This window comes from Geotrypetes seraphini, chromosome 2, assembly GCF_902459505.1.
Source record: "Geotrypetes seraphini chromosome 2, aGeoSer1.1, whole genome shotgun sequence".
Lineage (NCBI taxonomy): Eukaryota > Metazoa > Chordata > Amphibia > Gymnophiona > Dermophiidae > Geotrypetes > Geotrypetes seraphini.
The window spans coordinates 248,558,300-248,692,524 of NC_047085.1; the positions used below are offsets into that span (position 1 = coordinate 248,558,300).

Consider the following 134,225-nt stretch of genomic DNA (forward strand, 5'->3'; position numbering starts at 1 on the left):
TAAAGATCAGCACTAAAACAGAGGGAACTATTCTTGTCTTTTTGTTGTTGTTGTTTTGCCTTTTCTTTTTATATTATTACTATTTTAGTTGTATCCTTATCTTTTAATCGTTTAGGGGTGAAATTTTAATAGCCCATATAGGTGTAATGGACATGGGTAAATTTTACCCCTGCACAAAGGTTACTAGATGCCATCGATTTTCAGAGATGGTCCCTGCAATCGAGCATATACTGTATAGGACTTTTCCCTTGTATTCTCTCCTTCAGGCGTACATTACCCTGGCAATCCTCTTGCCACGCTCCCAGATCATAGTTTTACAAGTTCCCCCCACCCACCCCAGCAGAGAACTAAAGTTCTTGTTTCTGGTTGTCATGCGGTTTGTTATTCAGAGCACCATCTCTCCAGGGCAGCCTATATTAGTTATGGCTCTTGCTTCCAGAAAGGAAAAGGTGCTTTAATTCTTTTCTTTCTTGAAATGACCAACAGTACTTGTCCATTTGTGCTAAACAGGTAAGAAAAAGAGTACCTTATTTCCGAGAGGTTTTTTTTCATGTTAATTAGATCTTTACTCTTATTCTACAACTCTTTCCATATTCCGATATGATAAAACAAAGCCAGTTATATGACTACTGAATAAACTACACACCAACATCATTTTAGATCTCCACTGTGGTTTGTTCGTCTTCCCTTGGGTTGTGGAGAATTCTCTCCTGGTTTGCTTTACCACAATACTAGACAAACAGAAGGCTGCTGGTTTATCCAGAGATTTCTGTGGAACAAAGTAAAACAAGGATTTCTAGGATTCTCTTTTAAACAGTATTGAATCCTGGTGAAAAAGCAGAATTTTCCAGGATCCCACAGATCCTGCACTACTTAACAGCAGACCTCCTCTTTTTTTTATTGCCACAGCTGCTATAAGTTTACAAGGAGTCCCCTGCTCTTGCCTTCACTCTTTATCTGCCAGGTCCGGCCCAATATGATTGGCAGCCAATAAAGATCTTTCTGTATCAGTGTGGGTGGACTGGCAGAAAAGGAGAAGACATCAGTGTGGGGATTCCTGGCAGAATGACAGCCAGAGGGGCAGTCAAAATAGGCTGTAGCTTGACCAGACAGTGGAAACACCCCCCCCCCCCCCCAGCAACATTTTGGATTTAAAAGGTGATTTTTAATAAGCTGGTCAACCTGGGGTCCATTAGCGAAATTTTGTTAAAACTGATCATTAGTATAAGTCTTTAATTTCTGAATGAGTTTCATACACATCCAGGGTTGAGGGGGGGGGGTGATATGTACTTATATTATTATTTGATAGATATATGTGCTGTCTATTGTACCAACTGGATGTATATCCTATTGCACTTTGTGTTGGGTTTTAAAATTAATAAATAATTTTTTTTAAAAAAGGCCAACTTATTGAAACTGATTATTGGGCAAGTGAATGTTAGTGCAGCGCTCACAACACCGATGTTTACTCTGCATTGGAGCGCTCCTGCTTGTCCTTGCTGGCGCCAAGTTTTCCTGAGCGGGGATCGCAAACTTTGTGGCTCAGCTCTCTCTCCCTTAATGGGCTAGGAGTTTTGCAATCCACATCATAGGTGTGTATGGCTTGGATCGGTGCAAATTTTTGCCCTTTTTCCTGTTTCTACCTCATGTTCGCTCCAGTGCACCTCCCTTCTCTGTAGTAAAGCAGCTCAAGATCTCCAGGGGTTTTAACCGCTTGCCTTGTTGTTTTATTGCAAATTAGCATACATGGAGTGGAACGTACTAAAGGAGTTACAGATTTGGTTGTTTATGCATGCTTATGGGTTACAGTTAGATGACAGAGTGAGGCAGTTGAGAGGAGTTGCAAACTTGTTTATTAATATAGACTTATGTTTCGGATAGTATTACTGATTTACAATGCATTTGAACACTTTTATATATGCATGGAAAGGGTTCAGACTTAAAGTCCTGGACAAGCAGGTGGGAAGGGAAGGAAGGGGGATTTGTTCAGAAATGTTTGGGGCTTGCATAGAACGAAAACTACACTGACACTGGTATGTTAATATTTGTTGTTTGTTTTGAATTTTATAATAAAAGAAAAAAAGAAATACAAGTGGAAATAAAGAAGTAAAGAAGAAAAAGGCAAATTGAAGGGGGCGTGGCATGGGTGGGGAAGGGCTAGGGGGCCCAGTGTACTTGTGTGCCTAGGGGCCCTCAAAGAATTAATCCTGCCCTGCCCACACACTCCCCCAGTAGTCACTGACCCCTTCCCACCCCCAAATATCTGCATGAACAATATATATCTTTACTACGGCCAGTTCTTGTATTATTAGGGGAGTTCTTGGGAGGGTGATTGGGAAAGGGCAGATGCTCTTGATGGGAGAGTGGAGGCATTGGGCCTAGAAAGTCCCCTGTTTGCGAGTCCTGGCTAACTATCAGCTTGGACCTGCATAAGTTCCAGCAGCAAACTCATGCCCACTCCTACTCAGATATTCAGTGCCAGTGCCCAGACATGGTCTAATTTAGCTGGCAAGGATCAACTCTTAAAAATTTGCTGACTGCTGGTAAAAGAATATAGGGGGGAGAGTAAATACACAGGGCCTGATAATGAAACCGCGAGAGGCCGCCCCAGCATTGAATATTGGCTGGCTAGCTAACATTACATTACATAGATTCTTATATTACACAAATCGTGCACTCAGCACTGTTGCTCTTACCCTTCATGGACTAGTGTGGAGCAATGATGACACTCAGGCATTTATTGACTCATGTGGAATTTATTTGGCCGCAGCCATGACAGCACAATTACATCAAACTGTTATCAACTGAACATAATAATCAAGCATGAACGGTGATGACCCGTACACTGTAACCGCACTTCTGACAATGGCATAACACGCAAGGTACATCACCAGGCAACATATAACCAACCGATGATCAGGCGCACAGCATATGCTTCTCTATCCCCGCACAATGTGGGGTGCCGTACAAGCAACCCAGGCTCACCGGACCCTTCCCGTTCAAGGAGGTGTCCCCTCGTCAGCGGTACGTAGCTGTGAAGATCATGGCCTGGCCTCCCTGCCGTCCAAGCAAGGCGACGTGCCCCATGTCTTAACCACTGTAAAGATGTATGCCTTCTATCCATATGCTGTGCTTACCTGCCAGACTGGCTGCGACAGTAGTGAAGGGTGGGTGGGAGGGAAGCTGCGTCTCTCACTCGGGATCGCCGTGTCGAAAGGGCGAACTCCCTTCCGCTCACCCTTGTCCCCTAACCCCCCCCCCCCCCACCCACTTCTAGGCGGATTACAAAAGAAGCTAACTGGACATTTCCAGGAAAATTACAATTTAGGAAATTATAAGATTACAAAAAGATAAATGGACATTTCCAGGAGATTTACAATTTAGGGAGCTGCTTACATGGTTAAGACTTTGAAGAAAAAGATTGCACAACACCCTCACGGTTCTGTGCGGTTTACAAGTTAAGAATTACTAACAATGTAGTAGATCACAATCGATCATAAAGTTTACCAGAGATTATATTTCCGACAATTATCTAAAAGCTGAAATGTAATAAATACAGTAAATTAGTCATGATATTTACCAAAACGATATGGGGGTAATAATTAAAAAAAAAAAACGTCTAAAAAGTGTCCTAAGTGGCTACTTGGACGATCAAAATGCCTGATCGTCCAAGTACCCATAACCAAAGCTGGTTTTTAGACGTATCTAAAACCAACTTAGGCCTTTCCCCTGCCTCTAAATGCACAGAGAGAAAAGAGGTGTGTTTAGAGGAGGGGAAAGGGCGGGCAATGTGCGGGAGATGGGCCGACCTACACCTAGGCATACAATACCTATAACCAAAACAGTTAAAGGTTGCCTAGTCGGCACTTAGACCTTTTTCACTTAGACGAAATAAAACCAGGTCTAAGTGCCGAAAAAGGGGCCGCTGAGCTGATGGCCGCTGGCGCCATCAGTTCAGCGGCCCGGCAACCTAACCATCGCGGCAGGAGAGATGCCTCATCTCCCCTACTGCGATGCCATCACTCCTCTACCTGAACTGTCGCGACCCGGGTTGGGCCCATGTGCCTTAGGCCCCGCCCACAGGAATATTGTGCTTGTGCTGGCGAATATTTAAAGAGGTATGCGGGGGGCGGAGAGGAGAAGAGGTGCCCTCTGTGAAGATAGCGCCCAGGGTGGGCCGCCCCTCTGCCCCACCCCCCTACTACGCCAATGGATGGTGGTAGGAGCTCACATGCAATGGGAAAATTGGATTTTTTTGGGCCATTTTACTGCTGCAGTAAAATAGGCCTCAGCGTGCAGAAAATTCCCATGTAAGGGTGAGCAGAGGTAACTTTTTACCACAGTCTAATAAAAGGGCCCCTTAGCATGGCCTTTAATAACATAAGAATAGCCTTACTGGGTCAGGCCAATAGTCCATCAAGCACATTCTCACGGTGGCCAATCCAGGTCACTAATACCAGGGCAAAACTCAAAGAGTAGCAACATTCAATGCTACCGATCCAGGGCAAGCAGAGGCTTCCTCCATGTCCTAATAACAGACTATGGACTTTTCCTCCAGGAATTTGTCCAAACCTTTTTTAAAACCAGCTACATTAACCGCTCTTACCACATCTTCTGGCATTCCAGAGCTTAACTATTCTCTGAGTGAAAAAATATTTCTTTGCAATTTCATCGAGTGTCCCCTTTGAAAATACATTAATCCAACCTTCACTAGGAAACTCCCATAGGAAATGTTTTGCATTATATCCTTATTTTGTCTCAAAAATTTAATCTCAACTTTATCTTCTTTGCTCAACACCATTTTGGTAAAACAGATCTTAATGGTCATTTTGGGGTTTTTTTTTTAATTCTTTATTCATTTTTAAACTTTCAACAAGTGAGTTATAATACAACCATATACACTTTAATATTACTTATTAATCATACATATATTAAAATCATAATATAATTCCTCCCTCCCTCCAATATATTATAATAGTTTCAGATAATTTAAAATTAATCCCACCCTCACCCCACCCTATACTTCAAAAAATAAAAGGGGACAAATAAATTATTCATTATAATCAATCCTTACAATAATTTGTTAATAGCTCCCAAACATCAATGAATTTTTTATAACGTCCCTGTTGAATAGCTAATATTTTCTCCATTTTAAAAATATGGCACAATGAATTCCACCAAAAACTATAACTTAATCTATCATAATTTTTCCAGTTTCTCGTAATTTGTTGAATGGCAACTCCTGTCATTATGAGTAACAGTTTATTGTTTTTAGAGGATATTTGACTCTTTTTCCTCATTGATGTACCAAATAATATCGTATCATATGAAAGTGCTACCTCAAGTAAGTTATTAATTTGACTCCATATAGATTTCCAAAAATTATGTATAAGAGGACAAAAAAACGATAAATGGTCCAATGTACCAGCTTCAAGATGACAGTGCCAACATCTATAAGACTTAGAGCAATCTAATTTTTGTAAACGCACCGGGGTCCAGAATGCTCTATGTAACAGAAAAAAACAAGTTTGTCTCATAGATGCAGACACTGTACATCTCATTCTCCAAAACCAAATTCGTGGCCATTGAGATGCAGAAATTTGATGCTTAATCTCAATGCTCTAAATGTCCCGAAGACCAGTTTTTGGTTTTTTATTCATAAATCCAGATATTAATTTGTACCACTGAACAGCCTGGTGTCCCAGGAAGTCCACCTGAAAACATAAGAAAGGCAAACTATACTTATCACTAAGATTTTTCCATTCTGGGAACCCTGACTGAATGGCTTGCTTCAATTGCAACCATTTATATTTTTGTGAATTATTAAGACTATATTTATGTTGCAATTGTGAAAAATCAAGCAACTTATCATTAGAAATAACATCATCTAGAGTACGTATACCTGCCTTCATCCAATATTTCCAGATGACCTTATATCCGCCAATTTTAATCTTGGAGTTTAGCCATATGGTCTGATATGTTGATTTAAGTATTGAAATAGGTGTTAAATCATTAACATATCTTAATGTTTTCCATGTATCTACTAAAATTCTATAATCCTTATATATTCTAGACATTTTGCTGCTAAGGACATGACTTAATCTCAAAGGAGACCAACAAAAAAGGCAGAAATAGTCCAAAAGGTTCTGAAAGTGGTTACTCAATGACAAAAAACCTCTGTGAATACAACACAAATTTAAAATAATATACTATAATACAAGGAGAAATTCTCCAGCGCTTCACACAAGGCAGAGGCCACCATGCCCCCGCCTGCACACCATCATCGGGTACCTCATGTGTGCTTTAAATCAAAATGTGACACAAACCACAATGAAAAACTAGTGAACACAGGTGAATTCAGTCAAAGAAACCACTCTGAGAACCCCCCCAGCCAACTCCCAAAAAGTAAAAAAAAACTACAGACTTAGCTTCAATGAATCTTCATAGATCATCCAGAAGAAGCAGAGGGTGAACAGATGGAACACCACAGAATACCAGGTCCAACCAAGCCTTGTTTCTGGAACACAACGTCCCTTCCTCAGGAACCCATAGGTAAGAAAATTAGGAACACAAGTCTGAGCCGGCTGGAAGGAGGGCGGAGCTAACAGATTGGAGCGCCGAACGCACTTAAAAACCGTCAAAAGTGATGTCACGCATTGGAGAACCAATCGACACAAAGCAGGAAAAAATTGAACCAACATAGCTAAACAATCGTGTTCCATTAAATGCTGTCATTCAGTCCATGTGGATAAACACACTGTAGATGAAAAATCCAGAACTGTTCCCTAAGATTAATATGAGCCATCTTGTCACCCCTAAAATCGCTCGGGTGTTGTTCAAGCACAAACCAAGATAGATCATAAAAATCATGGCCTTTTCCAAGCAATGGGGTACAAGAGGGGCAGACCTGGAAGCAGTGTGAATCCTGCTTTTATGTTCAGGAGATGGTCTGTGCATGCATCAGGATCGCTGGAGAGTGATCCGTGCAGTCGGTGGGGGGCGTGATTACAATCACCCTCATTTGCATGAGGGCGCTTCGTGAATCAGCCACCGGCCATGGATCGGATCCGTGGCCTTAGTGAATCTAGCCCACTGAGTTGCAATAATCCAACTTGACAAGATACTTGACTGAACAATACAGAGAATTGTTGCTGATGAAAAAGCGCTCTCACTCTTCTCAGGATATGGAGGCTAAAGAAACACTTTTTAACAAGAGAATTTAGCTGATCCTTAAATGTAAAAGATGAATCAATAACAATACCCAATATTAGTGAGGAAAATATCTGGGTTTAACACCCACAGTGGGCAGTTAAAGTACTGCCTACTGCTAGCTGAATAACTGGAGGTACGAGTTTATCGTGCTGGGAAGGCTGAACAGACCATACAGGTTACCTGCAATCATCTTCTATTAAAAAAAATTCTATATAGAAAATTGCAGATAATTCAAAACAAAACTGCCCAGTTGATATTCTCAGTTCAAAAAGGTGAAAAGGTCTTATAAAGTTACACTGGCTTCCGAGGTCTGCATTCATTATATACAATGGTTTTTAATATTCTGTATGGAAAATCTAATGGGTTTTCCAAATATGAATAGAGCAGAGGTATCAAAAATCTCTCAGACATTTCAGTACCTAAGTCCAAAATGTGTATTGTCTAAAACAATCTTTTCCTTGAGTTTTAGGGTTTTGGCAGCATAGATATGGAATGCTTTACCAGCTCAAGTTAGATCCAACATCAGCTGTTGCTTTTTTTTTTTTAATGTTTGAAACTTTTGAAGGTATTTCTTTCAGAAAATTTCTGTTATACTGATTTTTAACGTGAAGTTTCATTATTGTAAATCTCCAGAGTCTGCATGGATTTCTTAATTCAGCAATCTGCATAGAACTAGTTGGTTATTGCAGCATAGTAGAATATTTTGTATTTGTATATACTAATGGCCATATTCTATAAATGGCGTCCCAATTGAAGATGGAAATAGGCATTCGACTGCTATCTAACCAGCCAATCAAGTTGAACGTTTTCTAAACAAACAAAATCCGAGGCAGGCCGCCTACACTGTGGACATTTGTCATGGTTGAGACATGTAAGAATGCTTAAGCTCACCAAAATCTGGGCATGGGCATGATTTTGCCCAGAAGTGGTCTTAGGCAAGCTTAAGCAACTCTAGGCATCTCCCTAGAGCTGCAATAGGCACCTGAAATGTAGGCCATTGAAATTTTGGCCTACATTTCAATTAGACATGGCTGCTAAACTGATCGCGGCAAGGAAATCGCTCTGCCTCGAACAGCTGAGCGGCCATGGCAGGGAACCCTCGAGCCCCATCACAAGTCAGCTGGAAGGAGAGATGCCCACTCCCTCCCGCTGCCCCCCCCGACCCCCTCCCCCCCCCCCACACACACACACTGTCCATGGCAGGAGGGATGCCCACTCCCTCCTGCCGGCTCCCCTAGATATCCAGATAGACAATTTTCAAAAAATATATATATTTTAGACATATTTTTCAAGAATGAACATTTTCCCACTGCTGACTTTGGGCGTCTAGCGCCATACAATCAAATTCAACTTAGACATTTGTTTTGATTATGCCCCTCCACATATGTATTAAAAATAAAGAAAGAAAGAAATGCTATTTAACCATTCAGGAGCTGTTTCTAGTCGGTTAAATAGCACTGAATGTCATGGGATAGAGACCTTTTATTTTTATAAAATAGATGTAAACCAGGAGCCTTTCAGGATAAATAGGAATAAGTTCTAAAAGTAGATACTAACCTTTATGTGCCAGTTATGAATGTATAATTACTACTACTATTATTAATTATTTCTAGAGTGTTACCAGACGTACGCAGAGTCACGAAGAAGACAGTCCCTGCTCAAAGGAGATTACAATCTAAATAGACAAGACAGACAGACAAGATGCCATGGATACAATTAAGAGGAATGTCTAATCTGCTACTTAGGTTAGTGGGCAGTAGGAAGTAAGGTTATGGATTGAAGGCTATATCAAAAAGGAAGGTTTTCAGTGTGCTTTTAAACAAGGTAAGGTAAGGGGCATGGCGGACAAACTCAGGTAGTTTATTCCAGGCAAAGGTGGCAGCTAGATGAATGGAACAAAGTCTGGAATTGGCAGTAGAGGAGAAGGGTACAGCTAAGAGCAGCTTATCTGATGAATGGAGATCTCTGAGAGGTGTAGAAGGAGAGAGAAGCGAAGAGAGATATTGAGGGGCAGCAGAATGAACACACTTGTAGGTCAGCCATAGGAGCTTGAACTGTATGCGAAGGCAGATAGGGAGCCAGTGAAGTGATTTAGGAAGAGGGGTGACATGAGTGTAGTGATGAGTCGTGCAGCAGAGTTTTGCACAGATTGCAGGGGGGAAAGGCGGCACTGCAGGAGACCAGTCAGAAGTAGATTGCAGTGATGTTAGCATGAGGTTACGCGAGTGTGGACAAGGATCCAGGTAGTGTGGTCAGAGAGGAAAGGGCGAATTTTGGAGTTGATGTAGAGATAAAAGCGACAGGCCTTAGCAGTTTCTTGGATGTGTATAGAAAATGAAAGGTCGGAATCTAAGACGACTCCAAGGTTGCAAGTTGAGGAGGAGTGTGTGGCGCAGTGGTTGGATCTACAGCCTCAGCACCCTGGGGTTGTGGGTTCAAACCCCGCGCTGCTCCTTGTGACCCTGGGCAAGTCACTCAGTCCTCCATAGCCCCAGGTACGTTAGATAGATTATGAGCCCACCGGGACAGAGAGGGAAAATGCTTGAGTACCTGATTGTAAAAACCGCTTAGATAACCTTGATAAGCGGTATATCAAATCCTAATAAACTTGAAACTTGACTGTTAGTATACTGGCAAGTACATACAGAAATGCTGAACATGTACCTAGGCATGATATAAACTTGTTAATACTTTTCAGTGTGTATTTTATCTCTCTTATTTGAATTGTAGTGCTGTTAATAAGTATATATTTGAAACTGTTTCATAGTAGTCCTATTAAGTTTCAGTTTGCTGATTTTGAGTCTACCTCATTCATTTTATTTGATTATATTTGGTCTTTTTACTACTGGTATGCCTTTCACAAAACTGTAAATTTCATGTTGAATTGTACTTACTGTACACTGCCTTGGGTGACTCTCTTCATAGAGGTAGTTAATAAGGCCCAAGAAATAAATAAATATTTGCAAGATGGGCACAAATATGGGGGTGGCTGCGCAGAGCACACAGTTATGTAATTTGTAGAATACTCTACGGTAAAATGTGTACATCTGTCAAATAAGTGCACACACTTTAGCCAGTTCAACTGCTGGCATAAGTGCTGATGCCTAAGCAGGTACACACATATATGCCACTTACATTCCTTTATAGGACAGGCTCCTGCCAGGCACCTATTTATAAGGACAGATTTATAGAATTACTCTCACAGTGTCACTTAAAATCACAAATATCCCCAGCTAGTGGCATAGTACGGGGAGGGGGGGGGCGGTCTGTCCCGGGTGCCATGTTGGTGGGAGAGACAGTACCCTTCCTCCTTTCTGCCTCTTCCCACTCCTCCCCTCGCCACACGTGTGCCCCTCCCCCCCATTCCCCCGTACCCCGTTAACCGCCGTGAGAAACAGCTTCAATGTGTTCCTCGCCACCGCATCAGCTCTCCCGCTGACGTCACTTCTGGGTGGTGTCAGAGAGAGCCACCGGGGTTGCAGGGAGCACATTGGAGTTGTTAGTGAACCACTCGAGGGAAGGGGGGGGAAGGAGGGGCGCACATGCGGCAGAGAGGATCGGGGAAGGGGGGGCAGAGACAAGGGCAGGAGAGGGGCACCACCACCCCTGGGTGCCTCTGACTCTCGCTATGCCACTGTTCCCAGCCAGAGGCACTTATCCAGTGCTACTGAAGACAGAGCAATGAATTCCTGTGTTTAAGTTAGTGAGCACAAATAACAGCAATTCTGTTTGATGCAATCATGAAATGAAAGATTTATTCACAAAACTGAAGCGCACACACTTGTCAAACAGTAAGATCTGACCTTACAGTTCAGTCATGTCTCTTTTTGACTAGTGGTGACCAGCAGACCACATAACAGTACCTAAAATGTATACAGATCTTAAAGGACTTGTACCCCCCCCCCCCCAAAAACAAAAAACAAAAAACAGTTCATATGTGTGTATGAGAGAGTGAGAATAATTACAGATCCTTGATTATTTGAGCATATAATTAGGACCCTGTATTTCTGAAGTCTCAGCCACAAGCAAATCAGATATTAATATATACAGCTTTTTCAACACAATTATTAATACAATTCTGTAATACTTGTGTTGATATAAGAATGTGCATTGCTATTCTTCCTCGTGTAGAATATCGCCCTTAAACCTAACTACAATAATCATTTGCCTGAAGCTTGTTAGATTCACCGGTCAATATTCATGTCACAATAGTCAGAATTTTTGTAAAGCACTGATCACCGCAAGATGAATCGGGCCTGGATGTTCAGTGTCAGCCCTAATCTGAATAGTGGCACTGAACAACTGGGACTTTCACAGCCATCAGAAATTATTCAGGTGCCGCTGATAATCTGTTCCAGTACTAAATAACTAACCAGACCTGGTTAGGTCAGCTATTTGGGCACCAACAATATCAGTATTGGCCAGATAACTTCTGCCTCCCTTCTAGCTCTGCCTCTGGCCCAACCTGACACTAACCAGAGAATGCCTCGATGGTCATTGTGCTGATATATTCATTCGCATTTTCTGGTTAAATGCCACCAAATATTTGTTCCTGACGCGCTTAGTACTATGTAACCGAGTAGGAACTTCTCCTGTCTGGTTAAATAGTGCCGAGTATATACCCAACTAACTTTAAAGAGGTAACTAAGCTTTCTCTTTAGCTAATATACCCCCCACCCCCACCCCTTTTACATAACCATGAAAGCATTTTGTAACGCCGGCTGGCGCGCTGAATGCTCTGCGCTGCTCCCGACACTCATAGCGCAGAGCATTCAGCACTTGCCGGCACTAAAAACCACTTTTGTAGTTTTGAAAAAGGGGGGGGGGGATATTCCTCAGGGCACAACAAGCCAGAGATAAATTTGCCTGCACTGCCTCCCTTGGTATGTAAATGTCTCTCATTCACATGCATTGTGGATATCCTGAAACCTGACTGACCACGTGTGCCTTCGAGGACTGGGTTGAGAACCACTGGCGTAGAGCACTTCAGTTGATTAATGGCGTTGGCACTACTCTGAAATCGGGGGAACAGTAGCCTGCAATGCATGGGACCAGGAAGTGACGTCAGAGGGGGAGCTGAGGCCGGCGTGAGCAGCAGGTAGGAGATACTTCTTGATACCGGTAAAGATTTGAAGAGGTACTTGGGGCTGGGCGTGGTGGGGAAGAGTGGGGGGGAGGGGGAGGGTGCAGCAGAGTTGAGGGGCACACTGCATATTTTAAAAAATTAAATTCTAGAATGTCACACTGTACCAAAGTGGCGAGGGCAGCAGTAGTTTGGGGGAGGAAAATTATTTGCACAGCAGCAGCCATCCCAAATTGTACTAAACAGGATTTAAAAAAAATTGGGGGTCTGAGTTGATATTAATTTTGTTTTCAAGTACTGTGCTTCTTATAAATGTGCATATAAAAATAAAATACAATATTTCACCAAAACACTGTTTTTATTTACTATTAGAAATCATCATTATTTGCTAACGCATACTGCTTGATCTCTAATTTCATAGGCAGGGCAAAATAGAACTACATTTACCCCCTTTCCCACTTTTTACGAAACCACGCTAGCGTTTTTAGCACTAGTCGTGGCAGTAACAGCTCCAACGCTTATAGAATTCCTATGAGCGTCAGAGCTGTTACCACCACGGCAGCGCTAAAATCCGTGCTATGGTTTTGTAAAAGGGGGGTTAATAAAGTTTAGAGTCAGTGTTATGCCTAATGAATAGAGCACATACAAGTAACCTAATCTGTATTGTATAACTTTGTAAATGTGAACTTTGTACAAGAGGATGAGTATTTAAGGAGAACAGAATCTGCCCATCAGGACTATATTACGGTTTCTGTTATTTCTGATTGCATATATAAAAGGTTGATTCACATTAAACTCGTCTTTGTGCATCAGGATCCGTGATTTTGCCTGGTCAGCTTCCTGGGCGCCCTCTTCTTGTACTTCCAAAACTACTTTTTGGAAAGCCTGTGACAGAGCGATGCCTTTGCTCTCTGACATGCCTGAGAAATCGGCTGCTTCCTCACTAAAGGCGTCTGGCATTCCAAGGCTTGTTAAGATGGGTTTCAGATCATGGCACCCTTTTAGCTCAAATTTAGGTAGGGATACTTTCACTTGGGTGTTGACCATCATACTCGGGTTGGTCCAGTGCATAAATTTCTCAGGGCTGATCTCGTTTTCAATCTGAAGAAATAAAGCAGAGAGGCAGATCACGTAAATAATCAAAAGAAATAAAGCAAAGTTTATGGGATGGTTAAGATGTAATATTTATTTATCTAATTCAATTTCTATCCCATCCTCCCGGGAGCTCAGAACATGTTACAAGCAAACATTCACAGTAGGTCTCATTGGATAAAACGTTTGACAATTCAGTAATTTAAGGACAAGCCTGGAGGTAGGGGAGTTCACAGAAAATTCCAGGAGGGTTACAGTAAATTGGACCTGAGTAGTCGCCAACTAGTGTTTGATGAAAGGGGAGAATTCAGAAGAGATTGTCTGTGGATGGACCTTCAGTTGAAGAGAAAGGTCTTCACAGCTCTTCGGAAAGTCAACAGTGAGTTCTGTGACCTGATTTGTGGGGGAAACTGGCTTGTACCCCAGTAATCTCCAGTACTTTACCCCAGTAATCTCTAGTAGCTCAGTTCCACAGGTTAGTCACTTCTGCACTATATGAACAAGCCTCCCCTAGTCAAGGCCCCCCTCCATAATCATCAAAGTGTTCCAGCCTCTTCCCCCCCCCCCCCCCCCCGCCACCTGGCATAATCCCTAGTATCTATTGAGACCATGCAGCAGCAACTGGGTAAAGAACCTAGGGGGTCAGCTTAGGTGACAAAATTCCTCTTTCCTATGGCTTTTCTACTGCTTTCAGTGGAGAAAAGGGCTGATCTCTTCTTAAACCAACACTGACAGATGTTGCTTTTAATAATGATATTACATAGCACAATATCTGAAGGTTAACCCACTATAATTCCTCTACTGCAGCAGTCTGCAGGTACTATTTTGAGGCCCTCAGTATTAAAAAGAATGATTCTTTATGAAAAACTTGTGCCTTAAGTGTCCGGTGGTTGCGTCCACAACCGCTTTCAGCGCTCATCTCCAGCATGAGATTATGTACGCACGCTCAATATGCACTGCCTCCAATGGTTACCTTACGTTCTGGAACGCTGCCCGCCTCACTGCTGTAACCTCACGCAAGCGCTTTCCTGCATCTGTACGCGATTGTGAGGTGGAGTGGAGAGGACAATCGCGTACAGATGCATGTGTACGTAATCTCATGCTGGAGGTAAGAGCTGAAGGCGATTGTGGATGCGACCACCGGACACTTAAGGTACAAGTTTTCCATAAAGAATCATTCTTTATAATACCGAGGACCTCAAAATAGTACCTGCAGGCCGCATGCGGCCCATGGACCGAGAGTTTGAGACTACTGCTCTACTGATAGCCTTCCAACTGTGAAGGTATTCTAGAAAACACAGATACTTCATAGAACTAAAGCGCTTTGCTGTGAAATTCCTTCTCTGGATCCTTGGGCACTGCTGCAACTGCATCTAGAACTAGGACTAGGGGCATGTGAGGAACCATTCTGCCAGGATAATGTCGGTGAACATTCTTCCAGACCGTCCCAGCATTATCCAGTTAGCCCCTTTGTATGAACATTGGGGTGAATGATCAGTGGTATTTCTCATGAGTTTTTTTCATATGTGTTTTGATAAGTTTTTATTTGGATGTTTGTAAGGTAGGCTACTACTGTGATGTTTATACTTCTGACTGTTAGTCAGGGCAGATATGGAGGGATATTGCATAATTCTAAATCCTGGCCATGTGGGCATGGTACGAGCAGATATGATTCGGGTTAAGGATGGGGGATTGCAGAGATGGGCTAACTGAATGGAATCTAGGCTTAACGGCAAAGTTTTACTACTGAATGCTCATTCTATAAAGAACATAATGATTAATGAACAATTTGTTATTGGAGGAAATCATGGCATGGTGAATCTAACATACTCATTTTAAACCAGTTGAGTTTTCCTGGCTGTGCTTATATACACCAGCTTGGAACATATGAATATAAGAATAGCCATACTGGGGCAGAATGAAGGTCCATCTAGCCCAGTATTCAGCTTCCAACAGTGGCCATCCAGGTCACAAGTACTTGACAGTACTTGAAAGAATCCCAAAGAGTAGCAAGAGTCCATGCTACCAATCCCAGGGACAGCAGTGGCATGCATGTTTCTATCTTCAGTGTAGAGAAGAGGAGGAGGTGTGTGCTACTTTTTAAAAAAGACTATGGGGACAATTCTATAACACCGGGCATAGAGGTAGGCGTCATGTGTGTCGAAGGCATCATGAAATAGTGCCTATGTGCACTGGACGCTATTCTATAAGGTGAGAAAGAAAGCCTCACACTTAAATGTAGTAGTTAAGTGTCTTATGAGCCTGGATCCTGCTCTTTGTGACTCATTAGCCCCACCCACCAGGCTACGTAAGAGAGTGTGGTATAGTGATTAGAGCTATAGCCTCAGCACTCTGGGATTGTGTGTTGTAGCATGGCCATCCCTTGGACTATGGCAGGGACCAGCACACGCCACTTGGTTCAGGCCTCGACGTGCTTCCCCAAGATGGAGGAAGTCCCTATGCTGATGAGCTTATATAAAACTTATCACAGTCAGAATAAAAAATCAGATAAGTTTTTCAAGGTTATATTTATTCCTCACTCAAGTTCATCTGAATACAAAAACAAGTCACATTCAAGACTCCTGGGCTGGCAAATCTCAGAGTCTTCACATTAACCAACAGGTAAACAAAAATATTCAAAACCAAATTAACCAACACTGTACACAGTTCTTCACATGGGTTGAACTCTAATTCGTACTTTCAGCTAAAGCACAAAGAATATCTCGGCTTCTCAGCGCTATAGGAAAGAGATTTGGTGGATCTGCCAAAATATGCACTTTAGAACAAAATGCAGCTCAGAAATCCCACACCATAGTTGAAGGGCAAATCCAGCCCCCCAAACTCTCTACCTCCTTAGAAGTATAAGGAGAATCACCCCAGCAGGGAAAATGCACAGTTTTGAAACAAACAAACAAACACAGTCCTTGAGTCAGCTTATATCCTGAAGAGACTTGGTGCAGTGCCCTTGCCTGCCCTCTTGTGCAAAAACAAAACCAAACAAAAATAAAAACGTTAGCCTTCTTGGGAAGTTTCAAATACTAAACTTTCTCCCTTTATAAGTCCCAGAAAGTTCATAGCTTCTTCAGCTTAGCAAATAGCCTTACAACTTTTAACAAGCAAGGAAATTGCAGCTACAGGCTGCACACCAAAAAAACTTCTGGCTTAAAAAAAAACCTTGGCTGAGGCAACAATAAAGCTTCAACTTACTTCCATTTCTTCAGTAAGTATCTATTCAGGTAAATTACTTAATTCCATAGCCTCTGGCAAATTGTCCTGAGTTAAATCATCCCCTTCCCTTACAAGATGTTACAGAGAGCTTGCTGAGACTCATGAAGCCTGATGACCACTATCCGATGCTGCTCATCCACTAACGATACTACCAGATACCCCTGCGAATATGTCAAAAAGTGACTTTGTGGCTCTGGGAGAGAAGGTGAAGCAGTCAGGTGCGCAGGTAGTATTCTCGTCCATCCTTCCTGTCGAGGGTAAAGGCCAGGGCAGAGAAGCTCACATCCTGGAGATCAATGCTTGGCTACGTGGATGGTGTTGTCGAGAGTGTTTTGGCTTCCCAGACCATGGGATGATCTTCCAAGGGCTGCTGAGCAGCGATGGTGTGCATCTATCAAAGAAGGGAAGAAGTGTCTTTGGCAGCAGGCTGGCTAATCTACTAAAGAGGGCTTTAAACTAGAAGTGATGGGGGAAGAGTGATCAAAGCTCCCGGGTGAATATAAGCCCTCAGGTAAGTAAATCACTTAATATCTCTACACGGATGGGAAAAGGGGGCAATGTCTGGAAAGCAGTATATACTAATGCTTGAAGTATGGGAAACAAGATTCTGGATCTGGAAGCTGTGATGGAAGAAGAGGAGTTGGATATAGTGGCAGTTTTCTAATTCGACCTTATCTTCGCCAGCAATTCTTTTCTTTTTACCCCCCTTATGTACTTCCCTTCTATGTACTTTTTCTTTAAAATTGTAGTTCTCCCCCTCTCCCCTATTGTTTCCTGTGGCTTTAAAAAGCAGTTACCCAAGTATGTTCTGTGATGAATTATGTACATTTGATTTCTTAAAATGTTATTTTTACTATTTGTACAACGCTTTGTACTTCTGGTTAAGCATTTAATCAAACAATATGAATAAACTTGAAACTTGAAACATGGTTCACAGAGAACCATGACTGGGATATAGTTATACCGGGCTATAATCTGATCAGGAAATACAGGGTAGGAAGAAAAGGAAGAAGAGTAGCGTTATATGTTAAAGAACATATTAAAGCCACAGAAATGCAGGATCTGCAGGGCAAAGAAGAGGCACTGTGGATCAATTTGGAAAGAGGGAATGGTGAATATATTTACATTGGTGTGATGTACAGGTCTCCTTCACAGACAGAAGAAGTAGATAGAGATTTAATAGTAGATATTCAGAATATATCTAAAAAAGGGGAAGTCTTGCTAATAGGTGATTTTTAACTTGCTGGATGTTGATTGGGGTATCCCTATTCCAGGATCTTCTAGAAGGAGGGAGATTCTGGATTCTCTACAAGGAGAACTGTTGGTAAGGGAACCCACACGAGATGGGGTCATACTGGACTTAGTGCTTACAAACGAGGAAAGTGTTTCTGATGTTACAGTGGGTGATCATCCGGCATCCAGTGATCACTGCATGGTACAGTTTAATATTAAAATGGGTATAGAGAGGGCTCATTCAAAAGCAAAGGTTCTAGACTTTAAAAAAAACTAACTTTGTTCGGATGGGGGTTTACGTCAAGGAATTAATGTCTGGATGGGAACTTCTAGAAGGAGTGGAAATGCGGTGGGCAAAACTGAAAGGAGCGATTGTATGGGCGACAAACCTTTTTGTGAGGCAAGTAAGTAAAAGTAAGAGGAAAAGAAGGCCACTTTGGTTCTCAAAAGTAGTAGTTGAGAAGGTAAGGAATAAGAAGTTAGCTTTCACAAATTACAAAAGATTGTAGAAAGAGGAAAACAATCAAAAATATCTGGGAAAAGTTAAGAGAGACTGGTGTAGTCAGGAAAGCAAAGATGCAAATGGAAGAAAAAGTAGCTGACATGGTAAAATGGGGAGACAAGACATTTTTTAGATATATTAGTGATAGGAAGAAGTGCAAAAGTGTTGTTGTGAGACTCAAAGGTGAAGGGGAGGAATATGTTGAAGCTGATAAAGAAAAGGCCAAATTGCTTAACAGATATTTCTGTTCTGTGTTCATGGCTGAAGCGCCGGGAGCAGGACCACAGAAGACAAACATGAATAGGGATGGAGGACTAATAGACCCTGATCGATTTTCAGAGGGTTATGTTCATGAGGAGCTAGCTAAATTAAAGGTAGACAAAGCAATGGGGCCGGATAGTGTACATCCTAGGGTGCTGAAGGAACTTAGAGAAATCTCTAGAGTCAGGAGTGGTACCAGAGGATTGGCAAAGGGCAGATGTGGTCTCTCTCCACAAAAGTGGAAGTAAGGAAGAAGTAGGGAATTACAGGCCGGTAAGTCTGACTTCTGTGGTAAGCAAATTAAAGGAAACACTTTTAAAACAGAGAATGGTCAAGTTTCTGGAATCCTGTGGATTACAGGACTGGAGGCAACATGGATTCACTAGAGGTAGGTCTTGTCAGTCAAATCTGATCAATTTCTTTGGCTGGGTGACCAGAAAATTGGATAGAGGATGTGCACTAGATATGGTGTATTTAAATTTTATCAAAGCCTTTGACAGTGACGGGCTGGGTCAAGAACTGGTTGAGTGGAAGGCAACAGAAGGTAGTGATCAATAGAGATTGCTCTGAGGAAAGAGATGTTACCAGTGGTGTGCCTCAAGGCTCTGTTCTTGGGCCTGTTCTTTTTAACATTTTTATAAACAATATTGTTGAAAGATTGTCGGGTAAGATTTGCCTCTTTGCAGATGATACGAAAATCTGCAATAGAGTAGACATGCCAGATGGTGTGAATAACATGAAGAAAGACCTGGCAAAGCCTGAAGAATGGTCTGAAATTTGGCAGCTAAAATTTAATGCTAAGAAATGCAAGATCATGAATTTGGGCTGCAAAAAGCTGAGGGAACGGTACAGATTAGGGAGTGAAGAGCTTATGTGTATGACAGAAGAGCAGGGCTTGGGTGTGATTGTATGTGATGATCTTAAGGTGGCCAAACAGTTTGAAAAGGTTACAGCAAAAGCTAGAAGGATGCTAGGTTGCATAGTAGGAAAAAGGAGGTATTGATGCCCCTGTATAAAACTTTGATGAGGCCTCATTTAGAATATTGTGTATAATTCAAAAAGATTTAAAAGGATGGAGTCGGTCCAGAGGAAAGCTACTAAAATGGTATGTGGTCTTCATCATAAGGCGTATGGGGGACAGACTTAAGGATCTCAATCTGTATACTTTGGAGGAAAGGCAGGAGAGGGGAGATATGATAGAGACATTTAAATAACTACATAATGTAAATGTGCATGAGTCAAGTCTCTTTAATTTGAAAGGAAACTCTGCAATGAGAGGGCTTAGGATGAAGTTAAGAGGTGATAGACTCCGGAGTAATCTAAGGAAATATTTTTTTACAGAAAGGATAGTAGATGCATGGAACAGTCTCCCAGAAGAGGTGGTGGAGACAGAGACTTTGTCTGAATTCAAAAGGGCCTGGGATAGGCACGTGGGATCTCTGGGAGAGAGAAAGAGATAATGGTTACTGCAGATGGGCAGACTAGATGGGCCATTTGGCTTATATCTGCCATCATGTTTCTATGTTTGCTAAGGAACCAGCATTTCAATGTCCTCAGGCTGAGAAGAAAGCAGAGCCTCATCCTGTGTGTGTTCTTTCCTGGGCTGCCAGCCATCTAATTCCCTCAGAGCTACAGGGACAGCCCAGCCCTGTGCAGGGGAAGGATTGCTACTTAGCTCTGACTGCCTTTCTATCTGCTTAGCCAGCAATTTCATCATGGTGGAACTTAAAGGGGCCAAGCCCTGTTTTACCTGGCTATGCATAGGTACATTAGATAGACTGAAAGCCTGTCTTGACAGAAAGGGAAAATGTTTGAGCTCCTGCCTACAAATCGCTTAGTATATCAAATCCCAATCCCTTTCAATTTATGAAGCTCTACTAACCTTTCCCATACCAGATGTCTCTGTTCTAGAGACAGATATGTACTGTTTTATTCATATTTCCGGGGAGTGGGAGGGGATTAAAGAACACTGGGAGAGTGTGGGGGGATTCACTACTTAATCACTCCAGTGGTCTTCTGATCAGTTTGGGTACCTTTTTGGCATTTTGATGCTTCTACAACAAGTCTAGCTCGAAACATCTAAGTTCCGTCTAGGACAGCCTGCAAATAGTTCAATTAATGCCACAATCATCCAAGTCTAACCCAGCCCATAGCCCACCCAAAACCCAACCAAAACATGCCTAAAACATTCCTCTAACATGTCCCTTTATGAGTTTGATGTTTTGGAGAGCAAAAGTCCCACAAAACATCTAAGTTCTTTGTTTCAATTATCGGCATTGAGCAGTAGTGGCTCATGGCCAGTAGAGGGTGATGTCTATGGGACGGTAATGGAATGGACGTCAGGACATGATAGTGCAGTATTTTTGTAGAGTTTTTCTACAAAAGGGCCTGTTTTTCGTACCATGATTCTGGGTAATTCTAGTTAGATACAAGCATATGTGTAAGTTAAGGCCATGCCCAATAGAAGCGTACGAAAAACTAGTGAATAAAAATAAAAATCTGAATATGGATGTAGTCAAAGCCAGAAAAACACACTACAGATTAATATTAAGGGAAAGCATAATAATATTCTTTTTATGTACTTTGCTATTAGGCTACATCATGGAGGAAATCAGGATATACATGGACTCCATTTTGTTCTCTGTCTTTCTATGTCTTTTTGTGTTTTGGACTCCATTTTATGTCAGTGACTTTCTTAGTGACTTTCTGTCAACTCTTTGTTCAGGTTTCCCGTGGTTTTAATTGATACCAGATGTGCTTAGGCTGGCTAGGAAGAACATATTGGATTGCGTATTCCAAGCTGAGATATAACTTGCTTTAAATATGAATGAAAATACATGGTCTGAATGAATGAAGGGGCCCCGAAAGTGTGTGAATTGTATGGCTGTGTATTGAACAAAAGAATGGGTTTTGAAAAACATATTATATATATTTGCAACCTAAAGAAATTCAAAGGAAGCCTGAGCACATCTGGAAATAATTAGTCAGAGGCTACAACATGAGGCTGTTAAGTTTCAGGGAGAGGGTGAATGGCCCCTCCTCCTTGAATGCCTTCTCTTTGACTACTTTCTCCTTTTCCTTTAAGAATGACAGGCAGGCTGAGAATATTTCACCACCCTTTTAACAAATGATTCTCTTAATATGCCTTTGTGACAAGGATACAAGGAATATTGGATATGTTATAAAATGTAAATGTATATTCAGAAATGAATGTAAACAAAACAAATATGATTTCTGAAACTTTTAAACATATAAGAGGAATTTTCTTTGTCTAACTTTTAAAGACCACCTCTGTTATTTTATTGGCCTATGGCCAATGATGTCACACTGAGCCAAAGGTATATAATGGGGTGTTTCGGAATATTGAGCTGAGCTCGTTATCAGAAGGCCAGTATTTTGGCAACTATAACGACCTCCCGCTAATGCAACTGCTAACGCAATTATGCTTTATTCTTTTGGTTTCATGATTGAACAATAAAAACAATAAAATTACTTTGGTAACTTTGCGTTAGCGTTAATTTTTCATGTTTTTTGTTATTTTTCACACCTTGAGTGAAAGCTAGCGGCTTAATTGGCAGCTGCAGCTTTATGAGTGTGCAGGTGTCTAATGCCCATGCTCAGCATTTGGACATTTTGCAGAGAAAAACAGCCAAGTGCCGATTTATGGACATTTTTGTGTTTTGAAAATGCATCTATCAGTCTCCCTGGTCCACTCATTTTCTATTAATGTTTATACTGCTGAATCATGGAGACTAGGTGTGCCATTGTCCTGTGGTGCTCCAATGCAATATTCCAGTTGAGGAATTCCACATGGAATGGAGCAAGGCTCCTGAGGTGGATGACATTTTTACTGTGGAACAAATAGGTGAACTGGTGGAATAACACCCTAAGTGAGTTGGTTAAGCAGCTTGCCCCAGAGAATCAAATTTAGAGATCAGTTCACCATGCTCAATCAATATCTCGGGTTTCTCCCAAGCTTAAATTAGCAAGGAAACATTTATGAAAATTGGAGCACTGATAGCATTCTCACCTAGGCCTTGATCTAAAATCTTTAATACATGAAAAAAATGCCAGAGTATAGAGAATTTATACAATATCTTTCTGATCATTTTCTTCCCTTTAGTCCTATCACACCAATCCAGAACCCAGTTTCATGACTGCTTTGCTACATTCCATAGCCTCTGAACTGGTCTAGTATGAACTCTTAAGGAAGGAAAAATTATGTCTTACCTAATCATTTTCTTTCCTTTAGTACTATCGGAGCAATCTAGGAACCCTCCATTAGTACATATCGATGAACTTGCTTCCATTATTAATTGTTCCCAGTGTGTAGTATTTCCAATTGCATTTCCTCTGCCTTATATCATTGAATTTTGAGGCAGTTCCTGACCCCGCTGGAGAACTATGTGTCAGTAGACTACAACAGTGCCTTGTAATGAAGCTACTACGTAGTAGATTTAAAACAAACAGGAGAAAATATTTCTTCACACAACATGTAATTAAACTCTGTAATGTGTTCCCAGAGAATATGATGAAAGCAGTTAGCCTAGCAGGGTTTTAAAAAAGGTAGCTTCCTAAAAGAAAAGTCCATAAGTCATTATTAAGATGGATGTGGGGGAAATCCACTGCTTATTCCTAGCATAAGCAGCATAAAATATGTTTTGCCTGGGTCACAGGTACTCTTGCCAGGTACTCATGACCTGAGTTGACCACTGTTGGAAATAGGATATTAGGTTTGATGGATCTGCAATCTGTCCCAGTACAGTAACGCTTATGTTCTTATATTGTTGGTAAAGGTAATAGATGAATATAGCATTTGATTGGAAATATAAACATGAACTCCATTGCTTGGTCATTCAAAATACTGAGCATTCTAAGGCTGCACAGCATCCCTTAGGAGGTGAATCACACAGAACTACTTTGCTTCCATCTATCTCCATCTTCTGGTTGATAGATATAACCCATGGGTTCTGGACTGTTCTGGTACAGATGTTAAGAAAATTGCATTTAAATAAATAAATCATTCAAGTCATTAAACAGATAAAATGTATCTGTTTAGATAGAGCTGGATTTAGCGATGTTCTGATAGATAACTTATCTATCCAAACTGGTCTTCCAAATAGCATATAACTGTAAATGAAGATCTCCATTTACATTTGCATATGGATTTGGAACAATCCTAGTCAGATGGATAGCTTCCATAAAAATTATGCATATCTTTAAACAGGTATCCTATTCACTTGAAGTTATACGATGAGTATAATACAAAAAAAATCTACCTTAAGATATATTGAATAAATTTTTCAATTAAGGTATTGCTTCCTATAATTCCCCCCCCTCTCCCCACTAAGCTGGAGAAAACTACCTGTAATGTAGTATAAACCTAATGACACATTAGGACAATTACAGGTTATAAATATTCATGCAAAGAAGTTGCATTAATTATTTCTATATAAACCATCGTTCCATCTAGTTCCGAAAAAAAATTGTCAGAGGCTGAACTGATCAGTTACTGCTTTCAAAGAGCAAAAGAGGGTTGGCTTTAGCTCCTTTCGGGGCTGCTTGAAATCAACTGCCTTTATTGTCTTGTGAGAGCAGTACTGAACACAAATGAAACCCAGCCAAATGAAAAGAAGGCAGTCACATCGCCATTGATTCACCTGCTCCAGGCCAGTGGATTCATCCATGAAGTCCTTGGGCAGAAGGATAATCATGCTGAAGTGTTTGGTATAGTAAGGAAGGTCCAGGACCATGGTTTGCAGTTCATTTATGTAGCCCATACAAAGTCGAGATTCCAGGTTCATCATCTGCACAGGTTTGCTTTCAGTCTAAAAAATATATGGTGCAATGCATCTGTATTCATTTCTTGGAATTGCAATATATTCAGAACCTAATAAAAATCAATTTCAAGAAGCGGACAAAGGCAAGACTTTATTCCCATTCTGTCCATTAGCGTTTAGCCTACGGTTATAAGTATCAGAAAAGTAAAAAGTGATACAGGGGGTTTGGGAAGGGGAGGCGTGTGTGCGCAACGGGGTAGCGAGATAAGGAGGTGCCCAAGGCAGTGATACCCGGTGTTGATGCACTGCACACACACACATATCCCACTCCTCCCTGCTGCGCCATATCTAGGATAATTCATCATAGCCAGTTCAGCGCATCCGTTTCAGAGATGAACTGTTGCCTGTAACATCCCTTGATGATACAAACAACACCCCCACCAAATAGGCTGCCCTCTCCTCCCAGAATGTATCAATTCAGAATTTGGAGGAGCGAAGCCCCCCTCCCTGCCCCACAAATTCTTCCCTCCCCCCCTGGATTGTGTCGATTCAACACCCCTCACCCCCACCCCACCCCAAATTCCTCCCTTTTTCACTTGTGACCTTCAGTTTCTCTTTGAACACCAGATATTTTCCTGATCCTTCTAGACCTGTATTGAATGCTCTATTTATGTGATAGAACTACCAGCCATTGAGACTCATGACAAAGGCATAGATGCTGAAACACTGTCAGTGTCGAATCTTCAAGTCCTCGCAGTGCTACTACCAGTGATATGAAAAGAAACATAAAGGGTCAAGAAAAGTGTGGAATAACTTGTAAGTTTCATGGCTCCACATCATTCTCTTCCTGGTTGGGCTGAGAACTTTTTAGCGGCCCCTCGTAGTTGGACTTTACTATGGCATTTTTGAAACCTCAGTCATCCTGGGAATCTCCCATCTTAAATATTTATTATTTCTGCAGGCTATAACTATGATCAACCAACAGAAAGAGGCACTGGAGACGTCAAGACCAACTAATGGTTACGAGTCTTTTATTGAATGTCAAACATCTAAAAAATGGAAAAAAAACAAAGTCCCGACTAGAATCCAAGTTTCGGCGACAGATGTCACCTTCCTCAGGGGACAATAATAAACTTGTAATGTACCATGATCGGTGCGTGTAAACGGGTCGGCTTCTCTATTTCACAAATGAAGCGCTGAAAAAGTGTGCATGAGCAATGATGTGTATTACTATGATCAGACATTTCCACATACCTTACTAATTCGGAATGGAGTTTCTTTTGTTTCACTTTCAGAGAATTTTGTCATCCACTTTCCAGTAAAGTAGGCAGCATTCATCAGACATAACTTGGTTTCTTCATTCACACTTCCTTCTGCCAGCATGTTCTCAATTTTACCTACAAAAAGCAATCAGTACAATTTGCCACTGATGGTTTAAGACCTAATTGTTAAATTTCTAAAATTTGTTATATAGGCCATTGAAACAAAATTGCACATAGGCCAGATTCTCAAAACTTTAATGCCGTCACTAAACTGTTTACTGACAGTTTAGTCTGTACATATTTTAGCGGCAGATTATCAAAATAGATTATCAATAGCGAGCTTTCTAGCAGTCTCTGACAATGACATGCAAATGGACTCTTCAACATTGAAATGAGCCCTCTGGTGGATTCTTTAAAAATACCGAGCCATTTTCGAAAAGTGGCGTCGGCTTTTGGCGACAAAAATAAGCGACTGGTCTGGGGTGCCAGTAAAGGCATGACAGTGTCAGAGACTGCTAGAAAGCCATGTTGTGATGCAGGGGGAGAGATGCTCATTCTCTATCCTTGCATCACAACACCCTTCCCCTGCAGCAGCAGCGACATCCCATGGGAGAGGTCTTAAACATCTTGGGCCAATCAGAGCTTCCGGCCCCATTTTGGTCGACACAGATCAGCTGAGAGGAGGGAATCCACATCCCACATGTCATATACTTAGAGGTAAAGGGAGGGGATGTCAATGGCGGGAGAAGGGGTGTCAGAGGCGGGAGAGGTGTTGTATGGTAGGGGTTCACTTGATAGTGGGAGAGAGATGGCATCTCTCTGCTGCAGGAGGGGTAGGTTGTTGGTTGGCAGCGGGAAAGATTGAACATCTCTCTCGCTTTGTGTTTTGTTTTGGTTTTGGTTTTTTACACATTTTTTTCTGTGCATGTGCCCATTGCTATCACCAGCAATGGGCACATACAAATTTAGCGAATCTTCGCTGCTGTCCGCTGACCTCGTATGCATGCACAATTTTTTGAGAATGTCTTGCTTTTTTCAATTCACTATAAAAATGGGTACATTAGCAGACTGTCGCTTTTTAATGTGGTTTTTTGAGAATCGTGACCCTAGTGCTGAACATCGGTGTTAATTCACTACTTTTTTCTGCATTGTAAATGCTGTGCTGTTTCTAAATACTGTGACAGGCAGGACCCTGTCTCATTCAGAGACTCTGCTGCTAACCCTATTGCTAGTAAACCGGTGCCTATTCCCAGAACAAGAAAGCAAACTGTAAGGTCTGGCAAGCAGACAGCTCACACACCAGAAAGGCAGAGAATAGCTCAGAATTCCTTCAATTTACCCTATTATTCCTTATTCAAAACTGCAGAAGTAAAAACTCCTTTTAAACCTGCAGCTTTACAAGCTGGCACACAGAGGGTTAAAAAAAGGGGTGGAGTCGGCAGGGCTGAGTGCATCAGGCAGGGCTAGAGCCTGGGAAGAATAAAGCTTCCACAGCTGAAAGCTGGAGGGAGGAGTGGCAGGAACAGGAAGAGCCAGAGCAGCAGGAGAAATGGCAAGGCAGAGCTGCAAAGCTGCAAACTCTGCCAGGCACCTCAGGGAACATTGAGACAGTTTCCATTCCAGTACCACTGCCTCATTGGAAGCTGCCGTCAGGAACTCCCAGGCCAGGCAAGAGTCTATTTCCCAGAGCAACGTTAGCTTGGGAGGGGGAAGATTCTGAAGGGAAGTTTGTGCAGGCTGGCTGTGAGAAACGAGGGCTTTCACAGAGTGGGGGAGGGGAGGCACATTGCAGAGAAGTAGCTCCTATGGAGGTGAATGAACAAGGTTTTGGTGATAATACTTTAGACTAGGACATGGATTACAGTTGTGAACCAGAGGAAGGAATGTGTGATGAAAGCATTTGAATAAACCTGATTTAAACAAGCAACCTTCCTGTTCAAATGTGAAACAAGGATCCTGTTACTGAGAGATTTGAAACAGAGAGTGTGCATGAGCTTTGGTGCAGTGGGGGAAGATAGCCCAGTTTTACTGCAGAGAAAGCCAGGTTTAAAACCATGGCTGTTTAAAGTGCCCAAAGTTTGTCTCTGTCCTGAGACACTGATTAATTGGGAACAAGGGAGGTGTACAGGGTCCATTTTTCTGTAATTGGGTAGAACTTGTTCCCACACCTACTGGCCCAGCTAGAGAGAGTCAGGGCAGTAAGGTAAGAGTAAGGTGAGAGAGCTCTTTGGAGCTAGGCACAAGAGAGTGTCCTTTATTTGACTGTGGATAGCAGTCTGGGAATTGAGTGCAGGCAGGAGCACTGTCTGGAGTTGCCTGTGGACAAGAAGAAACAAATTTGGTCCTATTTACAGAGGCTGTTTGGACTGTGTTAAAGCAGCAGCCCAGGGGACAAAAGCTGTAAAATAAGTTTGCTCTTTTTGAATGAAGAATATAGAAATCCTGAACTGTTGGAGATATTTGAAAAGGCTGCTGTATTTTTGAAGCATAGACTGTGTTGAAAGCAGTGAAGGGGATTTTGCTGCCAGTGGCATTGTATAAAAAATTGGCAAGGAAAATAAAACTTTTGATTTTGAAAGTGTAAAAAGGGGGAAAAAAAAAATGAAAACGAAAATTGAAGAAGGGAAAGTCAACGATCCTGGTGGGAGACTCGATACTGAGGCATGTGGACAGCCACATAGCAGGAGGGAGAGAGGATCGACTGGTGACCTGCCTCCCAGGAGCGAGAACCAAGGACATCGTGGACAAAATTGGGATGATCCTGGATGGAGCGGAGACGGAAGAGACCGCAGTAATGATCCACATTGGGACGAATGATGTCAGCAGGAGAGACTACAGAAGAGGCATGCTGATAGAACAGTTCAAGATTCTGGGAAGGGCCCAGAAGATAGTATTCTCAGAGATCCTACCGGTACCGAAGGCAGATGTGAAAAGGCAGGAAGAACTACAATCAATAAATGCGTGGATGAGGAGATGGTGTGAGGAAGAAGGATTCCTCTTCGTGAGAAACTGGACAACGTTCTGGGGCAAGAGCAAGCTCTACAGGAGAGATGGACTGCACCTGAGCACGGCGGGAACAAGACTTCTAGCAAACAACGTCAAGAGAGGAATAGAACAGGCTTTAAACTAAGAGAAAGGGGAAAGCCGACAGTTGACCTAGCGTCGATGATTCGGAAGAAGGTATCCCGTGAAGATACCGAGGGGAAAAAAGGCAGGGAAGAAACAAGAGACAAATTACAGGAGTCAACTAACCCAGAAGAGGAGGTTAGAAAGATTGTAGCAAAAGAGAAGACACCAAAGACCGAAGCACAGGGAAAAGAAATGAAGACGACAAAATGCCAGGATCTAAACTGCATATATACTAATGCAAGGAGTTTAAGAAACAAAATGGGGGAACTAGAAGCCATGGCCAATGCAGAGGACATAGACATCATTGGAATCTCTGAAACGTGGTGGAATGAGGAAAACAAATGGGATACAGCACTGCCGGGGTACAAGCTCTATCGCCGGGATAGGTCAGGTCAGAAAGGAGGAGGAATAGCCCTATACGTAAAAGAAAGCATACAATCGACAAGAATGGACACAGCGGAGATGATCAACAAACTGGAATCGCTATGGGTTAAAATACCGGGTAGGAAAGGGCATGAAATAAAGATGGGCCTATACTATCGTCCACCCGGACAAACCGGAGATAGCGATAAAGAAATGGATGCTGAGATGAAGCGAGAATGCAAAAGCGGTTACACAGTTGTTATGGGAGACTTCAACTATCCTGGGATAGACTGGAGTCTTGGAAGCTCAAGATGCGCTAGGGAGACAGAATTCCTGGAGGCTATACAAGATTGCTTCATGGAGCAGCTTGTTAGAGAACCGACGAGAGGAAATGCCACTCTGGATTTAATCCTAAATGGACTAAGGGGACCTGCAAAGGAAGTGGAAGTAGTGGGACCGTTGGGAAACAGTGATCATAATATGATCAAGTTCAAGGTTGAAGTAGGCATACTGAACGGAAAGAGAACCATAGCGACATCTTTCAACTTCAGGAAAGGAAACTATGAAGCAATGAGGGAAATGGTAAGGAAGAAACTTAGGAACACTTCCAAAAAATGGCAAACAGTAGAACATGCCTGGTCTTTTTTCAAAGACACAGTGAGCGAGGCACAAAATCTGCACATTCCCAGATTCAGAAAGGGGTGCAAAAAGGGTCGAACAAAAGACCCAGTATGGATGACTAAAATAATGAAGGAAGCGATAGGCAATAAGAAAAATTCATTCAGGAAATGGAAAAAGGACAAAACTGAAGGGAACCAGAAGGAGCACAGGAAGTATCAAAAAGAATGTCACCGTGTGGTTCGAAAAGCCAAAAGAGAGTATGAAGAGAGGCTAGCCAGGGAGGCACGAAATTTCAAACCGTTCTTCAGATATGTTAAAGGGAAACAGCCAGCTAGGGAGGAGGTGGGACCGCTGGACGAAGGAGACAGGAAGGGAGCGGTGAAGGAGGAGAAAGAAGTCGCAAAAAGACTCAACATGTTCTTCTCGTCTGTATTTACAAACGAAGACACAACCAACATACCGGAACCTGAACAAATCTTCAATGGAAATCAAGCAGAAAAATTAACATCCATGGAAGTGAGCCTTGATGATGTACACAGGCAGATAGAAAAACTTAAAACTGACAAATCCCCGGGTCCGGACGGAATCCATCCCAGGGTTCTGAAGGAATTAAAGGAGGAGATAGCGGAACTACTGCAGCAAATTTGCAACCTATCCTTGAAAACTGGCATGATCCCGGAGGATTGGAAGATAGCCAATGTCACGCCAATCTTTAAAAAGGGATCAAGAGGTGACCCGGGAAACTACAGACCAGTGAGTTTGACCTCGGTTCCGGGGAAACTGGCGGAAGCACTGATTAAAGAACACATCGATGAACATCTGGAAAGAAACGAACTTTTGAAAACAACCCAACATGGTTTCTGCAGGGGGAGATCATGCCTAACGAACTTATTGCACTTCTTCGAAGGAATTAACAAACGGATGGACAGAGGAGATCCCATAGACATCATATACCTTGATTTCCAAAAAGCCTTTGACAAGGTGCCTCACGAACGTCTACTCCGGAAACTGAAGAACCATGGAGTGGACGGAGACGTACATAGATGGATCAGAAACTGGTTGGCGGGTAGGAATCAGAGGGTAGGGGTGAAGGGCCACTACTCGGAATGGATGGGGGTCACGAGTGGTGTTCCGCATGGCTCAGTGCTCGGGCCGCTGCTATTTAATATATTGCTGTGAACAAGGCTGCCCTGTAAACATCTAAAAGCTAAGTTACTCAGCATTTCATATTCTGCTCTTTTGACTGGTTTTCAGCATTATATCTGCTTAATTTCTCTTCTCCTCCCTGTTTCTTACTAAAAAAAATATAAAAAAGCACAAAAAATCCTTCTCTTTCCTCTGTTAAATCTTATTTCCTCTTCCTGCATTTTTGTTTAAAATACTGTGTTTTAGGTGGTATAGCGCCTATATTTCTGGTGCCTGTGGCTCAGGGTGACTAAAGTAGGGAAAATCTGTTATAAATCCTGTGTTTTAGGGTAGCACTGATAGAACCTGCAGTTTTGTTTAAAATACTGTGTTTTAGGTGGTATAGAGCCTATATTTCTGGTGCCTGTGGCTCAGGGTGACTAAAGTAAGGAAAATCCTGTTATAAATCCTGTGTTTTAGGGTAGCACTGATAGAATCTGCATTTTTGTTTAAAATACTGTGTTTTAGGTGGTATAGAGCCTATATTTCTGACTCACTAGTTTTTAGCCATTGTGTCTGATTAGGTGGAGAAGGGAGGGGCTCTGTTTTACTTCTAAGGTTAATTGCATTATCTTTGGGACATTGTTGTGAACAAGGCTGCCCTGTAAACATCTAAAAGCTAAGTTACTCAGCATTTCATATTCTGCTCTTTTGACTGGTTTTCAGCATTATATCTGCTTAATTTCTCTTCTCCTCCCTGTTTCTTACTAAAAAAAATATAAAAAAGCACAAAAAAATCCTTCTCTTTCCTCTGTTAAATCTTATTTCCTCTTCCTGCATTTTTGTTTAAAATACTGTGTTTTAGGTGGTATAGAGCCTATATTTCTGGTGTCTGTGGCTCAGGGTGACTAAAGTAGGGAAAATCCTGTTATAAATCCTGTGTTTTAGGGTAGCACTGATAGAACCTGCAGTTTTGTTTAAAATACTGTGTTTTAGGTGGTATAGAGCCTATATTTCTGCTTTACTAGTAGTCTTACTTATAGTCCCACCAACCCCAGGGACCACTATTCATATATAGAGACCCATATAATCAGGACTACTCAAATCAAGTCACTTCACAACCAATCAAGATGACCTTTATTCTATGCAATCACTGTGGTGCTTTAATTCCAAGACATACTATTTGGAGGCTTAAGGCTTGCCCCATCTGTCTTCAACTTGCTAGTATTAAGGAGGAGTTCTGCAAACTTAAACAGGAATTTAGTACAATTAAAGCAGCTTCCATCACTCCACAAAATCATACCAACTTACCACCTCTACCTCAAAGAATAAAACAGCCCAGGAATAAATGGGTCATAGTAGGCTCAGGAAGACTGCGACATGTAACACAGAAACATCCACCTTCACTAATATTACCTCTACAGAATTCCTTCGCTCCACTAGTGTACTGCGATACTCAGGAAAACAGAAGGGAGGTGGGACTGGAACCAATGAAGGTAACTCAAGAGAACAAGCGCACCCTAAGTACAAATAAAAAAGCCAAAAACAGAAAACTATTACTGTTGGGGGATTCCATCATCAGAGGCATTAACCTTGGAACACAGGGCGAGGAGACCAAAATAGTGAAATGTCTTCCAGGATCCTCAGCTACCAGGAATTCCAAGCAAATACTGACTATAATTAAGGAAGAAACTAAGGATTTTAACATTGATGTTGTTATCCATCTGGGAACAAATGACCTGGCCAACAACTCCACACTTGCAGCACAGAAGCTTTTCGGGAGCTTGGTGAGGGCGTGAAACCTTTTGTAAAGACTTTAGCTTTTTCTGAAATACTGCCTGCATATGGAAAAGGAGAGCAAAGAGTGAAAAACACAGAGGACTTTAATAGATGGCTCAGAGCCTGGTGTCATCAAGAAGGCTTCAGGTACATAGGAGGATGGGGAAATACATGGAAGGACAAGAAGCTATATTGCACTGATGGGCTACATATTACTACAGCAGGAAAAAGAAACCTTGCAGAGAAATTTAGACAATATTTTTCTAGGCATTTAAACTAGAAGGTGGGGGTGGTGTATGTACAAAGGACAATTATAGAGACCACCCCCGGCAAAAGAAAAGATGTGATAGTAGTAAAGGCTGCAACATAAGCAATATCAGCAACTCATTTCTTAGTATTGCAACGGAAAGTGAAACGACACAAAAATCCATACAAAAAAGGAGATTATCGCTGAAAAATAGCTGGAAAGCGATGACCACAAATGCTCGCAGTCTAAGCAACAAAGTTCATGATCTGCAAGCCCTGATATTAGAGGCAAATCTAGATATTGTTGCTATCACAGAGACATGGTTCAGTGAATCACATGGATGGGATGCAAACATACCGGGATATAATCTTTTTAGGAAGGACAGAGATGGTCATAAAGGTGGAGGAGTAGCTCTCTATGTAAAGATCAATATCCAAGCGACCGAAATGCAAGGGACCTGGGGAGAGGAAGAAGCGATATGGATTGCTCTGAAAGGAGAAGATGGAACTTCTATCTACGTGGGTGTAGTCTACAGACCTCCGACTCAATCGCAGCAAATTGATAAGGATCTGATTGTGGATATCCAAAAGTTTGGAAGGAAAGAGGAGGTTCTGCTGTTGGGAGATTTCAACCTGCCGGATGCGGACTGGAATGTTCCTTCTGCGGAATCAGAAAGAAGTAGGGAGATTATGGATGCCTTTCAAGAGGCTCTGCTCAGACAAATGGTGACGGAACCCACAAGGGAAAAAGCGATATTGGATCTGGTCCTCACAAATGGAGAGAGTATCTCTAATGTTCGAGTGGGTGCTCACCTGGGTAGTAACGATCATCAAACGGTTTGGTTTGATATAACGGCTAAAGTGGAGAGCGGCCGCACGATACTTAAAGTCCTAGATTTCAAACGTACGGACTTTAATGCAATGGGAAAGTACCTGAAGAAAGAGCTGTTAGGATGGGAGGACATAAGAGAAGTGGAAAGACAGTGGTCTAAGCTGAAAGGAGCGATAAAAATGGCTACGGATCTTTATGTAAAGAAAATCAATAAAAACAAGAGAAAAAGGAAGCCGATATGGTTCTCCAACCTAGTGGCTGAGAAAATAAAGGCGAAAGAGTTGGCGTTCGTGAAATATAAAAAAAACCAAGAAGAGGAGAGCAGAAAGGACTACAGGGTGAAACTGAAAGAAGCCAAGAGAGAGATACGTTTGGCAAAGGCACAGGCGGAAGAACAAATGGCTAAAAATGTAAAAAAGGGAGATAAAAATTTTTTCAGATATATTAGTGAAAGGAGGAAGATAAAAAATGGAATTGCTAGGTTAAAAGATGCTGGGAACAAATATGTGGAGAGTGATGAGGAGAAAGCAAATGTGCTAAACAAATACTTCTGTTCTGTGTTCACAGAAGAAAATCCTGGAGAAGGACCGAGATTGTCTGGCAAAGTTACACGAGAAAATGGAGTAGATTCTGCGCCGTTCACGGAGGAGGGTGTTTATGAGCAACTTGAAAAACTGAAGGTGGACAAAGCGATGGGACCAGACGGGATCCATCCCAGGATACTAAGGGAGCTCAGAGAGGTTCTGGCGAGTCCTATTAAAGACTTGTTCAACAAATCTCTGGAGACGGGAGTGATTCCTGGTGATTGGAGGAGAGCGGATGTGGTCCCTATTCATAAAAGTGGTCACAGGTTTGAAGCAGGAAACTACAGGCCGGTGAGCCTCACTTCAGTTGTTGGAAAAATAATGGAAGTGTTGCTGAAAGAAAGGATAGTGTATTTCCTTGAATCTAATGGGTTACAGGATCCGAGGCAACATGGCTTTACAAAAGGTAAATCGTGCCTAACGAATCTGATTGAATTTTTTGATTGGGTAACCAGAGAGCTGGATCGAGGACATATGCTAGATGTAATTTACTTGGATTTCAGCAAAGCCTTTGATACAGTTCCTCATAGGAGGCTGTTGAACAAACTTGAAGGGCTGAAGTTAGGACCCAAAGTGGTGAACTGGGTCAGAAACTGGCTGTCGGACAGACGCCAGAGGGTGGTGATTAATGGAAGTCGCTCGAAGGAAGGAAAGGTGACTAGTGGAGTCCCTCAGGGTTCGGTGCTGGGGCCAATCCTGTTCAATATGTATGTAAGTGACATTGCTGAAGGGTTAGAAGGAAAAGTGTGCCTTTTTGCAGATGATACTAAGATTTGTAACAGAGTAGACACTGAAGAGGGAGTGGAGAATATGAAAAAGGATCTGCAAAAGTTAGAGGAATGGTCTAATGCCTGGCAACTAAAATTCAATGCAAAGAAATGCAGAGTAATGCATTTGGGGATTAATAATAGGAAGGAACCGTATATGCTGGGAGGAGAGAAGCTGATATGCACGGACGGGGAGAGGGACCTTGGGGTGATAGTGTCCGAAGATCTAAAGGCGAAAAAACAGTGTGACAAGGCAGTGGCTGCTGCCAGAAGGATTCTGGGCTGTATAAAGAGAGGCGTAGTCAGTAGAAGGAAGAAGGTGTTGATGCCCCTGTACAGGTCATTGGTGAGGCCCCACTTGGAGTATTGTGTTCAGTTTTGGAGACCGTATCTGGCGAAAGACGTAAGAAGACTTGAGGCGGTCCAGAGGAGGACGACGAAAATGATAGGAGGCTTGCGCCAGAAGACGTATGAGGAGAGACTGGAAGCCCTGAATATGTATACCCTAGAGGAAAGGAGAGACAGGGGAGATATGATTCAGACGTTCAAATACTTAAAGGGTATTAATGTAGAACAAAATCTTTTCCAGAGAAAGGAAAATGGTAAAACCAGAGGACATAATTTGAGGTTGAGGGGTGGTAGATTCAGGGGCAATGTTAGGAAATTCTATTTTACGGAGAGGGTGGTGGATGCCTGGAATGCGCTCCCGAGAGAGGTGGTGGAGAGTAAAACTGTGACTGAGTTCAAAGAAGCGTGGGATGAACACAGAAGATTTAGAATCAGAAAATAATATTAAATATTGAACTAAGGCCAGTTACTGGGCAGACTTGCACGGTCTGTGTCTGTATATGGCCGTTTGGTGGAGGATGGGCAGGGGAGGGCTTCAATGGCTGGGAGGGTGTAGATGGGCTGGAGTAAGTCTTAACAGAGATTTCGGCAGTTGGAACCCAAGCATAGTACCGGGTAAAGCTTTGGATTCTTGCCCAGAAATAGCTAAGAAGAAAAAAAAAAAAAAAAAAAAATTTTAATTGAATCAGGTTGGGCAGACTAGATGGATCATTCGGGTCTTTATCTGCCGTCATCTACTATGTTACTATGTTACTATGTATTCATAAATGATCTAGAAACAGGCACGAAGTGTGAGATAATAAAATTTGCGGACGATACAAAACTATTTAGTGGAGCTGGGACTAAAGAGGAATGCGAAGAATTGCAAAGGGACTTGAACAAATTGGGGGAATGGGCGGCGAGATGGCAGATGAAGTTCAACGTTGAGAAATGTAAAGTATTGCATGTTGGAAACAGAAACCCAAGGTACAACTATACGATGGGAGGGATATTATTGAATGAGAGCAACCAAGAAAGGGACTTGGGGGTAATGGTGGACATGACAATGAAGCCGACGGCACAGTGCGCAACAGCCGCTAAGAAAGCAAATAGAATGCTAGGCATAATCAAGAAGGGTATTACAACAAGGACAAAAGAAGTTATCCTGCCATTGTATCGGGCGATGGTGCGCCCGCATCTGGAATACTGCGTCCAATATTGGTCTCCGTACCTTAGGAAGGATATGGCGTTACTCGAGAGGGTTCAGAGGAGAGCGACACGCTTAATAAAAGGGATGGAAAACCTCTCATACGCTGAGAGATTGGAGAAACTGGGTCTCTTTTCCCTGGAGAAGAGGAGATTTAGAGGGGATATGATAGAGACTTATAAGATCATGAAGGGCATAGAGAGAGTAGAGAAGAACAGATTCTTCAAACTTTCGAAAAATAAAAGAAGAGGACACTTGGAAAAGTTGAAAGGGGACAGATTTAAAATGAATGCTAGGAAGTTCTTCTTTACCCAACGAGTGGTGGACACCTGGAATGCGCTTCCAGAGGGCGTAATAGGGCAGAGTACAGTACAGGGGTTTAAGAAAGGATTGGACAATTTCCTGCTGGAAAAGGGGATAGAGGGGTATAGATAGAGGGCTACTGCACAGGTCCTGGACCTGTTGGGCCACCGCGTGAGCGGACTGCTGGGCATGATGGACCTCAGGTCTGACCTAGCAGAGGCATTGCTTATGTTCTTATGTTCTGTTTATTTTGTGAAACCAATCCCAAAGACCTGCTCCTAGTCCTTTGTATTCTATTTTTGCACATGTGTACTTAAAACTGACCCCCTTCCTTTTTATATATATATATATATATATAGGCTTTTTGATATTTTGTGAAACCTACACACTTCAATGACACTCTGTGGGGACTAGATCCGAGCGTGTGTAGCGGGGCTTAACCCCACCACAATACTTTTTCTGTTGCTAAATATAGGACTTTAGTAAAATTTTGAATATAAAGAGCCACTTTTACAAAGCCACAATAGTGATTCTCCCCTATGCTAACTTTTATGCTAATTCTTATTCCTAACTTTAGCTGTCATTTGTAACATCTGGGCCTATCTGTATAATTAAACATGTCCATATATTTTAAAAATAAAAAAAATCATATGAGTAAAATATATCAAATAACTATGGTCTCCTTTTACAAAGGTGGGCTAGCATTTTTAGCACACACACCGGATAAGCGCGCTATAGCGCACGCTAGCTGAAAAACTACCGCCTGCTTAAAAGGAGGCGGTAGCGGCTAGCGCAAGCAGCATTTTAGCGTGCGCTATTCCGCGTGTTGGGACCCTAACGCACCTTTATAAAAGGAGCCCTATGTAAACATTGATGGTCATAAACTTACTAAATTCAATTATATTAAGAATGTTAAGAAGCAAATCTTAACTATATGTGAAAAAGTCAATATATCTTCTCTGTAAACTTTTGAAACCAAGGCTATATACTGAAAAAAAAAAAAAAAACAACAACAACAATCTACAATAAAAGACAGAATATAGGTCTTGATTTAAAAAAAAAAGGGGGGGGATAAGAAAGAGACTGTAAATCTAATTCAGGATTCAGGCTGTGTGGTGCTACAGTCTTTAATTCCAAAATGATTCTTATAACATAGAAACATAGAACATGACGGCAGAAAATGGCCACGGCCCATCTAGTCTGCCCACACTAATGGCCCACCCCCTAACTACCTCCATGAAGATATCTCGCATGCCAATCCCATCTTTTCTTAAAATCTGGCACGCTGCTGGCCTCAATTACCTGTTGTGGAAGATTATTCCAGCGGTCAACCACCCTTTCGGTGAAGAAATATTTTCTGGTGTCGCCATGAAATTTCCCACCTCTGATTTTCAACGGATGCTCTCTTGTTGCCTTGGGTCCTTTAAGGAAAAAGAGATCTTCTTCCACCTCGATATGGCCTGTGTCTTATTTGAACGTCTCGATCATGTCTCCCCTCTCACTGTGTTCCTCGAGTGAGTACAGCTGCAACTTACCCAGTCGTTCCTCATACGGGAGATCCTTGAGTCCTGAGACCATCCTGGTGGCCATTCGCTGAACCGACTCAACTCTCCGCACATCTTTTTGATAATGCGGCCTCCAGAATTGTACACAGTATTCCAGATGGAGTCTCACCATGGATCTGTACAACGGCATTATGACCTTGGGCTTACGGTTGACGAAACTTCTACGGATACAGCCCATGATTTGTCTAGCCCTGGATGAAGCTTTCTCCACTTGATTGGCAGTCTTCATGTCTTCGCTAATGATCACCCCCGAGTCACATTCTGCTACAGTCCTTGCTAGGATCTCACCATTTAGGGTGTAAGTCCTGCACGGATTTTTTGCCGCCAAGGTGCATGACCTTGCATTTTTTGGCATTGAAACTTGGTTGCCAAGTCTTTGACCAATGCTCCAGCAGGAGTAGGTCCTGCGTCATACTGTCGGGCACTGTGCTTTCATCTGTTGTGCAGTTGCCTACCATGTTGCATAGTTTGGCGTCATCGGCGAATAATGTAATTTTACCTCGAAGCCCCTCAGCCAAGTCTCTTATGAAGATGTTAAATAGGATCGGGCCCAAGACCGAGTCCTGCGGCACTCCGCTGATCACCTCCGTCGTATCGGAGAGGGTACCGTTTACCATTACCCTCTGAAGTCTACCTCTAAACCTGTCCCTAACCCATGTGGTTAATGTTTCACCCAGTCCCATCGAACCCATCTTGCTCAATAACCTGCGGTGTGGGACGCTATCAAACACTTTGCTGAAGTCCAAGTACACGACGTCCAGGGACTCCCCCATATCCAGCTTTCTTGTTACCCAGTCAAAGAAGCTGATCATATTTGATTGGCAGGACCTTCCCTTCGAAAACCATGTTGATGGGGATCTCGTAGATTCTCCTCCACCTAGGGACCAAATTGTATAATACAAAAAAACAAAAGGGGTGCAGTTTGTACTCTTCTAATAATTCTGTATAATTCCTCTGTTCAATGTAATGGATTTTAACGTTCTTCGAGTTTTGCCTTCATAGATTAACCCCCTCTTCTATTAAACTGCGCTAGCAGTTTTTAGCGCAGAGAGCTGCGCTGAATGGCCCGCGCTGCTCCCGACGCTCATAGGAACTCTATAGCATCAGGAGCCGCGCAGGCCATTCAGCGCGGCTCCCCACGCTAGAAACTGCTAGCGCAGTTTAATAGAAGAGGCCCTAAGTTATGAGGCGCTGATGAAAAGTTCTCAGCCCAACCATGGAGCCATGAAACTTACATTTTTTTTGTTTCAATGATATGAAACGAAATGAAAAGTGTCGAGAAAAGTGTCAACTCTTATGTTCTTATGAACTTGTATAAGTTCATTGACCTAGAATGGTAGAGGGTCTCAAACTAACACCATGACTAAACTGATTTCCACATAGTAACCGTGTAACTGTGCCAAGTTCCCAAACAGAGAAGGCACACTACACAGCAGCGATAACTTGACATTTATTTATTTTTACCACATTTTCCAGTTAAAACCCTAAAGGACAAAGAATGGGTCCTGACAGGTGGTCAGCGTGAATTGCTGACCAGCTGGGAGACATCCTTAGGGCTCCTTTTACTAAGGTGCGCTAGCATTTTTAGAGCACGCACCAAAATTACCGCATGCTAAACCGCGCGGTACGCTTCTAGAATAACGCCAGCTCAATGCTGGTGTTAAGGTCTAGCGCGCGCAGCTATTCCGCGCATTAAGGCCTTAACGCACCTTAGTAAAAGGAGCCCTGAGTATAAGGACAAGGAAGGGCAGACAAGTTGCACAGTGCTTACCATCAGTTAACTCTTTAATGGAATTATTAATCTGCTGTCTGGTTTCTTCTGGTTGACATGCAAAGTCTACTGTCTCCAGTTCGGATGGAAAAGGCTTCTTGGAGGAATTCACATAATCCTGAAGGTGAAATCAGCATACAAGAGAGACCAAATTAATATTAATATAAATAATTCTTATTTATAAAAGGTTACGACTACTGGACTTAAAATGGAACAAGAGTACAACAAATTACTAACCTGCGATAAAGGTTTCTACCACAGCTCAGAGCGCTAAATGCTCCGACGCTGTTTTATATATCACACATTAATAAGTTCAGTTGTTATTCTTTGTGTAGCAAACATAGGAAAGCCTGAGCAGACTTACTCAATTTAAGGACTATGACAGAAGCAGAGATCTTAGCACTAACTGGATGAGCACATATACTTTTTGGAAGATGCAAAACCACAAAGAATGACTTTCAGACACGAAATGAGCCACAAGTTAATAGTAAATACCTCAAATGAAAAGCGAAACATGCTCAATACTAAATGCTCCACTTTGCATAGCAGCTAAATGTGGGAACAGGGCATCCAGGTTAGGACATTCACATCTCCTGAGTATGCATTTTTGGGGAAATGCATATGCACGTGCCAACATGCACAGTGGAAACAGGATTTTTACAAAGCTGCGCATCAGTAGCTTCAGTTGATACCATCCACATATAAGTACCAGCATAATGCACCCAAATGATGATTTCACAAGCTCTATATAGTGTCAGCAATAATACAAAAATAATTCACAGGGATATTAAGGGCATTATTTCCACATATTAAGCCCTGAGTGAAATTCGTGCTATTTAAAAAAAAATAAAAAATTGTGCTTCCAATGAGGCAGATGCAAAAGCCAATGAGGATATGTGCTGAATCTGCATGTTTTTTTTTTTGCCGTTGTAAATTGAGAAATGCACATATAAATTTTCAGGCTGCCTGAATCATTCTCTCAAAATGCCCTCTTGGAATTTCTTTATCCTGTATAAAAAGCAGCTTTCTGAAATCGCATTTAAACACGTATGCCAGCCTACACATGGACATACCACTATTTACACATGAATATGCTTTTGAAAGCACCTCTTTAAGGTACTAATCAAATCAGAAAAGATTACATGCATAAATTATCCATATGGAGACAAGAAATGGGCTGATTCAGAATGCATTTATCTAAGGATCCCAGTTTTTCTGAATTGTAGTCACACTAAGGGCCTGTTGTACAAAGTCGCGCTACTGACTGCTGCGCGGTAACGGCCCCAAAGCCGTTGTATATGCATCTACTCCCGAAACAGTACCATGGCAGCCATGTTGCTGGGACAGCTGCTAGAGGCAGGAGTAAGTGAGGTGTGTTCCTGCCACCACTGAACCACAGGGATCCCAGAGGGGCTTATCAGGACCAAGGATGTGGGAGGAGGATTGAAGCCCGTGCTGGAAGAGGGTGGGTCAGAAGGCGGGAGAATCTGGAGTAGGGGGAACTCTTTCAGGTAGGTGGGAGAGAAGAGGGGATTGCTCCTGGGGGGAATTGGAGGGCACAAGCATCTGAAAATGTTATATGGTTCCCAGCTTTATATTTAGCCAGAATCCAGATAGCTAAATGGGTGGATTTAAGACAGTTGTGAAGCTGTCCTAAATTCATCCACTTATGTAGTCGTGTAGGTGCTACCTCTTCCCCAATGCTGCCCACTATACTGTCCCTGACCTGCCCATTTTTTTAATGGTTCTCTGAATATCAGGGAGTCTGTATTCAGGAGACTGTTTGTAAAACACCTGGAGAACTATGAACATTCTGAGCTGGATGTCAAATTCTTACCTCAACATCCTATCCAAAATGGGGTTTAAGATATATAATTTAACCTCAAAAGCAATGATTTGGAATATTTTCTTGTCAATGGGAGGAATGGGGTGAGTGGATTTAAGCACTTACCTTGTGAAGGTTAAGATTATTATCTACATAGAGTCGTTTAACCATTTTCATTGAAATAGATGAGCTAATTTTTGACGTGTCAGATGAAATTGTTTGGAATCCATACTCAACATCTTTGACTTTTTCAAAATGAAGAACCTGGTTACAGAAATGTAAAATTGGTAAGCATTAGCAATATGACAAGCGCACACATGTGTGCCACAAATAATATCAATAGTAATAATATACATTTTAGGGCTATATCAAATACCATTTTAGGGCTACCTTTTTAACATATTCATAAGGGACTTGACCCGAGGCCTTCAGGGTAAAGTAACACTATTTGCAGATGACACCAAACTATGTAATATAAGGAGTGAAAGCAATCTGCAGGATAGTATGACGCAGGATCTGCTTACGTTGGAAAACTGATCCTCGACATGGCAGCTGGGCTTCAACGCTAAGAAATGTAAGGTCATGCATCTCGGCAGCGGTAATCCATGCAGAACTTACACCTTAAATGGAGAAACACTAGCTACGACTTCAGAAGAACGAGACTTGGGAGTAATCATCAGTGCAGACATGAAGGCTGCCAAACAAGTAGAGAAGGCCTCATCCAAGGCAAGGCAAATGATGAGATGTATCAATAGAAGCTTCGTCAGCCGCAAACCTGAAGTCATAATGCCACTGTACAGAACCATGGTGAGACCTCATCTGGAATACTGTGTGCAATTCTGGAGGCCACATTACCATAAAGACGTGCTTAGACTTGAGTCGGTTCAGCGGATGGCCACTAGGATGATCTCGGGGCTCAAAGGTCTCTCGTATGAAGAAAGACTAAACAAATTGCAGCTCTACACTCTAGAGGAACGCAGGGAAAGGGGGGACATGATTGAGACATTTAAATACATCACAGGACGTGTCGAAGGGGAAGACGACATCTTCTTTCCCAGAGGACCCTCGGCCACAAGGGGAAACCCGCTCAAACTCAGAGGAGGGAAATTTAATGGTGACACCAGGAAGTATTTCTTCACAGAAAGAGTAGTAGATCACTGGAACAAGCTTCCAGTACAGGTGATCAAGGCCACCAGCGTGCTTGACTTTAAGAATAAATGGGACATCCAGTGGGATCCTTACGAGGGTCGAGATAAGGAACTAGGACATTAGCACCCAGACCTAATGGGGGGGGTCAGTAGAGTGGGCAGACTTGATGGGCTATAGCCCTTTTCTGCCGTCATCTTTCTATGTTTCTATGTTACTCTCCCGCGAATTCGCGGTCAGTGGTTCGCGGTCCCGGTCATTCGCGGTATTTTCCGACCACGAATGACTGGGCAGGAGAGAGCAGCTGGAGAGGCAGGAGAGGGCAGCCGGAGTGCCGGTGAGTGAAAGAAATCACTCACTGTATGCTCTGACTGCCTCTTCCTGTACTAAAGTCAGGCCTCGCCAATCAAGAACTGCTTTGACACGCAGCTCCTGATTGGCGCGGGGCCAGGCTGGAGCACGAAAAGCTTCCTCCTGCCTTGTGCCCCACTGGCCGCAAGATATGAGGAGGCAGCCTTCCAGTGAGGGAGGGGCAGGAGTACGGTTAGCTCGCTCCTGCCGATTCAGCGCTGGACCACCACAATTAAAAAAGGTACTATGGGGAGAGACTGCCTACCACTAGACCTGCCCTGTGCCCTGTACCCTGTCTCGGCCTACCACTAGACCACCAGAGGGAGTCAGGGTACAGCGCAGGGTGGTGGGACAGGGTACAGAGCTTGATATGGAAGGGGGGACAGGGTGCAGAGCTTGGCAGGGAGTGAGGGGGCTGGGTGCAGAGCCTGGTATATGTTATGAAATAGTACACAATTTGGTTCAGAATGTGTGTTTTTTCTTCTTTTCCTCCTCTAAACCTAGGTGCGTCTTTTGGTCAGGTGCGTCTTAAAGTGCGAAAAATACGGTAACCTTTGGCCTCATTCCCAGCACTTTGGCTCCTCCCATGCATAAATTGATAAACTCAGGCCAAAAGTCCCTGTTTGCCTGGAAATTCTTTAGAATCCCCCTTTTAGTACTATTTTCTAATGGGTTTTTGTTTTTTAATATGTGTATGTTGATTTGTGATCCACCTAGTACTTTGGATTGTGCAGAATAGAAATGTTTTGAAGAAATAATTAAATGTCCAGCCCTAATCAGTTTGGGCTTCTAGGATTGATACTGGAAAGGACATAAACAGCACTGGATGCTAACTACTTGCAGTCTGGACTGGTCAGCGTTGGAAAGAGGACACTGGGTTATTAGGAAAAAGAAAGGCAAGGGAAATTCCAGGGACATAAGAACATACAGTGGTAACTGCTATATTGGGTCAGATCGATGGTCCAGTATCGTGCTTCCAATAGTGGGAAACCCAGGTCACCCCACAGTGGCGTAGTGAGAATGAGAGGTGCCTGGGTGGTGCAGCCCACTCGCCCTCTTCGCCACTCCCCCCTGCCGCATGCACTCCCCTTTCCTTCCCCGTAGCTGTTAGCTTCCCTGGTATGAGCAGCACCTCTAACTAGTTGCCCATACTGGCATCAGCTGTCCTTCTGACATCACTTCCCAGTCGCAGGACCCAGAAGTGACATCAGAGGGGAGCACCGAGGTTGGTGCGATGAGCAGATTGGAAGGAACGGGGAAGGAGAGGAAGAGAGCTGCCAGCACCACACCCCCCCCCCCCACCAAGACAGCCCCCAGGGCTTAGAGAGAGTGAGCGGCACCCAGGGTGGTGGTGCCCCTGACCTGCCCTCTTCTCGGCTCTCCACGACACCCACACGTGCCCCCTTCCCCGTACTTATTTTTAACTTCAGCGCAAGCAGCCACCAACTTACTGCCTGCATCAGCTTTGGTACTCTCTCCGATGTCAATTCTTAGGCACGAGTCTCATAAGTGACGTCAGAGAGAGCGCCAAAGCCAATGTGGGCAACAAGTTGATGGCTGTTCATGCTAAAGTTAAAAAGGTACGGGAAAGGGAAGGGGAGTGTGCGCAGTAGGGGGAAGAGTAGAAAGGGAGATGGAGAGAAGGAAGAGTGCTGTCGTCCTGAGCAAGCTGGTGCCCAGGGCAGACCATCAAAGAAGAGCGACCAAGATGGTAAAGGGGATGGAACTCCTCTAGTATGAGGAAAGACTAAAACGGTTAGGGCTCTTCAGCTTGGAAAAGTGATGGCTGAGGGGAGATATGGTTGAAAATCCTGAGTGGAGTAGAACGGGTACAAGTGGATCAATTTTTCACTCCGTCAAAAATTACAAAGACACTCGATGAAGTTACAGGGAAATACTTTTAAAACCAATTGGAGGAAATATTTTTTCACTCAGAGAATAATTAAGCTCTGGAACACGTTGCCAGAGGATGTGGTAAGAGCAGATAGCATAGCTGGTTTTAAGAAAGGTTTGGACAAGTTCCTGGAGGAAAAGTCCATAGTCTGTTATTGACAAAGACAGGGGGGAAGCCACTGCTTGCCCTGGTTTGGTAACATGGAATATTGCTACTCATTGGGTTTTGGCCAGGTACTAGGGACCTGGATTTGCCACCGTGAGAACGGGCTACTGGGCTTGATGGACCATTGGTCTGACCCAATAAGGCTATTCTTATGTTCTTATCCCCTTGCCCACCCCTTACTACGCCAATTGGCACGACTTTGGGGATTCCTGCTAGCTCAGCTAATGGCAAGCTGTGAACTATTTAGCTTTTTTTGTTTGAAATTTCTGACAGGGTAGGACATTTGTCGTGTTTTGGCAAGGAAGCCTTCATCAGGAGTCAGTATAAACCTTAGCAAAAATACAAAGTATAATTTGAATACAGCATAAAAACAAATAAATAGAATGATCATGTTAGAACATAAAATGAAATCAAAATAAACCATAAATAAGATGTTGTAGATAATCAAAAAAATGGTAAATAAAGTGATCAGACAAATGTAAAAATAAAAATCATGCGCAGATATCAGTATTAATTAAACCAATGAGCTCAGTATAAATGGAATATGAATCAATATGGAAACAGGAAAAACACTTTTATACATGTCCTTATCATAATTAAAAACTATGGATTACATGAAAACTGAATTAACCTCCCTTTTACAAAACCATAGTGCAGTTTTTAGCACCAGCTACGGTGGTAACAAAAAAGTGATAAAAATAACAACAGACTAGTAAAACAGTAATAAACGCAGAACACATATTAAGCAAGGGAATACCAACTGAGATAAATTGGAAAAAAACAAATATGAAATCTGATTGAACGATGTGTAAGGTATGAGTGAATAAAGAGCTGATAACTGGAAGAATGTCAAGTGAAGTAAAACAAAAGTGAGACCCAAAAATGAGCACATTGTTTATATAATATAGCATTAAAGAGTTAAACAAATAATCAAGAAACAAATCTAATGTAGAATGGCCTCGAGAAAATACAAAGTATAATCCTCACGATTGATTCAAAACAAAGCCAGAAAAGGTTGATGTTTCACTATTGCTATATAGAGGGACCATCCAAGAGAAGAAAACCTAATATTTCCACAGTGAGTCAACAAACCAAAACAAAAGAGATTGTGGAAAGGATGTTCTTGATGCTGGCTTTTATTTAGTCTATATTAAAATTAGTAACAATCCACATATACAAAAGATGATGGGGACCAAACATGGTCCATGTTTCGATGAAAATGTCTTCCTCAGAGGTCCTATAAATATGAATGTAAGTGTGAACATAAATTAATAATATTAATAAATAAGCTGGTGACATACCAAGAATGCGAATGTTAATAAACCACTATTATAACTGACTCCGTGACTTTTCACTAGAGTTTGGTTATGGGTCTGAGCATTCACTTAGAAATCTAGAGCGACACGTTTGATAAAAGGTATGGAAAACCTTTCATACGCTGAAAGATTAGAGAGACTGGGGCTTTTTTTGCTGGAGAAGCGGAGATTTAGAGGGGATATGATAGAGACTTACAAGATCACGAAAAGCATAGAGAAAGTGGAGAGGGACAGATTCTTCAAACTTTCAACAACTACAAGAACGAGAGGGCATTCGGAAAAATTAAACCAATGCTAGGGAGTTCTTCTTCACCCAACAGGTGGTAGACACCTGGAACACGCTTCCAGAGGGAGTGATAGGACAGGGTACGGTACTGGAGTTCAAGAAGGGATTGGACAATTTTCTGAAGGAAAAGGGGATAGAAGGGTATAGATAGAGGGTTACTATACAGGTTCTGGACCTGATGGGCCGTCGCATGAGAAGACTGCTGGGCATGATGGACCTCAGGTCTGACCCAGCAGAGGCATGGCTTATGTTCTTATGTTCTAGAGTCACTGTGTGACCAAGAAAGTATTTGGTTGTTTATTTATATGGAAATAAGGTGATTATTTTTTGAACTGTTATATGGTTATCACCTTTGAAGAAACAAGGTCCCTTATATTTTATGTGTAAAGTTGTTTTTTTTAACCATGTTGATGTGGAAGGGAACTGATACTTGCTGTGAAACGTGCCTAACCATGAGGAGACCAGCAGAAGTTGCAATTGTTAAAGGTGTTTAAAAAAATGTTTTATAAAACTTTTATAATGGCACCAAATGCACAAATGCTTTCGCCCACTACTTATGAGGAATTCAGGAAGAGCCTAAAAACATATCTGTTCCTGAAGTATCTAGACAGCTGATCCATACTTCTTTCTCCTCATTAACGGTTCTCTTGACCTATCAGCCACTTGCTTTCACCTCTTTTAAGTTCAATCAATTTGTACCTTCTTTTATTCTTTTGTAAACCGCAAAGAACTTCATGGTACTGCGGTATATGAACTGTTATTATTATTATCATTATTATAAAGCAATATTAAACTCTCAAGCCATATATATGGCTTGAGAGTTCATCGATACTATCTATAAAGAAAGACCACATATCTTTACATGGATCAATACTTGTGGACAGCAATTTACATTTCAAGATGCAATATAATTCAAAATCTATTTCTACTTATTGAAGAGCGGCAATACTTTTTCAGTACCAATCTCTTTAGGAAGTCAAGAGACAAAAATGTTTACCTTCATTACTAGTGTGCACCAGAGATCTCTTAAAGATAACTTTCCTTACTCACAATTTTTGCATCTCAGAAGACTATGCACAAATGTCTTCAATGTCCAAGCAAAAACTCTACATATGAAGAATATGTTTAAAAACAGTGGCTATCCTAGAAAAAAAAATTGTCTGGATACCATAAATCCCTTGAAATGTATCCAGAGATGCCACTTAGAGAAAAAGGCCCCAGGATGATAACTGATATCTTACAATATTTGCATTTATCTAGTAATACTCAACATATTATTAAGAAACATTGGCACATCCTGGAAAGCCAGTTATATTTTTTTTAAAAAATTTCCGACTTGCACTTTTCCAGTACAGGATCAAGGCGATTTACAAGAGAAGAGGCCCATGCAGGGGAGGGGAGGGGGGGCGTGGCTTGTTGGCAGCCAAGATGGATATAAAATAAATTGGAGTAAATCAGAGGTTCTTCCGCTAAATGTATACTGTCCAAAAGGATTATTTGACTTATTCCCTTTTCTTTGGAAAGAAGAGGGTATAAAATATTTATGTATTTGGATTCAAAAAACGCTGGAAGATACAATGAGAGTAAATGAAAAATCCTTATTGCTAAAGATCTCAAAAATGTATGAGCAATGGAACCCATTACATCTTTCTTGGTGGGGGAGAGTCCAAATGGTTAAAATGATGATTTTGCCTGTGGTTTGCTACCAAATGGGTGTTGCCAGTGTATTTTCAGGGGTCTTTTTGTAAGAAATTGAATAGTATTCTCACCAAATTTATTTGGCTGGGTAAAACTGCTCAAATTACTTTAGTATCTTTACAAAAACCAATTGCAGTGGGTGGGGTAAATTTCCCAAACTTATATAGGTACCATCAGGCCTTTATACTGCGTCAGGGTATGTATTGGATCCTTCCTGAGCTCATGGAACATCTCCCTGATTGGCTTTACTTAGAATGGCAACTCCTGTCTCAATTGAGATTATGTCATATTTTAAGTATCAAGTTACCTAGGATTTATAAGGACAATAGAATTTTATTCTCCACATGGCAAACATTAAAATTTATTAATAATCTAATACCTATTCCAATTCATCAATCCACATGTCAGTCCTTGTGGTTGAACTCCAAGATTCAAATTGGCGAGTCTAAGATCCTCTGGAAGCACTGGCTGCAGGTAGCCATACGCACACTGGATGATGTGTTATCAGATGGAAAGCTGCTTGACTTTTCACGACTGCAACAAACAATTGGTATTGCAAAGTCTCAAATATATAAGTGGTTGCAGTTGAAGCAGGCCATTCAGAAAGGGTTCCCTGATTGGCGAAACTTGAAAACTCAGTATAGCTTGCCAGGCCTGTGCTTCCAGACAGATTTGCTGGGGCATCAGGCAGCCAAGTGGTATAAATTAATATCTGAATTCTTGAATAAAAAATCAAAAACTAGTCTAAAAGATATTTGGCGCATTGAGACAAAGCAGCAAATTTCTGCTACTCAACGGCCACATGGGTTTTCTTGTTGCATAGGAGTTTTTGGACCCCTATTAGATTACAAAAATTAGATCTAAGTCAAATAGATGCTGGCACTGTCATCTCGATATAGGGACATTGGATCATCTCTTCTTTTGTCCCTTGATACTTAAATTTTGGCGATCCATTTGGGGTCAAATAAATAGAATACTGGAAGTTCCATTGGCATTGACGTACGATGTAGTGCTTTTGGTACGTTATTGAAGACCAAGAGTCCAATAACTCCATATAATAATAAATTACTTCTCATTATGACGGGAGTTGCCATACAGCTTATTTTAAAAAATTGGAAAATATGGGATAGGTTAAATTATAGTTTTTGGTGGGAATTCTTGTGCCAAACTTATAAATTTTAACGTATGAGTTCAATACAATTGGGACATTATAAGAAATTCAAGGAGGTTTGGGACCCATTGACAAAATGTTATAAAGATTGATTATTGGTTTTAGCCCTTTGATTATACATGTCCAGGGTGGGTGGGAGGGGAGAGGAGATATGCCTTTAATTTATTATTTGATCACAATTTTGTTTGTTTGATCATTTGTATTATTCTTGATTGTCTTTTTGCTATATGAAAGGGTGGGTGGGTGGGTGGAGAGGGATATGTTTTTATTATATCATATCAGTTGATGGAATTAAGTGCTGTTTATTTGTACATTGTTTGATAATATGTTGCACTTGATGTTGGCCTTTAAAATGAATAAAGATAGTGGGGGGGGGGAGAGAAGAGGCCCATGCAGTGACATGGGAAAAATTACATTGCATTGTTGTCCAGGAGTGCAGGATAGAATTGTTGCTTTGGGGGCCAGACAGGCCGAGGGAAGACGGGATACAATATCATAGAGGAATATTATCTACAGTTGAAAGGAGGGGACAGTTACAGGTTCACCATTGGATTAAGGAACCTGCAAATGGGCAAGAATATAAGAAATGCCTTCTCCGGATCAGACCTAGGTCCATCTAGTCCAACGATCCACACACGCGGAGGCCCATTTAGGTACTCCTTTATGAAGACCCGGTTTTCCCGTAACCCTCAATATGATTAGCAAGAAGGTATGCATCCAACTTGCGTTTGAAACCCAGAACAGTAGGCAAGGATAGTTGCTGGTGCCAGGATTGGAAGGTAGGCAGAGTTAATTTGCAGTGAGAAATTTATCAAACAAGTATATGTTTTCAGTCTTATCCTGAAGCTGAGGCAATTCAATTTCGTTCTTATGGGCACTGGAAGGATGTTCCAGGTTCTGGCAGCATTATGGGGTAAAGATCTAGAACAATTGTTTACACCTACTACTTATGGGGAATATAGGAAACGCCTAAAAACATATCTGTTCCTGAAGTACTTAGGCAACTAACCTGCACAATCTCATTCCACAATAACTGACCCCTAGAGCTGTTAATCACTAGCTTTTAACTTTGTTAAATCCACTCAATTTGTAGCATCTTTAAATCATTGTAAACCGGCAGAACTTTGTTAAATCCACTCAATTTGTAGCATCTTTTAATCATTGTAAACTGCATAGAACTTCACGGTCCTGCGGTATATAAACTGTTATTATTATTTTCATCATATGTGGATAGGGTGTTGAATATTAACTTGTATTCCACTCTCTTGGCTGAAGAGATGATCAGCTGGTGGGTGTTGTTGATTCTGGTTGAAGAGTGAGGAGGAGAACAGGTGGATTATCTATTGCTCACAAACGAAATAGGAATCTACCGTGGTCAGATGCACAGCCACCTGCATATATTACTGACCAACATGCCTGTGGTCGCAGTTCTGTCAGCAAACACGTGAAACCTATTGATTTTTTTTTTTTTTTACAGATCCACAAACTAATAGAAGGCTTGTTTTACATCATTCCTTGGACTGCAATACCTCTCAGGTTGTTTATGTTATCATCTGTCCATGTGATAAACTCTATTTGGGAAAGACTAAAATGATGATCAAAATTAGCATTATTGAGCATCAAAGCTGCATTAGCCGTAACATATGTTTGGCTCCTTTAGTCGACCATTGGTATGCTACTAATCACTCCATAGATGATCTGAAGTTTTTATATTCAAAAGATTTTTTACCACTTGGCGACACAGCAATATTGACAAGATTTTATATAGGGAAGAACAGAGATTCATATTCCAGTTAAGTACTCTGAACCCTGCTGGTCTGAATGCTGGTCTGGATGTGCCTTTTTATACCACAAAATATCTGTCATTCATTCGTTCAAATACCACAGTATACTGCAGTGGTTCCCAACCCTGTCCTAGAGGACCACCAGGCCAGTCGGGTTTTCAGGCTAGCCCTAATGAATATGCATGGAGCAGATTTGCATGCCTGTCACTTCCATTATATGCAAATCTCTCTCATGCATATTTATTAGGGCTAGCCTGAAAACCCGACTGGCCTGGTGGTCCTCCAGGATAAGGTTGGGAACCACTGGTATACTCTATATTCTTTTAGTTAGTTATTCACCCCCCTCCCCCCCCCCTTTTACAAAACTGTGAAATTGTTTTTTAGTGCAGGCCAGCACGCTGAATGTTCTGTGCTGCTCCCAACACTCATAGAGTTCCTCTGGGCATCAGGAGCAGCGCAGAGCATTCAGTGTGCTGGCCGGCGCTAAAAACCGCTTCCTCAGTTATGTAAAAAGTGGGTTAGTTATTTACTTTTTATTGTTAGTCTCTATTTATCATATTTTGAAACCTATTTTTTATTTATGTATTTAAACATTTCTTTATTTACTTTTTTTTTTTTTGCAATTATTTATTTATGACAAGAAAAAACAGCACAGCAAAACATCAGGAAAATCCAACAACAGTAGTTTTTTAGTTTCTTGCGTCCCTTATTTTATTTTGATGAGTTTTTTACTTTTTCCAGTAGATGGCGATATTATCATATTCTTTTACCGTTCCATTTATATTATTATCCTTTTCCCCTGTGTCTTCATTACAAGGCGCCTTTTTTATATTGTTATACTTGCATAAAGAAATGCTTATAGCAGGGGTAGGGAACTCCAGTCCTCGAGAGCCGTATTCCAGTCGGGTTTTCAGGATTTCTCCAATGAATATGCATGAGATCTATTTGCATGCACTGCTTTCAATGCATATTCATTGGGGAAATCCTGAAAATCCGACTGGAATACAGCTCTCGAGGACCGGAGTTCCCTACCCCTGGCTTATAGGTATATCATGTTTTTTTTCACTCAGGGCTCCTTTTACAAAGCTGCAGTAGAAGTTTCTACCACAGGCCAGCAAGGTAAATGCTCCGATGCTCATAGGAATTTCTTATAGTTCTTAGATCCACTTAATATCTCATTGATTGTATCCATGTGATTCATTTAGGCCCCCTTTTACAAAGGTGATTATCGCGGTGTGCCAGGGTACTTGATGCCTATAGGGATTCAATTGGCATCGGAGTGCTTGTCGCATGGCAGCTGCTACCATGCTTGTGTAAAAGGAGAGTTAATTTAATTCAGTTTTAATGAAATCCATAGTTTTTAATTAATAGTGATATCTGTGGTTTAATTAATAGTGATATCTGTGCATAATTTTACCTTTTATTTTTAATTTTACATTTGTCTGATCACTGTTTTTACCATGTTTTTTATTCATTATCTACATCATCTTTATTTATGGTCTGTTTTGATTTTATGTTCTAACATGGTCATTCTATTGGTTTGTTTTTATGCTGTATTCAAGTTCTGCTTTTTATTTTTACTAAGGTTTCCACTAACTCTTGATGTAGGCTTCCTTGCTGAAACATGGCATTGTTGAATTTTCCTTATTAATTCTCCTTACGAATAAAGACTGGTTGGTTATTTTATTTCACTGGAGGTCTTTTTTTTCACTTCACTGTTTTGTTTTCTTTGGTGTACACCTTTGTGAGGCCTTTTCCCCAGTTTTGCAGGAGTATAGGTGGTGCATGAGCAGAACATGCAAGTGCTCACATAAATTGAAATAGGCAGCCCCACTGCCTTCGAGAGGTGCCCACAATGACCCACGGAGTTGGGAAACGGAGAGAGTCAGTCCAATGAGGGAGAGTCACTCTGTCTTCCAATGCTTCTGCTGCACTAACCATTGAGAGAAGCCCCTACTGACCATCAGATTTGAAGCAGGCAGCTCCACTGCCATCAGGAGCTTCCCATAGTGACCCATGGTGTTGGGGAACGGAGAGTCGGGCTGATGTGGGAGAGTCACTCCACCTCCAACGCTCCTGCCACATGACGCCATTGGGGAAGCTCCTACTGACTACCAGATTTGAAACAGGTAGCTCTACTGCTATTGGGAGCTGCCCACAGCAACCCATGGAACGGAGAGTCAGGCCAGCACGGAAGAGTCGCTCCACTCCCCGACGCTCCTGCCACACAATGCCATTTATAGTATCGTGTCTAGCGGCACATCAACACTCAGCACATCACCTAAAGCACAAGCCATAGGCGCGCTTCTTGTGCAGTTCCATAACTACATGAAAACTACATAAGATCCAACAAAGTTCAAGATCCTTCCCACGAAGTCCCATCTTATATCTCCATAGCCAACAGGCTGAGAAACAGTCAACCATCTTCAATCAACAACTCACATCGCAACAACCAACTAAATGTATCTCTTCACTTCAAGGTAAACTCTAATCAACCGATCACAAATCATATCACTCCACCAATTATACCAGATTACACGTCACCATGAATTGGGCTCATGCATTATTCCTCATCTTCCTAGGCTTCATAAACCAATCAGCACACTGCAAATCGATCAACAACTCTTTTCCATCCTGGTACTCCTCCCTCTACCACCACACTCTGTGCAGACCCTCTCAGCAAGCCAACCTGCACCCTAAGAACATTCCGATTATGACCCACAACCCTATCTTTACTATTACTAATAATCGTCCATCTTACAAAATGAAACTCAGACCCCCCCCCCTTCCAGAGTTCTTTCCAACTTACAATATGCTATGTTAATCAGGTTTTCTATTCTGCCTTTACCGATTTAGTTCAAAGTCAGATTACATTACAAGAGGTTGGGTCAGTTACCCAGGAAGTTACAATGGACAGTTTGGCACGGACATTCAATATGATTGCTAGTACAGGTAGATCAGTACAACTATTAATACAGTTAGGTTGTAGTTACAAATTGTCAAAAGAATCCTTGCAGTGCCCCAGTACTAAGGAGCAAAGTAGGAAATTGTCCCAGGAGAAAGCAGTAGATAAGCCTAAAATTCCTCCTAGGGCAGTACCAAGAAAGAAAATGCCTTTGCATAGCAGTGCACAGAAGGAGATAGAGACTCCTCATGCCTGTTTACCTTTTTCTAAGCAGCAAGTGAAAAGCAAGGTAACAGGACTACAAATCCCATCAGGCTGAGGGCAGAGGATTCCTAAAGCCAGGACTGGAACAGTTCCAGAGCCTGGCAAATCCAGAACTGGTTTGAGCCAGCTCAACAAGTACCTGAGCTCAAAATTAGCCAGAACTAAGGGCACACCTGCACTCCAGCACAGGCAGTTAGCCACTGAGGGAGAAAAGGGAGGGGTTCCTAGTTGCAGGCAGTCACACATTGAGCCACACAGGAGGAACCCAGCAGGGAAAGAGAAGGGAACCAGATCTTCTCTGCCAGGAAACAGAAATGCACCAGAGCCATATACTCCAGATGGGCAGGTAGGATCTCAGGATTGGGAGGATTTTGCTGAAGACTCCTATACAAATGAAAATGATATAGAAATGAATGAAGCTCACAGTATGACCCTACTGACCCTGAATTAATGGAGTAGGGCTGAGGCCCAGTAGGAAAGGTTTGGAGTTTATCAAGAGGAAATTATTAGTGAAGATTCCAGACTAGCTAGGCTGTATTATTCAAAGCCTCTGGCTGAAAGAGTTTTGTTTGTTTTTTTGCCCTTTGTTGCATGGAACTTGCAGGAAAACACAGCCTAAATCTAGGCAGGACTGAGTTTTGTTTTTCTATTAAGCTGTTTGGGGCAGTGCATGAAAATTGGTTACTTAAAGCACTGCTAGCTGTAGGACACTGGGGAACTCTTTATTCAAAATCTAGGGGATCTTGGTTGGGATTTTTGTACACCAAAATCTACAGGGCGTGTACAGATCCCAACAAATCTGGGGGTATTTTGGCTAATAAAACCCCAAGGTGAACTTTTCCCCAGTGAAAGAACTTACAAGCAGTCATAGCAGAATCTGTTTGAACAAGCCAGGTGGCAAACAGTGGCTGGGCCGGGAAGGTCGTAGCCCAGTGTGGCAGGTGTAGGCCTGAGAGCCTCTGAAAGGGCCTTTAAAAGGCTGAAATAGAAGCTAGTGGATGGCAACAAGCCAAATAAAGGAAACAAAATGGATTGTTTTTGTTTTATATTTTTGGTGCAAAGACTATGGTTTGCTTGTATTTTTGGAACTAATTTATGAATTGCTACTAACTTGAGTTAAATGCACCAAGTCTGGTGTGAAATAAAGATTTATTTTGTGGCACCAGGTGTTTTACACTATTTTTGAATTGCAGTCCTTCCAAGCAACCCATCCCTTGTTTTCGCTCAGCCAATGTCTATGTGGCTTAGGACAGTGTTCTTGAACCTTTTTAAACCTATGGACCGGCGGAAATAAAATAATTATTTTGTGGACTGGCAAACTAATAAGGCTGAAATTTTTAAAAACCCCATCGCCGCCCCGTCCCCGCGAGCTTGGTCCTGTTAACCATCTGATCCCATCTGCACAAGCCTCAAATAGTTATGATTTTAAATTGAACATATTTTATTAAAGTATAAAAAGAAACAATATTCTGTACAATTGTCGTTTTATAAATATAAATAATACAGGGCAAGGATCAACAAAACCCCCATATCACCTCCCCTTCACATATATCCCTTCTACTATCAAGAAAACTGAATAAGCCAAATTATTACAGAATGCTACACAAATATCATGCTAACAGAATACTGCAGTCACACATGGCAGGAATGGTGTTAGGGGGAGTACAACTAGGGCAACTGCCTCCTGGTCAGAGAGAGCCCTAAGCCAACTGGAAGCTAAGGAAGCACTTCCTGGGCTTTGCACTCCCCAGTTATATCTAACAGCTCTAGCAAGAAACATATTTTAAATCTGATATATTCTAATCACAAGATAGAAATAAAATTATTTTTTTCTATCTTTTGTCATCTCTGGTTTCTGCATTCATCGTCTTTTCACTCTCTTCCATCCAGTATCTGCCCTCTGTCTCTTCAGTCCAGCATCTGCCCCTTCCATCCACTGTCTGCTCTCTCCCCCTCCCATATGGTATCTGTGTTCTTTCTATGCCCCTCTCTCCTACACCAGATCTAGCATCTTTGTCCCTCTTTCCTTATTTCTCATCTAACCACCCCTTCCCAGCATCAATCTCTCTCTACTTTGTCATTCCTCTGTCTCTCCCCTTTCCCTCATCTGAAATCTCCATTCTATCCTGACTTCTTCCCTTCCTCTAATCTCCCTGCCAGAAGTTTCCTTCCAATTTTCCTCCTCCCCTGTCCAGCAGTACCTTCTCCCTTTCTTCCTCCCTTTATCCAACAGTAACTCTCTTCCCTTCCCTTTCCCTTCTCCCCTGTTAGCAGTACCCCCTCCCCCAACAGTAACTCTCTTCCCTTCCCTTTCCCTTCTCCCCTGTCAATTTTGTACCCCCTTCTCCCTTTCCTCCTCCCCTTATCCAACAGTAACTCTCTTCCTTTCCCTTTCCCTTCTCCCCTGTCAGCAGTACCCCCTTCCCTCCCTTATCCAGGAGTACCCCTTCTCCCTTCTCTCCTTCCCTCTCCAGCAAATGTTTCCTCTATGTAGGCTAGTGGCAGCTTTGTGTGCTTATAACTTCAGCACACAGCTGCCCCTAAGCAGTATTTTAGCCGCGGTTTCATGAGGCAGCCTCGGGGCCTTTGGTAGGCCGGCCCACATCACATCATCGAAGCGGGCCGGCCTAGCAAAGGCCCCAAGGCTGTCTCATGAAACCGCTGCTATAATACTGCTTAGGGGCAGCTGTGTGCCGAAGTTAAAAGCAAAACAGAGATGCTGCTGCTGGTCTGGGGGTGCGGAGACAAAGGCAGGAGCAGGAGACATACGCGGGAGGAGTCCTGGCGGTAGAAGGCAAGAGTCCCGGCATAGCGACGGCAACAGGAAGTTGCATGTCAGCTGACACCGACACCTTTTGTTGTGGCGGGGACCCGAATCCTTCACGGACCAGCAAGATTATTTTGCGGACTGGCACCGGTCCGCGAACCGGCTGTTGAAGAACTGTGGCTTAGGACATTGGCTCCTGGACACATCCAATCGCCCACGCCCGACCACAAAATACATAGTTACAAGTAGGTCATCATTGGTTCTTCATTATGTCCCAGGAGTTGCATTAGACAGTTTAGAAATGGGCTTTTACAATAGCCATTCAGTTGCTTCAGGGATGGCTCCCTGTCCTGGTACAGAAATGTTTTTAAAAGTTTTCTAAACCTGAGATAGTGGTCACAAGATCATAGTGTAGGCGGTAGTTGATTCTAGTATTTTGCTAATATGATATTGGATGGATAAAGTAATTTGCCTGGTAGACTTTATATTATTACATGCTGGAAATTTTAAGTGGAAAATATTTCTGGTGGAATATCTGTTGGATGCACCCTGGTGTAGGGTGGCCAGCTTTGTTTTGTAGGCGAGGGCATTCTTGTGATTATGGGCAGGCAATGTATTTTCATATAGTAGGGCTGTTCCAATTTCCATAAACCATATATGAATCTTGCTGCTGCATTTTGAACTAGTTGAAGACCAAGAAACTGAGATAGATCCAAACTGTCTGGTGAGGATAATTTATCTATTTCCCCTTCATCTACCACCTCCCTAGAAGCCCTCGGAATGTAATAATGATTATCAGGCTCAAAGGTATCTACTTTAGTATATTGAAAACTCTCCCGCAGGTACATTCTCAAGAGCTCTAATGGAGATAGGTAGTGTGTGATAGGGAAATTTAGAAAACAAAGATTCTTAGCTCTCATACAATTCTCCATTTTTTCTAGTTTGACATGAAGCAATAAACTATCTTTAATATTAGAAGTAGCAGTACTCTGTAAACTACCCACAGATTTTTCTAATTTCTCTACCTTATTTACTAGCTCTGCTTTACAAGTTTCACTCCTCCTATGTGCCATCCAATTTTGTCTCCAAAGCCTCTATAGTACTTACAAGAACAGCCACATCTTGAGAGGACTTGGCAACTGTTGAGTTTAACTTCTGGAGAGCTTCCCAAATGCTCTCCAGTGTCACCACCATAGACTTCACCGGCTGGGAGCGAACCTCCTCTATGGCTCCCAGCTCTCACTGCTCCCTTGAACTTCTCACAGGAGTAGTCCCTCAGGTTGCGGCTTCCATGACAGACACTTTGCTTTATTCCTCCATCAGTGCGGCGGTTGGAGCAGGGCATGGTGAGGAAACGGCATCCAAAGGAGAGAGGGAGATCTCAAGATTCAGTTCATAGGCGTCTCTTCTTGCCAAAGAAACAGTGAACATTTCTCTGGACATCCCATGCAGGAAAGAAGCAGCAGTGAACTCACGAATAGACCCCTGTACAGGGGAAGAAGTCCTTGCCGCCAAGGGATCAGACCAAACATTTCCTTTACATTTAGAATGCGGCATGTCGGAAAGGTAGGAGGAAATCACTGCAGGTCTTAATCAGAGATGCCGTCACCTTGCTGCCGCCATCTCGGGCCCTCTCCCCCCAACATCAAGAGATATTTTAACATTTTACTAGTTTAATTGTATGCTAGATAGTACCACACAATGTCTATAGGCCAGTTGCCTTCCTTTCATGAGATGTCAGCTTCTTTACGACAATAATACTGGCTCTATAATGACATTATCAAAATTAAAACTAAATTAGGCTCACCTGATTCAGCTGGGCTGCTGTATTGCCTTTTGAACCTTTATGTAGCAGTGCCAGTGAAGTGGAAATGCACAGTGGAGCAAAAACTACATTATTTGTTTTGTGTTCACTGAGTTTTTTGTAGAAATCAATTGCCAGTACAGTGTTCGCCAAGCGTAACTCATCCATTTTTAGAAACCTAGAAAACAAAAGAAAATATTTAACTAAAGATATTGGGGCAGATTCTGTATAGGTCACTGATCTCAGTAACCACCTACGAAGCAGCTGAGAATCGCACACTGACGTCCTATACACAATCGCATCTTTTATAGAACCTTCCAGTTAGGGATCTATGTATTCATAGGCATCAAAATCCCAGATAATATTCAAACTGCTAATCTTTTCCTGCAAATGCATTTATATCATTATTCAATGGCAGGGGCAAGTGGTATCAGTGCCAGATAAGAGTCTACTTTTACCGTATTTTCACGCATATAACACGTGCGTTATACACGATTTTTACAAACCGTGCATAACCTTGCGCGTTATACAAAATTTTTTTTACATAGTTCCCCCCCGACGTCCGATTCACCCCCCCCCCAGCAGGACCGCTCGCACCCCCACCCCGAAGGACCGCTCGCATGCACCCGCACCTGCACCCCCACCCCGAAGGACCGCTCGCACGCACTCCCACCCGCACCCCCACCCTGAAGGGCCGCTCGCACCCCCACAGCCCCCCGACCGCCCCCCATCATATAGAAGCTCCTACCGGTGTCCTGCTGCTTCCTCTTGGCGGCCCAGCCCTTCTGTGAGCCCTGCGCCTGCGCTGCTTCCTCTTCCGGCGGTCCCGCCCTTTCTCTGATGTCAAGCCCTCTTGCCCCGCCGACTCCTCGACTCCCCGACACGATCGGGGCAAGAGGGAGCTCAAGCCCTCTTGCCCCAGCCAACCGCGGCACCCCAGACACGATCGGGGCAAGAGGGAGCTCAAGCCCTCTTGCCCCCCCCCGACTCCCCAACTCCCCGACAATATCGGGCCAGGAGGGAGCCCAAGCCCTCCTGGCTCTGGCGATCCCCCCCCCGCTAGTTGTTCGGGCCAGGAGGGAGCCCAAGTCCTCCTGGCCCTGGCGACCCCCCCCCCCCGCTAGTTGTTCAGGCCAGGAGGGAGCCCAAACCCTCCTGGCCACGGCGACCCCCTACCCCCACCCCGCACTACATTATGGGCAGGAGGGATCCCAGGCCCTCCTGACCTCGACGCAAACCCCCCTCCCCCCAACAACCTCCCCCCCCCAAGAACCTCTGACCGCCCCCCCAGCTGACCCACGACCCCCCCACCCCCTTCCACGTACCTTTGTGTAGTTGGCCGGACAGACGGGAGCCAAACCCGCCTGTCCGGCAGGCAACCAACGACGGAATGAGGCCAGATTGGCCCATCCGTCCCAAAGCTCCGCCTACTGGTGGGGCCTAAGGCACCTGGGCCAATCAGAATAGGCCCGGGAGCCTTAGGTCCCTCCTGGGCCCAACCCGACCATGGGCCCAAGGCCCCGCCCCCAGGAGGGACCTAAGGCTCCCGGGCCTATTCTGATTGGCCCAGGCGCCTTAGGCCCCACCAGTAGGCGGAGCTTTGGGACAGATGGGCCAATCCAGCCTCATTCCGTCGTTGGCTGCCTGCCGGACAGGCGGGTTTGGCTTCCGTCTGTCCGGCCAACTACACAAAGGTACGGGGAAGGGGGGTGGGGGTGTCATGGGGGTCGGCCAGGGGGATCGCGGGTCGGCTGGGTGGGCGGTCGGAAGTTCTTGGGTGGGCGGTCGTTGGGGGGAGGGGGTTTGCGTCGAGGGCAGGAGGGCCTGGGATCCCTCCTGCCTGTAATGTAGTGCGGGGTGGGGGTAGGGGGTCGCCGTGGTCAGGAGGGTTTGGGCTCCCTCCTGGCCCGAACAACTAGCGGGGGGGGGGGGTCGCCAGAGCCAGGAGGGCTTGGGCTCTCTCCTGGCCCGATATTGTCGGGGAGTTGGCGGGGCAAGAGGGCTTGGGCTCCCTTTTGCCCCGATCGTGTCGGGGAGTCAGGAGGGCAAGAGGGCTTGAGCTCCCTCTTGCCCCGATCATGTCGGGGGTGCCGCGGTTGGCTGGGGCAAGAGGGCTTGACGTCAGAGAAAGGGCGGGACCGCCGGAAGAGGAAGCAGCGCAGGCGCAGGGCTCACAGAAGGGCCGGGACCGCCAAGAGGAAGCAGCAGGACACCGGTAGGAGCTTCTACATGATGGGGGAGGGAGTCGGGAGGCTTTGGGGGTGCGAGCGGTCCTTCGGGGTGGAGTGCGAGCGGTCCTGCGGGGGGGGATGAATCAGACATCGGGGGGGGAGCATCAGGCTTTCAGGGTGGGGACAGGGCTTCAAGGGGGAGAGGAGAGTTGGGGCGGGCGAAAGGAGAGTCGGGGTGGCCAGAGGAGAGTTGGGGCGGGCGAAAGGAGAGTCGGAGTGGCCAGAGGAGAGTCGGGGCGGGCGAAAGGAGAGTCGGGCGGCGACAGGAGAGTCGGGCAGCATGCGCGGTATACGGGTGTGCGCGGTATACAAAATTTTTTTAACATATATTTTGGTTTCCCGCACGCTATACCCGTGTGCGCGATTTACACGGGTGCGCGTTATCTACGTGAAAATACGGTAATCCATCGATGAACAAAGGCATTTTGCATTAAATCATTTGAACACTAAGGCCCTGTTTTACTAAGGTGCGCTAACTGATTAGCGCGCGCTAATTGATTTAGCATGCGCTAAACGCTAACGTGTGCATGTTAGTCTGTGGACGCGTTAGCATTTAGCGTGGACTAATTCGATCAGCGCACGCAAATTGGTTAGCGCACTGTAGTAAAACAGGGGGTAAGACAGGGCCAGATTCTGTAATTGGCGTCTTAAAAAAAAATAGACGCCTAAAGTTAGGTGCAGATTGCATGTCAATCATGCTTAGGTGCCTTTTCCAGAATCGTACCTACCAGCACCTAACTTAAAACTTAGAGTTTTCACAACTGCAGCATTCATTTGGTATTTCAAACACTCAACAATATAGGTGCTTGCAGTTGAAGCAGGCTATTCAGACGGGGTTCCCTGAATGGAAAAATTTAAAAACTTATTTCAGCTTGCAAATCCTTTGCTACCAAATTGATCTAATAGGACATCATGCTGCCCAGTGGTATAAATTGATTTCTGGATTTTTAAATAAAAAACCAAAAAATAGTCTTAGAGACATTTGGAGTATCGAGTTAAAACAGCATATTTCTGTTTCTCGTTGGCCACGAATCTGGACTTGGAGATTAAAATGTACAATGTGAGCATCTATGAGACAAACATGGTTGTTTTTATTACATAGGATTTTTTGGACTCCAGTTCGGTTGAATAAAGTAGATAGTTCTAAATCTAATAGATGTTGGCATTGTCATATTGATATTGGGACTTTGGATCATCTTTTGTTTTTTTGTCCATTGATACCTGGCTTTTGGAAGTCGATATGGGGGCAAATTAACAATATTCTTCAATGCTCTATTCCTTTGACATATGAAGCAATAATTTCTGGAACGATTCTTCAGGACAAACCCACTTTGAATAAAAATAATAGTCGTCTTTTCATGATCTTATCAGGAATAGGGGTTCCAATGATTACATCTAATTGGAAACATCATGATAGGATTAATTTTACTTTTTGGTGGGCAACTGTATGTGCAACATATAAATATGAAAAGATTATGGCAGAACGTCTAGGGTTTGTTAAATCCTTTAAGGGGATTTGGGGTCCATTAACTAATTTTCTCACATTATAATTAAAATGATTCATTTTCTTTATGTTAGATTCCTATGCACATCTAGGGGGGGTTGGGGGGCAGGGGGGGTGCTTTATTTATTTAGAGGAATAAATTTCATAATATTTTATAATATTGATAGTAAAGTATACATCATTACTGTTATAGGTTAAGAAGGGATTTAAAATATTTATTGTAATAATTCTGATGTTAATAATGTATTTTCATACAGTTTTCTTTTGATTTTGCAAATCTATACATTGTCAAGTTCAAAATATCAATAAAGAAAGTAAAAAAAACAAAAAAAAAAAAAAAAAAACAACTTAGGCACCTGTAATGTAGGCCAGGGCTCCTAAAGACTACTTTATAGCTGCCTAAGTCAGTTTCAGAATTTTACCTATCGGCACCTACGTTTTATTCAACTCCTAAACACGCCTTCTTTGGTGTTAGATGCTGATAGGCACTATGCGATAAGTGCCTACCTTTTGTAGAATCACACCTAAGAAGATAGGCACCTATCACCCAATTCAATTTGATTTTTTTTATTTTCAATGAGCTTGTTAAAGCTCATTATTGAAACTAATTTACTAATTAACCCAGTTGAAATCTATCCAAAATTCAGGCCTGAGAAGAAACATTTGTCATTGGTAACCATATTTTATTAGTTTTAAAGCTCTTATTAGTGAGGAAATTAGCTTTGCATTCATAATTATGAATCTTCAGGACCGCAGACCACCAGAAAGAGGTATTTAATATCTGGGCAGATTTCTAGTGTGATAAAATCATTTTTAAGTAATGGCTATTAGAAAGTCAAATAACTTGGAATGTCATTTATCTAGAGCAGTGGTTCCAAAACACTGTCCTGGGGGACCCCCAGCCAGTCGGGTTTTCAAGATATTCCTAATGAATATGCATGAGAGAGATTTGCATATAATGGAAGTGACAGGTATGCAAATCTCTCTCATGCATATTCATTAGGGATATCTTGAAAACCTGACTGGCTGGGGGGTCACCCAGGACAGGTTTGGGCACCCCTGATCTAGAGTATCAGGCAAAGCAAGAGATCGAAAGAGAATAACATCAAAAGATAGTTGAGAGGAAATAGGAAGTATGGTACATATGGTGTTCCAGACAGATCTCCAAAATGGTTGAACCTGTAACGGTAGTTCTCCTTGGACAGTTGATCTCACAGCCACACAATCCCGCCCACCTCCCCTGTTGCCGCCTGCTTGCTATCCAACTGACGAGTACAGTAGCAGAAAAAATACCCCCCTCCTTTTTTTACTAAACTGCAATAACGGTTATTAGTGCAGGGAGCTGCGTTGAAAGCTCCGTGCTGCTCCCAAACTTAACTTTTACCTCATACAGCCCCATGCCCTGTTGGGCAGTATTGTAATCTACTTTAATAAAGATTTTTTAAGACCTCTTCGACTTTGACCCTGTTTGCCTCCACAATTTCCTTCCTTAGAACACTAGTACTTACATGCCTAAGAGTACCTAAGTGCTATGCTACAATGACACACTCAACTTACCTAAATGTAAGGCATGTTTTTGATCTTATATTATTATGCGTGTAATTTATGCTCTACTTAGAATATGGAGATAATGCAGAATATCATTTTTTTTAAATTAAATAAATAAATATATGCTAGTATTCTATTACAGACTCTGGAGTCTCCATGACAGATTTGGGAAGCTCTGAGGACCTCATTAAAAATATATGAGATAAATTAGCACATATTGGAAGATAATCTTACAGCGGGTTTCCTGTATACCTGTGTTACAAAGATGAGGTGGGGGGTCTTTTTTTTAAAAAAATTAAAAACAATTTTATTAAACAGTGCAAAGAGTCATACACAGACTGAATGCCAACAAAAAAAACCAAAAGAGCATCCTCCAGCAGAACAACAATCCCCTCCCCCCCTACAGAGTGATATACATTCCCCAAATAGCAGGCAAGTAACCCACCATCAAGAAAGAATTGACTGGACATTCCCAAATTAAAGCCTTTAGACGATGGCCCCTCCAAGCACCATAGGCACGGCAAATGTGACGAAAAGAACTACAGGTATCAGTTCGTAAAGCAGTCAGTTTAGACATAAGATAGATATCATCCACTCTGAGAAGAAGATCTGACTTTGCAGGAACAGCAGTTTGTTTCTAAAACTGGGCCACACAAAGTCTGGCTGCCGTAGCAACCAAAGGCACAAAATGAGCTGGATCACGATCCAGCTCCTGGGCAGGTTAATTGAGCAAGAAAACGTCCATGTGCAGAGGTACAGGAGTGTGCAATACATCATACAACACCTGTTGAACCATCCCCCAGAAGAGTACCATTTTAGGACAGTCCCACCAGATGTGCCCAAAAGTCCCCAGCCCCCCACAGCCTCTCTAGCAACAACCATTCCCATGTGCATACAAAACGGTACAACTGCTCAGGAATCTAATACCATTGAAATAACATCTTGTACCCCTGTTCAACCAGGGGAGTGGCCAGCGAGACTTGCAACAAGGCACCATACAGGCTTTCCCATTGTTGCAAATCCAGGGACACCCCCAAGAGGGCCTCCCATTTATGCTCAAATTATGTGACCTGGGGACGACTATACAATAGGACTTTATACAATCGTAAAATAAGTCCCACAGCAGAGCCCATGCAGAACACCTGAAGAAAGGCAGAGTCCTCTTTCTCCCAGTCCAGGAGAACCCGCTTCCATACAAAATCCTGAAGCTGGGTATAAGCAAAAATATCCACTGCTGGGAGATCGTAGACATCCTGTAAAGTTGCAAAAGGGATCAGCTCCCCTTGGAGAATCAGCTGGTCCAGCACTCGGAGCCCATTTCTCTCCCAGTGCTGGAATATCCCAGAGTCCCGAGCAGGTAAGACCCCATGCATATCGAATAGGGGTAGCATAAAAATAGCGTTACCGTGGGAGCCAAGCCCGCCACACCTGTCCCCACAACTGCAAGGTGCAAGCCATTCCATAGGGAGCCTCCTGCATAACATCCCGAAGGACCTCCAAAGGAAGCCCTGGTAGAGCCGCAAGGGGATAACTGGGCTGGAGCTCCTGCTCTAATGAGACCCAACGTCTGGATGGGAAAGCCCAATGAAATAAAACTTGTAATTGGGCAGCATAATAATAATTAAAGAAGTCAGGAACTCCCATACCTCCATGGAGCCTATCCCAATACATACGCTCCCGCCTAACCCTGGGTGGTTTATGATTCTAGATGTAAGTGAAAGCCCAACGTTGAAGCTGAAGCAAAAATTGTTTGGGGACTGAGGCAAACAGGAGAACAGATATAAAAAATGGAGCAAGACATTCATTCGCAATGCATTAATCCTACCTATCCAGGACAAACGTAAGCCCTCCCATCGATCAAGATTGGCAAACACAGCTCGCACATTTAGCAGGAACTTGTCCAACTTTGTCTTGAATCCCTGGAGGGTGTTTTCCCCTATAACAGACTCTGGCAGAAGGAATTACCAGCAGAAGGCCACAAACTGCGAAGCAGCCTGTTTAGAGTGCTGCAGCTGACGACGAGTGCTGGAGGGAGGTTTGTCAGTCGTCTCACGGTGGAGGGTCGGCGGGGTTTGCATGGTAGGGATAGCTAAATGTTCCTTTTCAGAGGGGCCCCGGCTGCTGTGTCGGGGACCCTCTGAAAAGGAACATTTTGGCTACAGGGGAAGAAGTGCTCCAAGGCCTGGCATTTTTAACTTCTTCAGGCAGCAACAATGTTAACAATTTTCCTCTCTGCTGGGTCCTGCCTACTTCCTGTTTCCATGAAGGCAGGATCTGACAAAGAAGAAGGCCCAAAGCTGGCAACAGCAGCAAATTGTGAATGCTGATGCTGCTACTGCCTGAAGAAGTTCATGACGCCAGGCCTTGGAGTACCTGCTTAGGGGATGCACTGCCGACTGTGGACGGGGTGACAAGGAGGAAAGGGAGCAGAGGGGGAGAGAATTGCTGCACCCAACTGGAGGGAAAGGAAGGAATGAAAGGATATGCCAGGGCTTGGAGGGAAGGGAGGGAGGGAGGAAGGAAGAAAGAAAGAGATACCAGGCATGGAGGGAAGAGAGGGAGGGAGGAAGAGAGGCCAGGGCATGGAGGGAGGGAGGAAGAGATGCTAGGGCATGGGGTAAGGAAGAAGGTATGCCAGACCAAGGGAAAAAGGAAGGAGGAGATGTCAGATCATGGAGGGGGGAGAGAGAGAGATGGAAGAAAAGGAAAGGAGAGAGATGCCATGGAATCAAGAAGGGAAGGAGACAGAGATGCCAGATCGTGGGGTGGGAAGAAAAGAAAGGAGGAGAGATGCCAGAGCATAGGGGAGAGGGTGGAAACAGAGAGAGAAAAATGGAGAAGTGGCAGAACTGAAATCAATCATGTACAAAGGAGATACGGGGCACAGGATAGACAGTTTATGGATAGAGCATAGAAAGAAGGAAGATACCAAATGGAACGGGGAGAGGGCAGACAGTGGATGGAAGGGGCTGAAGCTGCATGGAAGATAGAGAGAGGACAGATGCTGGCTAGAAAGAAGAAAGTGAATACAAGATGATTAAAGCAGAAACAACAAAAGGTAGAAAAAAGATTTTTTGTTGTTTTAGAATAAAATAGTATTGTAGTTCTATTGATAAAACTTTTATTAACAGAAAATAAGGTAATCTTTTAATTGGACTAATTTTAATACATTTTTTTACTAACTTTTAGCAACCAAAACCCCCTTTCTCAGGTCAGGACAATATAATGTAACAGCAATACACTATATTGACCTGAAGACAGAGGCTATAGCTATTGATTAGTCCAATGAAATAGTATATTCTTATTTTCAATTTTTGTTTTATTTCTATTTGTTAATTTGTAAAGTGGTGATTGTTTGTCAGTTTCTTCAAATTTACATCTGCTATATTTATATTTTGCAGAGTATTAGGGGGCTATGTGTCATTGTTTCTGTGGCATTTCACTGTATGCAGTTTGGCTTCTTGGCGATTCAGTTTAACCTTTACATATTTCTATTTTTAGTTTGTGATTACTTATTCCATACTGGGTGAGGGTGTATCTGTGTTCTGTGTGTATGAAAGACATGGTTTTCTGTTAAGGCTAGTCAATGCTGTTTGGCGAAATGCATTGGGCATGGTTATTGGGAGCACCTTGAATAAACTTGATTTGAATCTCCTTATTTTCTGCCAATCTTCTTTTGTTTCCTGTTGGATTCTTTGGTGGACTGCTTGCCTTGTTGTTTTGTTACAAGTTAACATACATGGAGTGGAACGTACTAGAGGAGTTAAAGATTTGGTTGTTTATACATACAAATGGGTTATAGTTGGTTGACGTACAGTGAGGCAGTTGAAAGGTATTGTAAACTTGGTTATTACTATAGATTTATATTTCGGACAGTATTACTGCTTTACAATATATTTGAACACTTTTATATATGTATGGAAAGGGTTCAGAGTTGAAGTCCTGGGTAAATAGTTGGGAAAGGAAGGAATGGAGATTTGTTCAGAGATGTTGGAGGGTTGGTTGCATAGAAGAAAAACTGTGCACTGGTATGCTAATCTTTGTTTGTTTTGAATTTAAAAAATAAAGAAATATAAATGGAAATAAAGAAGTAAATAAGAAAAGAGATAAATGGGGATGGGGTGGGGGCGGTGCCAGGGGGCCCAGTATACTTGTATGCCTAGGGGCCCTCAAAGAATTACCATGCTGCCCCAAGGGTCGTGTCAAACAAGCCTTGAGCTTGGCAGGGAATTGTGTCCGGTCCTCTCGCCCATCTCTCCATTTGGCTCACACTCCCCTGTGATCCGCTCTGATTTCCTGTCCTCTGTGCCCTTTTCTGAATTCATAGCTACCAGATCTGCTCCAGCTCCTGGCCTTCTCCCTCTAGACAAAATGCTGGCTCTCCGTTGTCCTCATCCCCCGCCTGCTGTGATTCTTGTCGCCCAGCTCATCGTCCATCGGCTCTCCACCTAGACCTGTCGTCTCCTCCTCGCCAGAATCTCCCGCTAACAATTTAGCATCCAATGCTTCCTGCAGCCGCTGTGTCAACTCGACCTTCAACCCGCGGCAGCCTAGGCCCCGACGCTGGAGCTCGGCCCGCAAGTCGGCTACCTTTAGTGTCCGGGTGTCCAGCGCGCTCATAGCCACTGATGTTTCCCCCTCAATGTGTGTGGGCGCACTCACGTGCAAAAATTACAAATGCTGGAGAGGTGGGGGCAGGGAAGGTGCGTGTGCGCCGCTGCCGTTAAACCACCCAATCACACCCAATTATGGTGCAAGGAGCAGGCATTGTGCATCACTCTGCAAAGAGGCAGCCATCCAGCAGGAGACCGCACTGGACCATCGCCACTTTAAAAAGGTACCGGGGGGGAGCACGCAGTGTATTCGGTCCATAAGACGCACCCCCTTTTCCACCCCCTTTTTGGGGGTGGAAAAAGTGCGTCTTATAGTCCAAAAAATATGGTAATCCTGCCTTGACTCCAACATTTTATAACATTTCCACCATTAAAAGTATTCAACTTAGTGACAATACAAGCTCAGTGCTTTTAAGGTGTGGTTGCTGAGGCACTGAAAGATTTACATGATTATGGGGCTTTCTGAAGGCAAATGAAAACTTGAATTTGTAAGGGCTGTTATCGTATGTTAATAATGCAATAATGATTGTGGGATGTGTATACACGCTTGAAGGGGAGGACTGAATTTCAGGATTCTATGTTTGGTTCTAGAATATTAACACTAAAATCATAAATTGTAACCTGCTCTGTTCAGATATTTAGGTCAAAAATTGTGAGATATAAAAGTCTGAATTGAAAACTCTGCAAATATGGAGCCTTTTATAAATTACTTATAGCATCAGAATAGCATACAATATATAAGTGAATGTGAGGGTGGTATTTTAGGCAGAGTAGCAAAGAAGTTATAATATATGTGTGTACCGTACTTTAATAAAAATGGACATACAGTACATACACACATATTTACTCCCTCTTCAGAACAAATGTGAATTTGTTTGCTATTCTGCTTTTCTGTCATATTTAATTATGTTATTGTATGTTTATATGTCTATTGCAGGGTTCTCAATCCAGCCCTCGGAACACACCTAGCCAGTCAGGATTTTAGGATACCCACAATGAATATGCATGAGACAGATGTGCATGCAAATTTATCTTATGCATATTCATTGTGGATAAACTGAAAACCTGACTGGCTAGGTGTTTCCCAAGGACTGAGTTGAGAATCCCTGGTCTATCGTGACTAAATGGAAATTTCAAGTTTATGTAATCATATATTTGGCACTAAGCACAGCCATTGTATAAGTTAACACATTCAAGAGAAGAGCAACATCACTATGTGATTCGCTAGCCTCCAGCGACCACAACATGGTGTGGTTCAACCTCAGGAAAGGTTCCACTAGATCAAGCACGTCAACAAAGGTACTCAACTTTCGAGGCACTGACTTCCAACTCATGGCAGATTTCGTCCATCGGGCAGTGCAACACCAAGCCGTAACCGATAATGTGGAGGCGATGTGGTCAACCCTGAAATCTACCCTACACGAAGCAACAAATCGCTACATAAAAACAGTGAGCAAACGGCAAAGAAACAATAGACCTCAATGGTTCACTACGGAGATCTCGGACCTCTTTTAAAGAAAAGAAAAGAGCATTTATTTCCTACAAACAATTGGGGGAAAAGGAAGCTAAATCAGACTATATAGCCAGGTCTAAAACAGTCAAAATGGCTGTCAGAGAAGCCAAGCTTCGAATAAAGGAAAATCTAGCGAAGAACATTAAGAAGGGGGACAAATCCTTCTTCAGGTATATTAGTGACAGAAAAGGAAACACAGACGGGATAGTATGCCTTAGAAAGCCAGACGGGAATTATGTAGAATCAGACTCCGATAAAGCAGAACTTCTAAATGAATACTTCTGCTCAGTCTTCACTTGCGAGGCACTGGGGTCCGGTCCAGTGTTCCCTCTAAGCGGGCGGGTGTTGTGAGCAAACTTTTTTCACTGTGAGCTAAAAATATCGGGCGCCAGCAAGTTATGAGCCAAATAAATATGTTGCTTTCTACCACAGAACTTCCTTACGTTTGTATGGAATCTATCCCCTTTCAACTTTAGAGAGTGCCCTCTCGTTCTCCCTGCCTTAGCTACTAAGTCTATTCCCTTCAGTACCTTGAATGTTTCTATCATGTCCCCTCTCAATCTCCTCTGCTCAAGGGAGAAGAGGCCCAGTTTCTCTAATCTTTCGCTGTACGGCAACTCCTCCAGCCCCTTAACCATTTTAGTTGCTCTTCTCTGGATCCTTTCGAGTAGTACCGTGTCCTTCTTAAAGTACCAGTGCTGGACGCAGTACTCCAGGTGAGGGCGTACCATGGCCCGGTACAGCAGCATGATAACCTTCTCTGTCTCTTCAGTCCAGCATCTGCCCCTTCCATTCACTGTCTGTCTTTCCCTGCCATCTCTCCTCCTGCCCCCCCCCCCACCCCCCAATTTGGTCTAGCATCCATCATCTTCCTTCTGTTCCCCTCATGGTCTGGCATCTCTATCCTTCCCTCCCCCCTGTGGTTTTTAGCATATCTCTCTTCTCATTTCCTCCACTCAGATCTGATCATTCTCTGCTCTCTCTTCCCTTTTCTTCTCTGGTCTTCCTTCTCTATTTTCTGCCTCCATCTAAATTAAATTCTTTCTTACTATTTAGTCCCGTTTCCCTCTTTTCACTGTGTCTACACACAGCTTGTCACCCCTTTCCCTCACCCCTCCATTATCTTACTATTTTCTTCCCCCTTTATTTATCTCCTCCTTCCATCCAGTATGTGTTCTTTCCCCACTTCCATTCAGCATCTGCTCTCCCTTCTCAACTGACATCCATCTGCCTTCTGCTCTCTCTCCCTTCTTCTCACTTCCATCATCTGTCCCCTTCTCTCTCTCTCTCATCTCCTCCATTCCATCATCTGCCCCTTCTCTCTCTCTCTCTCTCTCTCCCCCCCCCCAACTTCCATCATCTGCCCCCCTTCCCCTCACCTTTGTGGGTCACTTTCTTTCCCCTGAGGGTGGCTCATGTCACAGGGGAAGCTTTGGCCGAGCAGAACCGCTTGATTGACAGTGGAACTTACTTGATTGATGTCGATGCTGGGGCCCGTTGCCGTTTGAAGGAAAAAAAAAAAAGGTGGAAAAAAGGAACCTGTAAAGGCGAGAGGAAGGGAAACCTCCAGGACAGCTGCTTTTTGCCCTCCTTCAGCGGCCCAAGAGTTCAGACCAGCAGCGGCAGCTGTGTATGCTTTTAACTTCGGCACAGAGCTGCCCCTAATCAATAGTTTAGCGCGGTTTCATGAGGCAGCCTCGGGGCCTTTGATAGCCGGCCCGCTTCGATGATGCGATGTGGGCCGGCCTAGCAAAGGCCCCGAGGCTGCCTTATGAAACCGCGCTAAACTATTGATTAGGGGCAGCTCTGTGCCGAAGTTAAAAGCATACACAGCTGCCGCTGCTGGTCTGGAGGTGCGGAGACAAGGCAGGAGGCAAACGCGGTGGAAGGCAGGAGTCCCGGCGAAGGCAGGAGTCCCGGCACAGCGACTGCAACAGGAAGTTGCAAGTCAGCTGACGCCGGCCTTTCGTTGCGGCGGGGACCGAATCCTTCGCGGACCGGCAAGATTTTGTTTGCGGACCGGCGGTTGAAGAACTGTGCTCTACACTGTGTGCGCTGTGACGAGAAACTTGTGCGCTGCGAGGTAATATTTTGTGCGCGTGCGCACGTCAACGCAGCTTAGCGGGAACACTGGTCCGGTCCACAATTGCAGGCAAGGCAAAGCTCGGAAGACCCGTTTCAGAATTTCGAGTTCACACCCAGCGATGTCTACCACAAATTATCAAGTCTCAAGGTGAACAAGGCCATGGGACCGGACAATCTACATCCCAGGGTGCTCAGAGAGTTGTGTGATGTTCTAGCAGAACCGTTATCACTGCTGTTCAATCTATCACTGAGTACGGGGAGAGTCCCCTTGGACTGGAAAACAGCTAACATCACTCCACTGCACAAAAAGGGTTGCAGGGCAGAAGCTGCGAATTACAGACCAGTGATACATCGATAGTGAGTAAACTCATGGAAACACTACTTAAACATGAATTAGTTACAATCCTGAGCGAGTAGAATCTACGGGATCCCCACCAACATGGATTTACCAAGGTTAGGACCTGCCAATCCAATCTAATTAGCTTCTTTGACTGGGTCACAAGAAGACTAGATCTGGGAGAGTCCTTGGACGTCGTGTACTTGGACTTCAGTAAAGCTTTTGATAGCATTCCACACCGTAGGTTACTGAGCAAGATGAAATCGATGGGATTAGGAGAAACACTAACTACATGGGTCGAAAATTGGCTAAGTGGTAGACTTCAGAGGGTAGTGGTTAACGGTACCCTCTTCAAAACGTCGGAGGTAACCAGTGGAGTGCCGCAGGGCTCGGTCTTAGGCCCAATCTTCTTCAACATATTCATAGGAGACCTGACTAAGGGGCTTCAAGATAAAATAACATTATTCGCCGATGACGCCAAACTATGTAACATAGTGAGTAATAGCAATTTGCCTGACGGTATAACACAGGACCTACTCCTGCTGGAACACTGTCCTCAACTTGGCAACTTAACTTCAATGCTAAGAAATGTAAGGTCATGTACCTTGGCAGTAGAAATTTGTGCAGAAATTACACCCTAAATGGGGAGACCTTAACTAGGACTGCAGCAGAGCGTGATTTAGGAGTAATCATTAGTGAAGACATGAAAGCTGCTAATCAAGTGGAGAAGGCTTCATCCAAAGCTAGACAAATGTTGGGGTGTATCCGTAGAAGTTTCGGTAGCAGGAAGCCCGAGGTCATAATACCGTTGTACAGATCCCTGGTAAGACCTTATCTGGAATACTGTGTACAATTCTGGAGGCCACACTACCGAAAAGATGTGCTGAGAGTTGAGTCGGTTCAACGAATGGCCACCAGGATGGTCTCGGGGCTCAAGGATCTCTCATACGAGGAGAGGCTGACTAAATTGCGGCTGTACTCTCTCGAAGAACGTAGGGAGAGGGGAGACATGATTGAGATGTTTAAATATATCACCGGTCGTATCAAGGAGGATGATGATATTTTCTTTCTTAAAGGACCCTTGGCAACAAGAGGGCATCCGCTAAAAATCAGGGGCGGGAAATTTCATGGCGACACCAGGAAGTATTTCTTCACCGAAAGAGTGGTTGATCATTGGAATGAACTTCCAATGCAGATGATTGAGGCCAGCAGCGTGCCAGATTTTAAGAAAAAATGGGATGCACATGTGGGATCTCTAAGAGGGTAAATTGGGGGAGGGCAATCAGAGCGGGCAGAATTGATGGGCTATGGGATATCTACGAGGGTAAAGTTAGGGGGGTGGGTCATTAGTGTGGGAAGACTTGATGAGCCTTGGCCCTTTTCTGCTGTCATTTTCTATGTTTCTATGAGTTATAAATATAAAAGAGTGCTAAATGTATATATAGCACATTTTCTAAAACTGTACTTCTTCAGGGAGCTGATTAAGATTTCAGCATGGGCAGCATAGGCATCTGCCTAAGGCATGTGGACGATGTCGGGACAACAACTACAAACCCCTTATACCATGATCTAGAGGGGGAAGCCTTCAACGCGTAGGCTTCCAGAGGGGAATTTTAGAGGGGAATGAGGATGAATCGGAGGAGAGTCAGGAATAAGACCTGCATGAAAATGTAGGCGGAAGATGACGCAAGCATAAGACCTGCATATATAGTAGGTGAAGACCCCTGTGATACCCCAAATAGTTATATTTCTAAGAGAGACAATATGCATATGAATTCTGACTTCTAAGCAGTCATTTTTCTCTCTGTTTTTGCTCCAGAAACCAGCACTCAGACCCCCTGTCTGTGGCGACCTTGGTTTTGGGACATGATATGTTCTCCTAAGAAGCACTAGCACAGACAGTATAACTCAGGAAGGTAGGGGTCTATTCTCTGGAGTTATTAGCCTTAGTATTGGAAATGCATTTGTCAGGGAAATATAAAAAGGTCAGTTTTGGCACCAAGTGACGTCATGTTTCAGTATGGCTCCATGATAAGTGTATACACCAGTGGTTCCCAACCCTGTCCTGGAGGATCACCATGCCAGTCAGGTTTTCAGGCTAGCCCTAATGAATATGCATGAGAGAGATCAGCATATAATGGAGGTGCCATGCATGCAAATCTGCTCCATGCATATTCATTAGGGCTATCCTGAAAACCCGACTGGCCTGGTGGTCCTCCAGGACAGGGTTGGGAACCACTGGTATAGACCATCCATCCAAAAAAAATGACATATGTGACAACCAATGAAAAGTGAGTAACTAGGAGGTACCCTAGTCTACTGATATAATATATATATAAGGGACATGCTGGATGGCATAAGGGAGAGGATAAGGGAAAAAGAGGAGAGAAGAGAGAGGAGTCAGACCCAAAAGAACATCAGATTGCTATTTCGTATGTATGCTATCCTTTGTAGCCAATATGCTGTACTTTGCTATTTCATGTGAGTTGCCTTATGCCTATTACTAATAAACCTGTCTTATTGTAACTGTCACTGTCACGAGGTCTTTTACTATGAGCTGATGATAAGATATAGCAGCCAATCTTATCAGGCCCCAAATCTTAAGGGCACCAATCTATAGCCCAAAAGAAACCTTCACCCACATATTTTATGGTCATCCAATGGTGCCACTTTAAAGAAGAACCATCATGACACTCTGGCCCAATACCCCCTATCAATGCTTTTCAGTCTCTAGGGGACCTAACCTCCAACACCCCCCCTTCCCCCGCTCTCATAGCTCCATAGGAGGATCCCTGCTCCTATCTTCTGTTCAAGCCTATGGGAGCCAAAACCAAATCCAACCTTAAGATTCATCCTCTTAAATCCAAATGTTTTCAAAAAACAGGTAGTTTTGAATACAGGAAAGGTGAACTCGTCACGTTCTACTCTAACATACAGAATGCAGATATTCTTTCAAGGACAGCCCAAACTACACCAAGAATTGCTATTTATACCTACACGTCAATTTACAGCTGCAAATCCGCTTTCTACAGGTGCAAATAATACCCAAGATTTCTAACATTTACTTCCATGAGGACACTTTTTAAAAACTTTTCTATGGATAAAGCTTTGCTTTATATGAAGAAATAGGCTTTTAGGAGAGTTCTGCTTGATATGCGTTGAAGGACATGCCTGTACACTTATAACTGTGCCTAGACTTATCAGCAGTATTCGTATCAGAAGAAGTTTTATTTCAAGGCTTGCTTCAGAAAATCTGAATGTATGACTTTAAATTAATCCAAAAATGTGTCTGTGAAAAAGCATGTTGGGGGTGGGAATGTAATTCTTAAAAAATGCTACAACCCTAATCTGCATTATTTAATAAAACTCCAGCATTCATATATAAATTATTAATTCCTTATTCTCCAAATAGAACATTGAGATCCAACGAACAGAATTTACTAACAATTCCATCTCTTTAAGGTTATTAACACAAGACGGCAATTTATTTTCTCTGTTACCGCACCTTAAAACATGGAACGCCCTTCCCATTTACTTAAGGGAAGAGCGCAATCTGGAGAAATTCAAAAGTAATTTAAAAACATTTCTCTTTAGAGATGCCTTTGGTAATTAACTAAACAGTTTGTAGGTCAAATTATTTTTATTGTGTCATATTATAGCTTTTATTTGTTTCCCTTTTTGTACTTTTCCCTTTTTGTTCTCATTTTCTTTATTGATTTTGTATTTCACCTCCCTTCTTTCCTTGTGTTTATGAGTTTGTTAAGTTAAACTTTTAATCCCTTATGTCGTTATGCATAGTTTTGAATTGTATGGTCTCCCAGTTATTGTAATTTTAAATTGTTCATCGCTTTGAAATACGATTAAGCGATTAATCAAAAAAAACATTAAACTTGAAACTTATTTGAACCTTAACTTGTGTTACAGGGCAATTAGGTATATTATATAACCATAGCACACATTAATATTATGTACTATGGGATACATAGTAATGAGATGTACAACATATGAATCCATGCAACACAGCACATTATTCTGTAAATTGAATAACACTGCTTACGGTGAACACTCCAAGTCATGTTATTCCTGGAAGAATTGTTTTCCAGTCCTGGAAACCACAAAAGGGTTGAGTGAAGAATTTTCCTCCTCCCTCTTTGCTAGAAGCCCCCTTGGTCCCTTTTCAACTTTAAAATCCCCAAGTGCTAGACGTCCAGGGCAACCCAGACATGTCCATTTTTTTAGAGGACCGTCCAGGTTCCCGAATGAACTTTCCAAAACCCAGCAGTTTGTGAGGGTTTTGGAAATCTCTGGCTGCGTCTGTAGGGCCTCTGAGCATGCCTGGATGATGTCGCACAAGTCCGCGCATGCCTCGGAGGCCCTCGGTCTCTGCCCAGAGGTCAGAAATGAAAAAATAAAGTTTCTGGGGGCCGGGCTGGGGATGGAATGGGGTGGGACTAGAGTTGGAGTAAGGTGTGGCTAGAGGCGGAATGGAGCAGGGCTGGGGTGGAACAAAGCAGGGCTGGGGGCAGAACAGGGCACAGCCATGCGTCCGGGATTTTACAACAAAAAATATGGTAAATGTATCAAGTGCTTCCCATCTAATCTGATTCCCTCTGATCAAGTTTCCAAGTTTATTCTATACTTGATATACGGTCTATCAACTTGTACCTAGACGGTTTACAATAAAAAATTAAAATAAAATAAAAATAAAAGTATATATATGTTCAGTAAAAAAGACAGAAACATACAGAAACAAGAGGATCAAGGGTTAGGTAAGAATAAAATACATCGAGATAAAATAAATTTTAAAAAAGAGGGCTGGGAGAAAGCAAAAGAGGAGGGGATGCCGCTTCTTAAAAGTGGCTGGTATTCATTACTGTGCATAGAACAGTGGTCTCAAACTCTTTGCAGGGCCACATTTTGGATTTGTAGGTATTTGGAGGGCCTTCGAAAAAAATAGTTAATGTCTTATTAAAGAAATGACAATTTTTACATGAGGTAAAACTCTTTAGAGTTTATAAATCTTTCCTTTTGGCTAAGTCTTAATAATAATATTGTCATTTATAGCTAAAGAGACATATGATCAAGAAACTTTTATTTTACTTTTGTGATTATGATAAACATACTGAGGGCCTCAAAACAGTACCTGACGGGCCGCATGTGGCCCCTGGGCCGTGAGTTTGAGACCACTGGCATAGAGTGTGTAGATTAGATGAATCACCCATTCTCATGTTAGAAATGCATCCCTAAATAAGAAAGGTTTTAGTGTGGTCTTAAATTTGCCCCTCAACTTCAAGCTCCTCCTATAGCCCTCTTTCCCACAACTCTCTCCCATAGCACCCTCCCAGGCCTACCTGGAAAATCCCAGGTGATATAGGAATGGTCCCAGTTGCTCCTACCCGGGTTTAAAATGGCAATGGCAACTGCTAGTGGTAGTCTTACAGTGCTACTGCCAGGGTCAAGCTGCTATATAAAGGCAAAACACCCTTATATAGCAGCTTGATCCTAGTGATTTTATTGTAATTAACCTCTCGTTCTTTCCTCATGTTCTTATTTGATGTTGGTTGTTTTTGTTCTTGTATTGGTATTAGTTTGTCTCTTAACCCCTTTTTTTTATATGAGTTTGTAAACCGCTTAGATTTTAACCCTGGTTTTATATTTGCAGTACATTAAATAAATTGAACTTGACAATACTACAAGACAACTACTACAGGTCACTGGTGCCATTTTGAACTCTGCACGCCATTGTACCCTCCCCCCCTCTTGAATTTGCCAGGTTGGTTCCAAAGGGGGTACAGATTTAGGGGAAGAAGAGGCCATTGAGGGGGCTTAGACTTTGGGGCGGGATATGGGGCAGAATCAGAGTGGCCATTGGCCCAATGCTCCCATACTGAAAAATAATGCTACTTGTGAGATTGATCCTAACAGTGCTATTCTTTATTTATTCATTCATTCATTCATTTTTACAGCTACAAGGATACATACACAAAGGGCTCCTTTTACGAAGCCGCGTTAGCGGCTTTATCACACGCACCTTTTTAGTGTGCGCAAACCCCCGCGCTAGCCGAAAAACTATCACCTGCTCAAAAGGAGGCGGTAACGGCTAGCACGGCCAGCAAATTAGCGCACGCTATTATGCGCGTTAAACCACTAACGCGGCTTCGTAAAAGGAGCCCAAAGTTTTCAGGAGCAGAGATACATACATTACAGAGTCAATAACATGCTACAGGATCAAAACACAAAGCTATAGAATCAGTAACTTACAACTTATAGAGAATGTGACCAAGAACACATGCTTTGCAGAATCTAAGGAAATAAATCATAGAGTCACGAATGGGTATTAACCTATCTGCAGTGAATGGTACTACTATGGGCTTTACTGGGATAGTGCAGCTTGCCCACTTACATGGAAAATTAAGGTGCAATAAAAGCCCATTTATAACCACGCCTTAACAATTATTCCCCCAAATATAAGCACTTATATTCCCAGGGATAATTTTCAAAGCAGAAATATACATTTATTTTCAATATGAAAATTCTCCTAAGCTCACACAAGAAAAACTATTTGCAAACTTTTGATTCATGCGCCTAGTTATACAGTTACTCCAATTTTAAAAAACACTTCCACTAGTTGAACAGTGTTTTACTCATAGAAATGGAATTTTCTAGAACTGCCTCTGAGCGCATATTTTCCTGCTGTGGCGAGAATTTAATAAAATGTGCCCTGTATTTGAACTAAGAGATGCGTGTACCAACACTCTCTGTGATCATTTTCAAAGTGAAGGCATTCTGTGTGGGCAGTTGTAAAATTATCCCTGATATGTATATATGCAATGTTTCTATATATACTAATAGTTTGTAATTGTATTTTCTCAGAAGAAACTTTTCTTGCATACACATAGCACTAGAAACAACATGGAAGACACGGACTGGCAAAAATGAACAGAAAATAAATTATACATGCATTATAGAACAGCTACTGTATACACAAAACAGTCCAAAGTCCTACCCGGGTTTAAAATGGCAATGGCAACTGCTAGTGTTTCATAAAAGAATCATGTTCCAGATGTTGCTGTATGTAGATAATACAACCTTTTCCACCGAGGGCATTTAAAGCATGGACTTGTCCTTGTGTGTTGACAAATTTCTAATATTGTAAAATATTTCTTCAACATAGTAACAATCATTTCTTTGATACAGAGATCCTTGAACATAGTAGTTGGGTTATACAAGCTTTGCTCTAAAAGTTATTAATTGATTTCCAACAAAAATATGCATTGTGTTTGCTGGGTTTCTTTTGCCCAGCTCTAAGAAAGCTCACCCACAATACTTTCAAACGGCCTTAAAGTTATTTTTACTGTCGGGTGAGATCATGGTAAAAGGAAGGTTAAGGGGTGTGTATTTCACGCTTACCTTAATTTGGTGCTGGGAAAAAGAAGAAATGGAGAAAAAGAGACTCAAACAGCAGAGCAAGAAGAAGTATGTCTTTTCAGCAGAACCCTGAGGAGCAGAAAGAACCTGCTTGCTCACCTAACCAGGAGTACCACTCCCATTTTCAAAGCGCTTATTCATTCTTGCACACATTTCTCACTTAAAAAAATATATATCAAGCTTCTTGGCAGCTCCTAAACAAAAGCAATGTGATTAAGAGTAAAGCTGCCTGTGAATGCAGCTTTCTGGAACAGTAACAAGTTTGTACAGGAAGCAGCAGAATTTCACCTCTGCCTCTGGTGAAAGGGAGAGTACGTAGAAAGGGCCGGAAGGCGAGATGGAAGGATAGTCAGAGGAAATGAATGGGAGTATGCAGCTGAAATTTTTCAATCTCTACAGTTTGACTGTGATTTTACAAGGGTTAGGAACCATTTACATGTGTAAAGGGGCACACATGGATAATGGTTTTAAGGAAAAGCAGCAGTATGCAAAAATTTTAAGGGTGTGTGTTCTGGGCATGGTTTAGGCTGTCCTTCAAAGTATATGTGGATTTGTGGATTTTACACATTTACCCCAATAAATTCCATGTCAATATTTATACCTACTTCAAGTTGTGCATAACTGCCAGGAACCTTTTCAATTGCGTCAGGACTCAGGAGAAACAGCTGAAAGAATTAGGTTTAGCCCTTGTGTGTGCAAAACCACCTCAAAATAACCAAGATTTGATGTGGCTTCTTAATTAGCTACTCATGTATATGCAATTTTTTCACTTAGGGGAGAAGTAATCAATATGGACTTGTTTTTTTACCTTAGGTCCCATTTTATGCAGTGAGACGTAGTTACTAATAACAGGGGTTAAAAAATAAAGGGATCAGAACCCAAAGCCATTTAAAGGGGCTGGAGAGGTTCCTGACTAGTTAAATCACCTGTGTGGGGCTATCCGCTGATGGTGGCACTTAACCAGTTAGAACCTGATTCTGTTAATGGCACATAAAACTAAAAGCTAGTCATACTTTTATAGATTCGCACCTAAAGTGGGCTTAGGAAATAGATGTCCTAACCGTAGGAGCACCCTATTTATGCAGGGGGGGAGGGATTTGGCCTAACCGCACCTACTGTCTGGTAGATGCCTTGGATTAAGCGCCTACTTCAACGTGGTAGGTGTCTACTAGTGCTGCCCGATTCAGGGAACAATTTTTCAATTCGATTTGATTCACTTTTCCTGCCCAATATGGTGTTTTTTTTAAACATCCTAGCCTCTTCACCCACCCCACCCCCTTTGCCCTCTCCAACCCTATGCCGGCACTGTGGTGTAAACAAAATAAACAATAACAACAAAAGACTTTTCTTCTCTCTGTTAGACAGCGAGCGTAAGCTAAGACCTAACACCAGCTCTGACAGAATATACATTTCAAATCTGACCTATTGTAATTACAAAATAGAAATTAAATTATTTTTTTCTAAGAGCATAAGCAATGCCTCTGCTGGGTCACATCTGAGGTCCATCGTGCCCAGCAGTCCGCTCACCCGACGGCCCAACAGGTCCAGGACCTGTGCAGTAATCCTCCTATCTATACCCCTCTATCCCCTTTTCCAGCAGGAAATTGTCCAATCCTTTCTTGAACCCCAGTACCGTACTCTGCCTTATAACATCCTCTGGAAGCGCATTCCAGGTGTCCACCACACGTTGGGTAAAGAAGAACTTCCTAGCATTTGTTTTGAATCTGTCCCCTTTCAACTTTTCTGAATGCCCTCTTGTTCTTTTATTATTCGAAAGTTTGAAGAATCTGTCCCTCTCTACTCTCTCTATGCCCCTCATGATCTTATAAATCTCTATCATATCCCCTCTAAGTCTTCTCTTCTCCAGGGAAAAGAGACCCAGTTTCTCCAATCTCTCAGCATATGAAAGGTTTTCCATCCCCTTTATCAGACGCATCGCTCTCCTCTGAACCCTCTCGAGTAACGCCATGTCCTTCTTAAGATACGGCAACCAATATTGGATGCAGTACTCCAGATGCGGACGCACCATCGCCCAATACAATGGCAGGATAACTTCTTTTGTTCTGGTTGTAATACCCTTCCTGATTATGCCTAGCATTCTGTTTGCCTTCTTAGCGGCCGCTGCGCACTGTGCTGTCAGCTTCATTGTCATGTCCACCATTACCCCCAAGTCCCTTTCTTGGGTACTCTCATTTAATAACATCCCTCCCATTGTATAATTGTACCTTGGGTTTCTGTTTCCCACATGTAATGCTTTACATTTCTCAACGTTGAACTTCATCTGCCATCTCATCGCCCATTCCCCTAGTTTGTTCAAGTCCCTTTGCAATTCTTCGAAATCCTCTTTAGTCCGAGCTCCACTAAATAGTTTGGTGTCGTCCGCAAATTTTATTATCTCACACTGTTTCTAGATCATTTATGAATATATTAAATAGCAGCGGCCCAAGCACCGAGCCCTGTGGGACCCCACTCGTGACTCCTCCAGTCCGAGTAGTGGCCCTTCACTCCTACCCTCTGTTTCCTACCCGCCAACCAGTTTCTGAACCATCTGTGTACGTCTCCTTCCATCCCTTGGTTCTTCAGTTTCCGGAGTAGGCGTTCATGGGGCACCTTGTCAAAGGCTTTTTGGAAATTTAGATATATGATGTCTATGGGGTCTCCTTTGTCCATCCATTTGTTAATTCCTTCGAAGAAGTGCAATAAGTTCGTTAGGCACGATCTCCCCTTGCAGAAACCATGTTGGCTGGTTATCAGAAGTTCGTTTCTTTCAAAATGTTCATCGATGTTTTCTTTTATCAGTGCTTCCGCCATTTTCCACGGAACCGAGGTCAGACTCACCGGACTGTAGTTTCCCGGGTCACCTCTTGATCCCTTTTTAAAGATGGGTGTAACGTTGGCTATCTTCCAGTCCTCCAGGATCATGCCTGTTTTCAGGGATAGATTTAAAATTTGCTGCAGTAGTTCTGCTATCTCCTCCTTTAATTCCTTCAGAACCCTTGGATGGATTCCGTCCGGACCCGGGGATTTGTCAGTTTTTAGTTTTTCTATCTGCCTGCGTACATCTTCAAGGCTCACTTCCATGGATGTTAATTTTTCTGCTTGATTTCCATTGAAGAATTGCTCAGGTTCCGGTATGTTGGATGTGTCTTCGTTCGTAAATTCAGATGAAAAGAACACGTTAAGTCTTTCCGCGACTTCTTTTTCCTCCTTCATCACTCCCCTTCTACCTCTACTTTTTATTGTCTGGTCATTTTATTATTCAAATCATGTTGGTCCCAGGCTCTGCTTTCTGTTTGTCTTCTGTTAACTCACTCACCAGGTCTCCTGCCCATTTGGCATTTTCTTCTTTCTCCATGCTTACCATCCATCTTCCATCTCTGTACCTTCCCTTCCACAGCCATATCCAACATTTCTTTCCCACTGTCTAACATCAGTGTCTCTCTCTCTCTCTCTGCCTCTCTCTCTCTCTCTCTGCCTCTCTCTCTCTCTCTCTCTCTCTCTCTCTCTCTCTATGCTTCTCTCTCTCTCTCTCTCTCTCTGCCTTGTGCCCTGGGTCAAACCTCTCTAATCCACTCCATGCACCATCTCTCCCTGCCTTCCATCCTATGTCCAACATTTCTCCCTCTCTCTTCTCCATGTATATCTCCTTCCCCTCAACTATATGCAGGATTTCTCCCTCTCACCCTCACTACCTCTTTGTTACACTCCCTTCCTCTCCTCCACCCCATGTCCAAAAATTCTTCCTCTCTCCCCCCTCCCCCCCATGTGGAGCAGCTTTCCATCCCTCCCATTCCCTGTTGTAGCACTTCCTGACCAACCGACCATGGTGGTGGACAGCTAGCAGAGGCAGGTTGTGAACAGGCTATTCACAGCCTGTCCACCAGGGCTTCTCTTTGCTGCATCATCAGTGATGTCATCAGTGATACAGCAGAGGGAAGGCCCTGGTGGGGCAGGCTGCGAGCAGTCTGTTCAAAGCCTGCATCTGCTAGCCTTTTACCACCACCGCTGCTGCTGCTTTAGAAGGCCCTGGAGGTAAGTCAGGCCTCACCGGAGGGAGGGTTGTTCATTGAATCGGTGAGTCCAATTTTGGGAGGCAACAAATCGATTTGAATTGATTCACCAAAGTGGATCGGTGAATTGATTCAAATTAGGCAGCACTAGTGCCTACCAAGTTAGACTCCTACCATCAATTAAGTGCAATTTACATCAGTTACAAGGTGCTTATTGTTAATTATCTCTATTGATTAAGCCTTTTAATTAATGAAGCTAGACGTCCAGATAGGCTAGGCACACCAATCTAAGTGTCTAACTTTAGGCATCATTTATAAAATCTGCCAGTTAGTATCTTAGTGTCTCTGAATATCAGCACTGACTGCTAAACTGAAAGCCAGATATTTTGTGGGTGGTCTGGGATGGAATGGCTCTTATTCCATTAAAGGCAGACATTCAGCACTTAACCACCTGTGGGGTTCTTTTACTAAGGCGTGCTAACCGATTTAGCATATGCTAAATATTAGCGAGCTATATGCTAAGGCTAAATGGGCGAAGGCTAAAAGCTAAATGGGCGCCTTAGCATTTAGCGCACGCTAAATCGGTTAGCACGCCTTAGTAAAAGGACCCCTAAGTTTGGCAAGGAAATCAGATTGCATAAAACACAGTCCTATCTTTATGCAGTGTCGCTTAGGCGATTAAGTACTAAATATTACATTTAACTGCTTAAGAGATAGCAGGCTGCATAAACCTGGATATTCAGTGCTGATAGCTGAATATTTACTCCCAAATGATGCATCAAAATGATAGCCCATGATGATAGATTCCCCCTTTTCATGTTCCTACCCATTTTAAGAGTGATATGCTCCGCCCAATTATAAAAAAAAAATCCAATCTTGTTTCCACAGTCATTAGTAATTAGCATTCTGTTTTGAACCTGACATTTCTTGTGAAAACTCTTGAAAGCATTGTCTTTTTTCAACTTCAGTCATACGTAGAGGCCTTGAACATTGTCCATCCATAGCAATCGGGTTTCTGTGCTAGGTACAACACAGAGACAGTAATGGCAGCTCTTCTCATTGAGATACATAGTACATTGGATGCAGGATATGTTGCATTGGATGTATCCTTAGATTTATTGGCCACATTTGATCTTGTACAGTACACCATACTCTTCTTCACAGACTTGCAGATGTAGGACTCTCTGCTACAGTTCTTGAATGGTTCAAATCTTTTCTCCAGAATTGCTCATTTATGGTTTCTATGCATGACAAAACACCTGCAATTTTACCCCCTAATTTGTGGTGTTCCACAAGGTTCAATTTTGTCTCCACTGCTATTCGCTATTTTCATGAGCCTGCTTGCCCTTTTGATATAAAGCCTAGGTATAAGCACTACTATTATGCAAATGACATTCTTCTGATTCATCATACCACTATTGAAATATTGGATCTTCAACCCTTTAAAACATGTCTCGAGAAAGTGGCAGATTGGCTCAGAAACAAACAGTTCTGAATCCCAAAAAATTAGTCACCCCTCCTACCATTTCTCCAGTTCTGTTTGGCCATCCAGTTTGAACAGTCCTTTCTTCAAATATTTAAGAGTCATATTAGACTCTCAACTCACCTTTACTCAACAAATATCCAATGTGATGAAATCTGGATTTCACGCCTTGCATCTGGATTACAATTCTTTGTGCTATACTTAGTTATGCCTTTATCCATTCTAGTTATGATTATTGTACTGTTATATATGCTTGGGCTATTAAGGCCGATCTCAAATGTTTAAGACTTTTCAAAACACTGTGGTCTGTTTGATTTGCAGGGCAAAACAAAAGGACCATGTATCATCTCTTTTAAAACAGTTACATTAGCTCCCTGTGGATTAGGATAAAGTTTAAAATCTTAATCTTAGCCTATAAAGCCCTTCATACTGGTAATCCCAGTTACTTGACATCAATAACCATTCCTTATGTACCCTTACAACTGTTGCGTTCATAGATTGCTCAGATGGGAAGAGACCAGAAATTCAGTTTCCTTTTACTTTTCTCCTGCTTTATGGAATAGTTTATCTTTTTCCTTACAATCTGAACCGTCACTGTCACAGTTTAAGTCCAGATCACCTTCATCATGAGAAGCACTGTTACTTCTCCTGATGAAGGCGAACTAGCTGAAACACGGCCATGTCAAGAGGTCTATGTGACTGTGTTTGCACCCTGATGAATTTTGATATTTTCTACGGTGGATTAAATTTTTCAAAGAATCCTGAACATTTATATGTCCTACTTTCTTTTCATCCCACAATTTAGGTTGAACCATAAAACAAGCTTTTTTAAAAGTGTTTGATGACAATCTATGAAATTAAATTGGCTCTATGTAAGATAGATGTGGAGTTTCGTAGAGAGGGGTATGGATGGAATACCATGACCATACCAATCTGGTGTCTATGCCCTGAGGGAATGTTACTCTTATCTTTTGAGTGAATATGTTGCTTTACTGTCTACTAAGGGAGTTCTGTTTCTAAAAGTTTACTTATATTGTTGACCCACTTAGACTTGCATTGCAAATGAGGCAGTATATACAATTATAATAAGCAATAAATGATAAATGGCAAAAGCATTCTTTATACAGTATATGTAAGTAGTGTTATTTGCACAAACAAAGCCAGATTTTATAAACAGCACCTAACTTGGTAGGTGCCTAGAAAAGCAGCGCCTACTGCATATCAATCAAAATTAGGCATCATTTGTAGAATCATGCCTAGTGACAACCAAATTGACTTAGGCGCTGGTAGACATGCATACCTTAGGTGCCAGTGTATTAAGCCAAGATTTTCTTGACCTAAAATATTGGCGCTTAACTCAATCCATGCCTAAACTCTGCCCTAAATCCGCCCTTAATCTTGTCTACTTGCCATTAGGTGCCAAAATATGCCTCGGTTTAGATGCCTACATCAAAGTGGTGCAAATTAATTGGTTTTTAATGGCACTTTCAACTATCAGTGCCACTTCAGCCAATTAAAAAAATGAAGTTAGGCGCCTAGATTGGCTAGGCACATCAGTCTAGGCGCCTAACTGTAGGTGTCTTTTATAGAATCAGGGCTATAATGTTTCTAGTGATGTCACTGTTTTTGAAAATGGCATTTAATTTTCCTACAATGGTTGTTCTTGATGTGTGTTGGCCAACTACCCATTTCTATGGTGTGCTATACATCTATCTATATATCTATCTATTTGTATGTGTGTATATGTGAATATATGTATGTATATATGTTGTTCCAGCATAACTCTGAAACGCATGGGCAAATTTCAGACAAACTTTGTTTACAAATCACTTACTATCTGGGGACAATACTGTGGGGGTAGGAAGGGGGTCACTCACAGATACATCAGATTTTAAATATATAGATGGACCAATGGTGTGAAGCTTGGGGAATGATGTCACACAGTCAGAATGATGTCACAGTCAACAGTATATAAGGAAGGGCAGCTGTGGTGTGGTGTGGTGAAGCCTAAACAGAAAGTGAAAACTGAAAATTTGTGTGATGTTAATCCTCAAGTCAATGTTCCTCAAGGGGTGATCAGCTAGTATTTTATAAAAGTTGTGTGCACATGCATTTCTAATCTAGGGGCTCTATACAAATTTGGACTATGAATTTACCTTATACGCTTATACATTTCTTTAATTAAGGTATCAAAGCTACCTTCATGTGATTAGTTAACAGCATTTTTGCTTTTAAGCCTTCACAAAGGCCTGGATTCTCTAAATGGTGCCATTGCTAGCAGCTGTCGATCACGTGTCACTCATGCGATGACACCATTTAGAGAATTGCATCTTGGGCAAAGATAGGCACCAGAAATGTAAGCCAGGGTTTTCCAGGTCTACATTAGAGAATGACACGGTGACAAAATTCATTACCGTTCCCGTCCCCGCGGATAACCGCGGGAAACCATCTTCATGTCATTCTTTAAGAAGAGAGGGAAGAATCAGAGTATAATTGGGCACAACCACTGACCCAGAAGCTTTGCTTTGAAGAATGCTTGTGTAGAAGGACTGAGGTTGAATTAGATACTAGAAAATGGCATGGGATTATTTCCTGCGGTAATCCGCGGGGACGGGAACGGTGATGAATTTTGTCACCGTGTCATTCTCTAGTCTACATTTCTGGTGCCTACCTTTGATGTGAATTGTGCCTCCGGAAACACCTACTGGTGCCTAATGCCACTTCCAGTGTTACAAAATTAATTCCTTCTTGACATATAAAATCAAGTTTACAATGAATAGTTTGACATTATCAATCACTGGGGATTCTCAGAACGCTACCCTGATTAGAAAATATCAGCACAGCAGCACTCATCACTGATCTCACCCGGTGTATAGTACAAACTACCTATAGTACTGAACCATTGTGATCAATTTTTCAGGTAGGCCAAGCCTAGGGATAATTTTAGTTATTAAAATGTTTGCTACTGCCATAGCATTTTCATTTTTAACAGGGAAAGCTTCTACCCATTGGGAATGCAGGCAGATTAACACTAACATATACCGGTACCCATGATCTCTAGTCTGCATATCTATAAAATCCAAATGTTAGAATGGTCTGGTAGGCAGTAACAATTGGCCTTTAATGCGTCTGCTTCCTGCTGGATTATTTGACATGCACACATGACTTTGATAAACTTCCTGAATAATCAAGTGCTCAATTTCTGGGCGCCCACCATAAAGGTGTGATTCGATTGATAAGAACAGCAGCAGACAAATGCTGAGGGCATGCAATGTGTGACGATGACGGCTGAGAAAGAGGGGTCATTGAAGAAGTGCTAAGCGAAGCATAGATTCTATGTCGTAGAATCTACCCCTGCCATTTAACTTCCGATGAGTACTTTCTAATATATGATTAATTACATTTAAAAGTTTTCTACAAGATTTCTATTTAATATATCTAAACGAGAAGAGTAATAATATAGTAAGACAAAAAAATATGAGTGTAAAACCAATGAAGACACTAGTGCACCAGTCTGCAGAAACAAAGCTTTAAATTTCTACACCAGCACGACTGAGGTCATTGCTCAAATATTTAACTCATTTAGAATTTAAGATTTAAATGCTTTGAAGTGAATGTTTTACTATAATAATTTTAAAGCAGGGTAAGTGATTCATAAAGTACATAAAGAGGGGAGAGTGTGGTGCAGTGGTTAAAGCTACAGCCTCAGCACCCTAGGGTTGTGGGTTCAAACCCATGCTGCTCCTTGTGACCTTGGTCAAGCCACTTAATCCCCCCCCCCCATTGCCCCAGGTACATTAGATTGATTGTGAGCCTGCTGATACAGACAGGGAAAATGCTTGAGTACATGAATAAATTCATGTAAACCATTCTGAGCTCCTATGGGAGAACAGTATAGAAAATTGAATGAATGAATTAATAAATTTATAGTGGTCCATCTCAAATCTGTTTCTTGGCATCCTGCCTACTTTCACTTCCATAATTCCACCTGTAAAACACCTTCTTGCATCTGTTTAACCTTTTCTATTCCCTGTTCTTCTGTCTTAGAGGTTGCCCCGTTGTGTAGCACTGGGTGAATCTGTAAAATACGTTTGGTTTGGGCTATTAGCCCAAAAATCTGCTTTCTGATTCCCTACAGTGATAAAATCATCTCCTTTTACTATTGTACAGATACCCTTCCAGTTGGGAGGCAGCCTTTGATTGGCCTGCTCCCCGCAAAGAAAATAATGCCCTATCAATGCTTCAGTTCCATTACACATATATGAAATATCATCCTTAACACCACCAAATCTGTTGCATTTCTTATGAGCACCTAATCCACTCCCATCCCATCTACATGGATGTGCATACCAACTATCGCATATTGACCACAATCACCAATGCAATTCATGAAAATCATGCTCCGTGTCAACTGTCAGGGCATTGAATTGTAGTTCTGTCCCTTTTTAACCTTGCGTATTGATTAGTCTAAGTCTGTCAGTTTAACCAAATTATTTTAAATTTTAAATGGTATGTCTAAATATATGCTTATTTTTTATTAATGTTGTATCTCGCTTAGTAAAACTAAATAAGCGATTCATCAAACTAAAATTAAACTTGAAACATATCCAGGGCCACTGTGTGATAAGTGTATCATTGAAAACCAACCATGAACCATTACATAATCATAAATATTGCCATTTCAGTGTGATATTTCCCAAATGTAAATTTACATATCCTTGAAAAATACCATTCTGCCATCAATGTATGATATTAAGACTGATTCAGAGGAATTTAACCCCTCTGCAGTCTAGGTATCTCACAGTTGTGTTTAGCCTCTTCTCTTGTCTGTCTGCTGAGTTACAAGTTCCCCTAAAATCCCTAAATGTTGTAAAGGTTTTCCAGCTGATGTAATAAATCCTCTCTTTTGCCCTTTAGTTATATGCAACAGGATAGTGTGAACTCCCTCAGGGATAAAACTGAGGAAATAGAAGCTTCAGTATCCACTAAAAAATCTACCTTTCTTTACCATTTACAGTAACTGTTAGCATGGGATCTTGTTTCCTGCATTTGTGGTTCCTCTGGAAGATACCAGGACTGTACCATCGGACCTCCCCACTGATTAGCTTGCTGCCCTCTGACTCTACCCCGTGGGGTACTAAGCCCTCCCCGGCTAAATCTTCGACCACCGGAGGCACTGGACCTGTATTCTCTGCTAAAATGTCCCATCTTACCACATGACCCTCACTGAACTTGCTGTCTATTGGAGCCTCCCACACCCAAACCAGGCTACCCTTGAAAGCCTCCTCATTGTGGCATCCAATTTACCTGTGCTGCCTGTAGAGTGGGCAGACTTGATGGGCTGTAGCCCTTTTCTGCCGTCATGTTTCTATGTATCATAATTTTTTAATTCTGAGCTTCTTTCAGTTGCAACACACACAATTTCTGCTGCCTAACCTGAAGCTTTTCAATATCTTTTTCTGCTTCTTCAACCACCTGGTGAAGCATGTGGGATTGTATTTTTGTCCAGGATTTATTCTCAGTCCCTAAAATATTATCTAAGTTTTGCTGTAAAGGTTTTGGAAATAGTTTCAAGTTTATTCAAAATTTGATAAAATCGCCATTTCAAAGCAATGAACAGTAAAAATGGGGGAAACAAGCAATTGGGGGGGGGGACACTGACACACTCCAAACAAGAGGAAAGTAAGAGGAGGAACTACAATCACTATAGGAAAGTGAATGAAGAAGGGAAATAACGAGAAGGAATTATATTGATCAAAGCTTGCCGACTTAAGTGTCGGGTATGCTCTAGGATGAATTAATTAATCAAAAGCGTCCCTAAATAGGTAACTTTTTTAAATTTCCCTTTAAACTTGTCAAGTATTTCTTCTCTTAATATGGCTGGTAGCAGATTCCAAATTTGCGGGGCAGTGACTGTGAAAAGTGTGTTAAGTCGAGTGTTGATTGTTCTCAGAGATGCCTTTAAACATTTAAAGATTGATATGAAATAGGGAGCATTCCGGGGGGGGGGGCATCAAAGGCTTCTCCGGTCTCTCGCTCCCACCCTTCATGGAATTCTGTAAGATATTTTACAATATCTGATCTGTCACCATGCTGTACAGCCACACTTATAAAGGGATATTGATCTGCTCTCTTATAACTTATCTGTCCAGGTTGAACCACAGAAGTAGCAGGGAGGAAGGCAAGGCCTAGTGGTTAAAGCTACAGCCTCAGCACCCTGAGGTTGTGGGTTCAAATCCTACAATGTTCCTTGTGACCCTTGGCAAGTCACTCAATCCTCCATTGCCCCAGGTACATTAGATAAATTGTGAACCTACCGGGACAGATCAATAACCTTGATATTGATACCTAATAAATAAAAAATGAAAAGTTGATACATATTTCTACATCAAAGATTATGGACACATTCCCCCAGATTCTATAAAGGTTACCCAAAGTTGGGTGTACAAGTTTGGGTACAGATCTCATCGTTAATGAGGCATTAACAATCAATAATTGGTGTTAATTGGCTCTCATTTGAAACTGCGTGCTGATCTACTCTACACCCTATTCTATAATGTGTGCCTAAATTTCAAAGCATGAAACTCAAAATAGAGTGTAGCCATGAGATAAGCACGGGTGGGTCAGGAGCGTTCCCAGAAATCAGGCACGCTTAACTGCCATCAGTTGGGTACAAACATTTATATTGGCTTTAGACAAGCGTCCAAGTGTTCGCACCCAAAGTTAGGTACAAGAAATACATTCAGATAGTTTTCTGTCAAGGGTGCTCTGATCATCATAATGACACCTAATTTTGGGCACCATTTACTGAATAATTTTTTGCAACACTACAGTATTTAAAACTCATATGGTTTTCTGACTTCAAACATTTTGCATTCAGGATTCAAGTGAAAACACACAGGATGTGATTTATACTATGCAGACTACTGTTTTTCAGAGACAGGGAAGCAGTAGAACTAGACATCATGAGTTGAGTTGCAGGTAGGGCTACCATATGGCACCAGAAAAAAAGAAGATGGATTGGGCTTTGGCGGTGGCTGCGGCAGTGGCTGCTCCGATGCTCATAGGAATTCTATGAGCATTGGAGCAGTTGCCGGCACAGGAGCCCGCACTGCGCGTTTGTGAGAGAGGGGGTTAGTTAGAAAGTATGAGAAGTTTGAAAAGCAATAAATCAAAGCACAGCTACATAGGAACAATGTCCCTGTAACTATCATGTCTGAAGTTTTATCAACACCAAATTTTGAGGTCGAGGGACTAGAAGAGATTATAGCGATCCTGAGATATCCGAGGTTTAACTTCCATTGAAAGCAATGGAAGTAAGGAGGTCAGAGACATCTGGGTTTTACTTCCTTTGAAAACAATGGAAGTAAAACCTGGATGTCTTAATCCATCCTCCTTTTAGTGGAGCCATATGGTAATCCTAGTTGCAGGAAGAAAGACTTAGGAGCGATGTCAGAAAATATTTTTTCACAGAGAGGGTGGTGGATGCCTGGAATGCCCTCCCACAGAATGTTGTGAAAACAAAAGTGATGATGGACTTCAAGAACGCATGGGATAAATACAACAGAGTAGTATATAGAAAAAGGATGGAATCAATTAAAGCAAAACTTAAATGACCCTTTTGATGGCAGATTCAGAAGTTGGGAAGTATGACCAATGCTGGGCAGACTTCTGTGGTCTGGGTCCCATAAATGGTAAAAACAGATTAGGATCAAGGTTGAAGTGGACTTCAACATCAACTCCAGTAGTAGGGAAGTAGGATCGGTGCCAGGTTGACTCTACGGTCTGTGTCCAAAAATTGGCAGGGAGAGATAGAGATTAATAATATCAGTGTTTAATCATGAAGAAGCAGAATCTGTGCAGAGTGCCAGATTCAACTCTGGCCATCTTGTTGGACAGACTGGATGGACTGTACAGGTATTTATCTGCCGTCATTTACTATGTTACTATGCTAACCCTCATGAAACCACGCGCCATGGTTATACTACTTACATCTAGTCCTTTAAAGAAAAATGAACTCATGTTCTCAGCATTTCTTTGCTTCTACTCAGCATCTGCCGACCTTCCTCGCTTGGAGATATTTAGTCACACCTGACACTCCCTTTCCTTAGCAATTGGTGCTTTGCTGCAACATGCTTTAGACTAATTTTTCACTTTGCCGTAAGAAACGAAATGGAAAATAACTGAATGTACTCCCAAAGATTTTTTTAGGTTACCAAGCAAACCAGCTTTAGTGGCCCAATATTCATAATAGAATTAATATGGAATGCAACCAAATGGAATGAGCAGGGACAGAAAGATTTCTTCAATGTCTACATGTACAGAGGGTGTATAAAGACATTTTTGAAACCCATAGCATAATTGTGTCTGATCTACATGCAGACAATGAACTATTTCTCCCATTTCAAGTAGTGACTCAGGGCCCCATTCAACAATATACTGTATATCTAGGTACTTAAGTGTGCTTAAAGCATGAATCATTCAATCAGTTTGCTTAATTCAAGGCTCACCTGCTCTTATAAATCTAAGGAGCTAATAGATGACACTGTGTCTGGTGTGGCTGCCTTTTACCTTATTTATTTTTTTAAAACTTAGATTCTGCCTATATTTAGGCAGATTACAAAAATAAAAAAATACATAATTCAAAATTAAACAATACAACATAAAACTAATAAATAAAAACTAATCCATTCAATTAGAATCCATTCAATTATTTACTGAACAGGGTCTTTCAAAAGATAAGATTAAATTTATACATACAGCAGTTCTGTTGGTTAAGAAATTAATATTAGTCTTGGCTCTCTTCAGAAGACCCACCACTTACTAAGTGAATACAGAAGATGCAGGGCACAGCAGCCTGTGAGCTGCAATCTTACTCCAAGAATCCATTTTTATTTTTAGTTCAATAAAATTTTATTATTTTTCCATTAGTAAGCACATATGAAAGGTAAATTAAATTATAGTGTCAATCTGAAAATACAATATCAATCAGAGAAAGCCATTTCAAGACGATTACAAGTACAATTACAAAATTGGAGTCGTACTGAGTCAAAAGCATAATAAATATACTGGGTAGGGTGAGGCATAGTAAAGCATTCAGAAGCAACCATTGTAACCAAAGATCATCAACCATTAGACGAAGGAAGCGGTGTAACTGTTGGATGACCAAGGAATAAAGGGAGCGCTAAAGGAGGACAAAGCAATCGCCGACAGACTGAACACGTTTATTGCATCTGTATTTACCGAAGAGGATATACACAGCATACTGGAACCCATCAGGCTATATGCTGGAAGTGAAAGTGGGAAACTTACAGGGTTAACGGTCAGTCTAAAAGAGGTATGCAGGAAGATTGATAGGCTTAAGAGCAATAAATCCCCAGGACTGGATGGCATCCATCCAAGGGTCAACGAGGAACTGAAAGGGACCATAGCTGAACTGCTTCAACTAATAGCCGATCTTTCAATCGAATTGGGAAAGATTCCAGAGGACTGGAAGGTGGCGAATGTTACGCCAATCTTAAAAAAAGGTTCGAAGACCCAGGAAACTACAGACCAGAGAGTCTGACCTCGGTACCGGGAAAGATGGTAGAGTCGCTGATAAAGGACCGCATCATTGATCACCTTGACGAACACGGTCTGATGAGGACCAGCCAGCACGAATTCAACAAAGGCAGATCTTGTTTGACAAACTTGCTACACTTCTTCAAGGGAGTAAACAGGCAGATAGGCAATGGTGACCCGGTCAACACTGTATATCTGGACTTTCAGAAGGCATTCGACAAGGTTCCGCATGAGCGACTACAGAAAATTGCGAGCCATGGAATCGAGGATGAAATACTCACTTGGATTAAAAACTGGCTGGAGCATAGGAAACAGAGAGTGGGAGCAAATGGACAATACTCGGACTGGAAGAGCATCACCAGTGGGGTGGCGCAGGGCTCGGTGCTTGGATCCGTGCTCTTCAACATCTTTATAAATGATCTGGACATAGGTACGACGAGCGAGGTGATTAAATTTGCGGACGATACAAAGTTATTCAGTGTACTGAAGACGCAGGGGGATTGCGAAGATCTGCAACGTGACATAATCAGGCTCGTGGAAAGTGCATCGACATGGCAGATGAGGTTCAACGTGGATAAGTGTAAAGTGATGCATATCGGTAACAAAAATCTCATGCACGAATACAGGATGTCCGGGGCAGTACTTGGAGAGACCTCCCAGGAAAGGGACTTGGGAGTTCTGATTGACAAGTCAATGAAGCCGAACACACAATGTGCGGTGGTGGCGAAAAGGGCAAACAGAATGCTAGGAATGATAAAGAAGGGGATCACGAACAGATTGGAGAAGGTTATCATGCCGCTGTATCGGGCCATGGTGTGCCCTCTCCTGGAATACTGCATACAGCACTGGTCACCGTACATGAAGAAGAACACGGTACTACTCGAAAGGGTCCAGAGAAGAGCAACTATGATGGTTAAGGGGTTGGAGGAGCTGTCGTACAGCAAAAGATTAGAGAAACTGGGCCTCTTCTCCCTCGAACAGAGGAGATTGAGAGAGGACATGATCGAAACATTCGAGGTACTAAAGGGGACAGACTTGGTACATAAGGACAGGTTGTTCACCCTCTCCAAGGTAGGGAGAATGAGAGGGCAATCTCTAAAGTTGAAAGGGGATAGATTCCGTACAAACGTAAGGAAGTTCTTCACCCAGAGAATGGTAGAAAACTGGAATGCTCTTCCGGAGTCTGGGAAAACACCCTCCAGGGATTCAAGACAAAGTTAGACAAGTTCCTGCTGAACAAGAACGTACGCTGGTAGGGCTGGTCTCAGTTAGGGCACTGGTGTTTGACTAGAGGGCCGCCGCGTGAGCGGACTGCTAGGCATGATGGACCTCTGGTCTGACCCAGCAGCAGCAATTCTTATGTTCTTATGTTGCAGTATGATAATAAGGGAGAACAAATAAGTTGATAAGATAATGCATTGTGTTTTTCTGCATTAATCTTTTCATATTTTGTAGTTATACATAAAGTGTTCCACCATGTAGTGTGATCCACAGTGAATAGATTTTTCCAACAATGAAGAACTTTTTTGATAGCTAAAATAATCATGTTTTGGAAAAGACTGGCTTCATATTTGTCCAGAGGGAGTGAAGTACCATAGCAACTAAGGATGATGATGGGATAATCAATCTGCATGTTAATATTTAGTATGTTGCATATAGTGTACCAAACTATGTCCCAATATATTTTAAGGAGAGGACATTTAAATAGCATGTGTTCTAATGAACCAGGTTGATTATTATAAGACCAGCAGAGATTTAACTAGCAAGTGGTCACCTCTTAATCTCACTTGGTGGGGCCACCTAGAACCAATAAAAATGATGATCACTCCAAAAATTAACTACATACTCAACATGCTTCCATTCTATTTACATAACTCATTATATACATCTTTGGACTCCATTCTTACCAAATTCTTATGGAACAAAAAACAGCCACACATTGCCCTCAATAAACTCAAAGCAGATAAATCCAAAAGAGGGGGTCAATTTCCCTTGTTTCTATCATACCATATTGCTTTCATTATTCGTCAAGGTTCACTTTGGCTTACCGATCTTGACATACCACCCCCCCCCCCCCTTTCTGACTCAAGCTGGAACAGGCAATGTTTGGTAAAGAATTCCTACAATTGATTGCTGGCATGGATACTTCTTCTGCCCATAATTTGAACCATATCTTGGTTTCTACTAAATCAATCCTGGCCCCTATTTGGTCAAATCCCAGGATCAAGATACAACACAATACCATGTCATGGGCAATTTGGCAAAAACGTGTAATATGGTCCCAACAAGAGATGGATGAGCTTTTCTGATCTCTCCAAAATCTATGATTTACCTGATAATCAGCAATTCCGCTGGTTACAACTCTCCCATTGCCTAAAGAGAGTTTACCCAGAAATACAATTACTTTGTGAATCCCCTGATCATACAAAAGTAAGTTTTCTTTCTCTAAAGGCAGTGCAACAGCCTGGTACAAAACTATACAACTTAAAAAGTTTACTGCACTGATATCTACAGAAACAAAATGGTCTGAAGAACTACATGTCGCACTCGACTCGAGACATGGTCAAATGTGTAGACGCACCTTTTCATAACAATTCAGTCGGCATCCATGATCTAATCTTGTTCTTTCTACTCCATAGAGCGCTAAGGACACCGCTTCTTTCTAACATGAATACATTTTTGATTTGGATGATTTATAATTAATCTTTGGAAATGTTTTCTAACATTATATCCTAAACGTCATAAGGTTCCATCTATGGACTGCATACTTTAGACTCAAGGTTGACCACAGTTTTCTGTTCTAAAAGTAATGCTAGCGATTATGATGTGTGTATAGAAGTTGTGTTGTATTCTACAGTAATTGTATTATATTTGAAAAACCAATAAAGAAGATGTTTGGAAAAAAAAAAAAAAAGGCCATCAGCTATCCATCATCATCTACCCTTGAGCTTTTGTTTGCTTATTGCAATATTTAACATATTTTATTTCATAACTTGATATTGCTGGGACAGAATAAGATACCTTATATATTCGAATGTAAGATGAGATTTTTGGGCCCAAAAATGTGGATCTCATCTTATATTTGGGTCATCGCCCACCCGTCCCCCTCCCAGACTTGTTGCCAGCCTGCTGTATGACCTGGTAGGCTGGGACAGGAGGAATCCCACCCGTCTCCTGTCCCAACCGACTCTAACAATTTTTTTACCTCCCTCCTTCCTCCCCCGTGTACCTTTTTCAGCTTTTTGAATCCTTAGTATTCCAGCGGTGTATCAGGCAGAAGCAAGCTTTCTACGCTCCTGCCCCACGTTTAGCCTCTCCCTCCCTGAATGGCTGCCTGAGTTCTCACGGCCCAGCAGTGTACTGGACAAAAGCGAGCTTATTAAGCTCCTGCCCAGTCCTGAGCCACTCCCTGAATAGTTGCCGCCAGTTCTCACAGGACTCATGTTAAAAGCATCTTGAAATAAGAATGTTTTTATTTTAGATTTGAATATTGTTTAGAGGATACTTGTCTGAGTCAGGGCCATGACATAGAAAATTGATTTACGAGTTGTATCATAACATTTCACGAGTAGGGGTTATTACTAGAAGATTTCAAGAATTAGATCTTTGTATTTTGGAAGAAGAGTAGGGAGTAATAAGTTTATCAATGAAAACAGGGAAATTTGTGAGTCTTGTTTTAAAGGTGAGAAGAAGCAATTTGTAGGTGATTTGATGGGAAATAGGTAACCAGTGTGTGTTTCAGAGCAGGGGAGTTAACCCCTTGAAGGTCCTGATCATACTGTACTAGTTCCAAGAAATGTTAGAACTTCACAAAAATAAATAAATAAACCTGTTCAAAAATAAAAATCCTATACATGACAAGGGAGACTAAACAAAATGAAAATTGTTGACCTGCTATACTCCTAATAGCAAATTTGTTTTTTTAAAAAAAAATTAAGCTCATTTCACATTTGCATATGTTAGAACAAGCCTTCTAAAATGATCTTGAAAGGTATCGCTACAAATCTTTGTTGACCTTTACAAGGAGGTGCTGAAATGTTAGCTCAACCAACCAACTTCCCAAATTCTGAGCGCTATTTTGCCTCTGTAACTGAAAAGAGTGTTATTTTAATTCATGAAGTGCCAATTTGCAGAAACAAAATTCTCTGTTTTGACATTGTTTAAGATCACCGATTGAACCATATCCACGTCATTCTCTTCTTGGTTGGGCTGAGAACGTTTCAGCACCCCCCCTCGTATTTTCATTTATGAAACAGGAATTTCTAGGGAATTATCAGACTTAGCCCTGTTTTCAGAACAGTTTTAGTTTTAGCTCACATCTTTTCAGTAGCAGTTCTAGGTAAGTTACATTCAGTATTTCTTTGTCCCTGAGATCTCACAATCTAACACCCCACCCTTTTTTTTTTTTTTTTTTTACAAAGCTGCAACAGCGGCTGCCACGCGACAAATGCTCTGGCACCCATTAAATCCCTATGGGCATTAGAGCAATTACCACAGCAGCAGCCCTACTGGGGCCTTATAAAAGGAGCCCTAAGTTTCTTCTTGAACTAATAGGTTAAGTGATTTGCTCTAGGTCATAAGGAGCTGCAGTGGAATTTGAATTCTGAACCAGGCTTCTGTGGTTTTCAGCCTCCTGCTCTAATCGTCAGTTCATTTCTGAAAACTTTTGCAAATAGACCCAACCAGATTGCTTGAAGTCAAACTGATCCAGTGGTAGCTAGTATTAAGGCTTGCCAATATGATTACATTAATTATCAAAAAGCAGCCCAAGGTCTCTCTCTGTTTCATTATTTCCCTTTGCAAGAGTGATACTGATGAGCGCTGAGTTATACAGCTGATAGGGAAGAGCAAAAGGAGGTTCCCATGGATGACAGGATATTTTGTCTAACAGCAGCTTCATTATAACCAAACTCACAGAATCAAATTAGCTCGGGTGTTCTGTGTTGATAAGTTTGTGGTGACAGCAGAGTTAAAGTACTGAAGAGAGGGAGTCCAATTAGATGCAACTGCCCCGGACTATAATCAGCTGAGAAGGGTTAATCCCATGCTTCTTCTGCAGACCTGAGTCAATACCAGGGGTTGCTGAAAAGTTCTCAGCCCAACCAAGAAGAGAATGATGTGGACGTGGTTCAATGAATGATCTGAAACAATGTCAGAACAGAGAATTTCGTTTCTACAAATTGGTACTTAATGACATAACACTCTTTTCAGTTACAGAGGTAAAATAACACTCAGAATTTAGGAACTTGGTCGATTGGGCTAAGAAATTTTCCGCACCCCCTCATACAGAGCCTTGGCAGAGAAACAGTTATCTGCCATTCAAAACAAGGGCAGGGAAGAGAGGGAGAAAATGGGAGACGTAGGATGCACAGGGCAGAAGGTGAGGGAAATAGAAAAGGAAATAGCGAGGAGATTGAGGAAGAGACCCCAGCCTGTTGCACAACTTGTTTTAAGACCCACCAGCTGCACCTAAACATAGATCTTTCTGGAACAATTACATTCTGGACAATGGTTCAAATGTAACTGAACTACATCAAACAAAATGATTAAGCAAATTATTTTCCAGGTCAGGCAAATCTTGATTTAAAAAAAAAAAAAAAAAAATGGGTGGAGTGCCACAGGTGTTTTTGAAGTAGCCTAGACTGCCATAAGTGATCTTTGACAGTTTTGTCAAGCAAGAGAACATATTCAGCAACTTTGTGTTTCCCTTTAGGAAGAAAACCGCCACACCCTGTTCATGCTCAACACCTTTCATAACTTGTTTAAACACAACAGAGACAAACTTGTGCTTCAGTCAAAAGTAATATGAATTAGAAAAGGTCTTCCAGTTTGCACAGTTTGGGATCATACATATCTTTGTCCAAGGATTTAGGGCTCCTTTTACAAAGGCGCGCTAGCGGTTTTAGCGCACACTAAAATGCCATGCACGCTAGCCGCTACCGCCTCCTCTTGAGCAGACAGTAGTTTTTCAGGTAGCGCACGCTAATCCAGTGCGTGCGCTAAAAACACTAGCGCACCTTTGTAAAAGGAGCCCTAAATTTTGTGCCTCTTTTGTAAATGAAAAATATTTTACAGAAAAGAAAAATTCAAACAAAAGGCACAATGTGATCATCTCTGATACTTGAATTTACCACTTAAAAATGTGAACATATTCTTTAAGTCAAACACGCTAACAGTTGCTCTTTACTATGCTTGAGATCTCACAGTAACAAATTTGCATATGCTTTTTAACATGCACGGGAGATAATTCTCTTCAAAGTCGCCTAATATTAGTAACATAACCCCTTTTTTACAAAGCCATGCAGCCGAGTGCCGCACAGCAAATTCTCCGATGCCCAGCTAATTCCTATGGGCGTCAAAGTATTTACCGCACCAGCCCACGCTGTCGGCTTTAGTAAAAGGACCCGATAGTTAACATAGTAAGTGTCAGCAAATAACTACCCTCGTGGTCCATCCAGTCTGCCCAATAGGATGTCCAGAATGCTACCTAGAATTCTGTAAAGGTTTCACTTCTTCATGATTAGATACTGGCATCATAAGCAGAGTCATTGGCAACTTGCCTTGCCAACCTTATGTGAGCAGTTATATGATGCAATCTTGGAATATAATACCACAACACTGTTGCTTTCAATCATAAGAATGTCTTCCCCTCCCATCATTTATTCACTAATATCAATTTTATGATGCTACTCCTTCCCCCCCTTGCTTGCCCCCCCCCCCTAGAGATATGCAGCACCTACAATTATAGCATATGCTTTGAATGTAAGAGATTAGAACCTAACGGATGTAGCGGTATATAAGAAATAAATTACATTACATTACAATTACATTACATTAAGTGGCACAATGATGATGAGGTCAGGAGATTGCCATGGTTACACTAGAACCTTCGCTTTTTTTCTGCTGCAGCCACTGAAGGGTTGACTCAGTTCTCATGTTTCAAATCATTGTCATGTTGGAAAGTCCAAGAATGCCCCATCTGCAGCTTTCTGGCTGATGAAGGCAAATTCTCCTCCAATATTTTCTGATAAGATGCTGCAGCCATCCTGCCATCAATTTTGACTAAATTTCCTGTGCTGCTGTAGATTACCACCCCCCCCTTTCAAACTGTAGAGATCCACCTCCATGCTTTACAGTGGGGATGATGTGTTCTCTTCATAAGCTGGGTTAGCTCCTCTCCAGACATAGAGCGACATAATCAAAAGAAACGTCTAAGTCCGTTTTGGGCCTAAGTTGTAAGTATCCCAAAGTTGGACATGGGAAAAAGTCAATTTTCGAAAAATACGTCCAACATTTTTTTTTTTTTTTTAAATCGTCCAACTGTACATCCAGCAGTCTGGTCGTCCATCTTTATACCCTATTTTTGTCCAAAAATTCGTCAGTCACACCCCCACAAGTATGTGTTTTAACAGTTATGTTTGTTGATTTTGTTTTAACAGTGCCTGGGATAGATGTCTGACGGGTAATGAGTGCTTGACCTGATCACATGATCGCATTATTGTGGTAGTGATGAGATTGTGAAACCGCCCATCACAGCTGGAGTTGAGGGATTCCAAAACTGCCTGAGAAATCCAAGAAGAACATAAAACCCCAGGTGAGGAGGAAAAGGGGTAGCGGTAGGGGAGGAGGAAGCCAAAGAGGCCCCATTGGTGAGCCTCACCCTGAAGCCAGGAGTCCTCAGTACAAGGGGAGGGAGGCTAGGTTTTGAAAGGCTACGGGGACTAGCCCCATCTTAGAGACAAAGGGAACTGCAGTCATTTAGTTAGTGCTGGACATGCAAGATTTGTTTCTCTTTTACTGTCTAAGGGGAGTGGCCACCAACCTTTTTGAGGGTGTGAGTGACAGAGTAAAGTTCCTGTCAGAGGTCAGCAGAGGGAGCCTGAGCAGTGATATGTGGACCTCATTTGCATAAGATCCTACAAAGGCCCCTGGGAGCTGTCCACTCACCCTGTGAAGTAAGGTGTTGATAAAGACAGTTCCCAAGCTAAGAGCTAAGAAAAGCTACTTCAGGAGCCAGGAGACCCTCTAGGGGAGAAATGCTGGCTTCAGCCTAATCCTTGGTAAACCTGATAGACCTGCCTGCCCAGTCGAGCTTGGAGTCCAAGGGGAGCTCAGCTTTATGACCGGCAGAGGGCCTGGTGTATGTGTGACAGACCAGGAGAGTAAGTGACTAGGTGTGCTCTCATGGAGAGTAGCTGAGAGACCAAGGGAGTCCTCAGGGCATATAAAGAGTAAGTAAATGAAATGAGTCCTCAGGGAGAATCCCCAGGATGTGAGTCCAGGAAAAGACAACTGAGGGCCTGGGAGAGTCCTCAGTGCATGAATGCGAGAAAAGAAGCCTGAGTAACTGGAAATTAGATACTGGTTGTTTATTCATTTGTATTCTAATCTCTGTGAGCCGCATGAAACTTAATGGTATTTGCGGTTTACAAGTGAGTTTTTATGTTTGTTATGTTTATGTTTAAGTAGGTCTGGAAGAAAGAGTACCCGAAAGGCCCAGTAGAGCTTGGAGTCCATTTGGGGCTCAGGCTTGATGACCGGTGGATGCTTTGGGACTTTAGCTTCACCCCCAACTCCAGCCAATGACTCTTCAGCTCTTTAAAAGGCTGATGGACTGGATGGCCTCACCCGCCGTTGGACCACGACGAAAGGCCATGCAAAAGGCCCATTATGCAACCTTTCATTAGGACCAAAAAGGACCAAGCTGAGAGCTCTGGCTAAACTTCTCCTCCCCCCCCACTAAAAACTGTAGCACTCCATAAAGATGCTTGTCTAACAGAGGGCTACACCACTACTGAAGAATCTACATCTCAATCCTGACTGAGCAGGTAAGTGACAATGAAAATCGCTTTTCTTATTACACCTTAGAGTACTTAGCCCCTTTTACCCTATAAGAGTATCTCCCACACCACTCTATCCCATTAGAACATAAGAATAGCCTTACTGGATCAGACCAACATCAAGCCCAGTAGCCTGTTCTCATAGTGGCCAATCTAGGCCACTAGTACCTGGTCAAAACCCAAAGAGTAGCAACATTCCATGCTACCGATCAAGGGCAAGCAGTGACTTTCTCCATGTCTTTCTCAATTTGTACCTGTTCTACTCCACTCAGGATTTCAATCATATCTCCCCTCAGCCATCTCTTTTCCAAGCTGAAGAGCCCTAGCCTTTTTAGTCTTTCCTCATACGAGAAGAGTTCCATTCCCTTTATCATCTTGGTCACTCTTCTTTGAACCATTTCTAGTGCCACTATATCTTTCTTGAGATAAGGAGACCAGAATTGAATGCAATACTCCAGGTGAGGGCGCACCATGGAGCCGATATAGGAGCATTATAACATTCGTAGTTTTGTTAACCATCCGTTTTGTTTTCCATTCCAACTCATTGGTAGGCAAACAGGAAACCCAAACGACCAAAAAATAACCTACCACTTATCCATAATTCCAGCAACTACATTTGTCACCCTCCCTATCAAATACCTACCATCTGTGGCAACCACCCCACCAACAAAAAGAAACACAAACACACAAACCTCACCAAACGCACTAACCTTCTTCAACTCCCAAACATTCACCTCTACACGCACAAAAGGTCCTCCACTCTAGTCCCTTCCATATACATCAAAGCTAGATCTGTCACAAACTCTTACTGCTCAATGAATTGATATCCTCCAAAGATGTAGGCTTTGCCTTTTTCACCTACACATGGCTCAAAGAGACAAACAGCCCAGGCTAGCCCATCCCTGCCCTAGGCTATAGTCTCCTACACACTATAAAACCTTGCAAGACAGGAGGCAGAATTGCACTGATCCACAAAACTTTTTTTCACACATCCATATCAGACACAGCCCCCCTATCTGGCTTTGAATTAGAGAGTTGCACGGGGACAGAAATCCCACCCGTCCCCACCCATCTCCGCCAAAGTCCCACCCGTCCCCACCCGTCCCCGTGAGGAATCCCTCCGTCCCCGTGAGGAATCCCCTCCGTCCCTACCTGTCCCCGTGAGGAATCCCCTCCGTCCCCGCCCGTCCCTATAAACTTCAGAAATAGTTATTTCATTTAATTATGCTACTGAATTAAAGGCTCTGGTAGAAACCCATTTACAAATAAGCAAAAAGACTATTAATTTGGAAATATTAATTGGGAAGAATACATACTTTGTAAACGGGTTTCTACCAGAGCCTCTTTTGTTTATAAATTTTTATCAACACAACTAATATACTACTTTATCCTGAAGCAAAAAAAAAAAAAAGAAATAGAATTCTTTTCCTACCTTTGTTGCCTGGTTTCTGCTTTCCTCATGTTCTTATTCAATTCCTTCCATCCACTGTCTCTCTTCCCTCTGTGTCTTCCATTAGCTCTGGTACTGTGCCTCTCCCTTTCTCCCTCCTTCCAAATTGATCTGGCACCCATCTTCTTTCCTCCGCTTCCCCCATAGTCTGGCATCTCTGTCTTCTTCCCTGCCAGCGTCTTCTCTCCACTCTCTCTTCCACATTTCCTTTCAGCGTCCTTCTCCCCCCCATTTTCCCCATGTCCTGTCAGCGTCCTTCTCCCCCTCTGTCTTCCACATGTGCTTTCAGTGTCCTTCTCCCCCTCTGTCTTCCCCATGGCCTTTCAGCGTCCTTCTCCACCTCTTTGTCTTCCCCATGTGCTTTCAGCGTCCTTCTCCACCCCTTTGTCTTCCCCATGTGCTTTCAGCGTCCTTCTCCCCCTCCCCCCGTCTTCCCCTTGTCCTGTCAGCGTCCTTCTCCCCCCTCTGTCTTCCACATGTGCTTTCAGCGTCCTTCTCCACCCCTTTGTCTTCCCCATGTGCTTCCAGCGTCCTTCTCCCCCTCCCCCCGTCTTCCCTTTGTCCTGTCAGCATCCTTCTCCACCCCTTTGTCTTCCCCAGTGCTTTCAGCATCCTTCTCCCCCCTCAGTTTTACCCATTTCCCTTAAGCGTCTTTTCCTCTCCACTCCACCTTTCCTCCCTTTCTCTCTCCCTGCCCCCTTACCTTCGTGGTGCTTCTCCACCCAACCGACAACAGAACAGGCCCGGTCCGACAAACCTCCCTGCCCTTAACCTCGAATCTGAATTACCTTTTTACAGCTGCTGTAAGAAGGTAATTTAGATTCGCGGCTACAGGGCAGGGAGGTTTGTCAGACCAGGGCTGTTGTCAGTCGGTCGGTCGGGGAAGCGCCACAAAAGTAAGGGGACCTGGCCGGCTGTGCTGCACCCAGGGCGGACCGCCCCCCTCCCTTGATACGCCACTCGAGCCACGAGGCTACTCTCCTTCTCCTTACCTGCCCTGCCTGCAGCACAGAGCCGAACGGAAGTCTTCCCGACGTCAGCGCTGACGTCGGGAAGCCTTCCATTCGGCTCTGTGCTGCAAGCAGAGCAGGTAGGGAGAAGAAGAGCCACGCGGCTGAGTACATCCAGCCCCGTAGGAACCCCGCGACCCTCAGAGGCGTCCTCACGGGATCTCTGTGACCCTAGGGGGCATCCTCACGGGATCCCCGTGACCCTAGGGGGCATCCTCATGGGATCCCCGTGACCCAAAGGGGGAACCCACGGGATGCCCGCGGGTCCCGCGGGATTCCCGTCGTCCCCGTTCCCGTGCAGCTCTCTACTTTGAATACCTGAAATTTTCTCTACAGGATGAAACTGACAACTTCCCCAGCACTGTTGGCATCCTACTAATACTGCACATAAGGGGTATGTTCTCAATACAGCAAGCTACAGGAAATTACTTCAAGTATCACATGTCAATTTGCTAGAACTCTCATCCTTGGAGACATCAACATATCCTTAGAATCCCAAGATAACACTGTAGTCCAGGACTTCATGTCATTCCTCTAGAACAATCACCTACAACTGATTCCATCTTGCCCAATTCACGATAGAGGTCATACCATTGACTTAATAGCAACCAGTTCCATGGTCCTGGTCTGATCACTCACTACTATCCTTTACCCTATCTACATGGGTAGTACTACTAACAAACCAGCAAATCAGAAACTATTAAGCAGAAATAAAATAGACCCCCAACAATTTTGGTCCAAAATATGTTTTTAAGATTTTTTGTGGAGCTTTTCCTTCTTTTCCCTTGGCTTTTATTTTGGGCACATAATTGTTGTACTTTTCATTTTTATTTTTGCATCGGTCTGTTGGTTTTTATGGACTTTTTTCTTTCACTTGGATGTCCTTTTTGCACCATAGTGCATGTTTATTTATCTTTTTACCTTTTAGTTCAGTTTCCGTTTTTTCTTGAAATCTGGCGCCATCTACTGGGTAGGTTTGGTTTTATTATTTTTACCTTAGATCAGTGTATCACAAACTGTGTGCTGTGGCACACTAGTGTGCCTCCTGAGATTCCAAGTGTGCTGCGGCACACTGAGGAGGAAGAGAAGCACAGGCCAGCTGACTTGCCTCTCATTGTGAGGCACCTCCAGTAGGGCCAAAGTGGCGCTGCATATCTACAGGCACTATATTCCTGCTGCCTTTGCGTTTCTCTCTGCGTGCCCCCCCTGCTGCCTTCGCGTTTCTCTCTGCACACACACCCCTCCTGACCAACAGTGGCAGATCGGTGTGCTTTTAATTTGGTCACACAGCTGCCACTAGGATTAATTTAGAAGCGGTTTCATCTGGGAGCCTCGGGGCCTTTGCTAGGCCGGCCCGTTTTGGCGGGCCGGCCTTGCAAAGGCCCCGAGGCTCTCAGATGAAACCGCATCTAAATTAATCCTAGCAGCAGTTCAGTGACCAAGTTAAAAGCACACCGTACTGCCGCTAGAGACAGGAGAAGTACTGCTGGACAAGGGAGGAGGGAAAGGGAAGGATTACGGGAAGGAAGGAGAGAGACATCGGACCACTGGGAAGGAGAGAGATGTTGGACTACTGGGGGGAAAGGAGGGAAGGAGAGAGATGTCAGACCATGGAAACGGTGAGGGAAGGGGAGAGAGAGGAAGGGAAGGTAAGACATGGAAAAGTAGATTTTGAGAAGAAAGCAGAAAATGGAAAAATTGAATGTTAAGTTAATGCCAAAGATGGATGCAAGGCAGAAAGTGAAGAAGGAGAGAAAAATAGTCAATGGATAAGAAGGCACTGGAAACTTAGTTAAAAACACAGAAAAATAAAGTCACCAGACAACAAAGGTAAGGAAAATGATTTTATTTTTAATATAATGATAGAAATGTGTCAGTTTTGAGAATTTATATATGCTATGTATACATTAAAAATGAATGGAAAAATTGCATTACAATTAGTAAAGGGGATGGGATATGGAGAAGAGCTTGGGAGGTCTGTGGTTGGGGTACTCAGTTGATATCTGTTAGACTTTTCTGCTGGCATGTCCTACTGGCATTTCAGGGCCTGTCTGGAGGGCCTCTGCGCATGCGTGGATGTCGACGTGATGATGTCATGCATGCATATGATGTCATCATGGTGACATCTATGTACATCCAGGTGCCTCGAGCCGTGGCCATTACCTTTAGTGTGCCCCAGCTGGAGAAAGTTTGAGAGACACTGCCTTAGATCTTTTCTGCTGTATTTACAATGTATGGTTTTATTGTGGATCTTGATGGATATTGTGGATTTTTGCTGTACCAATATTCACATTTATTGATATGATTTTGTTATTTTAAGGTTTCTATAAATGCACACATTCTTTTATTCATCTATGTTTTATTTCATTGTAGGTTCAAAAATGTTATTTGTAGCTCCTAGTAATGTTTTAAGGCTTAACCCTTGTTATACTTTTTGCATGTTTGCATTCTGAAGGCACCTCTATGTTCTAATTTTCATGGTCTCTTTCATTATACTCCTTAGTAATGTTTTAGTGCCTAACCTTTGTTTATATATATTTTTTGCATGGTTGCATTTTTATGGCATCTTTATGGTTCTTTCATTGTATGTTTTATTTTCATTGTGCTATTTTGTTCTCTTAGGCTTTTCCTTACACTCCTGAAGAAGGCCTTTTGGCCGAAACACGGACCGTGTTGTGGTCCAGTGTACATTACAATCCAAAGGACTGAGGTCCAGTATATATTTCAGTATAAAGGACTTGTCAAATGCCTGTTATCTATGTGTACTTGTAATTTTAATTTTGAAATTTGTTGATATTTTAATAAATTGATTGTCTAAACAGAGGTTTGAATACTGTCTCTTTCCCACTTTCTTTGTTCTCTACATTTACACGTGGGGTTGTACTTTTTGTTTATATTGTTTTGATACCTTTGACAGACCAACAGAAAAAAGAACTCCCAAGAGAATTCATAGAATAAGTTATTTTCTTAAAGAACATGATGCAGAAAAAGAGGGTTACCCACTGGCAGACAATCCAATTGAATCACCTTGGAGTCTGACAGATACCGGTGAACAAATGAAACACAAATTAACAGACTCTGACATAGGACTTTCCAAAACACCACATGTACATAATCTTTAAAATTAAAAAAAAAAAACAAAACTACATTTAAATCAGTACAATATAAAGAAATGCCCATATGGAGTGATGGAGGAAAACTGTTTAATATGTCACAATTGCCTGATGTGGGGGCAAAATGATGTATAACAGAAACTCAGGAAGACTTGTTCCAGGCTGTGCCTGGAACATGTGATAAATGTAGCCACGTTGGTAGGTTATAAAATGGAAATACTGCTGCTTTGTAATGAAAGTATTAATATAATCATCAATTTCATCAGAGATATTAAGACATGGTTTGGTCAGCTTCGTAATAGATAAAGATAATATAGAGATTATGGACAGCAATTATAAATCATTCTTCAAAAGAAATGTAATATTGTATAAATCTATTGATTTTTTTACAATATTTTTATTCTTGGGATTGGGGAAAATACAGATAGAATTGTATTTGTTTTGGGGGGTTTAAACAAAATATTAAACACTAGCTGATTACCCGGCATTGCCCGGATATTTATTTATCCCAAAATGTCCAACCCCCTACATGTCCCACCCCCCTATGTCCCACATGTCCCACCCCCCACGTTACCCCCCCACATGTCCCATATGCCCCACCCCCATGTCCCAACCCCCTACCCTCCACATGTCCCAAAGGAATGTCCCTCTCTATGGGGCTGAACGTAGACTTAAACGGCATCGGGAGTGTCGGTATTCATCTCTGCGAGCCCGAAAACTATGGGTTGGACATTAATATCTGTCGCTTTTGATAATTTTAACATATCACCCCCTTCCCACCCCCACAGTATTTTACCCCGTCCCACCTGCACAATATTTTTCCCCAGATAGTAAGTCATATGTGTACCAAGTTTGGTTGAAATCTCTCCATGCGTTTCAGAGTTATGCTGAGTATTCATCTGTGAGCCCGAAAACCAGTGGCGTACCTAGGGGGGGGCGGGCCGCCCCGGGTACCAGCCCTGAGGGGGTGTTCCCGGCCTTGCCGCTCAGTCCCCCCCCACGCCCGAAGGACCGCTCGCCCCACTGACCTTCCAGCACACCTATGAAGCAGCCCGCAGCAGGATCGCGACGTAAGCAATCCCTCAGCTGCTTGGGCGCTGCTTCCTGCGCCGCGGTCCAGTCCCTCCTCTGACGTCAGAGGAGGGGGCGGGACCGCGACGCAGGAAGCAGCTCCTAAGTAGCGCAAATATAGCTGACGTCGCGATCCTGCTGCGGCTGCTTCATAGGTAGTGCGGGGAGGCCAGGGGGGCGAATGGTCCTTCGGGGTGGGTCGGGGATCTGACCCAGTTCTAATACCTCTCCGTCTCCGTGCCGACCGACCCCCTCAAGGACCGACCCTTGGAAACATGTTTTCAGGCTTGGAATCCAGTTAAAAGGCAATAGACGCTCTGTCTATACCTGGGACCAAACTGAAAGAAATTTGTCCAGCCCTGGCAAGTTCAAACCCAACTCAAACCAAATTCTGCACTCCTGGGGAAGGGGGAGGTTTTGCTTCTGAGAAAGTGCTCCTTAGTACATCAGAATCTCTGTCTGCTTCTTGGCACCAGCACTGGAGAAATAATGAGACGCCCTACTTTCTTTCTGCATGTGAAGCCATCTGGAGGGGGGGGGTGTGTGTTTGTGAGTACCAGAAGGCACTGCGAGGAAGGAACGGGGTATATTAGTAGATCTGTGTGTGATGGAGGGCACTAGGGCCAGCAGGAGTGAGGTACATAGTTAGAGCTGTAGAGGGGGGGGGGGGAGAAGGAGGGTGTCCCTATTGCAAGGGAGGAGTGAGGTTTTCCCTCGCCTTTTCTTCAGTCCTAAAGTTCACATTTTCTGGCTTTGGCTGCCTTCAGCAGTCATGCGACCGGGTAACAAAGCCCCCCTGACCCTGCACGCTGTCTGATTCGGCTGCTGTTGAACAGTTTGCGTGCCGGAACCCTTCTCAGGCTGAGTGGAATTTGGGTTATGAGCTGCAGGGAGTGGTTGTGAATTTCTCCGTGAGAACCTTGTGCATCCTCCTCCAGCTTGAGTCCGCACTAGACGTCCCCACGTAGACGTCCGCAATAGACGTCCCCACTAGACGTCCGCAATAGACGTCCCCACTAGACGCCCGCACTAGACGTCCGCAATAGACGTCCGCACTAGACGTCCCCACTAGACGCCCGCACTAGACGTCCCCACTAGACGTCCGCAATAGACGTCCCCACTAGACGCCCGCAATAGACGTCCCCACTAGACGTCCGCAATAGACGTCCGCAATAGACGTCCCCACTAGACGTCCGCAATAGACGTCCCCACTAGACGTCCGCAATAGACGTCCGCAATAGACGTCCGCACTAGACGTCCCCACTAGACGCCCGCACTAGACGTCCCCACTAGACGTCCGCAATAGACGTCCCCACTAGACGCCCGCAATAGACGTCCCCACTAGACGTCCGCAATAGACGTCCCCACTAGACGTCCGCAATAGACGTCCGCAATAGACGTCCGCACTAGACGTCCCCACGTAGACGTCCGCACTAGACGCCCGCACTAGACGTCTAGTGCGGACGTCTACGTGGGGACGTCTAGTGCGGACGTCTACGTGGGGACGTCTAGTGCGGACGTCTACGTGGGGACGTCTAGTGCGGACGTCTACGTGGGGACGTCTAGTGCGGGCGTCTACGTGCGGACGTCTACGCGTGCGCGTCCTCGTGCGCGCGTCTTACATTCAGCACCAAGTGGCAGAAACCTAAACCCCAAACTCAGATAAATGCATTCCCAGGCCTTGTTCTCCCCTCCTCCAGGTCAGATTGCTGTTGAAAGCTGAGGCAACAGGAAATACGTCAGCCTCGGGGAGGATCGGAACTCAAGCTGGAGGAGGATGCACAAGGTTCTCACGGAGAAATTCACAACCACTCCCTGCAGCTCATAACCCAAATTCCACTCAGCCTGAGAAGGGTTCCGGCACGCAAACTGTTCAACAGCAGCCGAATCAGACAGCGTGCAGGGTCAGGGGGGCTTTGTTACCCGGTCGCATGACTGCTGAAGGCAGCCAAAGCCAGAAAATGTGAACTTTAGGACTGAAGAAAAGGCGAGGGAAAACCTCACTCCTCCCTTGCAATAGGGACACCCTCCTTCTCCCCCCCCCCCCCCCTCTACAGCTCTAACTATGTACCTCACTCCTGCTGGCCCTAGTGCCCTCCATCACACACAGATCTACTAATATACCCCGTTCCTTCCTCGCAGTGCCTTCTGGTACTCACAAACACACCCCCCCCCCAGATGGCTTCACATGCAGAAAGAAAGTAGGGCGTCTCATTATTTCTCCAGTGCTGGTGCCAAGAAGCAGACAGAGATTCTGATGTACTAAGGAGCACTTTCTCAGAAGCAAAACCTCCCCCTTCCCCAGGAGTGCAGAATTTGGTTTGAGTTGGGTTTGAACTTGCCAGGGCTGGACAAATTTCTTTCAGTTTGGTCCCAGGTATAGACAGAGCGTCTATTGCCTTTTAACTGGATTCCAAGCCTGAAAACATGTTTCCAAGGGTCGGTCCTTGAGGGGGTCGGTCGGCACGGAGACGGAGAGGTATTAGAACTGGGTCAGATCCCTGAAGAAGCTCATTCTCCTTCTATCAGTTTGGTTCGGTGCAGTGGCGTACCTAGGGGGGTGCGGGGGGGGCGGGCCGCCCCGGGTACCAGCCCTGAGGGGGTGTTCCCGGCCTTGCCGCTCAGTCCCCCCCCACGCCCGAAGGACCGCTCGCCCCACTGACCTTCCAGCACACCTATGAAGCAGCCCGCAGCAGGATCGCGACGTCAGCAATCCCTCAGCTGCTTGGGCGCTGCTTCCTGCGCCGCGGTCCCGTCCCTCCTCTGACGTCAGAGGAGGGGGCGGGACCGCGACGCAGGAAGCAGCTCCTAAGTAGCGCAAATATAGCTGACGTCGCGATCCTGCTGCGGCTGCTTCATAGGTAGTGCGGGGAGGCCAGGGGGGCGAATGGTCCTTCGGGGTGGGTCGGGGCATCAGGCCTTCAGGGTGGGGCGGGCGGGCGGGCAGGCAGACTTTCAAGGGGGAGGGGGGTGACAGGCAGGCAGGCAGGCCTTCAAGGGGGGGTGCAGGTCTTCGGGGGGGGGGGTGCAGACCTTCAAGGGGGTGCAGGCCTTCAAGGGGGGGACAGGCAGGCAGGCCTTCAAGGGGGGGACAGGCCTACAAGGGGGGGGGGACAGGCCTACAAGGGGGTGCAGGCCTACAAGGGGGGGGGACAGGCCTTCAAGGGGGGACAGGCCTTCAGGGGGGGTGCATGCCTTCAGGGGGGGTGCCGACCTTCAAGGGGGTGCAGGCCTTCAAGGGGGTGCAGGCCTTTGGGGGGGTGCCAACCTTCAAGGGGGGGTGCAGGCCTTCAAGGGGGGGGGACAGGCCTTCAAGGGGGGACAAGCAGGCAGGCCTTCAAGGGGGGGACAGGCCTACAAGGGGGTGCAGGCCTTTGGGGGGGTGCCAACCTTCAAGGGGGGGACAGGCCTTCAAGGGGGGACAAGCAGGCAGGCCTTCAAGGGGGGGTCAGGCCTTCAAGGGGGGGACAGGCCTACAAGGGGGTGGGACAGGCAGACCTTTAAGGGGGGACAGGCCTACAAGGGGGTGGGACAGGCAGACCTTTAAGGGGAGATAGGCCTTCAAGGGGGGGGGACAGGCCTTCGGGGGTGCAGGCCTTCGGGGTGGGTGCAGGCCTTCGGGGTGGGTGCAGGCATTCGGGGTGGGTGCAGGCCTTCGGGATGGGTGCAGGCCTTCAGGGAGGGACAGACCTTCGGGTGGGGGGTACAATCCTTCGGGGAGGGTGCAGGCCTTCAGGGGTGGGGTTTAGGCCTTCAGAGGGGGACAGACCTTCGGGTGGGAGGTAAAGTCCTTCGGGGGGTGCAGGTCTTCAGGGGTGGGGTGTAGCCCTTCGGAGGGGGGACAGACCTTCGGGGGAGGGGGGTCCTGGTGTAAAAGTACACAGAGGGAGAGAGGGAAGGGGGGGTTCAAAGATACGTGCATATGCCAGACTTTGGGGGTTAGAAATAATGGGTCTAAAAACAGAGGAGTGGGAGAGAGATGGTGCATAATGGGATTTAGGGAGGGAAGGAACAGAAAGGGAGAGAACTTGGAAACAGGGGATGGTGTGGAGGGGGGATAGAGATACTGGATAGGAGGATAGTTGGGAACAGAAAGGGAGAGATGGTGGATCCTGGGGTGGTGGGGAGTTGAGAAAAGGTGAATCTGTGGATGGAGACAAAAAAAAGGAAAGATGCCAGATCTCCGGGAGAGGGAAGGGAAACGGAAGGGGAGAACAGAGATGGCAGACGGATGGTTAGCACGGAGAAAGGAGACCCTGGCAAGCAAGACAACAAGAGCCTGGGACCAACAAGATTTGAATATTGATCAGAGAACAAAAGGTAGAAAAAATAATTTTATTTTCTGTTTTGTGATTACAATATGTTAGATTTGAAAAGTGTACATGAGACAGCTTGAAATGGGAACTTTTCTATTTTTGTGAATGGCAAGGCTGAGTTCAGTTAAAATATATGCTTTATAAGAAAATATAATAATGTGTTTTATAAAGTTTATAAGCATTGCTGGCATACTCGGTGAGGTGTTCCTAGTGTTGGTGGTGGTGGTAGCATGTCAGTGTGTTGAGAGGAAGAGGTAGTCTGGGAAATTCTGCTGAGCAAACTCTGGGCCCATTTCCACCCCCAGTTAGTCCACTCCACTCAACTGGTTCACACACTGAGTGGGTCTTTGGGTGTTATTTCTGGGTAGTTGTTTTAGAATCTCTTCCAGTGGTTTGTCAGTATCTCCTTCTGGTCCAAGGAAGGAAACTTTGTCAACCTTAGCATTGACCTTCAGAATATGTTTGTAACAGCGCTGCTTGTGTGGCATTAGGCTATGTAGTGATCGAAAGAAAAAAACAGACCTTTGCACATTTTTGCACTATATGGTGGGTGTATGAGGAGATTCATTTCCTGCACAGTTAAGTCCATGTGAAGTTACCTTGTGCTGTATTTGACATCTAGCAAGGTCTCTGTTTGGAAGGAAAGATCTAAGCTTAAAAATGAAGTGGCCAGAAGTTATGTTAAAAGTAGATAGCGTAGCTGGTTTTAAGAAAGGTTTGGACAAATTCCTGGAGGAAAAGTCCATTGTCTGTTATTAAGACATGGGGGAAGCGTCTGCTTGCCCTGGATTGGTGCACTCAGTTGTTCCCACTTGGAGAACCTATTGACTTTTACTGCTTTTCTGTGTGGCTTTAACATTTTTGCTATTCAGTATACCTAAACTATTATTCAGTAGAAAAAATTTGTTTGTTCAATCAAATCCTGTGTGGACATTGGACTTCTATGAGTGAATGTTCTGCTTGATTGAACAAACTAAATTTTTTCTACTGAATAATAGTCTAGGTACAATGAAAGTAAATAGCAAAAATGTTTGAGTAGATAATTAAGGAAATCTTTTTCATATTGCTTGCTTATGGACTGGGAAAAAAGACTGTTCAAGCAAATGTCTCCAGAACTGCTTTAATGGAAAAATGTGATTTTTTTTTTTTAAAGTACTTTGTGAAATTTATTGTTGTTGTGAAATTTATTGTTATACTTTGTTTAAACTTAAAAAGCGGTGTCATTAACAGTGAATCTAATCGAAAAATCGATTCAACAGGGTGAATCGGATCGAATGAAATATTTTTCTCTGAATCGGGCAGCACTATTGGCTACCATGAGAATGGGCTACTGGGCATGATGGACCATTGGTGTGACCCAGTTAGGCTATTCTTATGTTATGTTCTCATCTGTAGGGGCCTTTGTTTTCACTTCTTATTTTAATGTATTTTTTTCCTGGGAACTTATCAGTGTTTTTTTATAATGGGAACAAAAATGGAAGAGAATTAATGTGTGTGGAATGGGGGGGGGTAACTAATTTCTTCAGCTAAATAATTCAATCCACTTCAAACAGACATAGGAGAACTCACGCACCATTCACACACCCTCCAACCAAAAACGTCAAAAGAAAAAAACTGTTCGACAACCTCCTAGCCATTCGAGCTGCAACACTTGACCCCCAACTCTACAACCTATTGACCTCGACCACAAACTACAAAACCTTAAAAAAAGAAATAAAAACCCTTCTATTAAAAAAACACATAAAACCAAACTAACATAATCAGAACTGTCCCAAGCATCACCTGCAACTACTCCATATGTACTTCTGATGTCATGACAATTCAGACATAATTTATGTTATGTTATGTTTGGAATAATGGTTACATAAATGAGGTTCAATAAAAGAAAATTTTCTGTGGGAGCATTTGTTGGAACTTCTGTTATCCTGATTTCTTCTATCTGTGGGCTTTCTTTAGCTAACCTACTTATCTGGGGCTTTCCACTTCTGCAGCTGCCCTTTTCACGGTCCACTTTGCGCTTGCACTCTCTGGGGAGGGGGGGTTGGGTCTGGGCTTGGTGGGGTAGGTGTGTCTGGTAGTTTTGTCTGGGTGGTGGCTGGGTGTTTCTTGGGTGCTTGTTGTGCGGATTGGTGTGTCTGGTGAGCGGTCTGGGTGTTGTTGCTTGTGGGGGTTTTTTTCATTATAAAATATGGCTGAGGGTCTAGTCCAGCTTATTATTCTTGTGGGTTCTGGGGTGGGATTTGTTTGCTTGCCCCAAGTTTTGGCCTTTTGTTGTGTATTGCTATGCCTCTCATTGGCAATTTTCTCTTGGGAGAGGCTTGTTCATGCTTGTTGTTGCTGTTACTCTCATTCTGTGTTCTTTTTGATAATGTATAAGTTTCTGTACAGACCATGGTTGCTTGTCTGGACCTTTTGCCATTCTCAATAAAAATACTTTGAAAAAAAAAAAAAGAAAATTTTCACTGCCTGTTTCTATTCTGACCATTTATTCCATTTCATGGTTATTGCAAAAAAAAAAAAAAAAAAAAATTTTACATGAGGGGGGGGGGGGGGTGTCAAAAAATGATGGGCCCCGGGTGCCACATACCCTAGGTACGCCACTGCCGAAAACACTATGGGGTAGATACTAAAATCTGTCATTTTCAATCATTTTTACATATCCCCCCCTTCCCACCCCCACAGTGTTTGTCCTCAGATAGTAAGTAATGTGTATGTCAAGTTTGGTTGAAATCTGTCCATGCATTGAAGAGTTATGCTGGAACATACATACATACACACACACACATATATTCAAATTATAATGTGAAATATTTGACAAAATGAATACAATACAACTAACGCAAAACTTGATTATAAACAACATTTTTAGTTTCACCTCCAGGAGCAAGAACATATAAATTATTGGGTGAACCCACCCTTGAGCAAGCAACATAGAGTTGTGGGCCGCGAGACCCCCAGAACATATCACCCCAGGTAGTGAGGGATCTGCATACCAAGTTTCGTTCAAATCGGTCAATCCGGTTTTGAATTACTGTGAGAATGGCAGCTTTTTACATTTTTTCCATTGACATGAATGGGTGAAATCTGATTTTATGTTTGTAGCTCCGCCCACGTGTGCAGGTGGGCCGCGAGACCCCCGGAACATATCACCCCAGATAGTTGGAATTACTGTGAGAATGGCAGCTTTTTACATTTTTTCCATTGACATGAATGGGTGAAATCTGATTTTATGTTTGTAGCTCCGCCCACGTGTGCAGGTGGGCCGCGAGATCCCCAGAACATATCACCCCAGGTAGTGAGGGATCGGCATACCAAGTTTCGTTCAAAGCGGTCAAGCCGTTTTTGAATTACTGTGAGAATGGCAGCTTTTTACATTTTTTCCATTGGCATGAATGGGTGAAATCTGATGTTCTGTTTGTAGCTCCGCCCACGTGTGCAGATGGGCCGCGAGACCCCCAGAACATATCACCCCAGGTAGTGAGGGATCTGCATACCAAGTTTCGTTCAAATCGGTCAAGCTGTTTTTGCGTGATCGCAGCACATACACACACACACACACACATACATACATACACACATACATACCTCCGATTTTATATATATATAGATGTAACGTGCAACTAAGGCCCAGATTCACTAAAGATAGCAATTCAATTTCTGTTGGCCAATTCTCTGGCTGATTTTGAAACAGCAATTGATTCACTATTTTGTTTGCATGTAAATGATTTGCACAGAGGTGCAAATCATTTGCTTTCAAACTCCCCAACTCAATCGATCAGTGAGCGATTGAGTCGATGCAAAGCCCCGACAGTAGTGGCATCAACGTTGATGGTGGCAGGATCCACCAAATTTTAAGATAAGTGTTGCCTTTCAATTACAATTAGAATTTGCTGTTCACATGATTTATAATGTTTTTTTAAAAAAAGATATTTATGGGTATTATTAATTTAAAAAATAAATTAAAACATTACAAATAAAGACTTAATAAGGATTTGTAGGAGGTGGTGGACATAAATGATTGCAAAAATATACAAGACAGGAACTTGAAATGATATATACATCATAAGAGGTTCTTAAGACTGAGGTCTGTATAGTTATGATATGTTCACCACTAAATTAATTGCTCAGAGAGGGAACAAGAAGAACATAAATAGAGATATGCACAAAAAAGTGAATGTTACAAATTGATGACAACAGTCTATTTGTTATTATGACCTTTGAAATCTGTTTGGCCATCTGAATAACCCCCCTATTTTGTTATAAACAATTTGAAACACGGGGTGATGTTTTAAGGCTTTACTCTGTAATATCAGTAGTGACAGGAGAAGCAGCCTCCTGTCACTGCTGTCAGGGCTTCTGTCATCCGCCTGCCGAACTTATGGCAGGAGGGATGCCCCATCCCTCCTGCCATCGGCCCCCTCCTACCCTGCCCATGGGCGGGCAGCCAAACATTCCCCCACCGAACACCCATGCTTAAAAATATGGCAGGAGGGACGGCCACTCCCTCCTGCCCTCGGTGCCATTGGCCCCTTCCTCCCCACCTGCCCGAGGCTGGCCGAACACCCTGCCCACCCACCGATCACCCGCACTTAAAAATATGGCAAAAGGGATGCCCACTCCCTCCTGCCACTGGACAGCAGACACCACCCTCCCCCTTCCTTTAAGTTGGGAGCAGGAGGGGTGCTCAGTCCCTCCTGCTCCTCCAGCCTCCTCCAATGCAATGCGGACCTTAGGCCCTATTCAGGTGCATCATATGATGCATGGGGAGGAGCATAAGCCCCTGATTGGCTCAGAAACCTCGGGCTCTTCCCTTCGGAGGGGCCTGAGGCGCCTGAGCCAATCAGGGACTTCCTTAGGAATGACTGTCCGCCCGCACGCTCACCACCTGCACACTCGCCATCCATTTAATTACCCCCCACTGCTGCTGCAACTCCAGGAAGGGAAGGGCCAGGCACATGCAGTGATTGCTGCTAGGCTGGCCCGGACCTTCTCTCCGATATCAGAATTGACGTTGTGAGGAAGGCTTGTGGGCCAGTGGTGTGCAATTGCTGCATGCACCTGGCCCTTCCCAGAGTTGCGGCATCAGCAGGAGGTAATTAAATGAAGCGGGGGGTGGCGGCAGACCGGGGGAAGAATCGGCGGCCGGTCGGCTTGGGGGAAGGCAAGTTTCAGCGCGACTTCAAGGGAGGGAGGGAGGAAGGGGGTAGGACAAAGGCTGGAAGACAGTGAGGGGGACATAGGAAAGAGGGAAGGAATAGAAAGGGAGAATTGTTGGGCCCAAGTGTGTGAGTGAGATAGATGGTGCACATGGGGAAAAAAAGAAAGAGAGAGAGAAAGAAAGAAAGGATGCACAGTCAGAAGGAAGTGCAACCAGAAACTCATGAAATCACCAGACAACAAAGGTAGGAAAAATGATTTTATTTTCAATTTAGTGATCAAAATGTTTCAGTTATGAGAATTTATATCTCTGTCTATAGTTGTTACTGAGGTGGCATTGCATATTTTAAAGTCTGCCTTGACATCTATGAAAAAAATCCAAATATAAATGATAATTAACATTTTCTCTGCATACAGTGTGCTTTGTGTTTTTTTAATTTTGTGGTTTACCATTATGAATTAATAAGATTATATTGTGTGTATATGAAAAATGGATGGAAAAAATTGCATTACAATTAGTAGTATTATTATGTGGTGGAGTCAGAGGCAGAGTTTGGACAGGTCTGGGGCGGAGTTTGGGTGGGGTTGGAGCAGAGTTTGGGTGGGGGTACTCGGTTGGTATTTGTTAGGCTTAGGGCAGGGGTGTTAAACTCAATCACATAAGGGGCCAAAATCTGAAAAAAAGGCTAAGTCGTGGGCTGAATTTTTTTTAAAGATACTTAGGGGTCCTTTTCATAAGGTATGCTAACCGATTTAACGCACACTAAATGCGCACCTTAATAAAAGGACCCCTTAGTCTTAGTAGAAGTATAGAGTTACAACCTCTCCAACCCCACACCAGCTCTGTGATGTAAACAAAATAAATAAAAAAATACTTTTCCTCTCTCTTTTAGGTCCTAGTTCATGTTTGCTGTCTAACACCAGCTCTGGCGGGATACACATTTCAAATCTGACATATTGTAATCACAAAACAGAAAATAAAATTATTGCCAGGGTCTCCTTTTTTCTTCCCTTTCTTGTCTGGAGTCCGAGGGATGGATTGAGCAGCACTGGGCTCATTTCTTCTTCTGCTTGCCCCGTGTAGCAGTGTGTGTATATGAGAGTTTCCCAGCACTGGGGATCAGCAGGGCAGTGGAAGATATTTCTGTGTCTATATAATTCTCACTTCCAGAGCAGAATTACAGCAAGTTACAAATAGAATCTGAGACACCAATTTTCTCTTTGTGGGCCTCCTTGATCTCTCTCCTTCCCTTTAGGAAAGCCCCAAAATACCTTTCCTCAGCTGCAGGTCTGCTTGGGACCTGACTGCAGGTTCACGCCGCATCATCTGTAAGTTCACGCCACATCATCTGTAGGTTCACGCGGCCTGCAGAGGATCGCTGGTCTACAGTAGCGATCCTAGCAGGCCGTCGTAACCTCAGCTGCATGTTCTTGCCCGCGGTCCTGTACGTCAGAGGAGGGGTGGGACTGCACAGCAGGGAACATGCAGCTGAGGCTACGGCAACCTGCTAGGATCATTACTGCCGACCAGCGATCCTCTGCAGGCCGTGTGAACCTACAGATGATGCAGCGTGAACCTACAAATGATGCGGCGCTTGTACCGGCGGGCCAGCTTTAGGGGAAATTTGAAACTGTCTGGCGGGCCAAATTTCAGTATCCCGCAGGCCAGAGTTTGACATGAATGGGGGTATTTGGCTTGAAAAGGTTGAGAAACACTGACATAGAGGGCTAATCAGTGTTCTCCAGGTAGGTTGTGTGGGTGTGTATTAACCACCAATCCCACAGACTTCCTTGATATTTGTGCATCAGTTAGCAATATTGGGGTCCTTCTTTAAAATACGGAAGATTTGTATGGTGTTCATGAATGGTCAAAAAGAACATTCTTTCTATGATTAATTTCTTTCACATTGTCGAAAGCCCCATACACAATCATGTTTAGAATATAAGGTAAAGCTCTGGCAAAATGTATTTCAGCCCACAGGTTGCTGGTTTTGATCAGCGAATAGTGATCTGCGCACTCCTTGTCAGGCAATAGGTCAAGGGCCAGAAATAAAACTCCTGACAATCAATCAGCAATGTCTTTCAGACTTTTAGTAGTTGCTTGCCCCAGTTGCATATATTCTCTCACACAATTTCCATTTTAAAAGTCAGGTTGAAAAGGTTTCCCGGGTACTTGTTCACCATCCACAGAGTAGCAAAATTAATATCATAATGTTTAAAATGCTGCTACTATTTGGGATTTTGCCAGGTACTTGTAACTTGGACTAGCCTCCATGAAGATGGAATACTGGGCTAGATAGATCATTGGTCTGAACTAGTGCTGCCCGATTCAGGAAAAAAAAATTTGATTCGATTCAGCCTATTGAATCAATTTTTCAATTCGATTCGATTTTCCTGCCCAATTGGGTGTTTTTATAAAACATCCTGGTGGGTTTATTTTATAGCCTCTTCACCCACTTTGCCTTCTCCTAACCACACTGGCTTTATGGTGTAAACAAAATAAACAAACAAAAAAGACTTTTCCTCTCTCTGTTAATCCTAGCTCACGTTTGCGGTCTAACAAAATTGCTCTGGCAGGATACACTTTTCAAATCTGACATATTGTAATCACAAAACAGATAATAAAATTATTTTTTCTACCTTTTGTGGTCTGGTCAATATTCAAATCTGTTGGTCCCAGGCTCTGGTTGTCTTCTGATAACTTGCTTGCCATCTCTCTCCCACTCCTCTGTTTTTAGACCCATTATTTCTTCCCCTCAAAGTCCAGCATATGCACGTATCTTTGAAACCCTCCCCCCCTTCCATCCCTCCCTCCCTCTGTGTACTTCTATACCAGGAACCCCTCTCCTGAAGGTCTGTCACCCCCGAAGGACTAGGCCTGTCCCCCCACCCCGAAGGTCTATCACCCCTGAAAGACTGTACCTCCCCCCCGATGGTCTGTCCCCCCCTTGAAGGCCTACTCCCCCCGAAGGCCTGTCCCCCTGAAGGACTGTACCTCCCCCCTGAAGGCCTATACCCCATCCCTGAAGGCCTGCACCCCCCCTGAAAGCCTGTCCCCCCCCGGATGACTGTACCTCCCTTCCCCTCCCCCCCCAGAAGGCCTGTGTGTTCCCCTCTGGCCTCCTTTTACCTGATTGCAGCAGAGAGCAGCCTGCAGAAAGGATCGCGGGTACTTTAGTGATCCTTGCAGGTTGCCATAGGCCTCCGGAACTGTCGTCCCTCTGCCACGATCCTGCCTCTGATGTCAGAGGAGGGGCGGGACCAAGGTAGAAGGATAACAGCTCCGGAGGCCTATGGCAACCTGTAAGGATCGCTAAAGTACCCGCGATCCTTTCTGCAGGCAGCTCTCTGCTGCAATCAGGTAAAGGGAGGCACAGGAGGTCAGGGGAGAAGCCAGACACTGCAGCACTTCCTGACTGACCCTCCCCCCTCACCCTCCAAAGCAGAAGCGGCAGCGCTGCCGATCTTGCTTTAGGGGGCGAGTGAATCGGGAGGCCGATTTTTTTTTTTGGGGGGGGGGTGAATCAATTCAAATCGATTCACCCGAAATGAATCAATGAATCGATTTGAATCATGAATCGGGCAGCACTAGTCTGAACCAGTAAGGCTATTCTTATGTTCTTAAATACAATACACCCAAGATTTCTTATCTAGACATATTGCTTTAAATAAACATGCTACTGGTACTGTTTACTCAATTAATTTCAAAATTTCTCCACTTTGCATATAAACTTAACAAGACATTTAAAGTGTATAGAAATAATATTTAATTATCCCTCAGATATCTTCTTTTACTAAATTTAAACTACTGTTTCAAAACATAGGGCTCATTTTTCGAAGGTGCGGTAGCGGTTTAACGCGCATAATACCACATGCTAAATCACTGGCCGCGCTAGCCGCTACTGCCTCCTCTTGAGCAGGTAGTAGTTTTTTGGCTAGCGCAGGGGTTAGTGTGTGATGAAAAGTCACGTGCGCTGAAGACGCTAATGCGACTTAATAAAAGGAGCCCATAGTGTAAGGAAATTCATTTATAGGGAGAAAGAGACCTGTGGCTACAACCGAACCAACATATTTCATTCTAGTTCGGAGCATATGTAGCTAGCCTCCTCATTGGTCATTATCGCCACCTCCTACCAAATCAATTAATTTTAGTTTTTAATAAATAATGTTTTTTTAAGACAAGCACTTATATTGACTTTTAAACTGCTCGGTGCCCCGACATGAAATTCATGTTTCTTGGCCTGCTGCTTCAAGGAGCAATTCCTGTAGAGCATCAGCAAAAGAAAAAAAGAAGAAAGGCAGACAGACCGATATTTAAAAGCTAAACACTATTCTATTTAGTATCACTTATCAAAACCCAGTAAAAAAAACCACTCACCATTCAAACATAGACCCGCCGTCAGCTTCAACAAGTTTTTAAAGATGGCAGTGGACTAGAATGAAATATGTTGGTTCAGATGTAGCCACTGAGGTCTCTTTCTGCCTATAAATGAATTTCCTTGAACTATGTTTTGAAACAGTAGTTTAAATTGAGTAAAATAAGATATCTGAGGGACAACTGAATATTATTTCTATAAACTTTAAATGTCTTGTTAAGTTTATGTGCAAAGTGGAGAAATTTTGAAATGAATTGAGTATATTGCCTCACTTAGAAATAATAAATTGATAAAAACATTGCCTCAATAACTAACTGGTACTGTTTACGACATATAATGGTTAATAAATCCCAATAAATTAAATAAGCAAATAAAATAATTCACAAGCCACTATTAAGGCCAAACAGTTCCAACAAAGAGGACACCCAAAGAAGTCTATAACACAAAGTTTGAACAAATCCAGAACACAATGGCACGAGCCTTTATTAGAAGCAAAATCCTCAAAGACAATGCCAGACATTATCTGTACTTTGAAGTTTTCCCATCATAAATACTACTACTAATCATTCCAATAGTGCTATAAGACACATGCAGTGCTGTACATCAAAACACAGAAGAGAAAGTCCCTGCTCAAAGAGCTTACAATCTATTCAAGACAGACAAACTGGACAAAGAAGGTGCATCAATACACTCTGCTCAGTTGGGGAACAGATTCTGGTGCTTAGAAGATGGGTTGAGGTTTGAAATTGAAAACATCTTGAAAGAAGTGGGCTTTGAGTCTGGATTTGAATACTGTCGGAGATGGAGCCTGAGGCATCAAGTCAGGCAGTTAGTTCCAAGCATACAATGCAGCAAGGTAGAAGAGACAGAATTTGGAGTTGGTTGTAGAGAAGGGTACAGATAAAAGAGCCTTATCCAATGAGCAGAGTGCCCAGAAGGGAGTGTGGGGAGAGAGGAGAGATACTGAGGAGCTGCAGAGGAAATACACTTGTAGGTCAGTCAGAGGAGTCTGAACTATATGCAGAAATGGATATGGAGCCAATGAAATGACTTGAGGAGAGGGGTAATGTGGGCATAGTGACACTGATGGAATATAAGGCATACAGCAGAGTTCTGAACAGATTGAAGGGGAGAGGGATGATTTAGCAGAAGGCTAATAAGAAGTAGGTTGCTGTAGACTAGGACAGAGGTATTGAGGGTATCAATGAGGGTCTTAGCAGTGCACTCAGAAAGGAAGGTTCTGATTTTATTAATATTGTAGAGAAAGAAATGACAGGTTTTGGCAATCTGTTGGATATGTGAAGAGGAGAGAGATGAGTCAAAAATTACCCCAAGAGTGAGAGCGTACAAGATGGAGGATGAGGGAATTTTTCACAGGAATAGAGAACAGGAGGAGAGACGGGTTTAGCGTACGAGATGGAGGATGAGGGAATTTTTCACAGGAATAGAGAACAGGAGGAGAGACGGGTTTAGGTAGAAAGATAAAGAGCTATGTCTTGGCCATATTTAATGGTGGCAAGACATCCACGTAGCAATGTCACAAAAGCAGATTGAGACCCTGTCAAGATTTCAGGTGTAGATAGATAGATCCATGAGTCTTCAGCATAGAGTTGATACTGAAAGTCATGGGAGGAGATTAGAGCACCAAGGGAAGAAGTATAGATGGAAAACAAGAAGTGGTCCCAGGACAGAGCACTGAGTAACACCAACCAATAATGGGATGGTAGTGGAGGAGGATTCACCACAGCCAACGCTAAAGGTGTGATGGGAAAGATAGGAAGAATACCATGAGATAACAGAGCCCTGAAATCCAAGCAAGGACAGCATATCGATGAGTAGGTGGTGATTTACCATGTCAAAAGCTGTGGATAGATCAAGAAGGATGAGGATGGAGTAGAGGCCTTTGGATCTGGCCAGGAGCAGGTCATTGGAAACTTTCATAAGAGCAGGTTCTGTAGAATGAAGAGGGAAAAAGCCCAATTGAAGGACAGGGCCAATTTTAAACATGTTGGGGTTCAGGGCAGAAATTGAGGGAGCCTCTGATCTCCTCTCCTATTTGCACTCTCCCCCCTCCCCCCCCCGATAACCCCACCTCCCATTACTACCACACATAAAACAACTTTAAATGACTTCTTTGCACACAAGACAGACAGACCTTTACCAAATACAGATCACAAATAGAAATTAAACTGGGAACCCCAAGAAATTTAACTCAGCAAGTTCTACAACAGTGGAGAAATAAAAACAGATATGCATTTCTTTCTGAATTGAACATACAGGGGTCCTAGGCCCAGGTCCACCAAAATTAGCCACCTCCCTTGCTGGCTGGTGGGGATTCTAAAACCCTTCCATTTGAAGACCACCTCTTCCAATCTGGCAGGCAGAAATCTTCAAGATCTAGCTAGCGGCAGTGTCCCTGAGCTTCCACCAGCTGTAGAGCTTAAAGAGTTCTGGCCACCGGACTAGAGGAAGAGGTCTTCAGCTGGCAGGGCTTTGGGAAGCCCACCAATTTAGGTATTTATTTTTTGCATTTGGGCAAGCAGCATGGGGTATGGTGGGAAGAAAATTTAGTGCCCACCCATTTTAGGTTCATGCCCACTGCCTACCCTCACCCCTTACCCCCTCCCCCCCAATCAATTGTTTAGAAAGCCACTGAATGCAATACAAATATCTGTGATGCACATATCCCAGACCTAGCATATCCAGATAATACATTTAAAATGAAACGCTTTTTTCTACCTTTGTTGTCTGGACATTTTATTTTTCCATCATATAGGTTCCATTTTGCTTCTTCTGTTTTCCATGTCTTTTGATAATTCCCTTTATTTATTTCATTTTCTATCTCATTCTCCCCAATAAACAGGTTAACAAACATTATATACAATCATGATGGATTACAGTTTGCTAACTTATGATACAGCGTGTTCATGTTAACTGGATTTATACAGAAGATTTAGGTTGGCATACATAATATACAGTCACAACGGATTAAAATTTGCCATACTTATGTTCAAGTTTTCAAGTTTTATTAAAATTTTGATGTATCGCAATATCATGAATTCAAAGTGATTTACAATTAAAAACAGGGTCTTAGTTATTAACTACAATAAACACACAAACATTATGGACTGATACATAAGGAAAGTAGGGAGAACTACAATAAGCATAGGAAAGAAAACATGAAAGGTAAGTACAAAGGGAGGATACAAATTTTAAAAGTATAGTCAAATATATTTTATTGAGCTCAACAAAAGCAACAAACAGGAGATAAACCAAGGACAAGCAAGCTCAGTAGTTTAAATAACAGTAACACAACCTCCAAAAAAAACCCGCCCGGCCCAGCACAACCCTACCCAAAATAAATTAACCCCCCCCCCAAGGGTCCTCCTTCCAAGCAATACACAAGCAGAGAAATCAATCAATGGTCAGGTTAACCAGGGGTAACAAATGGAAGCAAAATACAAAAATTCAACAATTCAAAAAGCGGCTGCGAGCCAGTGGGGTCATAGTTGTCCAAAATGGTTCCCAGGTACGCTGAAAGATGCGGCTTGGAAGAGAAGAAAGGTCAGTCACATCTCTTCGTTCCCACATCAAGAGGGAAATCATCCGGCATCTCCAAAGAGAGTAATCCAGAGCTGCATCATCAAGCCAAATCAGCAAAAGACATTTCAGGGCCACTAGAACAGTCCATCTAAGAAAGGTGGCAGCTCCCCTCACACGTGGGAAATAATGAGGAACAGTGCCAAACAATAGCAAAGGGGAGCGGCGGATGGTAATTTTCCAAATGCGCTCCACAAAGACAAAAACAGCATTCCAAAAAGTTTGAACATTAGGGCAAGTCCAAAACATGTGTCCTAAGCCCGCCTCGGGAGCCTGACAACGAAGACAGGCAGCTGATTCTCGCAGGCGGGATAAATAAGCCCTCTTGGGGGAAATGTACAAACGGAAAACCAACTTATAATGTTGTTCCCAGAAAGTGGTATATTTCCGAAAGGCAGGTAATCTGCGTATAGCTTGCAGAAGCACATCATCCGGCAGATCTACTGCCAGGTCACGAGCCCAAGCTTCCCGTAATGCGGAATGGTCAAACAAGGGGGACTCATCTTTCAAATGGCGATGATGGAATTTGAGGGGGCCTGGAAGTTGGGAGCCCAGAGTGAAGGACGTAGATAACAGCTCATGATAAGAGGCAGTCAAAGAACCTGAGGGTAATGAAGAAATGTAATGGTGGATTTGCATATAAGCTAAATAATCAGTGGGTGGGAGATCAAACTCCTCTTGCAACTGCAGAAAAGGCTTAATTGTACCTCTATCATCTACCAATTGGAAGACATAGTGAATTTCCTTCGGTTCCCACCGAGCAAAACTCAGCCCATCACACCCAGGTAGGAAGGAGCTATTAAAGCGGATAGGCAAGAAGGGAGTTACAGAAGCAGAAAGAGCATGGAATTTACAGACCCAGCGCCAAACCTTCCGCAAGGAACAGTGGAGCACTTTCACAGAGAAAGGTTCAGGCATAGGAGTAGGGATAGAGTGAAAGAATGCACCAAAGTGAGTAGAGCGAAAACTGAAGAGTTCCAAGGAAGTGTTAGTGAACACTGAAGTACCCCTAAAAAGGTCATTAATGTGACGCATGCCACAACCAACCGTCAAATAGCGAAGATTTAATAAGCCCAAGCCACCCCTGTACCACGGAATCGCGGCCCTCTTATAAGGTAGACGAGGCCGCTTTCCAGACCAAAGAAATCGCTGAACCAAGCGTATCAAGCGTCTCTCATCTCGAGAAGACAAATAAAGAGGAAGGACCTGAGAGACATAGAGCCAACAAGAGACAATAAGCATGTTGTAAAAATGCACCCGACCCAAGAGCGAGAAGGGGAGAGTACCCCAGAGCTTTAATTTATTCTGAAGGGCCTGAAACAACGGTTCTATGTTCAAGCGATACAGAGTGGACAAGTCCTGAGGGATAAGGACCCCCAAGTATTTCAAGGCTGAGTCCGCCCAACGAAGAGGAAAGACACCCCGCCACCGGGAACGCAGCTCGGGCGGGAAAGGTAAGGCCAGAGACTTGTCCAGATTAAGAGACAGACCAGAATAGAAGCCAAACTCAGAAATGAGATCCAACGCTGTCGGTAGAGAATCTTCAGGCCTAGTGAGAATCAAAAACATATCATCTGCAAATGCCAACATCTTTAACTCAATCCCATCCACGCATAGGCCCCTCACCTCTGCAAATCCCGGAAGAGTACACAGCAAAGGTTCTAAGGAAAGAAGAAACAGCAAGGGGGAAAGGAGGCATTCTTCATGCTGGGTACCACGAAGAATGGAGAAAGAATCCGTGCGAGTCCCATTGACGAGAAGCGAAGCCCGCAAATTAGAGTAGAGAGAGCGTATAGCATCAAGGTTAAAAAAAAAACCCAACCCAACATGTTCTAGGGTACGAAACAGGAAAGACCAATGGATGCTATCAAATGTCTTAGAAGCATCTAGACTGACAAAGCCGGAATCTGATGGGAATGACAATGGGCAAGCGCAAAGAGAACCTTAAGGACATTACAGACCGATTGATAAACCCAACTTGATCCTCATGGATAAGCTCAGGAAGATGAGGAGCAAGACGATCAGCTAACATACGGGCAAAAAACTTGAGGTCCACATTGATCAAGGAGATGGGACGATAAGATCCCGGGGAGTCAGCCTCCTTGCCAGGCTTCAACAATAAAGAGATAAGGGCCTCATTGGCGTAACGTGGGAAAGAGCCCCGGGCAATAGCAGCATTAAAGTAAGCCAGCAAAGGGCCACAAAGATGAGGAGAAAGAAGTCGGTAAAAGTCACCCGAAAAGCCATCCGGGCCAGGGGCTCTATCAGAATGAAGAGCTTTAATAGCAGATTCTAATTCAGCCGCCCTAAAGGGGCTATTAAGAGAAGACACTACTTTGGTCGACAGGCGAGGGAGACCAGAAGACTGAAGATAGTCCGTCAATTGTTCAGGGGAAATGTCATCAGGAGCAGCATATAACCGGTGAAAAAAATCAAAAAGCGCTCCTGAGATATCAGCCGTTTTGGACACCACCCCTCCATTTGGGGTCCGTAGAGACAAAATCGGTTTCCTATTAGTCTCAGCGTTAACTATATGGGTCAAGAGATGCCCTGGTTTGTTGCCAAAATGGTGAAATTGGTGTTTGTGGAAAGCCGACCATCGCTGGGAGCGAGAATGAAGTAACAAATTTAAAGCCTCCTGAGTAGACAGGTAGCATTCTCGGGTCTCCCGTGAGGGATGCAAGTGAAAAGACCGTTTAGCCACTCGGAAAGCCCTTTCCAGAGTAATGATGCCTTTATTGATTCGCTTGTTACGAGCGCTCAAAAAAGAAATATGTCCCCGAATCACCGTCTTACCAGCCTCCCAAAACAAAATAGGATCATCCAGGTGGGTAGCATTGTGGGTAGAGTATTCCTCCCATTGGGCCCGCAAAAAGGTTTGAAATTCCTTGTCCTTAGCAAGATAAGCAGGAAATCGCCATGACGGGGTCCTAAGATAGTCGGAATCCAACGAAACATCCACCCAAATCGGAGTATGGTCCAAAATATTCAGAGGACCAATCTCTGCTGAGTGGACAAAGGGGAGCAACGTGGAAGACAAAAAGATATGGTCAATATGGGACCAGGTCCCATGGGCCCGAGAAAGATGCACGAACTTCAGGATGCAGAAGACGCCAAGGGTCTACCACTGAAAGAGTATCACAAAAGTCAGAAAGAAGGCGACCCTTAGTCCCCAAAGAGGCAACAGAGGTTCCAGATTTATCCAAGTCCGGATGCAGTACCAAATTAAAATCACCCAAAATGAGAAGCAGATCCCCAGAAAAACGAGAGCAAAGCTGAAGCAAACATTGAAGAAACGCAGATTCCCCCGAGTTGGGGCCATACGCCACAAGCAAGAGATAAGATCGGGCACCAAATTTTAAAAGTATAATAAAAATTAAAAAGGAAATTAAGAGGTTTAAAAAAAAAATTTCTCAGAACCTAAGACAGAGAAAACACGAGTTTCTACAGTGAATAGGGTCAAAAGAAAATCCGACGATTAGGTCTCAAAGGCATTTTTATACAACCAACATTTTAACAGTCCTTTAAATTTACTTAGTGATTTTTCTTCCTTAATAAATGATGGTAAAGAGTTCCATATTCTGGGTGCTCTAACCGCAAAGATCGTATCTTGTCTTGTATTTATTATACTAAGCAATGGAATTACTAGAAGGTTTTTGTCCTCTGATCTTAAACTTCTAGTAGGAATATATGGAATAATATACCTTTCTAGGAAAGATGGGGCTTTAGTTGTTAATATTTTGAATGTTAATATAGCTATTTTATAGGAGATTCTGTGGACAATTTGACCTATACAGAAGGAGGATTCCAGTGGTTGCTGTCCATATGTCTTTCTCCTGTCATGTTTCATTCCCTCACTACTCCTGTCTTTGTTTTTGGGTTTTTTATAAATCTTTATTGATTTTCAAAACTTAGACAATGCAATACAATTATCTGAACATAAATATTTCATAAAACTCATTATTAAACATACAATTTATACTTATAACAATCATTTTTCCCCCCTCTTCCCAGATTTAATACAAGAAGTCAAATTATGTAATTATAATATTATAATCAAGTAATTTTAATAATCAAAATACCTTTCCCACCCCCCACCCTCCCCTGGATGTGTAAGGAAGTCCATCAACCACAAAAAAAATAAATAGATAAATACATTACAATTATTATGATGTTACAAATATAGTCAATGGGCTCCACACTTTATTAAATGTACTGCTAAACCCCAAACACTCTGCATTCATTTTCTCATATTTATATGTGGTACAAACATTTGTCCACCAAAACGTATAATTTAGTCTGTCATACCTTTTCCAATTGTGTGTAATCAATTGGATAGCTATTCCCGTCATTATCATAAAAAGATGACATTTTTTTTAGCTCTTCCTGACCTATTTTACTTTTCTGCCTCTCCGAACACTCAAATTTTACCCTTGCTCCTCATTTTACTTTTAAGCTACTTACCAACTTTCCATCTCCCTTTCTCATGCTCTAGCTCTCCCATTTCCCATCTCATGCCTTCCCCAGCCTCCTATTCCCTTTATCTTTCATCTATACCTCTGTACTTACTATTCTCCACGCATTCATGTCTTTGCCACCCCCTCATGATTCCACAATTTCCAGTATATCCCCTCCCTCCATTTTTTTGTAACCCAGCATCTTCTGGCCCTCTCTCCCTCATGGTCTGGCATCTCCCTGTCCTTTTTTCTGACCATCTACCTGTCCCTCCCCCCCCCCCTCTCCATGAGCCATCATCTTCATTTTATACCATTTTCTAACTAGAGATTTTCTGTGTTCATCCCATACATTTTTTTATTCTGTGACCATTATCATCACTGAAAACAAAAGGGAGACTGCAGAGTTGAGGTACAAGATGCAGGCACTTTATTAGAACAATAACATTATATTAACAAAGTCCACCTTTGTCCTGGAGAAACAAGGACTCTACCATTTTCATTACCACTCCCCAATGCCCTTAGAAGGGCATTCCAGACATCAACCACCCTTCTCCTTGAAAAAAATTTCCTAACATTACTCCTAAGTCTTTTAATCACCCTGCAACCTCAATTCGTGCCCTCTAGTTTTTCCATTTTCCCTTCTCTGGAAAAGATTTGCTTCTGAATACCTTTCAAGAATATAAATATCTGTATCATATCTTCCATCCCTCCTCACCTCTAGGGTATACAAATTCAGGTCTTCCAGTCTCTTCTCATATGTCTTTTGGTGCAATCCATATCACTTTCATCACCTTCCTCGGGACCATTTATACTGCAATGCCACTCCCTGAAATGGGCCATCTGAGGTCTCTGCCACAGTTGGTCTAATTATAGG

At 43.1% G+C, this 134,225-nt stretch overlaps 1 protein-coding gene and 1 long non-coding RNA gene across 6 annotated transcripts; one reads left to right on the plus strand and one right to left on the minus strand.

The window, feature by feature from the left end:
* Positions 1-10,940: 10,940 nt before the first annotated feature.
* On the minus strand, positions 10,941-81,069 carry SERPINB5 (serpin family B member 5). 2 transcript variants are annotated; one of them, XM_033935299.1, is made up of 7 exons: positions 80,890-81,069; positions 59,652-59,826; positions 42,224-42,361; positions 40,273-40,390; positions 25,646-25,788; positions 24,272-24,439; positions 13,004-13,396 (listed from the first exon to the last, which is right to left on the minus strand). In XM_033935299.1, the coding sequence occupies exons 2-7, from the start codon at positions 59,814-59,816 to the stop codon at positions 13,004-13,006; spliced, it is 1,125 nt and encodes a 374-aa protein (XP_033791190.1). In that variant the 5' UTR covers positions 59,817-59,826; positions 80,890-81,069. The 2 variants fall into 2 exon arrangements, with proteins under 2 accessions (XP_033791191.1, XP_033791190.1); XM_033935300.1 differs by lacking the exon at positions 80,890-81,069 and having other exon boundaries at positions 10,941-13,396; positions 59,652-59,816.
* On the plus strand, positions 11,309-110,085 carry LOC117356045. 4 transcript variants are annotated; one of them, XR_004538520.1, is made up of 4 exons: positions 11,309-12,310; positions 103,401-103,555; positions 104,431-104,789; positions 109,884-110,085. It is a non-coding gene; the product is annotated as an uncharacterized LOC117356045 (long non-coding RNA). The 4 variants fall into 4 exon arrangements; XR_004538522.1 differs by lacking the exon at positions 11,309-12,310 and adding an exon at positions 51,612-51,660; XR_004538519.1 differs by lacking the exon at positions 11,309-12,310 and adding an exon at positions 55,254-55,423.
* Positions 110,086-134,225: the final 24,140 nt, after the last annotated feature.

Coding starts and splice junctions, on each gene's coding strand:
- SERPINB5 (XM_033935300.1), bottom strand. CDS start 59,816: ATGGATGAGTTACGCTTGGCGAACACTGTACTGGCAATTGATTTCTAC. Junction 25,789..40,272: donor CATTAAAGAGTTAACTGATG/GTAAGCACTGTG, acceptor TGCTTTTTGTAG/GTAAAATTGAGAACATGCTG. Junction 24,440..25,645: donor CTCCATTCCGAATTAGTAAG/GTATGTGGAAAT, acceptor TATATTTTTTAG/ACTGAAAGCAAACCTGTGCA.